Raw genomic sequence first — 144,179 nt, forward strand, 5'->3', positions numbered from 1 at the left:
ACAAGTCCCCAGCAAGGTAGCTGTGGCACAGGAGAGCTGCTCGGTGGTCATTATGTAAACTAATCCTACAGGGACTCTCCCTCTGCAGACTAATAGTTCTATTCCTGTGTTTGAAGTACCACACCAATTAAACACATATTCTTCTCTGGGACTGAGACTGTTGCTAGGGCAGTACAACTGTACCTCTGCACTTGCTGCTGTACATCCTGTACATCCTGGCTGTTTCCAGGACATCCCAACAGCATGCCCATGCATGCACAGGACAACCAATATTTAAACTAAGTGAAAAAATTTGGTGCAAGTACCTCTATGAGCTTCTGCTCAGCAAGACCTTAAGAGATTTTGTAGGGCAGAAACATTTTGTCAGTTTCACTCAAATTAGCAACACAAAGGACAAAGATTTTGTTTCTTTTTTCTTTCTTTAATGCAACAATATAGATGCTGCTAAATAAGCACCCATCTTCATAGTAGTAAAACAGGAGGTCAGATTTTAAGAGCTGCGCTTGCCCTCGTGTTTCTTAGAAGCCTTCTCTGTCTCCATGTTGACAGTGCAGCTCTTCACTGAAAATTATGCAGAAAGATTAATAAAATCTTAGCTGGAATCTAAAAATGTATGGCAAGTCCAAAAGTTTTTTAAGTAAGCATGGATCGTATTGTTCAGATGCAATAGCTGACACATTTTTACCTTATGGCTGTAGTAGTTATCAAGTGCAAATTGTAAAAAAAAAAAATTTAATAGGGGAAAGTAAATCAATCTGACTTCAGCCACATCCTGTCACAATTTCTCCTAATGTTCCATGATGATCCAAGGGGCTGGGGAATAAAGTGTGACTACCACCCAGCAGCAAAAATATTATCACACACTTCAGAGCTACTGGCTGCCTTTCCTCGAACAAAGTCAGAGCTCTAACGTGCACCCTGATGAAAACAGGATGGCCCCTTTCAAACTGAGATGACAGACGAGGCAGTAAGACGAAACCAGCCGAAGCCAGCACACGCAGAGCTGCAGTAAATCTAAGCCATAAACAGAATGCCTCCTGCACTTCAAATCCTCCAGGGGCCCTGCACTTTCTGAAAGCACCACAGCAGCACTGCTGCACCTCTGACCTTGCAGACCTATGGGCACTCAGAGAAGCAAGGATTCTGGAGATTTTCAAATGACTCACACCCATGAAACTGTCGCTTTTCAGTTTGGGGAGGACCGTGCGCCTGTCGCTGGGCAGCTGGGGAGGCAGCCTGGTGCAGCCCAGGCACAGCCATCCGATAGGGCTGCCCACACACTGCTGCTGCAGCACTCCCTGTTCGGGATCAGTTAAGCTTCTGACACCGTCACTCACAGCAAAGTGCTCCTGATGGGAGCTGTGCTGCAAACCTGGCTTGCAAACCAGGGGATTAGCCACTAGGCTGTAGGTCCCAAACCTCATGTCTTTCACATAGGGTCTTAAAACATTTTTAGTTTATTAAAACTAAATCCATGGGGAACTGCATGCTGTGCCTGGGTTTCCAAAATATTAAATCAAAAACCAGTTTGATGCAACACTAGAGCATGACCCAATATTTGCACACACAAGTAATCAAACTGCTCAGATTAACTGCTCTACAGACATGATACAGGCATTTGTTGTTTTGGTTTTCATTTTGAGAACTTAAAAAAGGCTACTGATTCTGAAAACTAGACCTTGTAGAAATGAAGAAGTCTTACCTAATGTTCTTGTTCTGAGAACTGAGAAAACTAAATTTGAACAAGGAAAACCGCATTTAAAAATATTTTAAGTGTCACATGTCTGGACTGCAGTACATGTCTGGACTAGATGTATTTATATGCATTATGCTATTAGCACCATTAGACAAATGAGCAACTGAGGCACAGGGCAAAACAGATTTGGTTTCAGTTAAAACACCTGCATCTAAGTGCCTGAAGTGCAAGATGGCACCTGCTCAGTGTCTACACGCTGGTTACAGGGGGTGGAGATGAGCAAGGGTCAGAAGAGTGACTGAGTTGGACAAATGCAGGATTCCACTTTGCACTGCATCCCTGATTGCTCAGTTACACATCACATATTTCTGAGGGAGCACAGCTTCCCCTCCTGAAGGCTGGGCCATGGGCCTGGTGCATGGGACACAACCCCCACGCTGTTCTACTTTCTGTGCACACCACTGACATACCCCATGCAGACCATCTGCCCTGATGGCCTGGAGACTCTTTGAAGCCACCTTCAAAAGAGCACCAACAGAGAGCCTGCTTGAGGTTGGACAAGATGCTTCTGTCACTCACAGCAGCAGTTTCATTCAGGGCTCTGTCCTCCTGCTAACAACCTGAATTTGTTTTATGGCAAAGAATGGACAAGACAGCAAATGTACAGATAGCTTGACTTTTCTGTGTCTTTCAAAAGGCACTAGTTCTATCTAGGCAGAGAAAGAGTATTTGAAGAATGGGCCAAAGGCTAAGAGGCTTAGTGCTGAAAATGGCCTGGGGAAGGACAGAGGGAAGCATATAACCTAGTTTTGGTGGAAATTCAGGAACTACAAAGATCTGTAATAATTTCATACTGCAATGAATTCATGTTGCATAACTCTTCTGGAGGATTTTAGGACCAACAAGAAGGCTGTTGTGACTGAACACACAAGGGATGGAACTAACAACTTGATCTACCACAGCATTTGATTTCAGTTGGGAGGCTGAAATTACAGCCTTTCAGAAAACAAAGATACCTTGTGTCTACAAGCAACACTGTGACATTCACTTCGGCTTGGCAGAATACACAGGTCCCACCAAATCCTCCCCACTGCAGCACAGCTGAAGATAACTCAGGTAAAACCTGTCATCCAGGGCACAAAGTACAAGGGATCTGCTCTGAGCTCACTCCCAATCCAGGTATCATCTCTAGACTGCACAGGCAGCTTAACTGAGGATCCTATATATAAAATGTCAGAATGATGATGATCAGCCTGCGTGGTTGCTGCCCAAGGTGTGCATGGTTTCCTGAGGTTCATAGCCAGCAGAGTGAGCACACACAATGAATCAGGCAATGTGCCCATTACCAAAGAGACTGTAGTGTTTTTTTGTTTTCTATGTCAGCAGTGATCTATGTTGGGTTGCTTCCTGGAAGAATGCTTCTTGGATTACATCTATCCTTTAATCAGCCACCCACCTCTCACAGTGCTCTTGAGAGCAACCAGCATGGTGTTTTCCCAATTGGTCATTTAGGATCTCTGTTGTTCTTCACCTTGATACATGAGTAAGACATTATTGTCCCAAAGAGGAATCCACATCAGGACCATTTCTGTTTCCTTGAAATGTGCTGAACAACAGCTGTGTGCTGTAAGCTGCTGAAGGTGTTTGTGCTGACTGTATTTCTACCAGGAGGTTTAGGGGCACTGTTAGTGAAGACAAGAATGGTCAAGTAGTAAGGGCTGAGATGTGATAACATCCGAGTTATCCAGGACATTAGTGCAGTAAGAGTCAGAAGAGTATCACAGCTCCTGTAAGGCAAGCATAGAAGATACTATAGTGCAAAAGAGATCCTTTAACATTGCAAAATTATTTCATACTGTTTTTCTTCTAACCACTGCAGGCCTGAGCACTGTGAGCACAACTGAGAGCAAAGAGGTTTGCTCCCAAAAACTCCTGCACTTCTTACCTGACACAGCAGGTGTATTTCAGTAACATCTCTAGGGATTAGGTACTAGTAGCTACTACAGGTAAAAAAGACTACTACTAACTAGCAGATTTCTGCTTTAACCATGGGCCTTTCTCATTCATACACAGGAGATAAACCATAAAAAACACATTATATGTTAATTGGGTGTAGTCTGCTTTTTCCATTTCATTTTGAATTTAAAAATAAAGCCAGATTCTCTGCTGACAGCTGGAGAGCCATAATTCTGAGTGACTATATTCTGAGGGTTACTTCTCCTCTTATTAAATAAGCACTGCTTTGGTCCAAAGGACTACTACTCTGTAGTATTAGCCAGAAAAGAAAGAGAACAGAAATGTGCAAGCTTCTCTGCAATTTGTCAGTCCATGCTCCTTGAATAATAAGCATCTGGGAATGACCCATCTACCAAAAAAGTGCTCCAAATCCAGCTCAGATGCTCCAGCAGTTCCTTGGTTCTTAGCATCAACATCCAGAAGAGCCAATTCCCAATTCTCTGCTCCTGCCAATGTCATTTAAGCAAATACTTTGTGTCTGATACATGATACAATCATTATCCTATTTCTTAAGCTTTAAACATCAGATTTCATTGTGTTCCCAAAGTGGTACATACAAAATATAGTAGCTGGTAATGGCTGTTTTTAAGCAAAAAATACCCAGCTGGTAATGGCTGTTTTTCAAGCAAAACTTGCACTCCCTCATCTAGTCCTTAAGTAATAAATTTAGAATTCATACTGCACAAGTAACCAAACTCAAGATGATTAAGCTTCAGGGAGGAAAAAGCACACACATGAAGTAATGGCTCAAGAATTTCACTCCAGAGAAACTCCAAAAACCCTTCAGAGCACAAGGAAAAAGACCTTAAAGTATATTTGTTGATAATAATAGATCAAAAAAACCCAAACCAACCCCACAATAATGTAAAATATAAAACTTCCTAATTTCACGCGCTCTTTATAAATGGGTAAGTCTTACAGTTATTACTTAAAAGTATGTAAGAGAAAAATTTGAGTAACAGAAAAATTACTAGTCTAATTCCTTTTAGCAGGTTACACCTGCAAATACTGTAAAATTCAGCATAAAATAAAATTTGTCAGAAAAACATCCCATTACTTATATTTGGGCAATGATTCTATTCCTCAACATGTATCTGAATTGTTTCCAAACCTGTGATTTTAAACAACCAATGTTTTATTTTTCTCAAGCACAATATAACAGACAAGCCATAGCAATTTGGCCATTAAAAAAACAAACCAAAAAGGCTCCTTCACAACGGGATAAACATCCTCAAACTTTCAAAGACTGTCTTAGACTTGTCAGGCTAGAGTCACTGACAAGGTAGTTAAAACATGGTGTTAAACCTCCCCAGCTCACATTCTAGTTCTTACTACCCCATCCTTTCCAACTTCTCACTCACAAGACAATTCCAGGCAGGAAACAAATACATAGCAACAGGACTCCTTACTGCAGTGCTAGAGGATAACATTGGTCCTTTGAGAGACAAAGGCTGAGTATCATCTAAGCTTCCCTAAACCATTTTCACTTTTCTATAAATAAAGCTGCTTATCACTGTACTTAAGCTTCAGGAACTTTAATTAGACCAAGAATTCCTCTAATGATTAGATAAAGGCTGTTGCAGTGGACTGCTAACAGTCTTAAAAGCAATAGGATCTTTCCTCCCTTTTCCTCCTTACAAGAATGTTGGGAAAGTAACCACTATCAAATAAAAAAAGGCTCATTTCTAAAGCATATTTTGACCTTCTGCTCATGAAGTGGAAAAGAAATGATTATATACCTCAGCTGATCCTACAATGAACAATTCCAACTTTGCCCCATGCTTAACACCGAGAAATCAAATAAGCACTAAACCCCAAAACAAAGTATTGTACATCAGTTAAGTTTGAAATGCTGGACTCAGATGCTTTAGGAGAGAGAAGCAAACTTCTGAAGTATCCTGAACTCAAACTCTATAACATGCAGGACAAAGATTTACATCTGTATAATCCAGGTTCAGTTAGAGCATCCACCAACAAGAGTTAATTATTTAGAACTTCTTCTAGAATGTTTATTAATGATCCCATGTTTGTTTGACCTTGAAATGTTGCTGGTTTATTGCACTTGCCTGCAGCAGTAGCTGTTTCCAAGGAGGCTGCTTAGCAGCGGTGAGATCTGCCAGGAGGACGGGGTGTCACATTCTTACTCATTGTGTTTACTCAACAGCACAATCCAACTTTCCAGAGACATGAAACTTCTGTGATTTGACAGTGGCTATTTACTGCTTTGTGAACTTGGCCAGGTGGCCAAAGTCACTTTTAAAGTGTGTAATCAATCTACAGATCTATTTTAAAACCCGTGCCACAATCAGCACTTAAAAACCACACAGTTTTACACTAGTTGGGTCAAATTAATTTTATTATGCTTCATGATGAATTGCCACCAGTGCAACATCCTATTCACTGTACATTTCAAAAATTCACATACTAAAAATTTCAGTTTGATAAATGGAAAACTGAATGATTGAGAAGTTCTTACGAATTTCATACGTACAAGTGGCTAGCTGATATTGTCTATGCACATAGAGTGTTGAGATACAAAAGCCTCATGCTAGTTTGTTAATTGCTAAGGCTATCTGGACAGTCAATTAACCAGAATATATAAGAGGCCTTCATTACAATGTTTAGCAACAATGCACCAGTATCATGAAATGCTGTCTTCTGCTTGGAGCAAAAGTGGCAGAGTGCTGAAGCATGCAGCTGTGACTAACTTAACTGCCATTGCAGTCTGTATGCCTGAAATTTATCATGAACAAACACTACTTGAAAGTAAATATTAACCTGGACACCACAGGTGTGAGTGTACTTTTTATATGAAGAAACAGAAAACCCAAAAACTTTCTTTGGCCAGTATCTACAAATCAAAGTTTTATTCAATAATGCAACTTCAGAGCTCCCAAAATCCAGAATAGAAATTTGATTAATGAACTGTGATGCCTAATTATTAACTATATTACAGAAATTCCAATCCTGGGAACATAACAGCTAAACATATCTAGTAAGTAGCATGTTAGGAAAACCTCTAGGCCTCATCTGCTTAATTTTAAAATGCCCTATATGCAATAAAAATAAGAGTGCAGTGCCAGAAGTTATATGAAAGCCATACAAATATTTTCCTTATACACAAGTTGCTAACTCCACTGCCATTAGCTACACCAGGCTGCACTTGCACTTGATCCAAAGCTCAAGCCATTACAGCAGCAAAGCTAGCAGGAAGTGTTTCCAGCAGCAGAGGCCAATGAGAAAGTTACTGCAAGAAAATGAGACCACTTGGCAATTTTTTTCCTCAAGTTATGTGCTTAAATTACTCTTGGAAGGAAGTTAGCATCCTATGAATAATTTAACTACAACCTTACCTCTCCCACTACTTTTCAGCAACTTTCTTTTCTCCTCTACAACTAAATTAATTTGCTAAAGACTAGGTTATAACTGGGTTAGAAATCCAAGCCGTATCATGCAGGTCCAGCCTGTCAAGATCAGGTCAACACTGGGTTTCAGTCAATACTTTTCTGATAACTTAAATTTTGTTTGATACCCGGACTACAGTCAAAGACCCAGGACACTATGCATTAACTACGCTCCAAATGTAACTGACTTTAATGAACATTCTGTGTCCGATAATGTGGTTTTTAAAAAGATTTTCTACCTGAAAATTACAGTAAGTACAGTAATTAATGCTGCAGATATTAAATACCCACTTAGCATAGATTAGTATTTCATAATAGGCAGATGTGCCAATGTTTACTGCACTACAAAGTACAATGTATATAAATGTGCAAGCTGTGAAATGAAAATCCCATGTTCTGTCCACTTATTCAAATACTATTCTTGTGAATCAGGTTCTTGATCTTCATCACAACCCTTGGTCTTAAAGCCAACATATGAAGACAAAATACTGCCATAAAGTTCAGTACTTTACACTCCATAGTGTATAATTCTGAGTTAATTAGACTTTCCAACCTACAGGATGTAGGATTGGTGTTTCAGCATCTGCTGTGTACCATAAAGCAAAGACTGCAAAGTAATACCATTTGTGTTTATTAGTACACCAATGTCCTACAAATTTTAAAAAGTAATTAAATGCTATTGAAGCAAGCCTTAAATGCAGCCCTTCAGCCTAAAAACCACAAAAAATTTATTTTAAAAATAGATCAAACTGTAGCGATTGCCAGCCTCCAGTATTGCCCCCAGTAATTTAGACATCTTCATTCTGAAAGTAAGAGCAGGGAAGGAAAAAAAACCAAAACCAAAAAAACAGCGAACCAACAAAACCCAATCCCCCAAAAATCCCCCAGAAACCCTCCCTAAAACCCCAAACCAAAACCAACTGAAAGTTGAACTTGTTTGCATCAAAGTTGCCTTTACCACTATGACAATACAGAGCCACCCTGTTTAACTTCAGATAGAGGTCCCCATTGAAGAATTTGATTTCTACTGCTGTTCAATAGCAGTCAGTACTATAGTTAGGACAAGGTAATTTTCACAACTAGCTGTGCATTTCTGCAGTGCTTTTGTGTTATGGAAAGCATACTGCTAACATTTGACCTGCAATGTTTTGATGTATTTGAAACCATGCAATAGTATAAATCAGCCTCAACATTCATACAGCATTTCATTTGAAATCAAGGGGCTAAATAAACTAAGAGCTGCATCACTTAAAGAACATAGTGCTATACTAGGCTTTAATAAGAAAATTTAGATACAGAAAAAGTAGGGTATGAAAATAGTGTTTTCCTTCTTGCATTATAACTAAATTACATTAAGGTTTTTGTCAGTCTCACATATTACATTTAAACTCCCTTATTGATGGAATGGAAAGTATTCACATGTACATTATCATCCAGGTGTAAACTTGCACACATTAACAGGGAGTAGCTTTGTAGAGGATTATGACAAACCTTTACAGATTAAATGAGGTATTGCACAGATTAATAAAAAAGCAAAAGGCAACAAAAATATACAGCAAATTGGTAGAACATTTACATGATAATTTTACAGAATCCATAGACAGAAAGCAGTGTTTAGTATATCATTCACCTTAAAAAATATATATATAATAATATATGATCAATCATCCCATTCGTCATCATCCTCAAAGTCTTCTTCATCATCTTCATCCTCATCTTCATCTGTAAGATAGGAAAAGCAAGTCACTTGCATGCACAGAATTAACATGATCAAAGTATTACTGATTTCTACCACAATTTTCTGAAAAGAGAACCATCACTTCAAGGTCGTCATGACAATACATTTAGTAATACTCTATTTTAAGATTGCTAGACATGCCATCCAGTTCAGATAGTTACTAGCTGGAAGTTAAATCTAATTTGTTTCTTCACTCACTCCTTTCTTCACAAAGGAAAAATGTGTTTTGTTCACAAAGAGAACAAGAATCAGAAGTTCTTGTTTAACAGTTACTATTTATTACTGTTGCTTAAAGAATGTGCAAGTTGCCAGCTTGTTCCAGACTGGGTGTTAAACTTCAGGAACAGATTAATTTCTGGAATGTAAGAACTGCTTCCCCAGGTTTGTTACATAATGGAATTTGTTTACTTTACAAGCAGGTAAAAAACCAGCCCTTCAAAAAAGGTCTGGTGAGCTAAAGACCATTGTGGATACTGGAATATTCAAAGCTGTGTAATGAACATCAGTTTCAAAGTCAATGCTTGCTAACTTTATTCAGCCTTCCACTTTTTTTATATGCATCATTTAAAAATGTACTCTCATGAAATTAAACTATTTATTTGTTGGACAAGAGCATTTCCTTCCCAGAGGAAGAAACTGTTAAGGGAGCATTTAGCTCCCTTCAGGTATTTAATTTCTGTTAAGTACCAAAATCGGCAATTATCACATAGGGCAGCATATCAACTAACCATAGTGCACTTGGTGAGATGCTCTGTAGACTGCATATACAGTTCTGTTATCAAGGCAAGCTCCAGAAATGTATCAAAGCCTAAGCAGAATAGATGTACTCAAACAGCTGCATTGCAGCTACTGAATTGCAATTTCAACTACATTTATTACAAGCTGGTATTTCAGAAATGCAAATCCTCTTGCAGCCCTTATTTTTCCCAGCACTTAAGCATGGGAAGTTGATTCAGTCCTGGCAGAAGCCTGGTCAAGTAACATTGCTTATCCAGGAGGTGGCAGCCAAAGCCTACCAGAACTGACAGCACGGGAGCTGAATGATGGCAAGAGATTTAGCGTCAACAAACAGAAAACATCAAAAACTTTCTTCCAAAATATTTTGACCACTTATTTCATCAGACAGCTAGTAAGCAAAACCAAATCAGTTGCAACAAGAACAGAAATGTTTTTCTAAGGATATTAACCTTGCTTAGTAACTCAGTTGAGGATTACTGCGAGTTGCTAAACCCCAGTAATTCAAAGCAGCATGAAGGAACCATTCAGCCCATCACCAGGGCACTGCTAAGGGCAGTCTGCCCTGCACTATTTGCTGGAATCCATGCTTTTCTCCAGAAGTATTTTACAATAAATAGAAGTGTTAACTCTTGAAAACCTGACACTGTGAGGTCAGAAAAATTCCATCAGACGCACCTGAAGAATGAATGGCTTTGCTCCTTTTCTGCATAACTTCCATTAACGCACCCACAATCCCTGAGGTGGGTGCAGGTGTAGGTGGTGCACTTTCCTGACCATCAGATACCTAAGAAAAAGGGTTACAACAGAAAGATGCAATTAGCAAAGCAGAACCTCTGTATTTTGAGACAAACTTCCTTGCATGACTATTGAGTTTATTTTCCACCGGAAGAAAGTGTGGAACAGTTTATTGTGGAACCTTTAGCTCAAACTGCAAAATCTTTAGTAAAAATAGTCAACTTTTTAACCATGTAACAGAACAGCCATACCCAAGTTTAAATATTTCAGCTTTGATGAAGTGAACACTCATCTAAAAGAAAGCTTCTTAATATGGTTGGACAGGCATGACTTGTATGGCTGCATAACCATTATTTATTTTATCTTTGGAATAGACCACAACATAGTTTTCATTGCTTGGGTTTGTAAACTGAGTCTGCTTTGGGCTGATAATCCCTTCTGAAGTAATGAACTTTGATAATGCCTACCTCTAATGGCAAATAAATATGAACACACCCTTACACTTTTTACAGCAGAAGCCTTGAGTGCAGAGGAGTGGCAAAAAATAAGTATCAACAGGCAAAACAGTTTTAAGAGATTATTTTTAAGATAATCAGTGGCATCAGTAAGAAACAGTAATAGCCTGTTCTGCAGGCAGTGACAGCTACAGCATCTCTTATGGGCAGCACTTGTCAAAACAGAAGCAGACACCTTCTTACAACCCTCAATATTTGCAGAACACTGGTCTGTCTTAGGATGAAAATAAAAACAGATTAATAAATCTAGTGTTTGCCTTCTACTACTGTTACTCCTAAAGTCATCTCCTGAAGTTTAGATTATTTAACTGAATAGTCAGGAAAGCAGCAATCTTTTCACAATCCTTGCAAAAGTTCCATACAGCCATGATACTACAGCATCATCATTGTAGGATTTACGGATTTTACTCAAAAGTGAGAATTGAGTTTGAAAGGGTAATTTCATGCACCAAAACTCATCTATAGCAAATGTGTGTTCTTTGCATTTTCTTAGTACTACTGTTCTTTGCATTCTCTTAGTACTACTGTTTAGTCATGGCTTCAGAAACTCTAAAACTTACAATCCAGCCCCCAAAGCAGAGCCACATTTTACTGTTCACACTGCATTTGCAAGTCCCAAGGGAACCCGGGTGCCAAACAGCTTTTACTCACAGATTTCAACTGTATACCCTGTCGTATCTGGTCTAGCAGTGCATCTCTTCCTGAGCAGGACACTGGTCGACTGTTCTGTTCTACCTTCTTCAACTGAGCTCCTTCTCTGATTTGATCCAAGAGTGCTGCTTTGTTTCCCGCAGGAACTGGAAGCTGGTGATCAACCTCTGAAGGAAGGCCTGGTGGTGGAGGAGGACCAGGAGGGGGCGGAGGAGGAGGAGGGGGCGGAGGAACAGATGAGCCACTGGCTGGTGGCGGTGGGGGCGGAGGAGGGCCGGGCGGTGCGGCTGAGGAGTGCACGGGCGGCGGAGGAGGGTACATCCGGTTGGGAGGAGGCGGGGGCACCGTGGCACCAGGTCTAGATGGAGGTGGGGGTGGAGGCGCTGCTGTGGGAGCCCTCGAAGGAGGTGGAGGTGGTGCCCCTCGGCCCCTAGCAGGGGGAGGAGGAGGGCCCGAGCTATGGGGAGGGGGAGGTGGAGGTGGAGGGGGTCCTCCTCTGCACGGTGGTGGCGGAGGTGGAGCTGAAATGAAACAAAACAACTTTGAATTACCTGCTACTCAACACCTGAACGTCTTTCAGAGACCAGCAGAAAAAGAACACAGGCTGTGCCTTGCCTTTTGCAAGGATCTCTGTGCCTGTGCAAATTTTACCAATTCTGGATTAAAATGGATACAGCTGAATATAAGCTGTGCCTATAGGGCAAATCAAGCGAAACAAAGCCTATGTCAGTTGTATATTTTGTAAAAGAGTCAATGACTGCAGGAAGCAGGTACAAGACTTAGAATGACTGATTAAAGTTCATAAGAATCCTGTAAAATTTTGTTGAGCTAGGACACAACAAAAGAGGAAAACTTTTCAGAAATACACTTAAAGTGAAATACAGAATTTCCACTTTCTAATCTATCCCTTACTTTAAGTAATTACAGAATCAAACATTTTTTAAAGTACTATCTTCTAGTAACAACCCCCTCCCCCCCCCACAATGCATTATAATGCAGCATAAACTGACTCTTAGTCTCTTTTACTGAAAATTACTTCCAACAGTATCGTTATGGCAGGGGCTGTCAAAAGGAAACAACTTTAGGGCTACACACAGGATCATTTCTCTGTGAAGTGGCCTTGAAATGTACTTGCTTTGCTAATGGCATTTTAAGTAGCACTGGTTCATTTCCTCTTCCATTAAACATCTAATGGCTCATGGTACTTTAGGTTGTGTGGTTGCTACACATAACTACTTAATAATCCAGGTACCATTGTATAATGGCACCTGGATTATAAAATTCATGTTTGATTTCACATGTCTTTATAACAAAAGGGGTATTACACTCCAGAAGATCCTTCTCTACCTGTTCTATTATCCCCTTCACGTTACTGGCAAAGAAAGCAGTTTGGCTGCACTGGCATAGAATAGGGAACATCCATAAAAATAAGATTTTGGGGAAGCTGGAGTCACTAGTACCTCAATGCCTCCTTCCCTGCTTATCCTTAGATACAACTCTTAAAAGCATGTATTATGTTCTTAAGTTCCACGAGTTGCTGAGTTTTTTCCTACCCCTTCACAAGAACAACACAGAGAGAACTGGATCTGAAATGCCATGTATTTTCCAAGAGACATACTGCTAACATTCTTGATTTTAAAACGTGCCGGTTTTGGCTGGCATGGCTGTAGTTCCGCTTGGGGCCACTGGAGGGCGGTGTTACCAAGTGCCACAACCTGCCAAGCACTACGGACGGGTTTTTGCAATACTGAGAATATCGACGTGATCGTGGCTCCAGAGTCTATACTCTCCCTAGATTTCTAACACAAGGTTTAGGTTTTCCTGTGGGGAAATAGTTTATTCGCATTATAACTAGAGAGATATGCCACATCCAATCTGTGGGAACAGCATTCTGCCTGTCTGCACTCAGCTGTAGTGAATTGAGGAAGGAGCAGCAAGGGGAGAGCACCATTAACTTACCCTCTCTCTCCCTTCCCCCTCAAACAGATGGTACACAAGCAAAGCAAGAAAATAAATTTAGTTTTTTTAGAAATGCACACTAATATTAACAATAAAATTTGTATCATTATCTATAGATGGTACTGTCACCAAAAAATAACCACCAGTACCAAAACTAGGGAAAGGGCAGGGAAAACAGGAAAATTTCCATCTCAGCAGAATGGCTTTTCTGCAACTCTCTAGTCAGCATGCTAGCAGGGTGAATATGTAAGCACAGAAATTCTTGCAATAAACACAGAAAAATGTTTTTCAGTTGAGGAAGAACACTTCAAACAGCAGTCAAACCCATACATCAAATAACGCAGTAGTGGATAAACCCACTGAAATACTGGAATATTTTATCTACCTCTATAAAAAAGCACAGAAGTAGATTATCATCATGCATATTATAGATAAGGCAGTTTTTCTTTTAATTGCATACATGCAAATGGTCATAATGTGAAGTTAACACATAGAAAATAGAAAAATATAGAAAAATAGGCATTTAAAAATATTTTAAGCTAGTCATAAGACTCCAAGGCAAGTCTCCTCAATGTAGTTTTAAAGTTAGCAATATTGGATCAACACCCTTGTAAACATTTAAACTGAGTTTATCCTATAGAGAAGGTGACAGATTTCTTACTGAGAAAAAAAATTCATAATAGGAGTTTTGTTTGCAATTTAACTACGAAGTTCAAACATAATTTTTAATATTGCATTCAAACAGATGCAGATTAAGGTATCATCTAGGAAAGAAATCACACAACAGCATGGATACTTTGAAGCATATGCTTAGATGCCAGCACAAGTACATACCGCTCCAGCGAGGCGGACCTAAGAAATAAATGTAACAAGTCATTGTACCCTGATTCTGTATCTCTTCAGTCACTGAACAACTTACTCACTGCTTTCAAAATGTTATAATTTCACCTTAGATAATTTTTTCTCTTGAGAAGAGCTCTAAGCAAATTTTTGAAAGTTTGACACTGGCAGTGTAATTTTAAACTGACTTGCTATCTTCCACTAGATAATGCATCAGCTGAGGTCACATTTAAAGGTTAGGCAGGCAGCAGCTTATTTGAGAATTTTTACCCAACAGAAGCATGCTCAAAACTAGTATTTTTTTTATTTCAAATGAGAAAAAAACTAATTTTAAAATATATAAAAACTGCAGGTCTGTTGCTGTTTCAAGGCTCTCTACAGAGTTCTGCCAGGGTACACAGGCAGCACACATATCTGCCAGCCGTCTACTACCAATACAGCTGACAACAGCATTATGTCTTGCAAAATTTTCATTTATCTATAAGATTGAGATTATAAATAAACACTTAACGTACACAGTCTGAAAAAGCTGTATCAAACATACTGTGTAGCTTTGCATTCAGACTAAGTGCTACTGGAAATTACTTAATTGGCATAAATATCCTTATTCCTCAGGGACAAGTACTCTCATAGGTCATGCCTGAACATTTTTACATAGTGTACAGTGTATGGAAACATGATCCAGTGCAACTGCAGTGACATGAAGCCCAAAGAAGAGAATCAAAAACTGCTCACCATCAACAGTTTCTACTCTAATCCTTAAGGCAAAAAATACCCTGTTAATTTTTACATGGAAGTGAAAGGAATCCCACCTTGTCTGCGCAGCTCGTTTTTAACAGCTTCCACACCTCCTGTTTTCTCAATGAAATCATATATGACCTTTGAAGTTTCTTTGTCTTTTAGTTGAGCCTCTGAAATTCCACACAGATCAAACAGATTTTTCAGTTCCGGGTCTAAGTTGTTCACCTGCAAGTGAGATACACTGGTTTTAAGTAGCTTGGAATGTGGAGATATTTTGAAACTATCACTTATATTAGGGAAAAAAAATACTAACAAACCATATAGTTAAAAGGAACAGCAAAGTGATGTATAGGTCTCTGAGTTGACTTTTCAAGTCAGAAAGTACTACTTTAGGAGAAGTAAGTACCCTGCATGAAAAACTTAAGGTTTTGAATCTTTCCCCCCCCTCAGTCCCCCATGCCTATTCCCTTCTATTCCAACATCCCCCTGTTTACATCACATCATAAAATCCCAATTTATAACTATTTAATGTACAGTTAACTTGTTCTTTAATGCAAATCTTTAGTGCAAAAAGTCTCTAAAGTTTAAATCATTGTCTTCAGCAACTTATTAAATTACTTACATCAAAACCTGTGTTTGGATCCCAACCAACATGTCCAATGTGTCTAAAAAAAGCAGAAAAGCCCATTTAATCAGCATAAAAAGGATCCTGTTAACTAAAATAAGAGGACACCAAGATAACCAGAGATACCAGCTTCTAAATAATTCTTATTCCTCAGTGCCCCACTTGAGAATGGAATAGTAAAATGTCTTTAATTTTCACTTTTTGTCTCATGTCCAGAAGACAAAATGAAGAATTTCTCTCCTTAGGTTACAATCTGTGGCAAAACATGAAGGCTTCATGCCACCCTGTGGTGCATACGGATAATGATGGAAGAACTGCTCAGAGATCAAGGAGAAGTTTTGCCTTTACGCAGCAACTGGACCTTGAGCTATTGCCAAATTTTTCAGTGCCAGGCAGCTGGAAAGCCTCATCCTCCCTGTCACCAGTGTGTATCACTCCTTTCTCATTCACATCTTTCAATGATAAGGCAGGACTGCTTTCAGCTGCCATCTTCCTAAGCTTCTAGCAGCCATTTCATGTGGCTACTGAAGTATTATTTGATGTGATGCTATAACCAGTTAGAACACAGATGAGTTTTGTGCCCCTCCAAGCTACTTGACAATACTGCTATTGGATATGGAAAAGAGAACCATAATGTTACCAGGACTCCACGTTTTGTGATTCTTTGCACACATGGTGAAGGAACTGTATCTTCTAGAAGGAAGATACAGTTCTCAGAAGTTCAGCTCAGAGTTATAAAAAATACCAGGTCAGCTGTTAGTAGCCACAATGCAGTCTAGGCTACACTTGATAAATTACTAAGGCTGTTTGGCTGCTGTTAAACAGTGCCTTGCACAACAGACCTTGTATTCTTGCTTGGGTCTGTTTTTATCAGCAGCATAAGTTTTCTTCATTAAAATACTGAAGTACAATGATCAGTTTTGGTTTTGGTATAACTATGGCTAGTTAACTACTTATTTTAAGAAGCAAGTAAAAGGTTTGGTTTGAAGTGAAATTATGCCATAAAAAAGGAAAACCAACAAAGTCCCTGTTTTACCTAATTATTTAAATGCCTTTAACTAACTACCAAAATATGGGATGATTTGTTTACAGGATTCTGAATGCTAAGATATAGCTAGCTTCACATAAATTAGACATGCATTTCCTAACAGGGTCTCACAGCTGATCACAATGTATTTAACCTGGCATATGTAAATTGACATCAGTTTACCACTAATATGATCTTACCCACATATTTGTGCACATCTGTATGACTTGGGATGCTCCTTTACAGGATCACAGAATTTCTAGGTTGTAAGAGACCTTTAAGATCATCGAGTCCAACCCATGTTCTAACATCTCAACTAGATCATGGCACCAAGTGCCACATCTAGTCTTTTTTAAAACACATCGAGGGATGGTGACTCCACCACCTCCCTGGGTAGATGATTCCAGTATTTGACCACTCTTTCTGTGAAAAACTTCCTCCTTAATTCTAGCCTGTATCTCCCTTTGGCACAGCTTGAGACTGTGTCCTCTTGTTCTGTCTGTTGTTGCCTGGAGAAAGAGACCGACCCCCAGCTCACCACAGTCACCCTTCAGGAAGTTGCAGAGAGTGATAAGGTCACCTCTGAGTCTCCTTTTCTCCAGGCTGAACAGCCCAAGCTCCCTCAGTCGTTCCTCACAGGGTTTGTGTTCCCAGCCCCTCTCCAGCCTCGTTGCCTCCTCTGTTCGCACTCAAGCATCTCAACGTCCCTCCTAAACTCAGGGGCCAGAACTGGACACAGCACTCAAGGTGTGGCCTCACCAGTGCTGAGTACAGGGGAGAATGACCTCCCTGCTCCTGCTGGCCACACTATTCCTGATACTGGCCAGGATGCCATTGGCCTTCTTGGCCACCTGGGCACACTGCTGGCTCATGTTCAGCCGACTGTTGACCCCCAGGTCCCTTTCCTCCTGAGCGCTGTCCAGCCACACCATCCCCAGCCTATAACGTTGCAGGGGGTTATTGTGGCCAAAGAGCAGGACTCGGCACTTGGACTTACTGAACTTCATCTTACTGGACTCTGCCCATCCATCCAACTGTTCCAAGTCCCTCTGCAAAGCCCTCTGTCCCTCTAACAGATCCACACACGCTCCCAGCTTAGTGTCATCTGCAAATTTGCTAATGAAAGACTCTAAACCCTCATCCATGTCATCAATAAAAATATTAAACAGAACTGGCCCCAGCACAGACCCCTGAGGGACACCACTGGTGACCGGCTGCCAGCTGGATGCAGCACCATTCAGCACCCTCTCTGGCCATCCAGCCAGTTCCTAACCCAGCACAGAGTGCTCCTGTCCAAGCCACGGGCTGCCAGCTTGTCTGGAGTGTGCTGTGGGAGACAGTGCCAAAGGCCCTGCTGAAATCCAAATAAACAACATCTACAGCCTTCCTTGCATCCACTAGGTGGGTTACCTGGTCATAAAAGGTGACCAGGTTGGTTAAACATGACCTACCCCTCCTAAACCCATGCGGACTGGGTCTGATACCCTGGCCATCCTGTCAATTCTGTGTGATGGCACTTAATATAAACTGTTCCATTATCTTGCCAGGTACTGAGGTCAGCCTGACTGGTCTATAATTACCAGGATCCTCCTTTGCACCCTTTTTGTGAATGGCTATCACATTGGCCAGCTTCCAGTCATCCGGAACCTCACCAGTGAGCCAGGACTGTTGGTAAATGATGGAGAGTGGCTTTGCAAGCTCATTTGCCAGCTCTCTCATTACCCTGGGGTGGATCCTGTCTGCTCCCATAGATTTATGAACATCCAAGCATTTCAGTAGTTCTTTGACTGCCTCCTCTTGGATAATGGGGGGACCATTCTGCTCCCTGACACCATCAACCATTCCAGGCGGGCAGGTGTCTTGAGGGCAAATCATCTTCCCACTAAAAACTGAGGCAAAGTAGGCATTAAGCACTTCTGCCTTCTCCTCATCTGCAGATGCTAAGTTCCCTCCCTTGTCCAATAAAGAACAAAGGCTGGTCTTACCCTTCCTTCTAGCATTAAGGTATTTGTAAAAACATTTTTTATTATCCTTTACAGAAGTCGCCATTCTAAGTTCAAAATGAGCTTTGGCCTCCCTAATTTTTTTTCTGCATGCTCCAGCAGCCTTCTTGAATACTTCCTTAGAGACCTGACCCTCCTTCCAACGCTGATACATCCTCTTTTTATTCCTAAGTACCTCCAAAACCTCCTTGCCCAGCCAGGCTGGACGTTTACCCCGTTGACTGATCTTTTGGCACACAGGGACAGTCTGTTCCTGTGCCCTCAAGATCTCTGTTTTGAGGCATGCCCACCTTTCCTGGACTCCTTTGTTTTTAAGGGCTGTTTCCCAAGGGACGCTCTGAATAAGTCTCCTAAACAGGCCAAAGTCTGCCCTCTGGAAGTTCAATGTAGGGGTCTTACTGGTGCTCCTCCTGACTTCACCAACTATTGAGAACTCTGTTATTTCATGATCACTCTGCCCCGAGCGACCTCCAACCACCACATCTCCCACCAGCCCATCTCTATTGGCAAACAGTAGATCTAACATAGCCCCTCCCCTGGTGGTTCACCCACCAGCTGCGACAGAAAGTTGTCCTCCGTACATTCTAAGAATTTCCTGGACTGCCTCTTTACTGCTGTATTAAGTTCCCAGCAGATGTCTGGTAGGTTGAAGTCACCCACAAGAACAAGGGCTGATGATCTTGAAACATTACCTAGCTGCTTATAGAATAAGTCATCTACCTCTTCTTCCTGGTTGGGTGGATGATAACAGACTCCCAGCAGGGTGTCAGCCTTGTTGGCCTTCCCCTTAATTCTTACTCATAGGCATTCAACTCCATCTTCCTTAGTTTCAATTTCTACGGCATCGAAAGTCTGCTTAACATAAAGGGGCACCCCTCCTCCTCTTCTTCCTTTCCTGTCTCTTCTGAGGAGCTTGTATCCATCCAGTGCAGTACTCCAGCTATGTGAGTCATCCCACCATGGTTCCGTGATGGCAACTACATCATAGCTCTGCAGTTGCACCATGGCCTTTAAGAGGTTGTGAGCATACAACTCAGTTTAGTGCACTTAATTGACTCTGAAGTTTTATATGCCATAGTTTTAGCATTATTTTTTGTTCATTTTTCACCCTTCAGAGTAAATTACTTGTACACACTGACTATAACACACGTTTTCACGCTTCTTTTCAATGCAAATACATATTATCAGATAACCCCAAATCTTATGCTACTTAGAAGAATGTATACAGTAATAAGTTCCATTCATTTTGAGTACAGACTGTTGTTTTTTTCTCAAAACACTGCAACTCCTTATCTGTCTAACAAAAGACATTCAAAAATTTTACCTACTGATTGTAACTTTGATCTGGCATAAACAGTGACCATGTTGGTCTTCACAAATATCATAGCAGAAATGATACAAATTATCCTACTGGCTTATTTGCCTAACAGTACCAAATGCCAGTTTCCATATGTTTGTACAAAATCAGTAGTTAAAGTATCTTACATGGTAAGATGACACATATCTGTTGCACTCTACAGGAAACTTAAACAGACCTCAAGCCAAAAGGACTTTCAACAGACTTCTTTTGTAAAGGGTCACCATTTACAACTTAAGGTTACATCCATTATATGATACTGGAACATATTTTTTGTTTGAATGTCATTAAGTATCTTATCACCTTACTCTCAGCTTCCCTAAGTCACAATCTGATAGGCTTCATAAACAAAGTCTCAAAGTAATTTTACATCTATGCTGCTGCACAACCCCTTCCACAAATTCCAACAGAGGTCTGACAGGGTAATGCAAATTTTGTCCACATATGCTCAAGTCTGCATCAGTACAGTCATAACAATGACCAGCTACCAAGCACTCTTCATTTTTGTTTCCCTCTTCCTTCTTTTCTGTATTTTTCCATTCAAGTGACACTAACAGATGCAGCACTTAATTGATACTCAGATCAGTAAGAACAAGGTTGATGCCTGAATTTTCTAAGCAGAGTTTGTTTAGGGAAGTGTTTTAGCCCACCTCTTTTATGTTCCACCCCCTATCCCATTCTACAGAGCGCTGTTCCAAAACACTGTGCAGTAATGTTACTGTAACTAGTAATGCCAACATTACTTTAATGGAATTATATTCTGGGAAAACACATCAGTGTAATGATGCAACATATCACTTCAAAAGAATAAGACATTCACTTGGCATGTAAACTTCACACTGCTTTTCTCATGCTTCACAGAAACTGATCTCTCTTGTAACTAACCCAAGCTCTAAGTTCCTGTTGCTTCAGCAAATAAAGTACATTTATTTTAAAAGGCAGAAGATTATTACAACAAATAATGTTCAGGAAAGCAACAGTTACTTGAATAAAGAGACCAAAACCAAGTTTCATGAAAGTGAAGCTCAAAGTGGTACATTGTAACTAGTCCAAAAGATTAAAGATACATAAGAAATGACAATAGGAAAAATTTCTGAAGGATGTATGCTGTACTTTGATCACAAGGTACAGGTCCTAGCCTACACAACAGAAAGCTTGCAAACAGAAAGCCAAAGATGAAATCATGGCAAGTAATTTCTGCAGTTATGACAAGTCAGGACACAAATGTGTACTCCACATGACACATGCACAGCTAAATATGTGCAGGGGTAGGAATTACAGTGTTAAAGAGTTGACCACTGAGGTTGAATGAGTCTTCACTGAGCTGACAACTTCAATAAGGCACCTCTATGCAGCTGAAGTCTTTTCTAAGCTGATTTTCCATAGCAAATTACTTTTTGTTCACAGCTGCAGGAAAATCCTCATCTATGTATAAGCTAACCTCCTTTTAAACCCCACAGCATTCCAACTAGCATTTACTTAGTTTAGGTTACACAGGTTCAAGAGTTGACCATTTTCAAGTGTAACTGACACAAAAAAAAAAAAAAAAAAATCAGAAAAGCAAAACAGCAACATCCTTCCCCACCACCCCAAGCCACAAAACTCCCACCCATCCAAAACCAAACTCAAACTCATGAACATACTTACTGGAAATTAGAGGGAGTTCCAATATCTGCCTTTGTCAATCTTCTCTTTTTAGTTTTTCCTTTCTTCTTTTCTTTGGTATATGAAATATTGTTGACTTGTGGAGTATAAAATCTGTTAGTTGTAATTTCTGGGTTTTTGATATCAACAGTTGCCATTGGTAGATTTGGGCCTGTGAAAGTAAAGTACAGGATTTTTACTACTGTGTTTCACCAATGCCATGTTCAATCCACAAACTTTGGGAGTTGTTTTTGACCCGTAAAACATTTGTACTCTAGCTGTAGCTCCTCATGCCACATGCATCCAGATGGGTTCTGGATGTCAGATGCATAAACTAAGATATTTGATTAAAAAAAATTGTTGCTAGAGCAGAGCAACAGGAGTATTTTCTGAACTACAACTTGTTTTTTGCAACATGCATGGAACACATGGAATGATGAGACACATTAAGATACAACATAGCTACAATCCTAGATAAAATCAAAGATGTAACTCTCATAAACAGACCCAAAGAGCCAGCAGGCCATTACCTGGGCAGCATACTAAACTGATCCTTCAGGAGATAGAACCTTCCCTTAATAAACCCCAAGTGGGAATGCTTTCTGCCATCACACACAACCTGAACATCACAACGGCTTCAAAAGGCTGCTCTGGACACACTCCTGTCTTCAAATACAGGACAATATCTGTGGAACTATTCAGGGTTTCTTATGTCTCACTCTTTGACAGGTTTTCAAAACAGTGAAGTCCCAGATTAGAAACAGCTTGCAGAGACAGTACAAAGAGCACTAGAAATACAATTTGTAATCTTTGTGTTTCACATAAATTCTCAAACTTTGCTTTTAATTCTAAATAATTCTGAATTATTATTCTAGTTATTTGAATAATACTCCTGCTAATTTAAGCATCTTAATATTATGTTACTTGCATAATGCTAGCAAACTAACATACCTAGCACATGTTCCACTCAGGTTTTTTAGCTTTCACAGAAGATAATTCCAGACATAAGCACATGATAGCACTACTTAAATGCTAAGAGGCAACTTATGCATTTATCATATACATACACATATACACAGGTGTATTTTTATAGAAACCTACAAAAAGGGTAAGTAATTTCAGTTTTGGAAGAATGAGATTAGGCAGGTCATTTAAAACCAGTTTGGCCAGAAACAGTTTGAAAACATTCTCTACTTCCCTGTGAGTTAGGACCCAGTAGTTAACAAATGAACTAAAGACACAGTCTTACTGGGCAGACGATAAAAAAAATATAATTAGACTTTGATAAATTTGAATCTTGTTTTGACACTATTTTTTCATAACTGCATTCAGAAAGAACCAACAAGCCTTATGTTCACAGTGCAATATAAAAATCAGAAAGGACAAGTAGACAACACAACAGGTAACATAGCTGACACTTGCATTTAAACACCTCGGGGGAGGCACCTAGTATTGGCCAGGACAAAAAACAAAACCAGAAACATGACACTGGGCTAGACAAAACTCATCTAAAACATATGACAACTCCAACACTCCTGTAGGAGTCTTAAAGGACAAGATTAAAAACTGCATTGAAACTGCATGAAAAGAATTCTAGAATGTTTTCTGCTAAGCAGAAATGCTTTTATCTAGAAATGTTTTGATCTAGACAACTGTCCTTTGAGAATACCCAAACATAACCTGACCACGTAAGACTACACAAAACAATCTGCATTGTAAAGAGTTTCACTTAAAAGTAGCACTGAATTGACTAATCATCAAATATTATCAACTCTAAACTTAATAAGTTCAGTAAAATCTTCAGAATTAATTGCAAATCACAGTCCTAATTTCCTTGGTACCAAACACTAGGAGTTAATATTCACTTTAATCACCTATTACATTTTTTGTTATATTCTGTCCATTTTTACCTATTACATTGGTATTTACAGTTTCAATAGCTGTATTGACATTCAAAAAATAAACAGGTATCTCTATAATGCTAGTAAATTGGTGACATTCTTCTCCCAATTTCTAACAGTCTTTGAAGTGCATCTTTCTGTACATAAAATTCTGAACTAACCAAACATGGTCAGTTGCCTGTAAAGCAGCAGCAATTTGCAAACAGAAGTTGAATTCAGCTGAGCTAAAATCAAGGATGATTCCTAGACAATAATATTCATACAAGAGGTCGCAGTAAAATTAAAGATGAAAATTTTTCTTACCGTCCGGTTTAGACCTTTGATGTCCACGAGGGATAAAAGAACCTTGCAAAGAATTGTACTCTTCTAGAACTGCCATATTTATATCCAGTAAAATTTTTCCCATCATTACACATGCACCTTCCCCAGCAGGTGCAGACAGCTCAATAAACGAAGATGAGAGAGGCATATAGAGCTCATCATTAGGAAGTACCTGACAGTACAGTGGCCTTAAGCATCCACTGTTATCAATATCTGTGACGTCTTCAGAAGGGGCTCCAGAAAACGTTGTACAGAACATTTTGAAATGTTAATTCTAGTCTGTATTTTATTTAGAGTCTCTCTAGGTATCTGTCTCAGACTACAGACAGCTCTACAAGAAATGCAAACTGTTCTAGTTAACAGCTGAAACAAAATTCTGCCACATGGCTCCTCAAGATTCTCTCAAAACCTAATACTCTGACAAATCCTCATTTCATCCAGTACTCCACTACGAGGTCAGTTCAACCACAATAACTCTTCTTTATTTGCATAAAGAGACCTAGCAATTACAAATGAGTAGAACACAAATCCCAGGAAATTACAGACTAATACATTTTACATAACTGTTAATGCCAATTTGAGTTTAATCCTGCAATTCTACAAAAAAAAAACAAACCCAAAACCCTTAAATCCCTATCACTGAAAACATTATACAAAAGACCAAGTGCTTTTTCCATGCAGCTTCAATGTATGCAGAAAATCCAGACTAACAAGCCCCAGTAAAACAAAATTCCTCACAGCATTTCAACCATGGGTCATGTGAGTACAGAAATGTGACTGCTCTCATTTTACAGTTTTAGAGCTAGTAATGCATTAGCACAAAAAACACCAGCACAAAAAAGCAGGTGTTTAATCTTTTCTTCCCAACAAAATTTCTGAGAAGCAAATGCATATAGACAGTAAAATAAAAAGCAGCTGTTTTTACATTAGATGTGTTTTTTTATCCAGTTACATGCTGATAGTATGTATCTGCTCTAGTCTTAATTCCAAATACTGAAATGCAAAGTCTGTGTAGGGTGTAACAACCTGAGGCTATAATCCATGCCCTGACCATGTCTTATCTGTGACTGTTGAGGACACGGCCACACAACTTCTCACCAGCAGAGAAGACAGGCATTACAGAATTTGATAAAATCAGAAAAAGAAAAGGTTTTGATAGGTTTTGAAAGAGTATGTGGATGTCCCAAGGAAACAGTTTATTAAAAAACAGATGCTGAAACCTGTATATAACCTGAAGTGATTATAAATCTGAAAACACTGAGTATAAACCCTATGTCTTCCACAGAACACTCAGGATAAATTCAGCATAGGGATAATGACTGCAAGTTTAGTATGAAAGAATTTTTCTCAGAAAAATATTGTTCCCAAGGTCTTACAGCATGAGTTACGGAGAGTATTTTAAGCACAAAAATTTTTGCAGGTTTAGTTTTCTTAAATCTTATTCTATTCAAGGATAGCAAACTAGACCAATAAATTGTTTGTGTTATAACAGAGACAAAGGCCAATTTTTGTTTTGTGGGAGGTGTTACTACATGATCACTGCTGCTGTAATTCCCATCTGCTCTGCAGACACTGCTATCAGGGATGTGCTGTTTAGGTAACCAGAGCACTTAAAAGCTTTTGAAAGCTCAGAAAAGCTGGCAAGACCATCACACATTGTATTACTGTGAGTGTTTCAAAACTTAACAGCCCAGTCAAAATTTAATCTATACTATAAATGCCTGACCTAAACTGATGATTGCCTGAATTTCCTCAAAACTTAAAGTTTGTGAAAAAAAAGGAAAAACAATTTTTTGAGAAGTATTCCATATGAGGGAAGTTTTATCTGGGTATGTAAAATGAATCATTAGTTCCCATAATTCAGGCTTAGTTATGAATTACCTGTTTTGGTGACCTACAGAGAACTGCTTGAATGACTTGGTCAGAACAAATTTTAAGGCGACCACCTCAAACCATAAGCAGATTTCAGAAGATCAGTTGACTCTACCCTTGCTCAAGCAGCAAACTCACAAATACATGCTATGACCTGTATGATCTGGCTCACCAACAGAAATACGACAGGAGAAATCCCTTTTTAACTTCAGTGTGAATTCAGAAATCAAAAGCACCAAACTTGATATTCATTGATGCACCTTTTTCATGATTTTAGAGTGGATGGTAAAAAAGTTCTGTATCAAATTGATACATAGTTTGACTCCTTCCATCAAGTTAATAAGAGGATCTCCTGAGGAACCTGTATCTTCATGCTAGTGAGACACATTCCTGAGAGGCAAGGAGATTCAAATAATTCTTCATTCAAAAGGAATTTAATATTGATGAACATATGACATAAACCCAAAAGACTATGTTACATGGTTAGCCAGATATACTGAAATTGAAATATTATATTCTATTAAATCCATCATTATTATACCTGCCATTAAGACAAATGGACTAACTTTGTACTATGATCCTATACATGCAAATTCTGAAGATCAAACAGCAAGTGCATGCTACAAGGTTTTCTCAGTTTAAGCTGAAGGGTCCTCTCTCCTACTTGCAACAAAACATGCTTCTCCAGAAACATTCTTTACAAATGCCAGCTAAGCCACAAAGTTTTCAAGCCACAACAAATACCAAAGAACATAAACAAAAAGAATACTGTAACCTCCAGTTTACTGCTTTTGTCACTACATGACTATCCTGAACAAATCTGAAACAATGCTATACATAAACAGTAAATGACAGCAGAAGGAAAAAATAAAATGCAGTGATTCATGCAAAAAGCTTACCATTTGGTGGGTCTCGTCTTTTTTCTGTTGAAAAAGAAAAAGAGTCATTTAAACATAGGTATCACAGGAAAAATTAATTCTAAAGTTTAGTGTCTAGTGAAGCTTTCAATGACCTTGACCTCAAACTTAGGAATCTATTAAAATCCTTCAAGACTACTTGTGCAGTTGAAAAGTAGTATTACAGAACAAAAACCCCAATCTTAGATAACAAGCACTGATTTAAGGTGTACAAACTGAGCAGGAGCATATAAGGCAATAGCTACTGACTAGGTTTCAGGCATTTCAACTGTGAAGTAGAGTGAAATATTAAAAAATAATCTGTTTTAAATACAACCTATCAAAGTAAGATTTTTGAAGCATTATGCTTTCTGATGTCCACTGAATGAAACTGCTATTTCATTTTTATCTGAAAGGTAATTAGCAATTTTATAGAGTATTGTTCCCTTACAGAACCTAAAATTCAAATCATTTTTGCTTTATGCCTAAAAAATAGTACACATGGGGGTAAGACACTTCACCTACGTTATCCAACAGACAACTGAACAATATGGAAAGAACTAGAATCTCCTTGATACTAATATATTCTATTCACAGCACCAGTGTTTCACAGACTATGAAGAATCTGGCTTAATGATTTCAAATGTAAAGTTTCTACACCTCAATATTCTCAGCCTATATTAAGTTCCCCTTCAAAGGAGATTTCCCTCACTTACTATTAATTACTATCCACCCCCAGTATATATTTACATACAGTACATCTATACACACACTCTTAAGAAATTTGGATTTAGCAGCACCCAGAAAGGCAAGCAGTTTATCATCTCACTATGTAAGGATCACAACTCTGTAAGGATTTGGAGTATCTCTAGTCTAACAGGGGCTCCCAAGAGTTGTATAGTTAAGAATTTGTAACAGGCATTTCACTTTCCAGCAAGTCCAAGAAAAACTTAACTTCTTGTATTTTTCCAGACTCACAAACATAAGAAGGGAGAGGGTGCCTCCACAGATGGTGCTGACCTTGTCCTAGGAATACTTATAACCCCAAAAATATACAATCCTAAGTATGCAAGGCGAGTCAGCCTCATGACAGTCTGCTGATCTTCAGGTAGGAATAAAGGAATCTGTCAAGATCAAACCTTCATGGGAAAGTGATCAAAATCCATTGAGAGTTAACTTTTGATGAAGAAGCCTTCCAAAGACAGTTGATTTTTAGGTCACAGCAGGTTAGTTTCAGGCATAGAGGTGGAGTACCTCTGCAAGGGTGCCTCAGCATAAGCTATCAGGTCTGAGGTGAAAAAAAGAAAAAAGGCTCTTTGACTAAGTACCATGCTCTCTCTTCCTACAAGATTCAGTTTAAAAAACCACACCTTGTACTGTCCCCTAGAAAGAAATTTTTAAAAAAATAAAAATCCACCTCCAACTCGACCTTTGGACCATAATTCGAGTTCTAGGCAGCAACTTAGAGACAGCAAAGGAGAGTGCAGGACTGGTTGCAAATCTATCCTGGGATGGGAAGATGCAAAAGCAGGAAGCATTCATAGGAAGTGTTAGGTGGCCTTGAGTCAAATCATGGGAATCCTTTACAATTTTCATTATAATAAATAGTTCAAGAGAAAAAATAGTGGGAAACAACCCCAAACATTATATACGCTTCCTGTAATTTTTACTGGCTAGATTAATTTGTGGCCCAAAGAGACTAGCTCTGTTTTTCTGTGGTTACCACTGCTGACAAGAAAGTATGAACTTTTGTTCCTGAAGCACAGATGACCTGATGAGAGTGGCAGATTTTCCGGTTTTTGAAGATGAACATGCCTACCGATCTAAAACAGATGAATATCAGGAGCTGCCTATGTACAAAAAACACGGCTCCCTTCAATGAGCATTCCTGGAAATGAGAATAATCTCTGCCAAGACTTGAATCCAATGAAAGCTGAGCAGTTTAGAGATGCCCTTGTCACCCAGGCAGCAAAAACAAGAGCTGTGACCAAAGATGAAAGAAAAAAAAGCAAATAAAAAAAAATCCTCTCCATATGAAGTATCTACCTTGAAACTTATGAAGTCCATTATGAAGGTACTCAGGAGCTAAAAGCTTGTGAAGGAAAAAAGCACTTTCATGGAAGGTTAACAGCTCCCACCCATGAGCTACAAGCAGTACACAAAATTAGTCAAGAAGCCTCCTATTTCAGAAAGAACTACTTGCAGTTAAGAACAAGTGTCTGTTTCTCTTTTAGGGATAAGTGCTCAGCATGTGGAGAAGGCACTTGTGTTAGTACACACATGAACATTTTCGAGGCAAGATAATAAAAATAAAAACTAATGGTATCTATGTGCAATACCTGAAGTGAGAGTGCACTACAGTGACAAGCACTGAGAAGAGACACACTGTGTTCAGCTGTTTACTGGGGGAACTATTTGGGATTGGTTTAAGAAGTAAATGGAGAGATTATTTAAGTAAATCTACTGACAAATTAATGAATTATAGCAATTTCTTTCTAATCTAAGGTAAAGAATTTAATTGACTAAAAAAAAACCAAACCCAAAACCAAAAACCCAAAGCGCCCAAAATGAAAAGGCCAACCCAAACCAGAGTTTAGTTAGAATTTTTGATCTGTTGTCTAAATCTTTATAATAGTGCAGGGTTTTATCTTTCTCTACCTTTGTCCCTCATTCTTGATATTTTTTGTCCTTCGCTCTACTTGATATTTTGTACATTTTAAGCTTTTGTACATTCTCTGTTTGGAGCCAAACTTTCACCTCTCTGGAACTCCAGATGCACTTACTCAGGGGTTGTCTGTATACTGGAGTGCATTTCATGCTGAGTGAGGAAGAGCAGAACCCTGTTGTGTCTTCTCTTTGCTGTCAGACACTATTTTGTGTACTAACCTCAGCACCAAGCCATAGCACTGTGAGCCAGAACTGCTGTTACTGCTACCTTTCAACAACATAAGTTTTCCATAAGGCTCCTGGAGAAGTCTAGCAAGCCCTGAATGGTATAACAGGCAGCTAAATGATCCCATGGAGTACTTGGTTGAGTTTAAAGCATCTCAAGTGACACTGCTATGAAATGAAACATAGTTTGGAAGGCAGGAAAGTAAAAATCCCATTAAAACAGAAAAGCATCAAAACTATCAGACTATTACCTCTGTGACTGAGAAATTAAGTTGTATTAATATTATAGATGATATACAACTCTGGTATCATTTGTGTATATATATGTATACATCTATATGTAAATTAATATGTGTTTCATATAAGCATTTGTAAATAAATAAGCACATAAACACCAACAGCAAATCAGCTTTGATTTGAGCAGTGCAAAGCCTGTTATTTTCAAAGCACAATTAAATAGTCACAAGGACAAATACAGAACTCCATCTGGTGGCTTGACTAAGGAATCTTGTAACTATTTTAAATTCTTGGTTTGCAGCTCTTAACAAGGAAAAATCTGAAGTGTTTTGTTTTGAAGGTTATTTTTTGGTTTTCATTTCATTTTCTTTTTTAAATAAAAGCTGTCTTGAAGTTGCAAGTGTTTGGGGAGGTGGAGTTGTTTGTTAAAACAATATACAAAGTAACATGAGCTTTAGCATACAAACAAAGGTATTAGTTCAGAGACTAAACAAGAAAAACTTAATCTGGTCCTGTGGAAAAAAATCACTATGTGGAAGAAAAACTCTGTGAACAGAAGGTTTGACTGAACCACTATTTTCAAACAAAGTTTGCTACAGCCACTAATGCAAATATACTTCTTCCCATGTCATGTCTGTGCATTGTAGCATTGCATTTCAGATGTAACAGAGTAAAATTTCAGGAACAGTAGATGCAAAATTACTTTTGCAATGTGAGTATGAGGAACTTTATAATTGCCAGTTCTTAATGATCCCCCTTCTTCTCATGAAACCTTATGAACTTATTCTGAGCTGAGGGAATCTTAAAGAAGTCATTTAAGCTCCTGGAACAAGTGGTCTTCTCCTGAGTCACCATGCCTTGGTGAAATCCATGTGAATACATATAGATTGTGCACATTTGCAAGAGCACTTGCAAGGGCAGCTCTCCAGGATGAAGGCCTCCTCCTTCCACAGAAGCCTCCACTGCATTGCTAGTGTGACTCCAGAATGGATTACAAAAACGCATCCTGTAGCTCGCACACAAGTCCACCCTACATCTTACAGCAGCCCTGAGCACATCTACTTGTTCCAAGCCTGTATTTTGTGTCACTTTATGCTTCACGGACATATGGCTGTCAAGACAGGAAAGCTGGTTATGGGCTCCCTGGAAAATGACCAAGACAAGATCTGTAGGGAGCCTGAGCTGCCTTTAAAGCACTAACCACATTCCCAAGGTATCCTGCAGCTGGCAAAAAGCCTGCTGTGCTTCATTGGCTGTCCTGTGCTCCTAAGGATAGTATAGGCACATTATGTCTTCTGTTCTTGGCCTGAGCCAAGATCACTAGTTCTGAATAAAAGATATTTCTCTATTAACTGCTGGATCAATGCCAAAAATTCATGAACTACTGAACATACCAGATGGTAAAATTTTTGTTACAACCCACTTGGGCTGAATTTAACAAATCAGTTATAAACAGCCAAGGGCTAAAAGAGGGTTTATTCAAATATGAAAATAACTTAGAGAAAGATTTCTTTTCCTGATGTCAGCGTACAATTTTTGTTTCCCCCAATCTGTATTTTCAAATCACAACCTTAGGGTCTCAGCTTACACTTATAGAACAGAACACCAAGGTGAGTTGTTTCAGAAAAGTACTAACTTTTGCACACTAGAGAAAGAAGAACAGTTTAATAGCATAATTACTTCAAAATATAAATATGGCAGTAGTGCCTCCAGTGGCTTTCAAATATAGCAGTAGCTTCCTCCCTCCCCCCCAGAATAACATAAACAAGCCTGAATTTAAGATTAATTTGAATATTTACCAGATTTTCTCTGCCGTCGTCCAAGTAAATCTGTTACTGTTTTGCGGAATAGTTTAGCTTCTTCTTCATTAGCAAAATTAAGACCAACTTGACATGTCTGAAAAACATTAATATTTCCCCCCCCATGACTAAGAAAATGTTTTAAAGGCTTTCTTAAATATTGTCTTACACCCTTCTAAAGGTCTGACAAGGAAAAAAATCACCGCAAATTAGGAACCAAGTCTTAGTGCAACATTATATCTTAGGAACATCTGTCTACTAATCAAGTTTCTAAAGATCACAGCTAATAGATATAAGCAAAATCTTGTAGCTTCAAATCAAAGAGGGGAGGGGAAAGGAAAATTTGTGCTTTAAGAATATATGATATGTCATAAATATAATCTACAAGTCAAAATGCAATTTCATAAAAGAAATTTGAAAATAAAGAACCACATTTTAGGCTTCTGTACTATATATTACATTTTCTAGTTGAGATATCACAAAAATTTCTTTAATAAATAAACTTTTACAAAGAATTCATAGAATTAATTAATAATTTCAGTTATACTAAAAGAAAATACTGTTCAAACTGAAGGCATTTTAAAATAGGTATTCAAAGACATTGAGACTCACATCTCCAGCAAAGGTATGAAAATATCCTCTAGGACTATTATATACAAAGTTATTGTACAGCTCCTGCTCCCACAATAATTTCCCATCCTGAAAAGAAGAAAACAAATAAAAAAGACTATAAAACTTCAGATGAAATTGCAGTGTTTAATTTCTTTTACAATAGAACCTATTAAGAACTGGACACAGCATAGCATTAAACATCTGCCTTGCTATTATATTAACCCAATGGATAAGCTCATTCAAAATCAAAGTACACCAGAGCTTGTGGAAGGGCTGTGAAGGCCTATTCCATTGGGTCACTGTGTTCTGTTGAAATTCCATGTGCTTCCAAAAACTTCTTTCAAGTTCTATAATCCTGCAACAGTGATACTGAAAGCAGTAATAGTGACCAGTTACAAGAATACAGTGACAAAACAACAACTGCAATAAAGGAGACTTCCAGTCTCCTCTTCTTATCTCAGGCTTGACTTGAAAATAGTTAACTAAAGAGAACAAAAATCTCACCTTTTTAAAAAGTCCCACGTATTTAAATGACATTATAGCTCTGCACCCAAGGAAGAGGTTTCTGGCAGAGTCTTAACAATCAAGTGACCAAATCAAAGTCAAATGCAAGTGCCAACTGGCAATACTTAACAAATCTGAGAGACTTCGAGCACTGAATGCTGACAGATAAGGAGCTGTTTCCTGGCTGCAGAGATAATGGGAAGCTTTCCAAAGTCTCAGCACAGTCAGTAGGACTTAGGTTTCTCAGTACCATTTTTGTTACAAAAACACATCTTGGACACTTTGTCTCTCAGTTCCCACTCTCTTGATCAGAATATTATAATAGGACAAAGATCTTCAGTATGAGTCTATTTTTTGTGGAGGGGGAATGAAAGAAAAAGCCACCCACCCCTCCCCCAGAAAGTCAGAACACACAACTTGTTTATCCTGCAGTTTTCACATGCACCACACTGACCAAAAACATTGTTTCCATCCATACATAAGCATCTATTTCTTTAAACCATCCAAAGTAATGACACCCACTAGACTTTTGACAGCTATCCATATCAGTGACACTATACTAATTTCCACTAATCAGATCTGTAGAGGACAGCTTCTGAGAGCTGTAAGAATAGTTAATATTTATTTCATCCATTAAAGATGATATATATGAAATTGTTTAAATTTAGAGTACCTGAAAAAGTTATAATTAGCTATTGATAACAACTCCAACTGCACAGCTTAAAGCACAACCACTTGAGAATTTCTGAGTGCATAGCTACAACCTAACTCATTGAATTCAAAAATGGAGAATGAATACAATCAAATTTAAAGATTCTGAAAATGAAAAAGAATGCTTACCTTAATGTCAAATATTCTGATAAAATACGACCTCTGTGGATTGTCCTTTACAAGGCAAGCTACGCCACAGCACTTCTTTGACCACACGGCATTGCGATCTGCTGCGTATATCTGAACGACTGCTGAAGACATTGTCTAAAAAGAAAAGGCAGCTATTACTTTTAATGAAAAAAAAAATCATAAATTCTATAACTGATCCTTTCCCAAAGCATCTCTTAGATTTGTTCCTTGCTCTAGGCAGCAACTTTGCTGACTTCCCAGGTACTTAACACCATAAGGTTCAAATGACCCCAAATCACTCCTGTACTTTAGATTTTCACTTCTATACAAGATTTAGACACCTTAGGAACCCAAATGAACTTAGCATTCTTTTTCATGAAAAATAGCAAAGAAATTTTGCCTCTAGGAAGCAGATCAGTAACTATGGTGGTCACACAAAGTAGCCCTACTGTGCAAGGAAATGTCTGTTTAATACTTCAAACTGAATACATACACAATACTCAAGATGAAACTGTACATTGCACAGTTCCTGGACACACTCCTGGCTACTGGAATGCAACTGGAAGACATTGCTTAATTGTTTAAGTGGTCTCTGGCACAATTTTAACCTATGCCAACTAGCAAACTCCAAAAATTCCTGGGCACAGTTTGAGAATTCACATGAGCTAGGCTCATTCCCAGCTGGCAACCAGGAACTGTCTGGTTTTCAAACTGAGAGATTCTAATAAGAGATGAAGAGTATTCCAAACCAGATTGCTTCAGTCACTAGAACATTCTTGAGCAATTTTCTAATATATATGTGTTTTACCTTAAGAGTCCCATAAGGAAAGGAAAATGGAAGCCCTCAGAATATTTAAGAGCCAAGTCATAGGGACATAAAGCTTAAATGATCTGCAATAGGCCAAACCAGAGGCTATCTAGCCTAGGATCTATGCTCCAGCAGCACCAGCTGCCAAAAGAAGGTAAGAATACAAGAATATACCATTACAACTATGGAAGCATGTCCCCAGGAACTGCCAGGCTGGAGCTCAAAGCTCCCCAGGCCAGCAGCACATACTGCATTGTTCCTTTGTGAATTTGTCTATTCGCTCTTCAGACCCACAAGAAATTCTGAGCATGATAACACTGCATAGGATTGTGTTTCACAGTTTTCTTACGTGTTGTGTGAATAATTAGCTCCTTTTATCTAGACTTTTGCCACCTGCTAGTTTCAGTTATCGTCCCTCCTTGCTCTTCCACTAAGAGATGGTGTTGATGGCTTCACAGTTGTTCCTTTATGCTGCACATCCTTTTATAGATATTTGCCACACTTCTTTGGCCTCTACACTCTCTTTAGCAAGCAACACTAGTTGCAACACAAGAAAAAAAAATTATATTACACATTACCCTTGTCACTTTTACATGGATATTAACTAGTCCTACTATGTCCTTCTTTGCATAGAGATGAGACTTGTGCTGTATGAATCCAGTTTGTTAGCCCTTTGAACATAGGGTCACAATAATAGTTTTCAGCTTTGGTCTCTACTTATTTCACTATCAGTCAAAAAACTGCATTTCCTTTATCACTATGAAATATTAAGCAGATGTTATTTTAGATCTGTTTAGTTTCAAGACCTTTCTGGATGACTTATACCTAATCTGAGTAATGGGCTCTCCATTAGGTTTTCCCCACCTGCTCCACAAGGATTACTCTGCCTTCATCAACACTGACTACTTGCCAAAACAGCAGACATCTAGAATGCAGGCATGCCTTCTTGCATTATAAGATTATCTACTAAATGTCATTGTCACCATGGTCATACTTTTCATATGGCTTAAAACTCCAAAAGAATACCCTAAGTTTCATTGGATTTTTTTTTCATCAAAAACCCTTCAGTTTTGTTAAAATAGAGTCAACATAATATAGTCAGAGTGACGGCTACACCTTTGGGAAGCTGTATTACCCTTGCCCAAGCACTGTGATGCTAACTTTCACAAACCAAGATATATTTGTGATTCTTTTTGCAGCCACCTTGTCAGAAGTTGTCAGACTGACTACTAATCTTGCTGGTAACCTACAGAAGAAGTTAAAGCAGGTTTGTCTGATGAAAAGAGTGCTTTGTAGTCACTTCCTCAAATGCTCTACAACTAAGTGTGGAGTAAAACTTCTCTCCCTATAATCTGCAGAGTAATACGAGTAATTTAACCATAACTGCACTTGTCAGATAAGTAAAAAGGGACCTAAAGAACTACCCATGCTACCACAACAAAACAGTTATATCTGCAACTTAATGTCATCTAAGACATGCCATTTTCTCCTCTACGTTGCAAACAGGCAATGACCTGATTTTGGACACAGCCAGGCAGATTTTGTTCAAAATCTTTGCTTCTCTAACAGCCTCTCCCACTCATTTCTCCAATACTGTCTACTTAAATTGATAACCTTATAGACACAAGATAGCACACTGGAGCAAAATGGAGCATTCTACAGTTCACATTTAAGCACAGCAACTATCTCTCCACCCCTGCAAGAAACCTTCTCACTACTCCAAGAGAAGTCCAGTTCCACTAACCTCTACCCAACAGGACTTCTCACAGAAATGGGTGGTCTTGGTAGGAATTATACAACTTAAATTCAAGGCACAGGAGACAGTGACTTATGTCAAGACATGGCTCCTATACATTGCTGATTATCACATCTAACAGCAAAAGCACCAACTGGAGTATCTGGGTAAACCAGTAACTGTTGTAACTTGACAAGTGCTTATAAAAGCATGAACCAACGCCTACCTCATGAGTACAAAGAAGAATATTACATAGAGTGTGTCCTCATTCTGCATAATCATAATATATTTAATATATACTTGGTTACCCTGTGAGTAGAGCTTGATTTAGAAGATAGAAAACAATTTCACTGGATCTAAAGTAGGTTTTGTTTTGAGGTCTACCAAGTTTAGAGCTCAATTGCATTTTAACTTGCTCATTAGATTTGTACAAATTCCTAATGTTGCAATTGCAATGAGGCTTTTGCATATTAGAATATAAAGCTACAAATTCTGCTGTCATACCACTCAGGCTTTTTATTAAAAGGGTGATAAAGGAAAAAATAAAAAGTATACTTTGGGGGCCAGAGGGAGGAGGACAATAAAATCCAACTCCTTTTACTTCATCCCCTGTTCATTTTCATTATGTACAGCAGTGGTGCCAAGCCTTCTGCTATTCAGCTTCTGGAACAAAGATGGTTAAAGTAATGATCCACACGATTTGGAAATTCACAGACTCATGGCAAAATTTAAAACTTGAGAAAATAAAACTTCATCTACTGCTATTCAATATAAATCCTAGCCACATAAATTCAATTTTAAAAGTTCAAATTTAATTGCATAATTACAGCATCCGAGAACATTTACACAAATATCATATTTGAATATTCTACTGCATTTACTGAGTATTTACTGTCTATTTTGAAGATCATTAATGCAGTTAATTGTTTCAGTTTCTCACAGCATTCTTGAAGAGAATCTTGCATTTAAAAGTACAGGTTCTTTTATACATAAGTATTTCTTCAGAGTAGGTCAGACCACTGATTCAACATAATGATTGTATTTTTTTCTGACACGTAGTAGGTTACTTTGTTACTACTGTATTTTCAGGAGGAGGATTTTCAAGTTGTCACTGCTGCTTTATTTAAGAGCTTTGGTGAAGCTCTTGTCCTTTTTATACAGCTATGTATCTAGAAAAGCTGCATAGGGGAAATAAATAAGGTAGTCCACCAAAAACTGCTGGGCTGTGGAGGTGAAAACCAACCTGGCTCAGCTCCCTCTATTTTTTCCACAGTCAACCTCCAGCTGGAGGACATACCATTGATTCCAGGAACCTGTCACACCCTTCAAGCTGATGAGCTATGAAGCAGCAAGTCTGTGCTGTCAGCTGTACACTGGCTGCCTCACTGGAAGAGCTGGTCCTACCCTCGGACCCATACTGCAGGATATGTGGTATCAACAAAAGGCTCGTGAAAACACCTTCTGCCTGCAAAACATAGCCACAGCCAGTCACCACACATCTGCAGAATGTGATCACAGCAGCCACTGACAGTTCCGACTGGGCAGCAGAGATGCGTACTTTGATCAGCTTCTGGTGTGAACATTTGCTGCAGTGGCCTGTCATGTTAATGACTTGCTGTAACTCAAGTGTTTCTCAAAAAACAGTGAAGCAAGCCAACCCAGACGGTGGCACAGCTCATTACAAAAAAGAATTATTACAATGCATGGCTTATGGCTGACAGACATTAAAACACAGTGGGCCAAAAGTCACAACAAAGAGTGGCAGCAAGATTAAAGCTTCAAGATATTCAGCCACCTCAGTATACAGTAGAACAGAAAGCAAGACCCATTTGAATGTTTTTCCCCAGTGTTTACATACAGCTGACAACAGGTTGTGGTGCAAAGATCAAAGGCTCACAAAATGACTTTGGTTGGATGTGACCTCTGTAAGTATTCCAGGCCAAGCTCCTGCTCACAAAAAGGGTAATTAAAAGCCTAGAGTTTATTTATTCAGTGTTCTGTCCAGTTAAGTTTAAGGGCTACAAAATCACCACTGTACTTAATAATTCCCATTTTGGTGCTTGTACAAACGCATCTAGGTTTCATGCATTTCTCTAATGGTTCAGTATTGTTATGTGTTACATGTTGACAGTACTACTGAAAACACACTAGCACTAACTTTCAACCTTTTCCTAATTTTAAGAGTGATGGATTTTTTTCCCCATAAAGGGGCAGAACTATACATACACACAAGCTGATCACACGACAGGCTTGCTTTTCTCAAGTTATCCTTCCCAGCCCCTGAAAACGTCTTACAAATAAAACCAGGAAAAAAAGATTAAAAAAAAAAAAGAAAATACTTTGTTCTGTAATGCAAGAATGAAAGTAGTAGCAGATGCTTTCAAGCAGAGTAACCTCTTGAAAAAACCAATACCTATACAATGGCTGTAGCTTCTTCACCAAGTCAGTCTGAGGACTTTCAGCTCAATTAGCTAATTTTACATTTCTGTGGGAAAAAGCAAGCTATGGTGAATAGTTGTGTGCAATCCAAACCCTGTAAGAATAGAAATCAGTATTTCTCTTCTCTTTTCCATAAAGCAGGTATCTGGAAATGTTGTCCTAATCAATACTAGAGCTGGTGAGAAGACACCTATGGCAGGTATTTTTAAGACATGCTATGGTGGAAAGCCAACATGTTGCAGCCTGACCAGGTGATGCTGGCTGGGTGCTCCTGGGTGACGCATTTCTTCTTTGATACAAGACCAGGAAGACAGCCTGCAGTTTGCTCCTAGGGTACCTGCTCCAGGATGTAGAGCTTTTGCTATTCTCTGATGCCACAACAGCTGTAATAGTTTTCCTCAGAGAGCAGGGCTCAGGAACCCAGGCAGCCTATCAAGTACCATTTCACTGCAGAAATGCTTAGTAAGGCCTAACTTTAATCTTGACCACAAGAACAGCAGGAAGCTTCAGTACCAAAGCAATCTCTAATAGCCTGGCATTAGCTGAGTCAGGAAAGGACATACAGAAACAATACCATTAAGACTTGTGAATGAGAACAACAAGAAGCAGAAGTGAGACCACGTTCTATAGAAAATTGACCTTCATTCACAGAAAATGAGGCAATTAGATAGAATTCAGTGGCTGACATTTTTTTCTCCAGATGACAAATATTCTGAAGGAAAAAAACAACCAGAATATAGCACTGACTAATCAAGCAGAGACAGCTATTGAAATCTTAGGTGCTCTTCTAAAATAAGCTTAGGTTTTAGCAATTACACTTTTAAATGTTGGTACTTAAAATTAATTCATGTAATTCAATGCAAATGCAATTGTAATTAGACAGTGATAATAATTCCCTGTTGTTTTGCAATTGCCTTATCTTCAGTGTCATAAATACATGGAGATTCCAAAAATATTTCTGTAGTGCTCAATACAGCTATACATTTTATCTCATCACTCAATACAGAAACCTAAAACCTGCTGAAGGGACAAGGCACCAGAACTTCCACCCCTTTCTCAAGGGAAGATTTCAGTGCCCTACACAAGCAAGCTATACTTGCTCTTTCTGGCAGTTTAATTTTCCTTCTGTACAGTGGTCCTGTTTCAAGAAAAAAAAAAAAAAGTAGCTTTTTTTTCTTGGCATTGAGGAGTCTCCTGTCATGCAGGAACAGTCTGTTATGTTCCCTTCCTGCTAGGAAGGGCTGATAACCCATTTCTAGGGGGAACGTTCTCTCCACCATGCACTCCTACAGAAGGCATGCACTGCAACCTCTCCCAACAGCGTTTTAAACAGATTGACTAAGCCTGCCACTATTGAAATGACCCCAAAGTAATTAAGCCACATAAAAAACGTGCAAGTACGCTTCCCTAACAATTGCAACATTTCAAGGAGCAGGGGCATTTGCTAGAGTAGACAAAAAGACTTCCTAGCATTTTCCCAAAACTTAGAAGAGTTTAATTAGGTTCAGAATCTTGCAATATTTATAAGCCCTGAAGAGTAGGTAAGCCAACCTTCTTAAGCATGGGTGTCTAGTATGATGGTAGAGGTGCAATTCAGGCCTAACAGTGAGAAATATGAACACAAATTAACATCACCACTAAATTTTAAAAAGCTCAGGAAGTATTTACAAGTGTCAACTTGTAATTGCTTTTCAGTTACAGATGGGAAAGGATTGAGATGGGAAGAAATTGGAGAGAGAAAGGACTGGTGATGCTGAAGGCACACTACTCTTGCTTACTGCTGATACCTTTATCTGAAGGACTGCAAGGATTAGGGCCCCAGACAATGGAATATGTACAATAGATGCATCTGTCTTTTTAGGCTTTTCCCCTCTAAAAACAGTGTATCAGGCAGTGTATGGTTACTGCATCCTGTACAAGAAGTGTGATGATACTGTCTTGATAGCATGCACACACACATTCGTGCTAAAAATATTCTTCTAAGACTCCACAATATTTTTACTACAAAATTAGGTTTTTGTCAGTCAGATTTTGCAACTCTAACTGGTGTATAATTTGTTTTCACACCAGGTTGCCTCTAGAATTTTCACAACTGAGTCCAAATGTGACAGCATTCCTCCACTAGGGATTTGACTACTACTCTATTTTTAATTTGGACAAACTGTGATTACTTCAATTTTTAAAGCTATTACAACTTCTGAAGATATATTTAGCAAATTCTTAAGAATCTCATCCTTAAAGACAATTGTGTATTGCAAAAAAGCAAGCTTCAGATGTTACCAACATGATTTTAAACTAGTTTCCCATAGAAAGAAGACATACAGTACTTCAGAAGTTTGCTGACAGAATTCAGTAAGTTAGGCAGCTAGAAACAATCTTCTAATTTTTATGCCCTTTACAGGATATTGTTTTCCAAAGACCAACTGACTCCTTCGAAGACAGGAACACTAAAGCAAGACTTCACGTTATTTGACAGAACTGACAAAAGAAAGCCTTTTGTAAATATCCAACCACATAAGTAAAACTTTACTTTGTGCAAATCGAGAAATTACTCACTTGAAAACACTGAGGCCTCACCAGTTCTACTGCTTGTGAAATTATTTGCTACAATTACCAAGTGTTCAATTTTAAGCTTAAAGCTTGCTTTTCATTAAGTTAATTTCCCATGATTACCCACTGATTTAAAAATGCTGTGTATATAGACATCAAGAAAATAGTAATTTTTTTTCCAAAAAGTTAGGCTGTTAGAAATAAAGCTACTGTGTAAGAGATGCTGCTTTTTCTTATTTGAAGGCAGAAGGAAGTCAGAAATTTTTTCAGAAATAACACAGCCACTTCAGGTATTTCCTATCGCTTCTGAAACATGAGAAGACAACTCCACATATTACATAGTGTTATGTAGAAACATTTAAGGAATTAAGAGACCAAAAATTCAACACTTAAGAACAGAACCCTGTCTTGCCTGTGCCCTGATAACCAGACAAGTCAGCTGCAATATCCTCACTGAAGATATTTTATTGATGTGAAGAAAGTACCAGTGATCATTAAGTGATGGTAGAACAAAATGGGATGAAACAAGGGACTGCTGTTTGACAAATTTAAGCCATAAAAGTGCTTGTCTGAACTTAGTGTGCTGTTGTCCAGTAAAGAGATCCTTCACTCCTAATCCTCAGTCAGCCAGTTACAGACAGCTCACATTTTAATGAGTGTCTTCAGATAAAAATTCATTTGCCTTTCCAGTACCTCCCACAACCCCACAGTTCAGTTAGAGCTGGCCAACTCCTTTTCAAAACATTGCTCAATGGTGGATCACAGAAAACCAACAATTAAGGTGTGGGCAAACAGCACAGCATATAAAGCCTAATCAAACAGCACGTGATTAAGAGAGACATTCTTTTACCAGACACAGCATGAAGATATTTTTAAATCCTACAACCTCCATTCAGGACAGCACATGGAAGACTTCAGCCTTCCTGAGATGTGACATAACCATAACCACAAGCATGCTGCAGATTATAATATTCCAAGCTATCTCATCTAGCAGATCATTTACCAGCTGACATACACAACCTGGGGTTTCCACTGATGAGCAAACTGAACACTGTCACTTCCTGTTTACCTGCACAGCATCACTCACTGAGCTGCACCTCGCTGCTTAATGCTGCTGAAACCTTGGCTGGCCACACAACAGCGCACACAGCAAAACAGTTACCCGTGTTCTGGAGCTGAAGTTGTTCAGACAGATATAGATAATATGCTGCATACAGGCTTTCCATAAATTTGTCACTGTCTACTGCCATGGAACAGAAATTCTCGCTAAAGACGACATTTTGTCTTGCAGTTCCACTGCCTCTCCAGCCTCCCAAGAAATGCTCAGATTCATAGCATGTAAGACTGTTCTTGCCAAAGCTTGGGGAATTTTCAGATGAAATGCTGAAGTTTACCTTTCAATTTTGATCCATTTTAAATTTATTAAGACTCCCAAGACTAGGATGAACCTTATATAACCATGTAAGAGACTGTACAGATACACAGATTAACCAGTTCTCAAAACTATGTTTCATGGTCATACACAGAAATTGCAGATTCAAGTAAAGAATCAAAAGTTTCATGCAATGCACAGGATAAAATTTGAGTTCTCCTCTGTTTTGTCCTGTTCCACTGCCCATCCAGCTATAAGAAAACCCAGCCTCTTGCCCTCAACATTCCTATCTCTTCTACAGCAACTCACTGCCTTCATGCACTAAGGTCCTCTTCCTTCAGCCATTCCATTTTCTGCACAGTAACATTTTTGTAGATGCTAAATACTAGCTGCATATTAAATGTAGATTCTTATAAAAAAATCCTCATACCCACTTTGAAGATATGAGAGTGCTTTGAGAAAAAAAAACATCAGAATTCAGGCCCATTTTTTTAAAGTTAGATCCACCCAGTTCCTTATCAATCCACTCAGTGATATAGGTATAATGAAGTTTACAATTAAAAATCTGCAGAACAACAGTAAATTGAGTAAGGAAAGGATGTGAAGCATAAACCTCAGGAATTCATGAATTATCCCAGCTCTGGAACACTCATTAATGAGCCCTTGAAAATGCTATTCAGCATCCACTTGGTACTCCCAGGCCCAGATTTAAAAAAACTCAATAAAAAAATGAGTATTTTCTTTGCAGACATGATATTTAGGTGAACTTCACTTATGATCTCTACACTTGAAGACAGAAAAAAACCATAGAATTTTGACTTTTGATACTTAGGGAAGATTGAAATAAAGCAGCTTCATTTGTTTTAAAAGAACTCTTTTATAAGAGCACATTAATTACATGCCAACATAAAACAAAGAACTCCCTTCAAAATATTAAGAAATATGAGAAAAGGCTATTAAAAGTAAAACCTCTTTGAATAATAGCCAGCAACTGGTCTCGCAATTGAGTATACAACTTGTGTCCTGTCCTGTAAAGCACACTCAATCCACTTACATAAAGGTACTTAGAGATGCAACCCCCCTCACACTTTCACCATGCCACAATTCAACATGCATTAATTCCTCCTTGAGCAGTTCACATTTAAACAGAATAGTTATGGAAATTCAAGTCAGATACAAGAAAACATAACTACATGTAAGATTTTTTTAAAAAAATATATACCAGCAACTGACTTTGCTATGAATAGTTATTCCCAGTGACAAGTCTTAAAAAGTTGCTATACTATGGCAGGAAATAAAGGCATGAAGATGTGTTAGTTCTATGATCCCTTGCCATATTCAAAGTTTACTGCAGGATAAAACATTAGACACCGCTGAATGCCCAGGAGATTGCTGGTTTTCATTTTGTTCTAGCAATAAGAATTTGCATGCTAATGTTTGTTTGTCCCCCATGCCTCAGTTTCCTCATGTGTAACATGTAAGGGAGACACTGACCTGCATCACTGTAAAGTGCTTTGAGAAATACTGATGAAGAAGTATTATGCTGTCACAGACAAATTATTTTTGGAGGGTGTGGGATATGTGTCAATAGCTCCTAATTGCTGCTAATAGCAAAGGTTAAGACAGGTTAATTTCCTCATATGTTTTAGGTAAGGAAATGAAGATATTCTTTCACTATGGGGGGGATGCCCCTTGAGTCTAGTGACATTTATTACAGCTAACAGTTTCAATTATCACTGCCCAAAGGGGCTCCTTCTTTACAGATACCAGCACTACTTTTACCAACATGCTGTGGAGGAAAAAAGCCACTTAAACTCACCTGTCAGTAAACAAACTTTAGTTTGGAAGCAGCGTCACAGAACGGTGGCCTTAGATGCCCGAATGTACATAGATCTCAGGCTTACAATTTAAATCCCCTATTTCTATTCTAGACCAACCATGGCTGCAAATTCTTAGTAACAAAATTACTAATGCTTTTGTAAGACACCATCACACTTATTCTACACAGTACATTTAACTTGTGATTCTTAAGATGGAAGACTAAAGAGCACAATGAATATGACTCAAAACTTCCCATGCACCTGGAATGTCTCAGTCCTCTATTCCATGAAAACCCCTGAGCAATAATAAGCCGTGCAGTCTCAGTATGTAGGCATTGAAAAAAAATATAAAGCAACGCACCAAAAAAACAAGCAGTTTTGAAAACTAGGCACTCTAGCCTAGTTCTGAAACAGCCCTTCAATAAGGGCAATCTCACCATCCTCATATATCTAGGTTCATTTACAAAGAATTCAGGCTGCATAGAAAAATGCTAGGGCGAGTTTACTTTAGCTTTTGGCATTGCTACTTGGTCCCCTAAACTCCCCTAGGAGCTGAAAACTCCACTGTAATATGGCCTTTGCAGGTAAAGATTTATGTTTATACTCTCAGGTCGGGTATTACAAACCTTCAATTTCTACTACTAAAGAAAAACCCCCACCAAAAAATAATTTGTGTTTTTGTTACATTCTCTCTTGACTGTCTAAATGAGTAGTACAAAGGTAATTTAGTGTGGTTTATTGAAGGGAAAAAACCCTTAAGGAAAGAATTGCTGAGTTTGCAATATTCAATCTCCAGGGTGAAAAAAGAAATACAACTGAGCTCTGCCAAATTGGGACTTAATAAAAAGTTCAGATTAAGAATTATTTTGAAATTCGGATATTAGCAATGGAGTTGACAATTTCCTTTCTGAACTTACTACCCTCTATCTGAAAATAAATGCAGAGGGCTGCTGAATGGGACAGCTCTGTCCCTGAAGCCAAAATTCTTCTGTAACTCCTTATGGTGCCAGAATATTTCTTATAATGAAGCTGCCTGCCTTACTGAACACACCAAGAGAAGCAAAAACTGTAAAGAATCTACTATTTAATGAAAAAGTGTTTATTTATACAAGTAAAATGTTGTAGAAAGAGGGCAGCAGGATGTTATTTTTCTACTGCACTTAACACTTCAGTGTCCATATCCAGTCACCAGTTTCCAGTTTAAGAATAAAATTAAAATATCATGCAATACTTATATTACTTATATAAGTATTTTATATTTTCTTATATTTTCTTTCAGTGCAGAGCTGGTAGTACAAGTTCACATAGCAAAGGGAAGGAACAGATACAGTGATACTGTTCTCAATCTTAATTCTTAATGTCTGGATAATGAGAACAAAATCACCCTCATCGTAATTTGAAGATAGTTAGCTCCCCTTAACTGCTGTGTTCCTGTGTGTAGCTTGTGAGCATTGTTCAACAGCAGTAACACATATACTATATGAAAAGTTACTGTACCCACCTGAATTTACAAGTAAAATAAAAATTATTTCACTCTACTTACACCAGTACTAGTAGTACTAGACTCATGTGAGAAACAAAGCTTACAATAAAGAAAATCAATATTTATTAGACCAATATAAGATTTTAGAATCCACAAAGTCACACAAATATAATTAACATGGACACGGTAAAGATATTTTAACAACTCTTAGGACAGAAAACATTTGTTTCAAAGAACAGCTAAAAGAATCATCTGGTCTGAAACTGACCTCTAAGCTTTTTGGTGAGTATTTTCTGAATTAATATCGAGCCAAAATATAAACTTAAATTAAAAAGATGTTAAGATAGCTTTGCTTGTGATCACAGTGAAGCTGTAACACTGGTAACTACCAATCTGTATTGCACTGCAATACAGATCAATCAGTATTATTATCCTAATCAAGCATCAGATTTGAAGCAATACATGCTTCAGTTTCTGAACTACTTTTCTGCAAGTCTCCAAGTCTGTTCTGGAGCTGAAAGAGGCTCACATGCTCAATGTTACTGGTTCCTGCTGCTTGGGAGAACTGGCAACTGCTTTCTTGTCAGGTCAAGTGTTTGTCACTATTTGAAAACCTCCACTTATGCAATAAATTACAGTGCTTTTATGACAGCATAAAATCAGTATGTAAATTGTTACACCACACTAACATAAAAATGTACATAATAAATCTTATGCTAGTTACCATCATTGAACAGATAAAAGTTACTGTGACATAATGATTATTTTTTCAGGTGTGTAACACTTTTGGAAACAAGATATTCTTTGTAAGGGCAATGATGCACCTTAAATCCCAATGGGTGAAAGAAGGTACCCCTTGTCAAAGCAGACTTTGGATTTCCAGTTTTTGTGTGGATATTCCCTCCCTTTGTGATCAACTACTTCAGCTGCTCTGAGCACCTGAACAGCCTCAATCTGTTAATATAGAAACAGAAAACTCTAGATGTTGAGCATATGAAAGACAATATCACTCCCATGAATATACAGTTTAGACAAAAAACAAGCTGGTTACCTCATTAAGATAGAATTCAAGAAAAATTACACCCTCCTCAAGAGACTTTACATGAATATAGAAATAGGATACCTCTCCCAGTCTCCTGCAATAAATTATTACAGGTGTGGGACCTACATAATAGCAACACATTGCTAGAAATTCAGTATGGTTGATATGTATCAGATTTAAGTCTGTATAACTGGGTCCTCAAAAGACCTAGGAGATACATTGCCAGAAGCTTTAAGACTGTGGTACAAGCACTCCTATAGGAAGATGGTGATGGAGAGTGCCAGTAACACAGCTGGATCTTGAGAAAGCCTTGCAGAGGGATGAGGGGTTTGGGGTAAATAAAAAAGAAAATCTTGATTTCCTGATAGTCTCGTATCCATTCCTGGGCACACAGAGCAGATTTACAGAATAAATTGAAAGCTACTCAGCTTCACCAATGAAGTACCCCATTGAACATCTGTTACTCAAAAGTGCATCCTTCAGAATGCCACTGCCATCCACCAGGTGCAATATTATACACAGCTTGAGAGCTTTTTACTAGATTATGTGAACTAACATCTCTAAATCTGCCAATCCCTACATAAAACCTTCAGTTCTGCAAGAAATGCAACAGTCCTCTGCAGAATTCCAGACTCCAAGAAGTAACATGTCAGTCAGCTCATTCCAGGACTAGGTTACTCTCACAAACCAGGCACCATGCTGCACTTAAAGTGCCCAGAGCACCTGAATTAAAAAACAGCCTTGATAATGCATGGCAGACATCTGTATTCAAGGCTGATTTGTTTATCTGAAGTAAGCCAACTATGTAACAACACCCTTTGCTAATTCAGACTTGCATCATAGTGATATTTTTTCTGTATGTGGTGTCCTTGGAGAAGTTATTTTCAGTCAAATGGATATTGGTACTGCATCATCTCATTGCTAAAACAATTACTGCAGCCAGAATAGACACACAAGCCACCATCCTGAAATAAAGCCTAAAATCACTCAGCTGCTCAGAACCAAATACTACCTGTTGTAGGAGAAAACTGCTTGCACAGCACCAAGCCTCATCAGGGGACTGGTTCCTGCCAGTCCTGACTTATAAAAGTGATACTGGGAAAAAATATGGCCTGAAGGGAGAGAGAGAATAACCAGACACTCAAGGGGAAAAAACGGTAAAATAAAAACTTGAGAGAAGTGCTTACAGAACTGAGGCATACAAACACTATCTAGCAGATCTTGTGGACATAGAAGACAGAACAAACTGAAGTTTCCTGAACTCACACCTTTATACACCAGACAGAACCAACGACTAAGGTGAGATATCAGCACAGACAGAATATGTGATGATCAAACTATCACTAATTACAGTACTTGACACCCTAGAATGGTCCCTGGAGCTCAATCAGGAAACAAATTACTGCATCTGAGCTGATGGGAAACTGTCATGACACTCCAAAATGCAGTTAAGATTTTAAGAGAACTAAGCACATCCCTAGAGGCTCTGAAGATGCACAGAACTTTTCTTAAATTACTTACAAACTACTCATCAGAAAAGAACCCTTCAGACAGGATACATTTTCTTAGGCCATTATTCTGCAAACAAGGAGTGAAGTAAAAGAAATGCAGCATCCTTTAAGGTCATCCGTGCTGTACCTCATGCACTCTGTAGAAACAAAGCTACAAGTCAGCTACATCTCTTTACCAGAAGGCAAAATCTTTTTTTCCCTCCTGGAATCAGAGATCAGAAACCTTATGAGCTTGCAGTCACAGTATCAGTATCAAATAGACTTGGTAATTTATCCACTGCAGCAGGTGACTACGTGCACAGGCACACTTTCGTCTGCTGTAAACTTCTAGGCATCTACATTTTCTCCAGTTTCCAAAAGCAATTTCTAGGAGCAGAAAGACATTACTGAATTTTGCTGCTGGCAGGAAAAACAGGTTTGACTTGAACTTAATGTCAAAATAGACAGTTACGTGCACAGCAGCAGAGTTGACACTTATTCTGTGATCTACATGCTACTGACAATGCAAGAAGAGATAGTTCACATCTCCCCATCCCCAGAACTGCTTCTGTCTCCTCGCAGATTTCCCTGGTTGTGCAAATATGAGTTATTAAGACCTGGGCCACTTTCTGGATATGATGGGAAATGGTGAAAAATGCATATATACATAGAGGAACAAACTCTCTTCCCAACACAACACAAATTGGGTGGTGATGGCCCTACCCTATTTGATGTACCAGGAGCTGTTAATACGACCCCAATCTCAAAACCACACTCATACTAATTTGACAAACTACTAGGCTACCACTCAAAACTGTGCCAGGAAGTGTGCCAACAAATTGAACAGCATGGATGGCCATGGAACAGTGCCTGAGTTCATGCTACTGCCCCACTTCGGTTTGTTAGCACAGCTGGCTGACACACCACAGTGAGAAAAAAGACAAGATGCATCCTTCTGCCATCAAGCTTAAATGTTATCAGCAACATAAAAGTATGGTCCAGACAGGTATGGGCAGTGTGAGAGATGGACTCCTTGGTAACACATGTGAAGCTTGGACCAGCAGCATGAACACTTTTTCGATAAATAAATTTCCATAAACAATATGAAAAGAGGACAGAGAAACAAACAGGATTTTTTCTGTCATTTACAGGCAGATAAGACCAGAGGTGTTCAAAGAGGCTGTTAAGCAAAAGCCTCAATGACGAACTGAAGCATTCAAAGTAAGACTTTCTAAATGACATAAAAAGATGACATTAAAACCATGACATGGAGTGAGATCTACATATCCCGGCAAAACATGTAGCACCAAATCCATCTCCATGCATCCTATCAAATCAAACTGTCGCACAACTATAGGTATGTTGCATCTAGATGTTTGAATTAAGGCAAGGAAGGTCATGACCTGAGCAGAGGCAACAGCTGTTATTATCAGTCTCTCAGGTACAGAAATACTGGCACCTGAATATGATATGGACAAATCTCTTAAAGACAAAACTATTTTCTAAAATAAAGAAATGGTGCATTGAATCACTGAGTTCTAGACACCACGTGCAACCACCACTTTCTGTCACAATCACACTTTAGATTTAAAGCTATACAAGGTTTTAAAGTTCCAGCTACACAAACTGAGCCCTGTGCCACCAGTACAGTGTAACACAAAGAGGCCAACATTGTTTAAGGAAGGTCAAAATTACAACACTATTGTATGGCTAAAAGATACTGGTTCACATAACATTAACACAAAATTAAGACCAAACCCTTAATATCAGGTTGATAAAAATATAAATGCTAATAAATGCATATCCAGTTATAAAATGAATTCCATACCTGAGACACTCTTAACTAAAACCTAAAACAAATAAAGAAAAAAACAGCCCTGCATTTAATTTGTTAGAAACTACTTCTTCCTTCTCTGCAAATGCAAGGGGAAGCTTTTGCCTGTGGTATTCCACAGAGTGCACACCACTACAGGATGTTCATAGTTTTCTTCCTCTTTTTAGTTAACCACAAGAATCAAGCACAGTTTTAGAGAGAGGAGCTTATTTGGATGCCTCTGTGTATATTTAGTGTCATAAGCCAAGTGATGTTTCTGTTTGCTTTGGCTGACTGAGGGGGAGTAAAGGGAAAAAATGTCTACTTAGAAAGAATGACCACATCTTAGCTGTGCTCACAGAGAGCTGTCACATGGTTAGAGGAGCAGGAAATAACTTACATACAGTTCAGTCGAAGCAGGACTAAGCAATTCTGTGGTTTCAAATCTGAGCTTGTAGAGTTGATGAAGCTGTATCTTCCAGTATACAGTTTCTTAATAGAGCAGCTTACAAACTGGAGAGTCCAGTCCTGCCTGGAGAAGCAGCAGTGAAGGGTGGAGGAGTGCAAGAAACCTGAGGAATACCATACTCCTGTTTCTGTGTACCCTTCTCATATCCACCAGAAGTTCTCTTCCCTATAACAACATTAACAATGTCTTTGGCCAGTGAAGACAAATACAGGTGAGAAATGAGTAATGGCCAGGTCTCAGGCTCCAGAGCACTCCACGTCTGCAGCAGCAAAAGCTGCCTAGCATAGATATTGCCTCCTCTCCTCATGACTTTGCTTATGCAGTGCTCTGTTGAGCTACAACACAAACGCCATATCTGTCCCAGCACGGCGTATGGGTAGGACTACACATCTGATGTGACAAATCAGATCCTTCCTTGCTCATCCTTAAGAACAAAGGAGCTGAGGAGGGGGAATAAGGGAGTGGAGGGGAGAACGGTGAGGAAGAGAGTCAGTCCTACCTGGAGACCTTTGTGCAGATGATGGATGCAGGAGCTGAAGGGAGAAAGGGAAATTCTGGAAGCACTTGAGGTGCGAGAAGAAAACAGGAAAGGAGGAAACCCTGTTACTGGGACAGGGCAGAAAACTTACTAAAAACATAAAAAGCACGTGTGTTAAGAGTACAAGGAGAACATGATGAAAGCAGACATGAGATTTGGAGGGAAGAGGTCGCTATGCAGGACTTCAAGGTACATCAGCAGGATGCGCCTTACAAAAGAAATAGTGGTTATATTGATTCCTAAAATAGAAAATTCTTTTAAAGTCAATAAATTACTGCTTCTGTTACAAAATGTACTAGGGAGGATGTAAAATAATCGGTCACTTTTCTTTATCCCCAACACAGAAAAATATTAACATAACAAATTAATATTAATTTCTTATCCACAAATCACACACATGTAAATTAGCTGCCACCTCAAGAGGGGAGAAAACATTTAAAATTTACTGCCAATTTCCCACTTCCAAATATTATTGCTCTTCAGCCTAGACAGCAAGACAAGCACTAGGGCTCGTTACTTAATCTCAGTAAGTGCTGGCTAACTTTTGGGACAGCCATTACCATCAGTAATACTTGAAGTAAACGCATTTCTTAAAAGTATCTGCAATCTTAAAGGCAAGAGTTACCTTTGCATAATTGAGAGTTCAAATAATGAAAAACAGTTTTCAAAGTTGTTCAAAACTGCGAAAGTCACACTTTCTTTTGCTAGGTTGATGTTTCTCAAATTGCAGGCATGGTACCTTCACATACAAAATTGCTTATATGGGAGCATATCTGTGCTTATTAAATACACCCCCCTTATGCTGCATAGTGGCTAATGAACAAGGGGAGATAAAGGCAAAATAACACATTTGCATTGAAGGTAAAGGAAATGAATGCAGGGAAATTCTGAATTAAAAGATGTTCTGTAGGGGAAAATGATGTGTGAAACTGTCTTACAGAAATGGAAACACAACCTTAGTGTGATCTTTCAGCTTTAAACTAGACACACTGGAGGACTGAAAAATGTATTAACACTGTTTCTTAAAAAACCTAAAAAGAAAACGCTGCGTTAAGAGTGAGGATTTTAAGGACAGCTAAATAAACAGTAGAGGGAAAAACAGCCTCACCAAGGTGGGGATGCATGTATGAAAGCAAGTGCCTAAAGTGAGAAGCAATCTGCAAATGTGTCGTGGAGCTCTGCAGCCAGCAACAGTTTTCTTGCCAGCAATGATAATCTCCACAGAACATTATGTCTACAGGAATTGAGTAATTCATTTAATGAACTTATTCCAGAATCATATATTCTTAACACAGACATTCTAATTTGAGATACCTAAAGTGGCATTTACTGTACAAAGAGGTGTCAGCAAAACTGTCTACCTTTAACTCAGAAGTGTCTGAGAAAACACTACTAAATTTTAAGAATTAAGCAAGTGAATGGCTTTCTAAGAAAGTGTCCCAATGATTGTTTGAACTGCATCTTTTCTTTTTCTATTTGGACCTTTGAGAACACTGCTCCTGTGATGATCACAGTACACTTCAGGATCTTCAAATTTAACTACAATTGACCTGAAGGTCACACCTATTGTTCCCATTTTATTGGATATCCAGGCACCAACAACATATCTGGAAGCCACAAAAGATGGTATGACAGTGCACCCAAGCAAATATGGAGAAACTAAACTATCTTGTACAGCATCTGAGTCATGTCCCAGGTAGAGCGGGCTGTTTAAAACCACCCATGAAGTAGAACTTCTAGTTCTACTAAATCCACTATGCAATATTTATGTTACAAGGAGAACCAACCAGCCAAAAAAAATAAAAATCCCTCTGTGCTTAGTAACACGTCAGCCTTTCTTCAAGAAACTGTACCCTAACCTACCAATCAGCAACTCTGTCTAAGTGCCTGTGACACATTTTCGTTGCTTCCTGTATTTTATTATCTAGGTATTAGGCAATGAAACCATAAGTCTCCTGTATACTAAGTTTTATTTCTGTACTACAAAGATTCCTCAAGAGACAAGCCTATGAAACACACTCACTGGAGGAGAGGACACTATAAATCTTACCACACAGCTTCAAGTCAATGGCAAATTTTCTCAGCAAACAGAGCATTTAGAGCTCTACAAACCCCATGTACAGACAGTTCTGCCTATAAAAAGTCAATGACAGGATCAGGCCTTTTTTCACGTTGGTTAATGAACTAGTACAAAGCTCCTAGGTGGCACTCACTCATCACATACAAATATCTTCAACGCTTCACTCCATCCATTCCAGCACTAAGCTAGAAGCTGCCAGTGGCAATTGCTGCCACTGCTGGCACCTGCAGCCACTATCAATGAAAGCAGTAGATGAGTTCTTAATGCTGGCACAAAGTAGAGCAATAAGGGTCATAGGAAGTTCTAAAGAAAAAAACAGGTGAGTTTTTTCAGGCAGAAGTACCAGAACTCTTTCAAAAAAAGAAATTCAAGATCTAAAATTAGAGCATTCCCCATTTTCATGTTTTTAGCCTGAAACTGCATGGTTCTTACAAGATTAATCTTACACTCTTCATTTGCAACAGATTGGGCTAATACTACATCTTTCAGAACCCCAGAAGAAATAAACAGAGAGAAACACATTCTAGTGATAAAAAATTCAAAACAATATTTACAAGCAGATAATGCCAAGAAATCACATCAATTTTCCATTAAAGGAAGAACAAAGTAGTCTTTACATTTAGAAGTTTGCATGAAATAGGTTCTTGTTAGAAGATAAGCATTGAGTTTGCTATCTCTTCCTTGGGTGTGCTCCTAAGCAATCTGAACATCTTGGTGAAAAACTTGCAATAAAAACTTGACTGTTCATCTGAATCCTTAATCAAAACTCTGCCCTCTTCTAAATTCCTTAATATGACTCTTAGCTGTGAAAAACCAGTAAGTTACAACACAATAGCTTGTGACTACAAATTGTTTTCATCCTGTTGTGTATGTATACCATAGGATTCCAGAGCACTTATCAGGAGCATGAGTGGCATACTTGACCATCTGATTAACCACAGAGATGATGAGAGACTTCTGGCACTTGACTGCCTCCAAAACAGATAAAATATATCTACAAAGATGCTCAGAAGAGCTTAATGTTGAAGCCTTAACAGAGTGAGGTACAGGTTGTGTTTGCCTTAGTAGATCACCCTTCATTCAGCAATACATAATGCTTCACAGCAGATACACAGTGACTGAAACTTGTAGCAGGACTCACTCCTCATATCAAGACACAATTTGTCTAGCACATGAGGTACAAGAACAGCCAGGAGAGATATAACCACTACAGTCACTGAACAAAAAAACTGCTGTTAGCTGAGTTTCTATCTTAAAGTCAGTTGAATAAGAGATTTAGATAACTGACAGTGAGGTTTATTGACAATTATGGGATTCTAAGACCTAAATTTCTGTCTTTTTCTCCTTAACCATAGCCCACACTTTGTGAATTGATGCTTTGTCTCAAATGCATACAGCTATGAGATGCAGTGCCTTCTAGACTTTTCCAAGCAGTCTCAGAACATTTCTCATCCATGGGTAAATAAGCTAAGGCAGTGAACTATGCTGTAAAGACATTAATAGCAAGCTGTGAGCATGAGAAACGTACTATTATAAGGACAATGGTTGTACCTCTTGTTCTACAGTCTGATATGATCCATTACTGCGAAAATCAGTTTTGTAGGCACAGGTTTGGTTCAAAGGAACTGTCAAAATCCCATTGTCATTTTCTCTACAATGGAAGATTATTACTAATAAGTTGTTCAGAGAACTCACTCTAGTGGATACTAGTGAGCTGTCCAAAGATGCTACATGTCTTTTGTAGAACAGGGCAAATCTCAAAAGAAATCCAGGTGTAATTCTCACTACTCTCCTGTTCCACAAGACCCCATCCTTTACACTTTATCTTTTCCCTCCACATCTCATTTAAAAACAAATGCAAAGATGAGAGAATCACCACTGAATTAATGTGTCAGTTCTCCATACTTGTACAGGGGATAAGTATTTTTTAAACTGCAATGTTAGCCTTTTTTGGATGTACAGACTGCAGCTAAACTCAAACTGAGGAGTCCCAACACTTCTCAGACACGTGAAGTTGCCCATTACTCACACCTGTAGTCTACCTTCAAGTCCTAGTTCATGCTGTTTTCATAAGCACAAGTAATCTTACAAGTCCCTTCCTGATAAAACATTTAATTCTTATCAATTAAGAACTATAACTGCCACTCAAGTTTTTATTTTGTTTTATCTCAGCTATTACTGCAATTTGCTCTTTGGCTCTGATACACAAACTTATTCTGGTCACGTGCACTTTTAAAAGCAGCCAGAACAGTTTTCTTAGTTAGCTTACTGCTGTGTCACTTCTCTTTCTGCATCCTTCACCAGTTCCTGTTTACCATATGAACCACAGTGAGATCTCACAAAGAACAACATATTCCCAGCCTTATTCATTGCACCTTATCCAAGTGTTGAGTCGCACTTCTAAGCAGCATAAAACATCCATACTCCATTCTACCTACTTCTAATGCTACCAAGTACATACTTCTCATGGTTTGTTTCTCAAAAATTATTTCTACAGAATAAATAGTAGAAATTATTATTATTAATTACAGTAATGACAGATATGTCATTACTGACATCTCTGACCAATATTAATAATGGAAATTACAAAAGTTACTTCTTTATTACAGACTATAAAATGGACGCCTAGCATTTACTTTTTCTTACAAAACTAATAATTATTTAAAGCAATGATTAATAACTAACCAGAACTTATGCAAAAATTTTTAAGCTGGCCATAACCACAAAAATCATTAATATGCACAAAACTTATCTCATAGCTCCACTTAGTATAAGTGTACATAAAATTTTATTTCCACATTATTATTAGAAAGTTATTGAAAACTTTTTACAGAGAGCAAATTTTACACCTGACTTAGATAACAAAGGTCACAAACCTGAATGAAAATTAGTTACATGCCTAAACAATGGAAATCCTAAAGGGCTTTACGCTGGATATATTCTGTAAATAGTTCTACATCTGGATTCATATTTCAGCCAAATTAACTATAGCTACAGCTTTGACTATTAGCCAGTGGCTTGGTTTTGAAAGCCTGATCTGTCATGGGCAAAGGTATTTTAATTGCTTGTAGATTCAGATAAACATTTTACAGCTCAGCAAGTAGAGGGGAAAAAAAGAGTAGAGAAGAAAACTAATTACCCTCTGTATGTACACTTGCCTATTACTGAGTTTCTCAAAGTATCAGTAGTAGTGTGCAGAATGGTATCAACCTCAGCAACACACAGAGTGATGGCTCTTCAGCATTTCCCCCCTCACAGGAAATTTTTCTATCAGGGATCATTACTTAAGAGGCCATTAGAACTGTGTCCATTTCCGAGTTCACAGACTGTGAGTACTCAAAGTTATACACTACTTGATATATTCCTTTGCTTTCCCATAGAACAAAAATCAGATAATTGAATCCTCAATGTTATTTCAAAATAGCTGCCTTGTTACCAGTCAGAAACAAAGAAAAGACTGAAATAAATCAGGTTCAGAGCACCACATGCTTTCTTAACTAAGCCCTTCAGGTCTGACAGCAGCACTATGGTGTCCATAAAGAACTCTATAAATTATTACTACAGAGAGTATCTTAGGAGCATGGTTTAATGTCTCAACCTTCCTCTGGTGTTTGCTGCAGTAGTGATATAAACATGAGATTTAGTCAAACAAAACCTAAAATTATCTCAATGTGGCTGACACATCCAACAGCCTCTCTATGTCCCAGTGACAGAAACACCAACTGCACCAGCAAGGCAGCCCAGATATTTCAGGTGATTGCAAGAGCAAGCATTTAGCATCCTACAGAACTCACAACATTTTCCTTTCTTAAAAAGCAGCACTTAGAGTCAGAAACTTCACTAATGAGTGAAACATTCAAACATGGATATTATGAGATCAAATATCATTAACAAAAAGGCATTTATCAGCATAGCATGTTGAGGCAAGCTAGAAGGTCATGAGCACATAGAGTCCTGCACCCCTGCAGATACTGTGGTTTCAAGTTAGACAGCTGAGGCTGTTACCACCTCCAGGTACCCATTCCACTTCCCTGTTTAAGACAGTGCCCTCCAAGGGGCAGAATATTCAATCTGTTCACTTGTTTCTGAATTTCTGGCACATACCACACAGTAAGCCAAAAAAGCCTGGTTAAATACCTCTAGATCTTCAGTGCTTAAGTCCTCAAGACTGAGAAGAAAATAAGCCTATGATTAACTTAAAGAGCACAAAGGGCTGGGAAAAGAGGAAACAACAGATCACATTTTTAAGAACTTCCATTAGAAAGTCATCCAATATTCAGTGTAAATCAGAAGAATGTCTACTTTCAAGCAAGCCGTAAATCCCATGACACCCAGATCCTGTGAACAGATTTACCTCCAGTCTGCTTTCAACATACTACTTATGCAGAAAATTTGGGAGCTTAACTAGGCGAGTTTTACAGCTGAGTATAACAGAAATTAAAAGTGGGTTCACCTGACAAGAAAAACAATCAAGTTACAGAAAAGCAAACTGAAAATCAATTTACACACAAATTCATGCACTATTTTTTATATTTAAAGAAAAACTGTTTTTTTCTTCTTTCTTAGCAAAGAAATAGAAGATATGAAACGTTGCCTGAAACTAACTGAGGCATTTCTATAATTCTATACTTTTCAAAACATATACTTTAGGGTCATACCTTCTGACACACAACTTAGTTACTGTGAAAGCATCTTATCTAACCCACTGCAAAGTAAATATACTCTACTTCCTGTTCCCTTACTGCATCTTATGTTTTCCTCACAGCAGTTTGATCAACCATACCATTTCAAAGTCCAGAGAGTTATGTGGAATCAGTATGACTGCACGGATACCGTGCTTTAAGTCACAGTTTTAAGTTCATGAAACACCCTCCATAGCTATACAGCAAGTGCCTAACAGTATTTTAGGTACGAGACACAATGCACCAGAATAGTCATTGTTTTGAAAATCACTATTTTAAAAAAAAGCAGCTTCTTTTCCAGTGAAAGCGTTCATCTTTTGAAGCTTTCAAATAGTTCTTTAATATAGATAAGTAGTTTTAGTACAGTTTTACGTTACATGCAAGAAGGTATTCTGAAACCGAACGTACTGATATAGAAATAGGAAAATATGCAGTATTTGAGTACACGAACTTGTTTACGCTAAGAAAAGTACAGGCTAAACCCAAGGCAGGCCTAGCACTGATACGAGCCTTCCTACAACTTCGTCCAACGCTGCTTTGTTGTACCGCCGGTGCACCTGGGGTCCGTCCCAGCCTCGTCGAGCCATGGAACTTGTACGGCCCCGGAGCCCCGCGGCTGCTGCTTTACGGCCGGCTTCCCCTGCAGCGCACGGGTCGGCGGCAGGGCAGCGGGAGCCCGGCGGGCCCCCGGGAGCTCCATATGCCGATGGACAGCGAGGCGCGGAAGGACGGCGCCCACACCGGTGCCCGAGTCGGTCTCGGAACCGCCCGGCGCGCCCGGTTTCGAAGCGAGCGAGGCCGGGCCCGGCGCTCGGGGCCGGCAGCCCCGCCGGACCGGGCCGGCCGAGGGGCCGCTGCCGCCGCCGTTCATCGCTCCCCGCCCTGCGCTGCGGGCGAGCCGGGCGGGCAGCGAGGCCTGCGAGGGCCGCCCCCCGCCCGACGCCAGGACGGGGCAGCGGAGCAGGATGAAACTTCCGCAGGCTCAACTTCCCAGCGCCCGGCCGGGCTGTCCTCACACGCCCCCGCCTGCCCCGGGCCCCGACCCGCCGCGCCCTGGTGGGCCGGCTGGGGGTGCCCCAGTCCCCTCGCCCCCCCGGTCAGGACTTACAACGCATTTCTTGCCGAGGAAGCCGAAGAGGCTCTCGTTCTCCTGCGGGGTGAGCAGCAGCGAGCCCACATTAGTGACCCGCCGCTGGGGCTGCTGCTGCGGGGCGCCGCTCATGGCCGGGGCCGGCCCGGCGCTGCCCTCGCCGCCCTGCGACCGATGGCGCCCACGGCCCCTTCCTCCCCTTCCTCCTCCTCCGCCGCCGCCGCCGGGGCCTCACAGCAGCCGCATCGCTGAGCCTCTTCGCGGGGCCGGGGAAGGAGGGAGGAAAAGAGGGGTGGCGGGGAGGGTACCGGGGAGGGGGGCGGTCGGGAAAGGGGGTGCCGGGCAGCCGTGCAGCCGCGCCGGAGCCGCTCCGCGCCGGGGCCGATCCCGATCGCTCCCGCCCCTAAACTTCCAACTCCGGCCCGGCCCCGGCAGCCGCGCGATTCAACATGGCAGCGGGGGCGGGCGAGACCACGGCGCGCGGCAGCCAAGGGGGAGCCCGGCGAGCGCGCGGCCGCCGCGACCATGTGCTGTGCGGGGGGAGGGGAGGGCGTCGCCTTCCGCGCCCGCCCCCTCGGTACCTGCCGGGCCGGGCGGTGCCGGGCATGGGCGGCCCGCGGGGGCGAGAGGGGGAGAACAGGGGTGATCAGAGCACGAAGAAGAAGAAAGACAAGAAAATGACGAAAAGGAGGAGCGGTCGCCGCCGTAGGGACGCGGCCGCTGTCCCGGAGCCGTGGGAACCGCCGGGGCGCCGTCAGAGGCAGTGCCGCCCGGTGCTGCGGGCTAAGGCCGTGGGGAGCTCGGGTCCGCGCTCGGAATCGCCCGGAGCGTGAAGGGGCCCCCACAACATCGCCTGAGCGCGGAGTACCCGGGCCGCCCGCGGGGGTGCGGGAACCAGCGTGTGCTGGAAGCTGTCAGGGGAGCCCCGTGTAGTTTGTAACCCAAAAATCTTTTCTCGTTTTGTGGCAGAAAGGAAGCTTTTTGCCCAGCCGGCGTGTCGCTGTGCCAGCCAGCAGGGAGGCCGGGCGGGGGTGTCACCCACCCACGGCCAAACGCTGCCTGCCACAGTCTGAGGTGAATAGTAGGTATTTCGCGCTCTCCAGGGGCCAGCTGCTGAGGAGAAATCACGTATACAATCAAAAGCCTTTGTCAGCCAGATTTCTCTTCCCCCTGCTTCTCTCCGTGTGACAGCAACCAGCTGCGATGAAGGCTGAAGACATTTCAAAACCCCAAGACCCAAAGCGCTGCTGCTTATACTCAGCTTTCAGCTGCATACGAGAAATGTTCACGTTTCTCACGTGCAAAGGTGAAAAACAGATATCAAAGTGAGCACTTTGCTAGTTTTCTGTGGTTTTAGGTGAAGAGTGTCTCTCATACTCTGATAAATTAATTGTCAGTGTGGAAGGTCTAGGTGAAAGAGGGAAGGTCCCCCACTGTAACTGTACAGAAGAACTGAAGCACAAGAGGAAACAAACCAGGGAAGACAGGAAAAAAAAATGGGAACACAAGTCTTTATATGATGCTGTACTGACTTAGTATCTTCCAAAAGATCAGGTGGGGACAAGATGGCAGCCACTTCTGCTCTGCTTACAGGCCCTTTTGCCTGTACTTAAAAGCTTGTAACTGTGTCCCAAAGTATAAGGAAGGGAGAATATGGAAGAAAATCCTGATTTTAACACCATAAAAATAGTTTGAAATGCATGCATATACAAGACTCCTCAATCTGCAGTTTCTCCGAAGTGACTTGAGCCTTGCCATAAAGGAAAACCAGTAGGAACCAAGTGTTTCTAAAGTACTTCTCAGCAATCCTAGGTTCTTCAGTGCTACATACTTTCTGTAAAGTACACACTTTCTGTGTAAGCATGTGTGTATTTTACTGCGAAACGCTTAAGCTATAAAATATTGGCAGCATTTCTTTAATTGCAAATGTATGTAAAAAGATAAAACACTTGGAAGCACTTTGCAAGACAATATTTTGTGGGTTTTATTTTTTTTGAGATTTGTTTGTTTGGCTTTTTTTTTTTTTATTTCATGAATGAAACAATTATTGACTAGCTGAAGCAATTTTGGGGAAATTTACATGCCTCCCTTGCTGGTGGTGTAAATAAATATAGTACATCTTCAATGGGTATATGTTGGTATTGTCCTCATCTTCTAATCACTTGTATTCTTTGATTTTTTTTTTTCTCTCTAAAAACTTGATATTTGTTCCTGTGTAGATCTTGCCATAGGGCCTGGGTGTTACAGGTGATGCATTTTGCTTCATACTGTTCTTTTCAGACCAGCTGGCTGGTAGATATTCTTAAGGGCCTTTTAACCTTCAGGCTCTATTGTTAAGATTTTGTTTGCTTTTTTAATAAGGGAGGGCAGGAAAGGGAAGAAAAGAGGTCTATTTTCAGTCCCTGTGTTTCATTAATTATTCAAAAGCTGTTTCTGTTTTCATATAATGGCTAAACAGTGAGTCCTGAAGGGAAGGGGAAATACCAATATCTGTCGATACGTCCCTGGGATCCACTGAAAAATAGATGTTTTGCCTTGATATATATATTTGCAGTCACTTCAGCAAAAACCTGCTGTTTCTGCGTAAAACATCCAATTTGAAGCAAAGTTCTCTCAAGGAATTTTTAAATTTTTCTAGTGCTATGAATCATACCTTAAAGATTTTATTAATGACTGAACTATATAAGTGGAAAAAAAAAGTTATCCAAGGGTTTAATATTTTGTTGGTAGCATTTCCCAAGTCTTGATCTTGTCACAGTCCTGGTTTTAGGTCACAGTTTGGTTTTCTGGTTTTCCATAAAATGAAGAGAGAGTTGATTACATGGAAGAACAAGCAAGGGGAACAGAGAATATGGCTTTCCATGGGGAAAAAAAAATTCCTGCCATCTCTTCCATCTCATGTTATTTGCAGTGACAAGTGGTACACTCTGGGACAAGTGCAAACCTCTGCAAACCAAGCAAGCTGCAGCGACCACAAGAGCAGGGCTGGGGGAGATCAGGAATGAGAGCTTATGATTACTGTGACCATGCAGGAGAGCAGCCTGGGAATGAACAAAAGTGAAGCAAGCTGCCTTTCCCTCAATACCCTTTTTGGCTGGGCCTGTAGAAAACACCGCTCTGCTCACTGCAAAACCGCTTGTGGTAACTGAAAATGAGGAACTGTCTTTGAGATTGGAAGTGGGTTTGCAGCTGTGAAGACGCAAGTTCTCTTTTTTGAGTAAATCATGTTTTTCTCAACAGACACCCCATTGATGAGGATTTGGTTTGCACTGCTACTGAATCGATGCCAAATAACATAGTAATTATTTGACTGATAATAGACTCATTCCCTTCTGCTCTCTATTCTGAGCCTTTGAAGTTGAGGAATCACAGCCCTGAGAAGTACCCCCAGAGGTAACTGAATCATCTATTAAGTTAGAGTTCATTTCAGATTCAGTCACTGTATTTCCTTTCTCAGAAATTTTGCATTATTTGTTTCAGGTGAGGAACAGTCTAGAAGAAAGAGGATCAAACCTATGGTGTTTTATTTGCTTTATATTGAATTTGCATGCTGTAGGTTTCAATAACAGAGCAACACGATTTAGCAACAAAAGTTGCCAGAGATGACAGTTAAGTCTTATTTTAATTGGTCAGTAAAGCCTGTGCAGATTCCATGTGGACGTGGAAGTGTGCCAGTAGGAAGCAGCCTCCCCCTTGGTGGGCAGCAGTGTCCTTGCCGCAAGAGTGAGCCGGCTGCAGCCTGAGAACCAATGCTGTGGTACAATAAGTTCTTTCATTTCTTGCATGAATCCTATCTTAGGTGCCAGCTAGAACTTTTCCTCTAGTGCCCATTGTATATGTCTATTGTTTGTATCTTTTCTAGCCCTCATTTTCGATGTCAGACTACTTACTTGAAGAAATTTGTGCCCTTCCAGTTTACTCAACAAAGGATAAGATTGGTTTTTCTTTGGCTATAGAATTGTACTTTTGAGTTATGAGGATATCTAGCTCTTTTCAAGAGCTCCTCAGCAATTCCCTTGTGGCCTGAAGCATCAAACTGTATTGCTCTCCTTTTCAAGACTGTGAGGAAGATGGACTAAAAACATACTGGAATTTGAGGTGTCCTCTCTCTCCTCTTACTTACTGATCACAGTTGCCTGCAGCAACTGTGCAACAGTTCTGTAGCTGCTCTACAAATTAGAGGAAAACATTTTTCTTTCCCCAGCCCAGGTAACATCTGGCCTTGCATTAGAGCTCATCTTCAAAATTCTATGGCGCAAGGTTTTTTGAAACACTCTTTTTATTCTCTTTGCTTGGTTTATAACTCAGCAAAGGTATGACTTCTTGAATTTTACACTCAGCAATAACCATGAGTGGAGTAAATAAGTAAATCTTGTTTTATTTGCAGGTATTAAAGTGAGTATTTATACCTTCCTGTAAGTTTCCTGACAATTTTTGAATTCAATGTAATAAAATCCCCCTTCAGCCATTAGTCAGCCACCATGGAGCTCAAGAACCTCACCAGTTAAAAAAAGCAAAAGAGACACATGTTCTTTCCTTAGTGTGATCTGCAAATCTGTTGTTAGAGCACATTTCCTTAACAACAAAGATCTTGCTCTGGCTTTGAAACGTCAGTTCTTATTTGCAGCGTGACTGACCTCCCACCCTGATCAGCATGGTTCTGACCAGGAAGCCTCCTCTTTACTGAGAGGAGGGAAGCACAGGCAAGTGCATTCAAAATGCACCCTTTTTACTGTAAGTGCTAAGAACAAAGTACATGCTTGCCCTCTAAAATCTGCCTTGAGGTCAATAGTTTACTCCCAACAGGTCAATGAGCAACTGGCAAATATGTAATGCAACTCAGCAACAATTGCTTCTTGGATCCTTTTGATGGATGACTTAATAACTTTTATATAGTTTTTATTTATTTTCCCTTTTTAAAAAAAATATTTAATTCTCTATCTGGCACATAACAACCTCAATGGATTGGCATGAACTACATCTTTGTTGTTTGCTGAGGTTGTGCTGGGGCTCACACCTGCAGATCCTTACTGCAGCCCTGTGGTGTGTCAGGACTGGCTGTGTCCAGGCAGTCCTGCTTTGCTGCTGCTGCTCTCCAGGAGGCCAAAGACTGAGACCCTGACAAAGGGCAGATTTGGGCACCTACCTGGGGCTTTTCTGTTGCATCATACTGTCTCTGGTACTTCTTTAACTGTTTTGCTTCTGTGTGGGTTTTGCCAGTTGATGCAAATATTTGGGAGGGAGGGGGAAAAGAGAGAGCAGTCTTTATGCATCAGTGTTCTTGCAGGTGTATGGCTCCACCTCATAAAACAAGATTGAGAACATGCATATCTTGATCAGCCTGATTTTTGTGTTCAGGGAGGTCACTTATATAAGCTGCAGGCCAACTAGAGCAACTGGTACGGTGAATTATATTGGTTTTATAGGCAAAAGAGAATATACTTTAAAAATCTAAAAGCTTAACAAATGTATGCTGTAGGAGTTTAAACATATATAAACAAAACAAAATTGTACATGCTTCAAACTGGCTTGAGAAGATCGATGAAAAGTATTTATTTAATTTTTTTTTCAAAACAATTATGTTGCTTAGAGCATATGACCCATCAGTAAGAAGACCTGTAGTCTGTGCAGTTGCTTCACCTCTGAGAGAATTAAGTCTAAAAGTACTTCTTTGTTTTCGATTGCATTCTAGTAAGTAAAGACAGTTTAATTTCCTTAAGATGTGAGGAATATTTGGGATTTAGGACAGACAGACAAGTTGTTTTAATTGGTACATTCCTGGCTACTCTATTATTATTTTCAATTAAGGACTCTTCCTATGGTATGTTAGGATGGGATATACAAATTATGTCAGTGCTTTATGTGGATATCTGCTTTGCTCATGCTCACCAACTCTACCTGAAGGAGTAGTTGTCCAATAAGAACATACCTACCTGACTTTTTATAACTAAAATGCTGGTATATGTGTAGCATAGCATTGCTTGAAGCCCTGTATAGTTTTGGTGCCCAACTGCCTTTTAAGCACATATGAGAACACAGTGGCTGATCTGGGGAGAAACTGTTAAACTTGGAAAACATCCACAGCAGTCCCCCTAAAACTAACCATCCTTAAATAAATACTGATTGGGTGTGCTACAGACTGAAGTAGTGAAATTTAGTTCAGTTTCTATACTTTGTGACAAATAAATTTTGGAAGATGTGTAACTTTTTTATTCGTAGATATCATAGTTCTTCAAGCTTATCTTTACATGTGTTTATATATATATATACATGGCAGCTTTAGATCTAGCATTTTGAAATGTAAATTTGGTTTTGTAGTGTTTGCTGCAACAGCACAACATGTAACGCTGACCTGTTTTGTTGGGTTAGCTTTCTTGACCTTGAATTTTCTCATGTCTATTTAAAAGATGAAACCCAGCATTTTTATTTAATATACTGTCACAATAATTAAAGTACAACGAGTTGCTGTTCAATAGCTAGAAGCCTACAGCAAAGCTAATAAGGCTTTCTGAGAACATACTTGCTACTGCAATAGCAGCTCTTTCACTGAGGTCATGGCGGGGAGCCAGAGGAGGTTGGTAGACAGCTAGGTAACCAGAAAAGAACAAGTTTGTCAGCCTGTACAGCTGATTAACATGAGGATAATTTTCCATAAGCATAGCCTGCAGTGTTTGCTTAAGGTGGGGGGGTTTAATTTTTCACTAAACTTCCTAAAAGCGAAGCCATTTTTAACTGTGGTGGAAAGTAATTTGTTCAATTCAAGTGGAATAAGGCTCTGTAAGGTTTTTATGCTATTTTAACTCTGCCCACACATTGCAGCAGGCTGAGGTGTACTTAATGTATAGGCAATATAAGGTTATTCCTGTAAAGACACAATATGACAGGTATTTTTGATAGGTGGTTTTATTTCTACTAGTTAGAGTGATCAGAACAAGAAAACATGAGAAACATTTAGTGGCAGAAGAGGCAGCCTTTAGCTACTATGTTCTCCTGCTTCTGAATGTCATCTAGATTGCCAGCATATAACGGATAATAAATTACCTTGCATTTCTAGGTTGCTTATTGTTATAAATCACAGGATCGCTAGGCTGGAAGAGACCTTCAAGGTCTTTGAGTCCAACCCAGCCCTAACACCTCAACTAGACCATAACACCAACTGCCACATCCACTCTTTTTTTAAGCACATCCAGGGATGGTGACCACCACCTCCCCAGGCAAGCCATTCCAACACTTTATCACCCTTTCTGTAAAAAGCTTCCTAATATCCAGCCAATATTTCCCTTGGCGCAGCTTAAGACTGTGTTCTCTGGTACTGTCAGTTGTTACATAAGCCTGTGGGAATATGAATGGTCTTCTAAGTTTTATGGTGTTCTGTAACCCAGAATCTCTGTTCATGGACAACTTAATCATAGTTCCAATCTCCACAGCAGGTTTAGGTGTATTCAAGTGCTGCACTGAATCTATGCTTCTCCTTTCTCTGGCTCTCTCCATGGGCAAGGTCAAGGCTGAAAAGAGAGCATTACCCAGGCCTGTGTCATGCAGAGACTTTCTTCACACTGAAGTAACCCAGTGTTTGCCTAAGGAACAGTATAAAGCAGATGGACTAAAATAAATGCACAGACTCTAAATGTTCAAAAGAGAAGACAAAAATCAATTCATATTTACACTGTTGGGTTTTTAAGAAATGAAATAATAACTCACTCAATTCTCAATGTTGTTCTTGAATATACAAGATATTTGCCAAAGTCTATAACCATGTGTGGTTTATTTTAAATGTGATGCAATCCATAACCTGCATTCTCCTTAATTTTGCAGTATGAGCTGTCTTTATCCATTATTTATTGTGCTCAAATATGAGGAGGATCAGAATATTAGACAGAAATAGCACAGTGGCTTTGAGGATGACTTGTAGAAATGAGATGAAACTGAGTAGTAAAAACAGCAGTGCTTAAGGGTCTGGATTGAGAATGACTGCAGGGGAGATCCAGGAGTGGCTGGGAGTTGCCCTGGCAATGTGGCCTTAGAAAGATGAATGCAGGTCCCTGGGGCTTCTGGTAAGAGATTCCCACTAAAGCCAGGGATACATTAGTGCCATTGTGCAAGGCCCTAAAGCACCTTATCAGGAATAATGTGCATGATTCTCTCTGTCCATTTTCTAGAAGTGAATTTAGATTGGAACAGGTTCAGACGATAAATAGCATGTCTGGGAAAATAGGAAAGAGGAGATGAGGCATCATGGCAAAACGAAATGACAAAAGATCAAAGAAAATATATTATATATATATATATATATATATATATACTTCCTGACCAATGAATAGGTATAATTTCTGTTGACTTGATATAATTTCTGTTCCTACATGTAATTTCTTAACAATCAACAGAGTCATTTTTCAGGTGGTGAGGGACTTCATGAGCAACAGGGAGGAAATACATTTTTTTAAGTAAAAGATGATGTTCGTTCTAGAAGTGTTTATAAATTAATAACAGACACATTTCTAGAGAAATGTACAGATTCCTAATTCTGAGGACAGTCTGTAATGTGTCTCCAGCAGAATTAAGTGGGGACTAAAAGATTTTACTGCTTTAAAGCTGGAGCTCAAGACAAAATGATTCTATACAGTGTTGCTTTTAACACCAAAGGACAGGACTCAGTTCAGAAAATCCCTTTAGTTTTTCTGTTCATCTTTGTCTTTTAGGTATCTTGCCATCTAAAAAGTAATAGTAAACCGAATCACTGTTACAGAAGGAATTTAAAATCGTTCTGTCTGAAGTTGTCTAAAACTAATAATGATTTGGGGTCCCTTTGAAGAACAGTAGCTTCCAAACAAATCTGTCAAATATTAATTTAAGTCTCTGTTTAGTCTACAGCAGTGAAATTGCTTTGAATAGAAAATACATGATAAAATATGTGTAATGGGTCTTGTCAAAAAGCTTTTTCATTCTATTTCGCATTTTCCAATAACAGACAATCTCCACTGCATTTAATGAAAAGTAATAAAACTTCTGAAGCCAGAACTGATTGCTGGTTAATTTAAAAGAAAGGAAAGTTTATTACCTCTCTTTGCAGTATACTGCTCATTCTCTGAATTTAGAAGTCAGTGGTTAAATAAAGTCTCTCTGGGAGGAATTTTCCATTGTGAGTCATAAGCATTGGATTGACAACCTTTATAGAAATTTAAATGCAACCCTATTAAACAATACACTTCTATAAAAGCTGAGGGACAAATTCCTTTCACTGAGTGTGGGGGCACTGAGGTGCAGTATCTGAGAGAATGACCTGCAGAGAGTTTATGTAGCTATGACAAGCTATGAGGTTGGGATCTGCCTGGCTGGAACACCCGTCAGGAGGACAGGATATCTAATGGTACAGAGCCCATCAGCCAGCAGCAATTATCTAAATGGTGTTTGCCCACAGGAATAAAGCAACAGCCACATAAATAAAGAATTGTTGGGTTTATTTCAATATCACGTTAGAGCTGGATATTGCTCTTGCAAACATCACTTGAAACAAGTATTTCAGTAAGATGAAAATAACTATCACAATACTTCCTGGCCTGTATTTTGAGTGTACAAAATTTAGGAAAAAAAAAATGTCCTCTAAACTTATTTTGTGTTTTCATTAACTTTGTCTCCCATAACTATCAGTTTGGTTTAATTTTGAGTTTTCCCCTGTAAACTCTGGGTTACCTATAAGTGAAAAATGTAAATGTGTGAAAAATTATTAAAAATTTCAACCACCAGTCCTGTCACACACACACACAAAAATAATGCATAGGGGAAATTACAGTTTCCCATATTTAAAACAATGGGCAAATGTAATGCCAGTCAACCCACTTGGGATGCTGAGCATACACATGAAGGAGAAAACTAGAGAGATCACAGATGATATTGTAATGATGCACAGGAAAAATGCTGAGAAGAGGATATGTGAAGATGCTGGACAGCTTTCTGGAACAGCAGAGAAGGCATCACCAGCAGCTATTTTGGGAATGTGTAACATCCCTGTTCTGATTGAATCCGAGCACTCATAAATGCCAGTGTGTGGCCACAATTTTGTGACGCTGACCCTGGCTGCAGGGCTGGGCTCAGGGTGAAGTTTTTGGACACGGACACTTCTTTGTGGTGGCAATTCTGGAAGCAGTTCTCAAAGTCTACACAGCTACATGAGCTTAAAAATCACCATTCCTAATATAATCCCTTCTGGCATCAGGTCAGGCACATGGTGCTGTGCGAGTTATTTATTGTTTTCACCCTTCTGCTATCACCACCTCTAGATTACTTAAGATCTGCACTGGTAGTAGCTTCCTGGGGAAGGGCATTGCAAGGTGTTTGTCAGCTACAAACCCCATGCAGCTCACCACTGTGCTTCTCAGAATGCAGGAGTGCCAAAAGAGAAATGCAGTGAGGTCCTGCCACTGTTCATGAGCGTTACTATTAACATTTCCTGTCTTGTAGCAATAATTTGTGTCGACATCCATGTCTACATGTTATTTCTTGTTTCTTAAAGCAAATTATTGTTTACTGCTAGTGATCAGCTGCTCTAACTTTCTCTTCTCACTCAAAACCAGCTACTAATAAAACATCAAGCTTTGTGCTTTGCTGTACATATGTTTTTCTCTTGGTAAAACTGAATAGCTCAAGTTATGCCAAACATTTGAACAAGCAAATGAACCAAACCCAGTAAAGAATCTGCACAAGTGAGTTTGTTTCTACGCATTCTTCTGAGCCAGCAATCAGAGATTTAAAGTATTTGGAAACAAAACAATCCATTAACCAATGTAGTCCATAAAATTAATCAGCCATAATATACTCCCTAAGATTAGCAGTAATTTCCCACCAGCCATAAGCTCTCTCCCTCCAGCAAAACAGGCACTTTACAGGTCTGTATCACTCCATGGCTCATGCCAGCCCACAATCCAGAGAGCAGCACAGCTATTTACAGTTGGTGTCATTAAAATTGCCTTGTATTGCAGAGATGGGAGCATTCGTGCATGTGTATGTACCTATGTATGTATTTTATGTGTATATGTCTGTATTATTTGTACATATACAATCACTGTTTTTTTGGGTCCTATTCCAACAAGGATGCATCCTGTCCACTTGGGTAAAGGTAAAATCTGACAAGAAAGAACCATTTACTTTCAACAATCTTGTAGAGCATCACTTGTCATTGGCCTTTCCAATGCATTTTATACTGAAACTTCTGCAGCAGCAGAGGCTGTAACTGGACTTTTAATTTGGCTTTCCTGTCTGGATGAGGTTTTATAGCCCAGGGCCTCAGGACAGGCAGGATTTCCAAGATGCATTTTATTGGAAAGCTTTGAATAGCTCTGCTTCTTCACATGGATTCTTGACATCACTGCTGGTCATGCAAGATAATTTCAATCCAAAATCATGTGGAAAACCTCCCACTCTCAAAGTTCTGATGCGTTTGCGAGTTTTGTAAGCAGTTACCCTATAAATGTAAATCTCTTCCTATGGTAGACATTTACTATGAATCAAAGAGATATGTAGTGGATGCATGTTGAGTTCAACAGATGTATGGGACTTCAAAGGCACTGCAAACATGACTGGTTCTCCAGTGTGTAGTCTTACTTGAAGTGAGGTAGATGATATTTTTACTAAGAAAAGGTGTGGGAATTTTTCCAGACCTGAAAACAGCCATAGCTCAGTATGCAACTCTTTTGTATTCTCTTTTCACCCACTGCTGACTTAAATTCTAAATTATTCTATGAAATCTCTTTTTTGTTTGTTAGCAAGTAGACTTATGCCTCTCTTGAGTTTAGTTACAGACAATGAAGGTACAGGGACTGGATCATCAGCATTAAGATTTGTTAAATGTATGATTATTAAATGAAGAAATTTAAAATTATTCTGCTTTGTGCCATATTTTTGTCAGAATGTTAACAAAATCTTTCTTGATTGATAAATATTGATAAAAAGAAATCTGGATAAATTTTCTGATCACTTCCATTTCATAACCTTATGTTTGTTTCCAGTGTTTCTAGTGATCTTTCACTTTGCCCCACCAAAAATACTGAAAAAGAGAAACTATAATAAGTAAGTGTTTATTCTAATACAGGCACATCAAGGAAGTGCAGAGAACATGACAATTAGCATGGCAATCAGAATACCAACTGATGGTGGCAATGCTTTCTAGCTCTGGGTTCTCTCAGGCTCTCTCAAAATTCTGTTCAAATTGATGAGGCAAAGTTTAATGTTCAGAGGATTTTCCACTGAACTTGTGCCCTTGTCTTAATTCTGTGAGGACGGGATGCCAATGGCAGGAGCAGAGATTTGGGGAAAGGCATCACCCTTGCTGTCAGGCCCAGGATAGTGCAGGAACAGTTTCTAATCTCAGTGGCATTTTCTACCGAAGGAGCACAGCAGGAGATACAAGGTGGGTGGAGTGGCTGGCATTTAGCTGAGTCAGACTGCTTCTAACATCAAAAGAGTTTCAGTTCAATAATTGGCCAAAGGGTCAACCAGATCCTTGCCTTGCCTAAGGCAATATTTCCATGATGCTTTTGGTCTGTGCAATTTTGCTTCCATACAAACATGGAGTCAGGGAGCCTAGGCAAACTCCTTAATTCTTAGAGGGCTTTGTGCTGGGCTAGGAATTGTCATTTCCTTAAACACTGGACATGTAATTGCACAGTTTAGCTTCCCCAATTGTGTTTATTGTGTGGTTCTGGTATCTCTTCTCATCGGTTGAATAATTGAGCTGGTTTGCAACAAACATTTTTAATCTGTGCTGCGCACATTCTAGGTAATTATGGTCTTGCTAAATAAGTTTTTATGGAAGCATTTTCTTATGATTTCCCTTTACAACTTTATCCATATATATGTATATCTGTATATCTATATGTATATCTCTTTATATTCCTTTCCTACCTCATTTTTAAGTGGTGCCACTCTATTTGAGTGCTTAAAAAGAACATTTATTGTTACTTCACATGTTAATCTTTGTTAATGCTACTTTCAACATATACTTAGCAATGGCAAAGTGAACAGAAAGTACCTCTAAATGTAAAGCAACTGCTGCTATAATATATAGTTCCCTTCATAGGTTCGCCACAAAGGATAATGCCAACCTCCTGACACAGCATGTGTAGTCCATATTAAGCTATTTTAATAGCTCTTAATTTGTTTTTATTTTTAGAAGTTGTTCTTGAAATATGTATTTTAGATTCTCTTTTTAAAGTCATTTGGAGTTCTGAATTAAATATCTACAGGGCTCAAAAAAATCTTGATAATGTTATTTCCATGAGGCACAAGGGGTAGGATTTGTTTGACTGTGTGCAGATCACTGCAGGAGTTATCTGCACCTCTGCTAATCACATCATTTTCCTTTTATAACCAAAGAAGAGAAATGAGTCAGCTGATCAACTTCTGATATCTGGTACAGGATGGGATGAACTGCACCTTAAAAGCAGCTCTTACTCCTAGAGACTTCAAAACAAGCTTTGGTGACCAGTTCAGGTATAGACATTTGCACTGGTGATATCTAAATAGAGATGAGTCTTGCCGAGGTGACTGCCAGTAATTATGAGCAGGCCTTCAAACAAGCTTGAGCTGTGCACACTTACTCTTAGCTGTACAGCTCTTTGCATATTAAGCAATCTGGTAATACTCAGTTTCCACAATATCCTCTTTTTTCTATCTTTGCAGTAAATTGCTGACAATTCTGACTAGTCCTTTAAAAGAAGAAATGTAGTTGTTAAAAAAAAAAATGTCTGCAACTTGTAAGTTCTAAGAGTGAAGGCAGTTTTTAAATCAATTGCTACATAGCTATATTATTAGCATTAAACTTGCAGGAACTTTACTAATGGTCCTGAAAACTCATAAGTAAAGGCAAACCCACACATTATGCTTAAATCTAGTTTGGATAATTTCACTGAGGCTTAAATATATAAACAAATCTTCTGCATGTGGATTTGAAGAATTTTGACTCACTTCTTGGAGTAAGACATTGCCACTGCAAATGTAGGCATTCTTTTCTTGAATGCCTACATTTTTTTTCTAATTTTATGAAGCTGGCCTCAAAAGAATTTTTCAAAAATCTTTCTATGACATTAGGCAATGTGTCAGAAATCTGTGTGGCAAGGTAAGTATTCATAATATTGTGCATTTTTTTGCATAATAGATCTCAGCTTTATGCAAAAGTCTTTTGAAACAATTATTAGTTATTAGACTCAAAGGGCTGTTCTGTAGAATTATGAGAACCTTAAAAAAAAAGGGGTGGAGGAAATGAAAGAAAAGTGAAAAACAACTTCGTTGCTAAAGAAAATACATTTTCATTTTCGCCACAAGATGGTGCCACTTCCCTAATTTAAAGTACAATTTGCCTTTGAAAACGGTTTAAAAATTACATTTACCAAATTAATCCCCATGGAAAGAGTGAAGGAGCAGAGGAGTCCTACTAGTGCCTTTAAAATAGCATTTAAATGGCATTTAAATGACATATGGTTCTTGTGCTGGCCCTCTGCAGAAGACTAGGATATATCCTGCCTGAATTCAGGGACATATTTGCTAATTTGTGTGACAGAAATAGCCTTTTAGTGCATATGGTCACTGCCAGCTCTTCAGCAAATCATGGTGCTCTGTCTGAATGGGTTTCTGTTTCTTTCTGTGTACAAAAAACAATTATTTAGCAAATCTCAAAACTTTGTCTGAGGAAGTGTACTGAAGACTGGTGATCTGCACAGACACAACTGAAATTTAAGAAGAGTGGGGCTGCCAATGTGTGGCTGAGAACCCACCTGACCCATTCACAATATTTATTTTAGAGCCATTTCAGAAGAAGTCCTTTTGGGATACTAACTGTGGTTTATTATTCTTTTCACCTTATGTGGGTGAAAACCTGAAAGAGAAAACCAAAGAACCGATGGTTTGTGCAGCACTTTGTCTATAAAATTATCTTTAAGTCAGAGGCTGAAAGAATAGGAAATGGCAAAAGAGGCAGTCCCTTGGCAGCTCTCTGTCCCCCTGCTTGGCTCCACTTTGCTCATCCCCACTGGTCCCTCTGGAGGCCCTGGCCTTTGCCCCAACCTTCTGCCTGCTTCCCTGGTTGTTTGCCCTGTCTGCTTCCCCTCACACTCATCTGGTAGCTGCTTCCTCTGTGGTCACCCCAAGAAAGTACAGGGGAGCAAAAGAGCATGGAACATCTCCCTGCTTTTACTTGAGGTTCAAGTACCCATAAAGTAGGGTGTAATGATGCAAAAATGTTGGACAAACTTGACCACGTGCATCATTACTAGTACAACACATGATGAGACTATGTTTTACTTTTCTAAGAATAGAGGTGTAATGTGTTTTATCATGGAAATGCTAGTCTGTAGTTAAGGTGGAAAAAATCAACCTTTCATTCAAATGAACTGCATGAGTGATTCCTACTGAAAGTCAAAACACATAGCCTCCTACATCCCTCAGCAGACTGCTGAGGCTTATTTGAGAGTGTAACCCAAACCTGCTTCCCTTCACACGGGTAGGAACAGCAGTGTGAATAACTGAAATGCTTTCAAGCATTTTTATTGCCCGACAAACTCACCTGAAATGAAGAAACCCTGACACAGGAGGCAGCCGTGTGACAAAGGCTGACTCCAGCTCCGGGCCAGGAAGCGAGTCACTTGTGCCCTGGCCAGGTGAGGCAGTGTCACCGATGTGGTGACCCCGCCTTCCGGAGGCTATCCACGAGTTATTCACCACCTTGGGCATGTCACACCGGTGGGTGTCAGAAGAGATCCTGCAATTCAAATTGCCTAAGTGTGGGATTCTGAGTGACTCACAGCAGCCTGATGACTCCGTAGCTCATTTGTTTAGGCAAGCTGCAAGCCCAAGGATGAGTCCCAGCCTATGCCATGCAGGTTGGTTCTCCTGCTCCTTAGGGGAGTTCTATGCATGCATATGCTGCCTGTGCTTGAAAAACAAAAATTATATTAAAGATGAGACATCACATTTTATGGAAAATTACTGTACTACATCCTTGAAATCTGGAGTTGATGTTATGTTGCAAGACCCTTGGATTTTTCTAGTTATATAAGAAGTAAAATGGCATTTTGTTTTTTCCTGAAATGGCAACAAAAGGAAGGTGAATAGAGGGAAGGGAGAAAGAAAACAGAAAAAGTTTTGAAATCAAGGTTTTTAAAGGAATGTTTAATTGAGTTTAATTTGAGTTAAAGCTCATAAAAAAACCTCAGTACACCATATTTCTAAATAGTTCCATTTTATAATACCATATTTTTTTATATTATATAATATTTTTATAGTATACCATATTCTAGAGGAAATAACCTCTCTTGGTATTCTTTAAAGTCATAATTGATTCTTCTTTTTTTAAAAAAAGAGTATTGGTTTGAGACATTTTCTTTTGTATTTCACAGTTAAAATTTAATCATACTTCCTTGTAAATCAAAATAAAGCCCTCTGTTAGGAAGGAAGAGAAGGAAGGCATAGCAAAGGCAGGAAAATATAGCTTCTGTATCTGGATATCTTTAGGAGCACATGATCCAAACTGTGATCTTCAAACTAGGAAACACATTTGCATTTTTACTCTTATTTTCCTCTCTATGGTTCATGGAAAACTTTTTTTTTTCTGCTTCATAATCTAGATCTGATTGTTTGGGACAAGTTTTTGTCTTGCTGCACTAAGCTAAACGTAGCAGAGTTAAGGTGATCTGCCTGGTGAAGATGGAATCTCAGTCAGACAGAAAGCAGAAAGGATTGGAAAAAAATACTGCAAAGAAGGAAAAGAAGCTGGAAAGGAAGTTCAGACATTAGAAGGATGGTTATTAGAAAGGCTTGTGTCAGAGGCTTGAAGTGGCATTTCCTCCACCACTGACTGCTGCTGCCTCTTTGGAGCTGCTGAGCCCTGCAGCCTGCACAGACAGCACCCCCAGGCTGCCAGGAGCATCACCTGTGTCTCTCTGATGTAGGGTGGTGTAACAGAGGTGTGCAGTGCCAGTGGGCCTGGGTGCTGGCTCTCTCTTCCTCCATCCCTGTTCCATCTTCAGCACTTTTTAGAATCCTTCCTCTTTCAGTTCTCCTACCCAGAGAGTTTTTAAAAAGTCAGGGGGCATGACCAAAGTGAACACTTCTGCAAATGTCTATATTTATGATATTTCTACTAGCTGGCAAACAAGTTTTTGACAAGATTTCATGATTGTGAATGTTCAACAAAAAAAAGGATTAAATAATTTCAGAAAACCCAAAATTCTTGATTTTTTCAGTAGCTTACTGTTACCCTCCCTAATTACCCAAGTTTTGGTTAACAGCACAGACTTTAGAAAATGAGTCTAAAGTGTGAGGTGAGTTTTGTGCACAATGCATTTCTGACTGTCACTCCTGTATGCACACACACACACTCTCACACACACACACACACACATACACACACACACACACACACAGAGAAAAAGCAAACTTATTCTTCGCAGAATGTTTTTTCTCGACTGCTATCTTATTATTTTCTATTAGTGTTCAAAAGTACTTAGTGTTGCAGACAAAAATCTTCTATTTCAATATAAATAAATAACTTGATCTCTTGAGGTTTTTAAATAATCCTGCTTGCTTCCTTATCATGTGAGAAAATACATGAGAATTTATGAGATGGGACTTAGCCACAGGCCTCAGCTTCTGCGTTCTTGCTATACAATAGAAAAGAAGAAAGCTGCCATGCAGAAGTATGTGGGTAGTCATGGCTGTTCTTTAGCTTCCTCTTTAGTCAATATAACATTTTTTTTTCTCCTTATTAATTTATCTCCTGCTGTTGCCTGAAAGTACTGTCAGTTGCACAGGCCTATGAGTCAGCCACTTCTCTGCATGAAGCTGAACAATAAATTCCATTTCTTCCTCCTTTCACTTTAAATATAGCTTCATTCCTCTGTTCCACTGGGGCAAGGTCTGTTATTTATTCTCTTCCTGTGAGACTGGTTCACCAGCTCCCTTTGGTGTGACAAGGAAAATTAATCTGTGTTCATAAAAAAGTGAATCCACACATCTTTTTCTAAACCAGTGCCAAAATAATGGTAATATCACAGGAAAAAAAAATTAGGAAAAGTTCCTTGAGTAAAGTGTCTCTTCAGACATCAGTGTCTCAGAGCTGGTAACTTGTATCTTCAGACCCCACGTGTCCGTTTGAGAGATGTCCAAAGAGCAGAGACACCATAGATCTGATTTTATGAGAGTTGTTAATAATGCATTAATTTCTCCAAAACTGTGCTCTGAGAGTGATAAGCTTACAAATATTTGCCGTTTTGAGGTTTAAACACATCTATCATTTGATTGTAAATGACCATTGGCAGAGTAAGATTCCTGAGTGCAAAGGCCCATCATGCCAAATGTGTTCTCAGGAGCTCCTTGCAAGAATACCTAAAAACCAAGATTGGCCAAACCACTGTGTAGATCCAGAGAATGTTACTGAAGGGCAGGCTTTTTACATTTATCCATGGAATTAAACATTTGTGGAAATGCAGATGCATTGATGTAAGAGGTTGAGTCTTAAATGAATTTTTTGGTTCTTTAGAAAACATAAGGAAAGTGAAGGGAAGTTGTCTTGAAATTCTCATGATTAGTATTAGACTAAGAATAAGCATCAGGTGTTCCTTGGGCAGAACATCTAACCATATAGCAAAATTTCCATGTAACACTATTAAACCCCTGATCTTTCTCCTGATGAAGTCAAACTTCACATTGGTGAAGCTAGCCCACACTTCACATTGGTGTTGACTGATTTGTAGCTGCCCTGGTTTACACAGGTCTAACCTTTTTTTCACCCTGAAGGTGTGCACACCCATTCTCCTTTCCTGTGTGGCAGAAGTGCCACTCACATGTGGGTTGTACATATGTTTTTCAGAGACACTCCTACATGAAAGAGTTTGTGTGTGTGTGTGTGTGTGTATATATATATATATATATATATATTTGTATGTATGTGTGCTTTGGCATCTGGGGGTTGTGTTGGCAGTTGCCTCCAAACAGAACACGTGGGGTATGTTGGATTTGGTCCTGCAGGTTGAGGGAGGTGGATATGACTCTGGGTTGGAGGCTGGGTACTGGCAACAGGGACCAAACACTTTCTGGCAGAGGTGACCTGAGTATTCTTAGCTTCAGCCAGACTTCACCAAAAGCCTGTCACAACAAGTTCCCCAAAAAGGTGTTGGTGCTAAGCGTTGACAAAAAGGTGGCTAACAATTGGTACCAGCACCCCAAACTTGTCCCTGTCCAAACAGAAAGCTGGGAGAGGCAGCTTGTTCTGCCTCATGGCTAGCTAGACAGGTTCAGGGTGTGTTTTAGTTGTAGTTTATCTAACCATAAAATCAAACATCTATTATTTGTGATTAATCATGTTCAGAAAAGCAGACAGGGACCTAATCCTTTAACCCTTGAAGGGATAGATTTATAAAAGTACATAGGGACTTAAAGTGCAATTAACTATTTAATATTTTCCAATATTTTCCACTGAACCTGGTTTAGTGTCATCAGTCTCACTGCCCAATGATAACTAGATGTCTCATTGCACTGAAATTGCCAATAAATTTGAATTAAATATTTGAATATTTTTACAGATATGGACCCTTATGACTATGACTCCCATCAGTTCAAGTGCTTTTAACAGCATCAGTAAGTGCCTGCTTGCATTCTTAGGCAATGATGTGACTTGGAAATCTGATAAGCCCTCTTACTTCACATGAACTTCAAATAAAGCAGATTCAGGAGCAGAATTCAGTTCTTGATACATGTGTGAGCTTGAATTGAAATCCACAGTCCACAGGTCTAATTAACCTGACAACAGTTATTTAAAAAATGGTTATTAAAAGTCAGACTAATATTAAATTATTCCCGTGCTCTTCTTTTTTCCTAGCTATGAAGAAAAAGAAGCTATTCTGTAGGAATTGTTGATTTTTTTTTCCTAAAACTTCTAAAAGTAATTTTGTTATTAAATGCATATTCTGGATAGAATTGTTATGCTACCCCAGTTGTTATATTACATGTGAGTTTTTAGAAGCCTTTATTCTTCCAAATGCATTTGTGACATGGCACAAAACCTGGGTATTAGTATATATGGTCTTTTTCTTAAAGTCTTTAAATGCTAATAACTACTTGATAAGTAATTAGAAAATACATATTCTAATTGCTTTGTCAATTGTTTGAAAAAAAAAACAAATCAGATCAGTTCTGTATTTTGAGAACATACTGCATTTTATTCAAGTGGCAATATTCAACATCCCACATATGTATTGGGATTTCCTGAGGCATTTCTTTCTTGATGCATTGGAAGCTGAATTACATTTATCAGGAATAAAACTGAAAATAAAATTATTATTTTTAGATACATAATAAGAAGCTGGAGACAGCTGAGCTTTCTCTCCACCTCTAAATAAATGCTGCTTTACATAAAATATAGCACTCTCTCTCAAATTCCTTCCACTACAAAGAACTTGGTTTCATTTCTTATTCAAATAAAACCAAAGCACAAGTATCTCTCTGAATTATTTATCCAAATGTGTCTTCTTATAGTTCCTCCTTGTCTGATTCAGCCCATCATTCCTTCTGTCCCCCAGAACATTTTCTGCACGGCTGCCAAGAAGGAGCAGGACCTGGGAAGTCTCCTGATGTAGATACCCACCCCCTGAGGTCAGGGTGACAGAGCAAGGCTGCCTAGGGCTTTTATTTTTAGCAGAAGTTTTGTATGGCACAGGAGGAGGTTGGCAGGAGCTAGACTGCAAATCCTGGTGTCATTCTCCTCTCTGTCAGAATTATATATACACACACAGGCATCCTTTGTCAGATGGTGGAAATCAATAGCTGCTGACTCATGGCAATTGGTGCATCTCTCCCATGATCTCCATTTCCCAAATATCAAGTGGAACTACAATATCAATTAAAACAACCAATATTTCAAATTTGTTGTTCTTTACCACTTTAGTTGGGGAAATGCAGTATTTTCTAATGGTTTATCTAAATTGTTTCTTCCACTCTTCCACTCTATTTTAAATGTGTTCAGCTCTGTTTTTTGACTATAGCAAAGGTTTTACCTACAAATGTATATAACCCAAATACATGTGAACAGTGTGTGTATATTTTAGTCTTGCATACTGATATTTTATTAATATTTAATTGGAAAGTTACTCTTTGCATGGTATTTTTGAACAAAGACATTAATGGAAAAACATTCCTCACAAATACATTAATGGGAAAAAAATTCCTCACAAAAATTCTTTACAAAAATTCCTTCTGTTTGCTTCAAATTCTGAGTGCAGATAAGAAAAAAGGAGATGTTTAAGTGAAGTGAAATGAGACGTAGAAGAATGAAAGTAAAGGAGAGGGTATATAAGTGCAGATCTGCCAAGGCTGAGCTGCACAGAGCTGAGGATCCAAGGCAATGCTAACCCTTGCAAAAAGGGTGTGTATTAAGGAGGAGGTGAGTAGTACCTGCAGCAGCAGTCACCCTCCAAAGGAAAAATTCATCTAGAAACACATGGAGAGAGAGGCATTTCAAATATGTCAGATCGGCCTCCTCTCCCGAGCCTACAGGCTGAGATAATTTGGCTTAAAAAAGAGATGGATGTAAGGCCAAACATGAAAAGCTGTCTGGTTAATGTTACCCTTTGTCCTATAATCTATTTTAGGCAACTAGATGGCCCTTTGTTTTGAAAGAGGTGTTGCTGAGATGTGGCAGGTGCTCAGGAAGAGCAGTGCCTGCTGGCTGTGCTGCTGTTTGTGCTCTGCGTGGGACCCTGAGCGCTGCCGGGGGCTGAGGGGCACCTACCTGGTATTGATGGTGTAACAGTCAGTAATCAGAAGTTATGTCAGCATTTCCCATTGTAGAAGTGATCTTCAGGCCCTCGCTGACCATATAGATACAAGCAAAACCCTATCTGTTTGTCCATGCAAGCATGTCCCTCCCCGACAGCAAATATTAGCCAGACTGAGAGTGGTTCAAGCGTCAGATACTATCTCAAAAAACAACTCATTGGTGGGAAAAACCTGCTGAGTAAAAGACAAGAAAAAAGGCAGTCATGCTGCAAGCTGGAGAACGAGTGCTGGAGAGATCTTCTGTACACGCCTCAACCTTGGGAAACCTTAATTTGGAGCTCAGTCAAGGATGAGGCACAGGCCCATAGGAAACTTGCCTTCATTATTTCCAAGGCTGAGGGAGCTACCTGTTTCCTATTTAATCCAAATAGCTTTGCAGAATCGGAGACAAATGTGGCAAGAACAATAACAAAAATGTCTGTAGTTGTTCCAATATTCTTTGTACTTGTTTCCTGTATTTGTTTCAAATTTAATACTTAGATGGCAATAGCCATGCTTGACAAGATGAGGAAACCCAAGGTTTCCTTTTTTTACACTTCACAGTTCCCACATGGGGATATGGACATTTTTGACCTTTTAGTCTGCATTGTTAGGATACACAAATGCCTTTGACCATCATAGCTCTGTACACAGGGACTCTTTCTATCCATCCCTGTATGTCTGATGGGGTCTGACTGGTCATGGAGGTGGCATGTAGCTGTTGAAGCTGTTGTCATGCTGACTTTAAAAGCCTCTTTATGAAGCTGTGATATTGCTGGTCCCTTCTGCCCTTCTGTGGTCACTCACACCATCCCATGGCATGCAGATACTGGATCAGGGAAGAGTGGTCCCTGGGCTCCACTTCCACGTGTCATGTTCAAGGAATAGCAAAGACTGAGCACTTCATATTTAGTTTTAGGGAGGATTATGAACAAATGGTAGAATCATGGAATGAGTCTGGAAAAGATCATCCCTGGGGAACACCACTAGTCACTGGATTTGAGTCAGTCACCACTGCCAACTGGATTTGAGTCCATTCACCACTGAATCTTTGGACTCAGCCACCCAGCCAGTTTTTAATATAACTCTTCCTGAACTACTTTGTTTGCTTGGTTTTGCCAACATCCCTGCTTCTCCCCGTGCTGCAATGACCTAGATGTCCCTTCTGCTGATGCCTGTCGCTGCTGAGTCCGGAGTGTGCAACTCTCCAAACACGATTCCCCTCCAGCACCCCTCTGGTCGATCCCATATCAGGTCATAAAAGCAGGCGATACAAAACTAGTGCAGAAAGAGCTCAGATGCTTACAAGTAGTAACCCACCTTTTAAATGAATTTATTTACTTATTTTACAATTACACAATAAGGGTTTAGGTAAAATTCTGCTCTCATCTTCAAATGCCCTCAGTTTCTCATTAGTTAAATGCCCACTCATTAGGAGGAGCACATTCCTGGGACAAACACATCAGCTGTTGTAAATTGTTTCAGCAAAGTTTTCTGCTATTCATTGATTTTATAGAGGTAAGTGCCATGTTATTTACTCAGTTAACAATCATTAAAGACAAAGTTTTCACTTCTGTTTGTAGTCTACCAGTTAGGAAGGATTTCTCTGTTTTGTTCTGTATCATGTAAATTCTGGACTATATTTTATTTCTTGGTTTGTATTTTTATCTGTCAAATAGCTATTTGGTGCTTAACACTCCCATGTGAAACAGCAATTTTAGTTTAGAAAACTTATACTGATGCTGTTTGTGAATAAGACTCACATTTCAAAAAAAAAGAGTAATGTTTTGGCTTAAAGGATATTTCAGAATTTGATTTATCAATTTAGTACTTAAAAGCACTGGGCTCTGCATGCAATGCTGCTCACACAGAGGGCAGCTAAACACATGCTGTTTGGGTATTTAATCCCATATGAATAATAAAAAAATACTTTCATTAGAAGCAAAACATTCAGGGGAATTTTTTCCAAATGGCAGTCACACCTACAAACAGAGCATTTTAAAATAATCCCAAGAGGAGCCCAAAAGAAGATGCAGTTCATTGTTAGAAAATGAGTTCTATTCATTAATGATTGGTGTCAATGTACTGTGCTGGGTTTTTGCAGAACTAAAGGTATTTTAAATTCATTTATTTGAAACAATGTAGACAACAAACTAAGCTGTGTATTGGCATGCAAATAAAGTGTAAAGTTAATTTCACCTCAAATGCTTTCCACGTATTTTCCGATTTGTTTTGAGTTTCTGTCACCAAAGTGTAATATTCCCTTTTGTACCATCCAAAGAATAGTAATTATTTACTGCAAGCAGAGATTTACAGTGGAAATGCGCAAATGTTTTAAGAGTTTGCCAACTTATTAGGATTTTTTAGCTGACTAAAGGATACATTTTTCCTCTCACAAGATTATAAATGCTTAATACCTCCATGAATTCAACTGGATTATTTCCAGATTTATACCCCTCAATTAATTTCAATTGAATTTTCTTGAATTACACTATCTGAAAGCATAATTCATCTTTGTGTGAGCTAAAGTTAATTTAGCTTAGAGCATTTTCTCAAGAATAAGCCAAGGCCTGATTGTAGGCATTCTCTCTGTTATCAATTTGACTTAATTTTTTCTCTTAGAAGTGCCTCTAATAACAATAAACCTTTCAGAAAATGAATGTGTGAATTTAGCAGATGGTGCGAAAGAAGCTAAACTATTTTAAATGCTTTGCAACAATGTAAACTCATATATTGTTTATTATACAGTATTACCAATTCACACATTCTTAGAAGCTATTAAAATTCCATGCCAGAAGGTAGGATGTATTCTATTAGTGTCAATTAATGTTCATGGTCTTCAGTTAAGAATATTTAGTGATAAAATTAGAAGGAAAATGTATAAAAAAGTGAGAACTTTACAGAATGCTGGTGGTTGGCACTTTAATTTTTACCCATTCAAGGTCAGAGCCAGAAGAGAGTGCTGAACAATGCTGAGGATATTAGTCTTAATTATTCAGGGAATTAAGGCTTTAACAGCTCTGATAATCAATATGTCTCCTCCAACAGGTATAACCCACCCATTTCTTTTTCTCCTTTATTCTTTGCATGTGGAGAAGAAATAGGTATTAAATTGCATATAAAAGTTTGAACTTTTGACATAAATTTTACAACTTTAAATATTGGAATATTTTTTCCTAGGATACCTTTGTCTTCAGTTTATAATGCAATAGAAGCAAATGGAATGGAATTGAAAATAACAATGCATCAGGCTTTTGCATAAAAAATTAGATCAGTGATTAACATATTAGATGCAAGCTAAATTAATGTATTTGATGTATAAAATGGTATAATACTCCAGATATTTCTTCCACAAACAAAATACTTCTTTTACTCAGACCTTCAGTAATTGAAAAATTGTTTGTGGCTCATATGTATTCCATCTCCCTCTACTGTGCAGACAGATTTAAGCCATATTACTTTATCTTCCCCTGGTATTCAAAGTGTCCTCAATAATCTGCAGTGATTTAAAATGACAGCACAATCTTTTATCTACTGTAATGCTGGGACTCATGATCTGTATCTTTATTTTCCCTCTGTCATTGTGCTGAGTAGCTCTCAATCTTGCTGGTGCTAGTGAAAGGACTTGGCACAAGAAACAGTGTGTGTGAACATGTAGCACTCTGGCCCCTAATAGCTAGAGACAGATGCATTACAGGTACAGGAGGATAGACCAGGACACAGGAAGGGCTACAATGGTTATTTTTAATAGAATCATTTCAGGCTCCATGGGAAAAATATCTTGTCAATACCTGTTTTTTCATTTCCATGCTTCTTTGCAGTCTTTTCTCTCAGTTTAAAGCATGACACAAACTGCACATAACAGAAAGAATAAAACTAAACAGGAATTGCCTAAGCAAAACTCTGCCCCAAAAATTATTTACTGTAAATCTTTGATATGCACCAAAGAATTTCCTCTGGCATTTTCCATTTGCTTTTACATGAATAATCCACAGTGTACAAAAACATCAGCAATGATAGCAGCATATGCCTGGATCTCCATTTCCTTGGTCTTTGAATTTCTTTTCATATATTTTGCACAAAAATAAAGAGATGCTACTCCATGCTTTGCAACCTGGTATTTATGCTCACCTATTGGAAGGGAACTGTAATACATCAATCATAGGCTCACTTCTGATCTTTGATCTTTAAGAGAGATTACAAACATAGAATCAGAATTTTAGAATGGTTTGGGTGGGAAAAGACCTTAAATATCATCCAGTTCCAACTCCCCTGTCATGGGCAGGGATGCCACCCACCAGATCAGGTTGCTCCAAGTCACATCCAACCTGGCCTTGAACATTTCCAAGAATGGGGCAACCACAACTTCTCTGGCTAATCTGTGCCAGAGCCTCACCACCCTCATAGTGAAGAATTTGTTCCCTGCATCTAATCTAAACTTACTGTCTTTCAGTTTGAAGCCATTTCCCCTTGTGCTTTCACTACATGCCCTTGTGAAAAGCCCTTCTCCACATCTCCTTTGGGCCCCCATTAGGTACCAGAAGGCTGCTCTCAGGTCTCCCCAGAGCCTTCTGTTCTCCAGGCTGAACAGCCCCAACTCTCTCAGCTTGTCTTTATAGGAGAGGCACTCTGAGCATCTGAGCATCTTCATCACCCCCTTCTGGATACACTGGAGCAAATCCATGTCCTTCTTATATTGTGGGTCCTGGAGCTGGATGCAGCATTCCAGGTGGGTTCTCCTGGGGGCAGAGCAGAGAGGCAGAATCAGCTCCCCTGGACTGCTGGTCATTACTCTCCTCATGCAGCCCTGGGTGTGGTTGGCTTGCTGGCCTGCAAGCACAGGATGCTGGGTCATGTTGAGCTTCTCATCAAGCAACACCCCAAGTCCTTCTCCTCAGGATGTTCTTGTCCTTCTGTCCATTTTTAACGTGGGATCTAATCTGAGAAATATAACTGGAGAATGACAAAGATATGTGAGTCAAGAGACTGAAAACTGGTAGTTGTGAGGATACAGTGGATGCTTAACTTGTCTCTAATACAGTTTTACATTTTGGACCACAGAAGGTTTGAAGACAGAATACTTCTGTTAAGATGGTATTCTCTGTCCATTTTTCCAGCTTACTCATGAAAACACTATTCAATAAAAACAGGAAAAACAAGAATTTTTGCATAGTTTTCAAACAGTAAAATAACAACAGGGTCAGACCAAGACAGATTCAAAATTGACAGATTTGGTCATTCCTGTGTTTCCTAAGAAGACAGAGAAATATACAAACGTGTAGATAAACACATTGTAAATACATATGATATGCATATAAACTATACCTCATAGGGAATAATGTATCCATGTACGAGATTTTCTAAATAATTTGCAAGCAACTTTGAAATGTGATTGTGTGGAAAAGCAACCCCCCCCCTTAAATACAGTAGAAATGTCTGTATTTCTTAGCCATAATAATAACTTCTATACCAAATGAGGTCAGCCCACCTTCAAAAAAGGACACTTCTAGCTGCCAATTTTATACATTCTTCAGTGGAATTCAAATAATTCAGTTTCATTTTCTCCCTTTTTGTCATCAGATTTTATTTAATTTCCTAGAAAAATAATTTCCTACGAATATGAGAAACACCAGTTAAAATGAATATGTTTGCCACGAAACAAAGTGTGAAGTATGCTCAGCAGGTGCAAGACAACAGTCAATAGCACATATGAGAGGCTGAAAACAAACTTGGAGAAATGTTGTAAATCTGGTTTAGATCACAAAACATGACCCTTTTGTAGGAAAAATAACCTTTCCTCTGTGAGTTAACTACTCTTTCCTATTCTGGATTTTAAATTAAGTTAATCAGATATTGCTTATGAGGGAATGATGGGTGGCTGTTACCATAGGAACTACAGATTTTTTTTTTAAAAGTTTGTTTCTGAATTTTGAAGTAATTATTGAGTTCAATGACAGATGTGCAGTATAATGCATACTTCACAGATTAAACCAATCACGTTATAGCTAATTGTATAAAATGAGAGGATGACTTTGCTGGCTGTTATGAAGCTGTATTGTCTGGTTATATGACCAACATAAAAATCATAATAAACAGCAGCTGCAATGTCATCTGTTGCAGTGCAAAAAATGCTGGGATAATCAATAAAAGCCATTAGAGAAGAATTGTCCATCTAGAGAAATCATTGATCTGTATTGGAACACATGGTGTGCAAATAGGTTTCTTTAGCATGACAGTCTATTTTTTTATGAATTTTAAGTAGTATATTTTGTAATCAAAGGGTGCAATTAAGACGTCTAGTTCAGTTGTTTTCAACTATTTGGAAATCAAAATAGAGTGGAATTCTGACTAATAAACACAGTTGAGTACAGGCTGGACTAAGCCTGTAAAAAGTAAACATTTACTTGGGAAAAGTTTGCATTTTTTACAAAAATTATGAGGGGAATATGCAGAAATGAACTGATGTTTCAAGAAATTCAAGAAATGGCAAAATTCAAACTTACTAAAGGATATATTGAAGTCCATCCACAACCTGCTTCATCCTAGACTGCATAACAGAAACTGAGGCAAATAGAAAACTACATGCCATTTTGTGCAGTGAAAACATGATTCATAATTTCCTGAATAAATAAAAAACTCTTGTCAGCTTTGTTCTTCATTCACTTATGAAGAACTCATTTTTGTTTTTAGAATATAGAGCAGAAACTCTGAGAGCATATTCTGCTCTGAAAACACTGTAGCACCACAGAAAACTATCTGCATGTTTGAGAAGTTAAACTGACCATGATAATGTGTCATTGAATCAAAAAAAAGAAAAAAATGGGAGAATTTGAACCAAAGTTGATAATGAGCTCCAGGGAAGAATCGTTAGTGTCTGTGCTCATTAAAAGCAGGGATTAAAGCACTCCAATTAGTACCCATGCATGAGAGTAAAAAGGACAAAGTCCAAAGACAGAGCAATGGAAATTGTAATAAAAGATGTTTTGTTCTTGTTTAGAGGTTCCTTCATGCATTTGTGAAACAACAGATAATTTATTTTCTCATCATCCAGAACTATAGGCTTGTCTGCTTCTTTGAAAGCTTGTTTCCCTTGCCTTCAGAAGACTTTTTAAAGAAAAAGTATCTGTAATTAAATTCCCATCTACAAATAACATCAGAATTAATTGCACATTCATGAAACTATATTGGAAATTTTTAAAATGATGATATTTTTATTCTAACTAGCTCCCCTTTAAGGAACTGTGTATATGATAATGTGTCCTGTGTGGAATAAAAAGTAGCATGAAAAGTGATTTGCTTTGCAATGAAATGCAGTGCTTTAATTGCAGTGAGATGTTTTAGCCATCTAAAAGGTGGGCATGGTATCTATGCACTTATCATCTTGTTTAGATTAATAGAGATCCCTGGGTAGCTAATTCCATGTAGCTTTAAATAAGGAATTTACAGCAACTTTTGGAGGTATCAAGTATGCACTAGAGGATTCTGAATGACTGCCCTTGATCAGATCCTAACTTCTAAACAGCTTGAGCAGGATTACACAGATTTTCAGCTTTTTTTTTTTTGTTTGTTTGTGGGATTCATCTTGTAGAGTGCAGAAATCTGCATGTCTAGAGTTGAGCAACATGTCAAGCCTTCTTCACAATTTCAAAGATTTGGTCAAACCAAATATTGAGAGTTATTTAACATTTCCTGAGATAAATGTTTTCATTTTGTCACTTGTGATGTTTTGTCCTGAGTGAACAGCTCTGGGGGTGAGCCAGGGACCTCCAGAGGTACCTTCCAGCTTCAACCACTCTGTTATTTAAAGTCTTGTCAGGGGCCTTAAAATCTTGTCAGGCAACAAGAATTGCCCTAGAACTAAAAATACATAGCTTAAAATTATCCTGCAATATTATCTCATGACCTAACTCTGCTATGATTTATTATCTGCAATATTCTAATGTCTAGGGTTCTCAGATCTAGACAAGAACTATACTGTGTTAGTCATTAATATCTAAAAAACTGATCTAATTATATGTACATAATAACACAAGGCTGAACAATCGAGCATTTGGATTGTGGGAACAGGAAGCTGGGATCTTTTCCCAGATCTTTTCTTACTCAGAAATTCACTAAAGGTCTTTTCCCTTTTCCTGATGCTCTTCCCATTTCATCTGAGCTACCACTTTTTGAGAAAATTGGTGTTAATCTTATGGATTTGTTCATATGTACTGCAAAGCAGTCCAGTCCAAATAATGAAAAATCACTTACTGATGTAGTAAGATAATTTGCTATATCAAAGAAGAAATGCAGAGTACTGTGGTGTGTTCCACAGTTTGTATAAAACAGGAAGGGAAAGGAAGTTTTTGCAGCTGTTTTGTTTTTCTCAGGCCATGGCATTACTTAGATGATTATGCAAGACTGCAGGAAGATGGAGAAAAATATTCCAGTTGCAAGCATAAGACCTCCTTCCAATAGATCAGTGCAGTGAAAATAACCTTCTGTCCTTTTTGAACAGGCAGGCTTTTAAGTAGTGTTGGATTGATGGAAATGGCCCATTTCACTCAAGGATGTTGTCCTTAATAGGATCTAGAGGATTATGAACAACATTTTAAAACTTGGGTGCTAAATCTATATTCAGGTCTACAGAACCAGCATTCAGAGAGTGGGTGAGGAAACAACAGAGCATAGCTCTCTAGCTTGGTAGTGAGGGCTTGCTCCTGGGAAATCCTGCATCTTGGCTTCTTGCTGTCCTGCCTTTCGCTCCCTGCCCCAGCCACAGTTCCATGAAAATTGCTTCCTTCTCATCTTGGGAAGCTGCTCTCATATCAGACCACAGGTGAGGGAACTCAATGCTTTTCTGGGAGTGAGGGTAGAAAACCACAAAGCTGAGGATAGAGAAGGGCTGTTCTGTAGGAGACATAAGGACAAAGTAGAGTTTAAGGGAAAGGCAGAAAAGTAGGAGAGCAGGGTCAGGCAGGAAAAGATCCATCTAACCCAGAGGATGGAAGAATGGCATGGAAGGACAAATGAAAGAGGAAGAAATCCTGGATTATATAACTTATTAGAGCAAACATATTTTCAGGGGGAAGCTCTTCTAGTCAGTGATTAACTGATGCTAACTGAGGAAGTACCAGAGACAAGAAAAGCTAGACTTTACGGGCAAGGAGAGAAATCACTAAAATGGATGTAAAAATAGGCAAACATCAAGTTTCAGGAATTTAAAATTCACATGTCTGGTGCATGAATTGAACCTGCAACACACACAGTGATTGCAGTAATTTAACATGTGCCTAAAATGGTGAATGATAGAAATAACAACTGAGATGATAAACTATGTATATTCATAGAGAAACCTTTTTAATCATCTCTGTAGCATAAAAAGATCCGCAAAGAAATCTGAATAACGAACCCAGGACAGAGCTGAGCTGTGCTCTGGAGCAGAGACAGATTTTGGAGCAGAGGCAAATTCTGGAGCAGCCACTTGTGGGCATGGGGTACAAAGCAGGGGTGTGTCTAGGGTACCAGCAGCCTTGCAGCTCTGGCAGCTCCCAGAGTGCTGCATCCCCAAGCCAGTGTGACTATCAGGGAAAACATCATTCCCTGAAAGGAAAAATTATTATGAATACCCCTCATTTCTAAAAACTAGCCCCTTTTTCAAAGATACAGCATGTTCTTTCAGCTAGTTCAGATCTGTTTAATGTAATTTATCTTTTTTAATATACAGATATTTAATTTTTCTTTGGAATAAGTAGCTTAGACCACTAAGTCTTTGTGGTATCCCTCTCCTAGCCTTCAGATTGATTATCACTCTTGCATCTATTCATTTAGAAAATGAAAATGAAATTCAGGGGTAGATAACAATATTTTCATATCCTGAAAATTGCAGAGTTTCTGAGGTGTCTACCTGTGTGAGGTAGAAGTGTCTGCCTTTTGTTTAAATTACCTTTCCTATTGTGACCATTTGAATATGGAGATAGTAAAGGCTGTAGCTCTGCTGTGATGATTTCTAGGCAAGTCAGACTGACTATAGCAGAGCTTGTTTGGAAGCTGAGATTTTGAATGGGAGCACATTCTTTTTTTATGCTGTCATTTTAGGTTATTACTTTATTATCTAATTTTGTAGACATGAGGGAGCAAATGAATGTTATGGAAACGTCTGAAACAGCTGTGTGAGGAGTCTGGGTGAAAAGAAAGTGAAGTTTCCAGACTGTAGTCCATAAAAATATTTTTCAAAGCATTTGAAATTAGTGTTAACTTTTACAAGATCAGTTTTGCACGTTTCTCTCTTTGCACTGAGTTTAATGTCATCAAAAGCAAATCAATGCTATCAAAATGTTATCAAAAGCAAATCAAACCAAAACACATACCGTTATCATTCACGTTGCCCTCCTAACATCTCATCTTGGTTTTGTCTTCAAGGGCCCAGCACAGCCATTTCCCAGGGGGACCCCAGGCCATGGCTGTGCGGGTCAGAGCGCTGGCAGCGCTGGCCCTGCTGGCTGTGGCTGACGCTGCCCTGCCGAAGCCGGCGCGGGCGCCCCCGGTCCTGCACAAGCCTTTCCTGGTGGTTTGGAACGCGCCCACCGAGCAGTGCCGGCTGCGATACAAGGTGGACCTGGACCTCGGCGTTTTTGACATTGCATCCAACATCAACGAGACTCTCAGTGGATCCAACGTGACGATCTTCTACCACACCCATCTGGGATACTACCCCTACTACTCAGATAATGGAGACCCTGTTAATGGAGGGGTGCCCCAGAACGAAAGTCTTATCAAACATCTCAGCAAAGCAAAGTCTGACATTGACTATTGCATACCCATGAAGAAATTTCAGGGACTTGCAGTCATTGATTGGGAAAACTGGAGGCCCCAGTGGGATAGGAACTGGGGCAATAAAAGCATTTATAGAAATAAATCTCTCGAGATTGTTAGGAGACGGCATCCTCGGTGGTCAGAGGACAAAATTAGGAAAGTGGCTAAAGAAGAATTTGAAAATGCTGGCAGGAGTTTTATGAATAACACCATCCTTCTGGCTGAGCATATGAGACCAAATGGTTTGTGGGGTTACTACCTTTACCCAGACTGCTACAATTACGATTACAAAGAACACCCCCAGACATACACAGGGAAATGCCCAGCCATTGAGTCCTTCCGCAATGACCTCCTGCTCTGGCTGTGGAAGGAAAGCACTGCTCTCTACCCTTCTATATACCTGGATTATGTACTGAAGTCAAGCCCAAACGCACTAAAATTTGTTCACTATCGGGTTAAAGAGGCAATACGTGTTGCCTCAATTGCTAGAACAGACTATGTTTTGCCTGTATTTGTTTACTCCAGACCATTTTATGCCTATACTTTTCATGTTTTAACAGAGGTAAGCAGACAGACTTCTTTCAAAATGTAAAAATTAGAAATAGCCTCTTAGAAGAAGTATGTTCTAAAAGCACTTACACATTTGTTTTTCATATTTAAGGCAGCCCCCTGAGAGAAAGTACTGTAGTCACAGTACAAAACTCTGCCTTTCAAGAGTTAATATTGCAGTGGTTTGGTCTACCTCTGGGAGATAACATTGTATATTTTTAATGAAGGTGGTTTAGAAAGAAAGTATAAAGAAATATGTTTCTTAAGGAAGTAATTCATTTTGATACTTTTATTTTCCAGGGCAGCTTGTGAAATGAGCTTGACAGATATTGTGACGTTTAAAATTAATTAGTGCCATGGAAAGTTAAACTTTCATGAGAAAGGATCCTCAGGGCTTTTTTGTTTCTTTATGCAAATATAAATTCATTCAATATAGAAATAAACTAGTCCAAGTAAAGCAATCTGTCCTGGAGTTCCTAACTCCTGCATGATGAGCATTGGCCATCTATCTTACTTGCCAGAAGTACAACATCTTCATGTCTAACATTTAGTGCTAAACTGTGGAGTCTTTTTATCAAAGAAACCCAGTTTTTGAGTCATGCAATGTCCCATCAACCAGTGTTCAAGTGCAATAAATATGTACTGGCCACAACACTGATGGTAAATTATATATGTGTAAATCTCAGACTTTCTGGATGTGTAATGATGATTGTTGCTCTTTGTTTATGCCAATAATAGAGATGCACAGACACTTATTCATTTCTCTAATAGTTGCTTCAAGTGCCAAATGTTTTTCTTTGGTTTCTATAATTTCATGAGAAAGGAGAAAATCTGGGACAGGGAACTCATGGAAATAACCCCTTGATGACAAAGGTCATCTGAGGGTGCTCCCTCCCTTTATTTTATGGAGAGCTGGTGAGAGATTCCTTCTAATGCTGCCAGAGACAAGTTCCTGACTCAAACTAGAACAGAAAAAGGGAGAGAATTGGCAAGGGAAAAGGCAAAGTTCAGCCCAGTAAACCACAGGCTGTGTGGGGCTTCAGCTGGGAGCTGGAGCTGAGGAGGTGCAGCAGATCCCTGAGACCCTGAGAAATGCTTCAAGCTGACCCCAGGAAGCAAATTATACTTTCAGGCTGCCCTTGAAAAGCAAATTGTACATAGAAGTAATTAGGAATTTGGTCTGGTTCATTTTCAGCAACCAGAAACTCTCTGGAGCTGTTTTCTCTGTGGAAATCACAGGTGCTAGCTGACTCAGAAATCATGGGCAGATAGGCCAGCCTAGTCCTGGAGGCAAGGAGTCACTGGGGTCAGTACAGGCAGGATGTCACCCAGAACAACCTTCATTGAAGAACTCAGGCTAGGAAATACATAACAATTCTTCAAATGCAGTCTGTAATAATACATTTTTATAAAATTAATTAGTCCCTTGATCAATATAAAAATACCATGAAAGCTATGAAAACTAGCATGCTATTACCAGTTATGTGTGAATTCAAAATCTGTAGTGGCACATAGTCACTGTTTTATATATTCTGAACAGTACAGTAGTAATTTGGAGTGATGCTTCTCTCAGGTTACATTCTTTAACTCATCAGCCTGCTTTCCAATTGCATGTAGCCATTTAGTTTTGGATGCTTGAAAGATTGCTTTACAACTTAAAAAAGATCTTTACATAGCCAGAGAAACATATTTAGATTATGCTCCACTACATATTTTCTAATAAGGACAGCATGGGCAGGGTACTCAACATGGGACAGGGCTTAACGTGGCCAGACTATGCACATGATCTGTGAGAACAGCTTGGGGTCTGACAGGAACTTGCAGGGTTGTGTTTAAAAACATAGAAATGATAAAAAAAATAATGTTCTTGTATTCTTTCATAGCCCTGGAGCCACTGGGATAATTTAAATGTGGTTTTGTATGTTCAGGTTTTAGACTAGGTTGGAGATTCTCATTTGACCCATGCCAAGCCCCTAAGTGATGCTCACAAAGTTACAAACAAGGCATGAAACCTCTGAGCTCCAGAAACAATGTGCATGAAGGTGACAAGGCAAGGTCCCAGGACAGTGACATCCAGGCTAAATGGCCGCAGAAAAACTGGGACAGTGGGCAGATGGGATAGTTACCTGACCTCTGCCAGGGACTGGGCCAGGACAACCACAGCCTTGCTCCATCGAGCTGTGCAAGAGCTGTGCTTTCTATCCCAACAGAAACACTACTGACATTCAAGACTTGTGTGCAAACCCTTCTGTGCAAAGGGCTCATGTGAAATTGCACAGTGAAGTCAGAAAAAGTGGCTGTGAGTCAGAGTCACTGAGGGAGAGGCACAGGTCTATCAAACCTTCAGAAAGATGAAAGGCCCAGGTCCCAGACAGATGCTGTAGCTGTGTGTGCTGTACCTTTCACCCTGACTGCATCTGGAAAACAGGTGAGTTGTGCTTAAGGTGTCTGAGAAATTAATACTGCTTTTTCTCTTGGAAATAATTTATAAATTTGGAATTGGGATCCAAATCATTATGAAAGGTTTTTGTATTTGCTAGAAATGTGTATAAGCAGTTTGCCATCTGTAGGGTATTTAGAAACTTTCTGCTTGGACAATTAACTATTAAGCTTGTGGGGGAGGAAGTCACACAATAGCATCTGTGCTTCCTGACTAGATGGCTGAAATCATTAATAAAGCACGATGACAACTGGCAAATGATTAATAATGGATAGCAGTCCTGTTGTTCCCCTACTGATAGTCTTTGATGACCAGGTGTGCATGGGTATAGAGACCAACCCCTGCAACCATGCCAGGCTTGAACTACTATTGCTGAATACAGAAAACTCTTGTCTGTAACTAAGGCTCTTCAAGATTACAGATTTTTTTCTTTCCTCAACATGTAACTAGAACTGACTGTCTTGTTTCACATTCATCTCGAGCTCCAAAACTAAAGGTTTAGTTCACCTCCTATTCTTTTAAGGTCCAGTGCAGTGACTTGGGTGATCTAAATACAAAGAAACATTGACAGACAGTAGAGCCTCCTCCTGCTCCCTGCCAAATCAGGTGTCCATTTGGGGATAGCCTAGCCTAGTCTTGAGGACCTTAGGTAGTTGCACACTGCCCCCAAAAGCTTGAACAGAAATGAACATCACAAGGGAAGAGGCTTGTTGACTTGTTAATCATTTGGACAAATACCAGTCACCAAAGTCTGATATGAGAAAAAAATTAGGATTCCCCAGCTAGAAAAATGTTAAGATAATAATATTTAAAATATCTATTTTTTTTTCATTGTATGTTTTCTTCCATATGAGGCTTTTATTAGACTCTCAAAGAAGAGCTATTCCAGTGAGTCCCCACCAAGGCCAAGATGTGCTGTGTAGAAGGGGCACATGTTCAGTCCAAAACCAGGACTGCTGTGTCTGAGGCTGCTGGTGGAGTTCATGTGTCTCACTCAGTTCTTCATCATTAACACAAATTTATCATAAGCTGTAGTTGGGTTCCCACTGATTTCTCTTTCTCTCCTTTGAACATTCAAAGTGCAAAGTGAAATGGCATCAGACAGAGATGTCATCTGAAACCTCTGGATGAAGGTAACCCTCTCCACAGGGTTATCTGGAGATTATGTGTCAGACCAGCTCTTTCTATTTCTCTCCTTCTGGGAAGGACTCTTAGCACCTGACCTTTGTTCCAAAGAATACAAAAAGAGGAGATGTAAGGTGTAAGGAAAGTGATTAAATGAAGTCCTATACAATATTTTTGTGGTGAAACTGCTGTTTTCACCAGCATCTAGCACCTGTGCAGGGGCTGTAAGAGTCCTTTAAGAATCCCAAGGAAAACATACCTTCCAATAAAATGCCAAATTTTGGCCTTAGCCAAAGATAAGTGCTGAATTTTTCAGTGTTGTCAAGGTAGTAATTCTAGATTGCAGGAAAGTTAAGGAGTAGGTGCCTCAGGGACTTAAGTGTGAAATTATCAGTGCCATTGGACTTCACACATCTAGAGGCCTGGAAGAACTTTAAGCATGAGTTCTGTCAGTTTTATATCCATATGAATTAGACATGAAGTGCTGTAATATATTTGTGATCTAATAAAACTAACAAAAGAAAGATGTGGGAAATGGGCTTATAAAAAATTTAGATTTACTGACTTCTGATCAAGCACTCTAATTCCCAGAGCATATTACTTATATAAAATTTATTTCAGGGTTTTCTTAGGTCCTAGTTCATCCAACAATCCTAAATATTTATTGATTATTTATTCTGGATGTCTGATAAGTTTTAATTCATTTTCTTAATGAGATCTGAAATGTGTTAATGCAAAATCACTCAACTGTCATGTGAGTAATGTAGAATCACAGTCCAGTCTTTGCATCTCGGTAAACTTCATAAAATGTTTTGCAGATGACAAAGGCCTGGGAACCCTCATTACCAACACTACAGACTGAATTCCACATTCTTTTAACATTTGATATTTTGATCTTTAATTAACACACTCCTTTTTTTTTTCAACTGATTAATTGATTAATTCTCATAGTAAATACCCATCCTCCTTAACCCCATTGAAAATAACACCTGCAGTCCACAGGTGTTTGGATCTACCACTATCCTTTAAAAAGTACTACTGGTCTGTATGCTTTTAGGAGTAATGACAGTCTCTAAAAGACTGTTTGGGTGATCAGCAGCAACAGGAGCTTCAGGCAAGACCAGTTGCACCTTAAATCTGAACTCTGCTCTAGGAACCAGTAGGCAAGCTCTACTCTTCCAGACTTTTGCAGGTTCTCCTACGTTTTTTTGTCCAACCTTTAGCTGAGGGTCAAAGCCACTGCTCACTCTGAATTCCCCATAATTGTATTCAACTCTTCAGTGCCTTCTCCCTCTCCCATGATATTTATTTGTGCTTTTTTTGTATCTCTCAGGCCACAAATGTTTCAGGAATGAAAATTCCATAACTACGCATTGATAAATTAATGCAGGCCCATTTACACAAAGAGTATATTATTTAGTAGTAATTAATAATAACATAGTTCTTCCACTCTGTAATTTTGCTTTTCTAAATTTTCTACCACCATACTGAGATAATTTGGCTGGTATTTTTGATTGTTCTCCAGTTAAAGAGTTGCAAAGACTGTAAAAAAGACCATAAATATCTTTTGAAAGGCATTTTCTCTTTGTCAAATTGAGAAATATTGTAAGGTCTGTCATTACAAATACTAATCAGGAATTACTTTTTAATCAACTCTTGTAGACAGAAATGGTTTTAGATGTAATTGAGTATGCCTTGAAATTTGGGGGAGAAGTTCCTTCCTGCATATTTTTGAAGATTTAATTGCATTTTTCTAGACACAATATTCATAATCTCAGAGAATGTCTTTAAGACATGTGCAAGATACATTGCCATGTGGTTGGCAAGGCACTCCTATTCCACACTCAGGCTGCTGTGGTAGAGTTGTGCTATTGTTACTGCTACAACTCAGCTCCTTATTGGTTCAATTCTAAAAGTGGACATGGTTAAATATGCAGGTGTGTGCATTTGGCTTTTTTCCCCCCACTTGGCACTTTTATCAGGGAGAGAGATTAATTTTTCAAAGATATGTTTCCTGGACTAATGGCACTCATGCTGGTGGAAGCAGCAGCCCTGTCTGTACCATGGCTAAAGCAGCACAAGTTAGACCCTGCCTAAAGCCATCAACTGCAGCCAGACACTGTAAGGATGATCCAGGATGTGTGATCAGACTCATGATCATTGCCAAAAATGTTACCTAGGTAGGTTTGGTAATCATTCAAAGATTAGTACATAAAATAGATCACTAAATCCTTACTCCACCAGCTTGGTTGGAGGAACCCTTGTGTATAAATGATAAAGATTTCATTATTTAAGAGGCCCACTGATGAATGCCACCTATGCAAAGCTTTGTAGAGACACAGAAGAGCCTTCTAAACTAAACAGTGATTTTATTGTGAAGAATATACCGCAGGATCAATGTTCCCTCTGGGGGAAAAAAAGAAGCAATGCACATATCCCAATGCTTTTCTACTTTTACTTTTGTATATTTGTTTTTCTCATGTGTGGATTTGTCCTTCTTTTTCAGAGGGATCTGGTCAGCACCATCGGGGAAAGCGCAGCTTTGGGAGCAGCTGGAGTTGTTCTCTGGGGCAGCATGCAGTATGCCAGCTCAAAGGTCAGTCAGATCAGTTTGCCAGTTCTCAGGAATCACCTCAATGCCTCTTGTCTGGCACCACACCCTCCATATCTATCTTTATCAGTGCCATCAGCCAACAAGGGAGGAGGATGGCTCAGCACTCTTTAAGGTCTCATTAATTCTGTTAGGCTGAAAAGTCCTGTTGCTCCAGAGCACATTGCTTTGGGCAGGTCATTTGTAAATGAATAATGGAATACTCAGTGGAATAATGAGTCCAGGTGAGGAGAAAGACATGTTTCAAAACAGTGCCATAGAGATATAAGCACAGCTTGTTTTACAGTGTTCTACTTTGTAACTATGACAATTGTCCAGATTGACTGGGAAGGAATGGAGCCTGGAGGTGAGGTATTTTCTCCAGTTGCTAATGTTGAAATGTTACATGGAAAACAATGTCACAAGACAAGCCCCAGTTGCTTCTCCCAGGTTCTTCAGACTTTCATAAATAAACCTTGAGGAGATGGAAGGCAGGACTGGATTTTCCCAGGAGGCATGGCAGGATAGCCCTCATTCCTAAACCTGGGCCTTGGTGCCCACTCTGCTTTTCATGCAGTCTGCTGTCCTACTCCTGAAGTCTCTGGCAAAGTACCACTGACTTGTTCAGAGGAACCAGGAAATCCAAACTGGAACTTTCTATTTGCAATTGCAGCAATTTCTGTGCTGGTTTATGACTATTATGTGGCTTCTGTAAACTGAAGGTATTGGAGCGACCAGGGCCAGAGTGGTGACTTAATTTGTGCTTTAAAACCTGTTAGTTCCATGCACTTCTCCTAGTCAGCAGCTACCAGAAATCTCTACTTAAGGAACCAGTTAGTCTCAGGTATGAACCATATTAACTCTCTTTCTACTTCCTGGAACTCCTTCCTAATCTTACACTATTTTGCTATCAGGCACTCAAATAGTAACTATAGCAGAGGTCAATTCTTTTCAAATCTTGGAAATAAACTCATTTAAACCAAATATATCCCTCCAGTATGTGAGTCCAACAAGATTTATCTCAATGGATTACTTTAGACAAGAAAAATTTAGTACTAGCATCTTTTTAGGCACAATAAACTTGGACATAATGCTAGATACTAGAAATGTGTCGTGGCTGTTTATTTTTCCCAGGAGAGCTGCTTAACGGTGAAGCGGTACATCGACGGACCCTTGGGCCATTATGTCATCAATGTGACCTCAGCAGCCAGGCTCTGCAGCAAAGTCCTGTGCAAGAAGAATGGCAGATGCATCCGCAGGAACAGCGACTCCTCCGCTTACCTCCATTTGTCACCCAGGGATTTCAAGATCCACGTGCATCACTCAGAGAGGGGCCCCAGGTTCCGGGTGACTGGCAAACCCAGCCTGGAGAGCATTGAAGCCATGAAGCAGAGGTTTATTTGTCAGTGTTACCAGGGCTGGACAGGAATATTTTGTGAATTGCCTGACCAAAGGCTGTTGGAACACTGGGTTCGTGTAGTGTTTAGTAGATCAAGAAAACAAAGCCTTTTTATCTTCCTCTTAGGAGCCATGCAGCTTCTTCTGCTTTGTTCTACACATTAAGGTCTTCTAAGGCATTGCAAGGGAATAAAAAGGGTGCCTCTAAGAGTCCTGTTTCTTAAAAAAAAATATTGTAAAGGGAAAACGCATTCTTGATTAAATGATTTTATTCTGTTTTAGCAATTTTCTACTCCTGGAACTTTTTTAGACATTAAAAATTTTGAAAACCTTTTTTTACCTGCTCCTTTAGTCCTACCTTGTGTTTCACTCACGTGTTTGACAGATAAAGATTCTGTTGTTGCAGTGGAAATTTTACCTGAGGAAAAAAGTTGAATGAACTTGTACAATGATTCAACCACGCAGAAGTTTAAAAAGATGAACACAGAACCTCTTTGGGGGTGGGTGATTTAACATGGTGAGGAAGAGAATGTTGTGGACCCGGGACTGGGAACTGTTCTCTGCAGCTCTTGCTGAAATCAAGTGGTACACTGTGTGAGCAGCTGCACTGTGCCCCGAGCCACATCCATTGATCCTACTGCTACTGCAGGAGCAATGTGAAGAGTATAGAGTACTTAGCACAAACTTTTAAAAATTTATATTTCAGTATTTTGAGGCCTAATTTGATTTATGTTACTTCCAGAGGTATCATTATTTCCAGTACTAGTGTTCTGCCATCAGTTTCAAAGATTCTGTCTGACTGAACATCTCTGCAATCACTTTTAGGTGAGGGGTTCTGAGCTCTGAGAGCAGTGCTGGCAGCTGGCACCCAGCAGTGCTTCTGCCTGGGCAGGAAGTAGGGAAGCACTTCTTTGCTCACCTCAACCCCTTGGGAAGGAGGCATCTGTGCTGCCTTTGGAGCTGCTGCAGGTCTTTGCTTTCTGCTGGCTGGTCAGTGAGTGGGGAATGAGAACAGGCTGACAGACCCTACCGGCAGTGTGCATTTCCCTCAGCAGGTCAGGAGAAAATGAAGAACTCTATTCATTGAAATATTTTGGCTTGCAGCCTTTGGCTTCAGATGGGGACCTCTCTGAAGGTGGTGCAGCTTAATGAACTACTGATTACTGGTTAATTTAGCATCCATAACACGCTGTTCTGTCAGGCTGTGCCATGCCCATTTGCAGTTATCCATTGATTCATGCTCATGTGTGAACAAATGTATTCCACCAAAGAACTATCTGTATTCCACATAGCCTTTCAATGTAACAAACAATGGATGCCTTCACTGAATTGAAGACAAGCCCAAGAAATTTCCTACACCACTCTGACTTACTCAAATAATTTTATTTGAGATTTCTGTATGATGCATTGGACTGAGTATTGCTCCAGATCATGGACACAAACCCACATGTGGGTCTAAGTCTTCTTTTTTGCCCTTACATGTGTGTGTATTGATCATCTGTGGCCTGACTACATTGCTCACCTTACACAGTACCCTATTCCTGTTGCAGTTTGATTAACATCAGAAAGGCTATATGGAGAAGATGCTCAGCTGTGTAAGGAGGTCTGAATCATGTCTCTATGAATTATAATCTGCTGTATTCTCTGTAATCTCTCTACGTCTGAACATTTCTTCATAGTAACCCCACCTAACAAAAAATGTCTTTGCTTTGCCCAGACCTGATTCACAGCTGGTGTGAAAGGTGATGCTCAGATTCACTTGAACCAAAGAACCAGCTCATTACAGACCTGCAGTGGATGTTAAGCCTGCCTTTAAACCTGGACAATGAAATTGAACAGATTCAGTTGAGACTGAGTGACTTGGGGCCTATAGTGAGTCATTGTAATGTCATGTGCTGAGAAGCTCCAGGAGAGCTTTGCCACTGACCTTTTGCTTTGTAATGTGTAACAGCAATGGATGGCAGCAAAAGTAAAGGTAAAAAAACTTCCTTATTTTGGTGGGGGAGAGGAAGGATTAAAATTGAAGTTTAGGAAAACTAACAGCTATTAAGAGCTAAGCCTTTAAATTGAAGTTATTGTGTTTACCTTATAAAATATTTATATCTATATCTATAGATATATTCTGCTTTAGCTTCTTTATTCAGTTCAGATTTTTTTAAACTTCCAGGGAATTTACACCTGCTTTAGTATCTTGAGAGCATAGAAACTGTTAGCCAGTTTTGTTAAATACCTGTCACCAATGTCAGTCTGTATTTAGACTGGTTGCTCCTGGTTTATGTATTGTTGTCCCATAGAGCTGAAGTGAAAATGTTGTAATGCTTATGCACTATGTCAGTGAAATGTGCTTATAAAATGTTATGTGTCACTTCATAATGTGTTTTCAATATTTCTGTATGCTTATAAGAATAAATGATGTTAAGACTTAAATAAATGATTTACTTGGGTAGCATAAATTCAATTAAACCAACATAAGGTCTACATCAGCTAAAGTTCTGGTAATTTGTGGAAATTTATGCAAACTAAGCACATGCTGTGGGTGAAATGTCCATGTTCATGATTCGGTCTGTGCTGTATATCCCGTATGAGGAAATGCTGGTAGAGACAAGTACATAAGGCTCTGTCAGTTTATGTCAGAAATTTGTCCAGTGGTTCTTCTTTAGCCTAGGGTACAATTTCACACAGAAGAGTGTGGGAGTGTCTGTGGTAGTACATCTATCTGGACACAAAGGCTTTTGAATTTAGGTCATGTATTTCTGCGAAGAGCTGCAAGCCCAGTTCTGCATCTGCATCACAAGGTTGTCTTAGGTAGAAGACCAAAATCAGAATTTGGTCTAGGCTTCTTACCAATTATTAAAGGAATCAAATATTTAAGTGAATGTAATTTTACAATTTATTTTCTATTTCACCAAGTTAGAGCCCTTTCTTTTGCAAAGAAAACCACATTTACCATACAACAATGGCCCTGGAAGAGGAGGAGTTGGAGGTAGCTCTGCAGCTGACTGAGGACAGGTAGAGTTGCACATATGAATGTAAGGTATCTCATGTCTTGAGTGCTCCCATGTGGACCACCAACTACACCAGCCAGTACCAAAGTTAGGATGTATTTGATTCCTTAGCTCCACAAATGGGTCACCTTACAGGACAGGGTCACAATGTGGTGCTGCATTAGTGCCCTTTACCAGGGAGAATCCAGGGTGCAGTCATGCCAGGTTGGCTGGAAATTGGTGCTAGGCAGGACCACAGAGCATGCACCACATGGAGAAATACAAAATATAGTGAAAACCTTGGTAACAAGCAATTTCTTTTCCTTCAGTTACCCTTAAATTAATACTACTCTTACAAATGATGAAGTAATTGGTTTACTTCATACAGGTTGTACAGTTCAGTCTTTGGAGAGACATGATCCAGCTTGTGTCTGTACTACAGCTATTGGAGAAGGGAGAGTTTGAGGCAGCAGAGAACACTTACCATGATGTTCTTAGCTGGAACCTGTTCTTAAACCACAGTTGATCCAGAGAAATAGATATTGATTTCTAGAGACAACAGAAATCGGAGTTTGTTTTATTTTATCTGAACCACTTCTGCTTCAAGATGATCATGGACCCAGACCCCAGTTCTTCCCAAATGCTGAACTGTAGACTCCTCTAATGAGCTGAGGATAAGCAATACCAACACACTGACAGGCTTTCAGCTTTTATCAAGTTTTCTGATTTAGAACTCAAAAAATCTGAAATTTGGGGAAGCATTATGCTCATTTCTTATTTCTCTCTCACCACAGCTGGGTGTTTGACTTAATAAAAATTATATTTTGAGCAACTTATAAAATATAGAATGCCTGGGACTCATTTTGTTCCACTTCAGTCTGACTGGTAAATGTGTGGGATTGTGGTTCCAACTTGACCAGCTTTAGGTGTCACTGACATCTTCTTTCCACTCCCAAACTTTCCTCTCACTCCCATCTATCCATCATGGTGTGCTGTTCCCTGCTTGTGATGGCACAGCTGCTCAGGGACCTTTGACTTAATCTGGACTGGGAAACCCACGAGGTCAAATGTTCCCTTGTTAAAATACAGGTGCTTTCCCACAATGCTTTTTTTTTTTCTGAAAGTCGTACGAATTCCTCCATCTGACTCACATGGTTCTGCCCATAATGTTGAGCCAGGGCTAAGGAAGTGGACAAAACCCACAAGGAAGTGGTAACAAAGCCATAAGCTGAGTATTGTCACCCAAGACAATGAATTGTGAGTAAGCAGCCTTGGTGTGCAGTTGGCAGCATCTGTCAGGGCTCACCCAGCTCAGTGGTGGGTGTGTGTGTGTGGGTGGGGAGGGCAGTGCCTGGCACCCCCTGCTCTCCTCCCTGCCTCCATGGGTGACAGCAGGCAGCACATCCTCCCAGGGATGGGGACACTGCCACGGCAGGGCACTGCTGGGCTCCCCCAAAACTGAGGGCTCCTTGCAGTGATCAGCCTTGGTGCCTCACAAAATGCCAAAGTCAGGATAAGAAAAACTCTCCTGGCATGGCCCAACTTAGGAACGTGGATATTTAATGTGTTTTCTGAAGTAGCCTTTTGCCACTGAGTCTTAAGGTTGAAAAGGCTTCCTGGCTGAACATAATCATGTAGCTTTTTTGTGTTTCATCAGCTTTTTACAAATGCAGTGTTCTCGGCTAGGGTCAGTGGCTTTGTAAAAATGGGAATGATAGGATTGTTTAGAAAGGAGCTAACAGCTCTCACCAACAGAACCTCAGACCAGCTGGGACTTGTAATGCTGCACATTTTTTTATACAAATCTTCTTTTAAAACTCCTTGCTAAGATTAAAAAGATGTTGCTTAAATTAAAAATTATATCAGTTTTGCACTGAAACCATTTGTTGCAGATAATGAATTAAATTTGCACATCATGCACAATAAGGGTACGTATGAAAATTTTTTGCCAAAGAAAATTTGATGTTTAAGATGCTGTGGCAGACAAAACTTCTCTTTTCTTTATCTTTCAGGAAAACTAATTTCCTGTCAATATGTGCTAGATTCAGAGAATGAGAGTGTTTGCAAACACAGGTTACTCTAAAAACAAGTTGGAAATGATAGTTCTGTACATTTTGAAGAACCATACTGACTGGGAACAGTGCAGCATCTCAGACACAAAAGTTCTATTCTTCTAAAAGCCTAAGGAAAAACAATGCTGTGGCATATTGCTTAATGGATTTAAAGCCCCTGGGTTGTTCTCACTCAGCCATGGGACTGTGTGCCTTCCAAATACCGTAGCATGAGGCAGCAAGGAGCAGCTAGAATCCTGTTAGGAAAGAGGGGAGAATTCCTCCAGTGGCTTCCCAAATTAAGTTTGATTTAACTTTGAGAGTTAACTTTCCTGCTTTTAACAGTTACAACAGATCAGATTATCCCTTGTTGAATGTCAACAGAGTAATTCCAAGGCAGCATTTTTCTGATTCAAGGAATACTTTGTTTAAGCTGTAATAAGAAAACAAGGGGATGTGTGAATATGTGTTGATATCCATGGATATCCACATGCACACGTAAATGAGACTATGCATGTTCATACTGTACTTCATGTGTCTGTGAGCTCCACTCAGAAGCAGTAGAAGATTTCTGAGGGGTGTGAGACTTTGTTTTCTGCCTGGCAGGAGCAAGCTTGGAGCAGTTGCATAACCTTATAGCCTGGCATGCATGGCCTATGCTGCTGCACAGATTATGTCTATTATGTAACCCTTTTATACAGGAAGTTAACAGCATCTAACAAGCTAAAAATAAGCAGACTTCTATAATTTCAAACAACAGTATTTTAAACTTCCCTTATGTGGCTGCTTCTGTTTCAACATTAAATCTGGCCTCTTCAAAAATTTTATTGATTTTTTGACTAGGGTGATATTTTAACACACTGGCAGCCTATTTTCTCAGAGAAAGTCAGAGCTCCTTTGTCATTTTCCCATTACAGCAAAAACTTTCCTAGCTTTTATTTAAGGTGCTCTCCAATGTCTATGAAAACAAAGCAGCCTAGTGCATTAGTCCTGTTTTTTTTCCTCAGACAGTCAAGAAGTCTCATATTTGTGGGCAATTTTTGGAAAAGTTATGTTTGTTTTCATGTTAGTAATAACCTTCTCAGTCAATTAGACAGCAGATTATTAAGAGTATTTATTGTATTGCTCCTTCCAATGCTGAGTTTGCTTGGTAGAACTAAAAGCATTTAGTTTTTCCCTCTGCTGAAGGTGCTCCTTGCCTTGGCTTTGTTTCCAGGTGCCCTGTGTGCTATGGAAACCCTGCAGGGCTGACAGCTCCCTCCTGGACAGCAATATGGTCAGTGGCTCGTGTACACAGAGCACAGCTGGGTTTCTTAGCTGACACTTGCATTCACCTTGTGTTGCTACCCTTGCCCTCCATGTGTGGCTGTGCTTGCCTGTCCCCATCATGAGGAGAATGCTGAGCATTTTAATGCCCAGGGAATTGCACTTTAATGCCCTGAGCATTTTAGTGCCCAGGGAATCTGCCCCTCCATTTCTGCAGGTGCATCCCAGTGGCAGTGTTAAAAAAGGCTCATGCCAGGTACTGCCTCCCCCTTGCTGGGCTGTGTGAGCTGGTGGGTGCAGGGAATACCCAAAGCACTGGCAGGGCAGTTTGATACAGGATTTCCCTACATGGGAGACCAAAGGCGCTGCTGATGATTCTGATCTTCCTCCAGTGGGGCCCAGGGATGGGGGAACACTTCTCCCAGGCAAGATGCAAGCTGGCTCTGGTAGGGACAGGACAGAGGCAGGGCCAGTGCAAGCCACCCACTGCTCTGTCAAAGGTGCTTCCTCAAGCTTCATAAAGCTGAGTCAGGCTCAAAGATCCCACAGAGACCTTGAGTATCTACAATGGACAATGATGCTATTTGCATGGGATTAATTAATACAAGCATGAACTGAAGTCCTTTGGAAGCTTTGGACAAATATTCTTTTTTTAAGTGTCAGCATCAAACTTCATGGTGTGGAATTTGGGCATTTTTTCCTAAATCTAGAAGTAGGGACGAATGAGACAAATTCTCCCTGGGCCTCCATAGGAATTTAGGTACTGATACACCTCAATTTAGAAGGGGTAATGATGTGTAAGCACCACTGTTGTATTTATCTCAGCAGCCATTCACAGGTCAGAGCATACTTGGATTAAAAACCAATAATAAGCCAACCTGATTTCACTGCAGATGCTAATTTGAGTGGTAGAGCTACTTCACTTTTCACATTAACCTCACCAGAAAAAAATCTCCTAATTTTGTTTTGCTTTCTCCACTCTTAAAGGGGCATAACCTCATCTGCTGTAAGACAGTTTTTATCATCATAGACTTGGAGTAGGTGGAAAGCAGGCATGAAATATTCAAGTTTGCTTTGTTCACCCTTGGAATTTTCCTTTGAGACTGGTGTTAGTCCATTAGTTCCCAGCACCCACCAGTTGCTCTAAGGACTGTGAGCAGCAATTCCTTGGAATATCCCCTCTGTGCTCCATGCAGTGAGCCAGCAGGTCCTGTGACAGCTGATGAGAGCTAGATGCAAAGGGACTGCAGGGCCATGGCCACTGAGAGAAGCTCATTAGGTTTGTTCAAAGTCTCCATCCATACATGATGTTTACCCAGGTTTACATGAACCCTGGCTTAAAATAATTGCAAAAATCCCTTAGACTGACAACACTGAATTGTTGCATTTTCTGCAACACTAACATTTAGCTCTAATCTAATGCTCAGCTGGTGGGGATGAAAAAAATCAACCTTCTTGTTGTTATTGTTATTGTGTTACAGCTATTCCGTAGGAGTAGGAAGAGAGGAATGTCACCCCTATCTGCTGGCTGGGTGCAAGCTGTAATCACTCTGCTGTGTGTGTGGGTGCTTGTTCTGCTCAGTCTGGGGGCTGATCTTACCCTACTTCAAATACACAGCAACTCTGCTGGACCCCAGGAAAGGTGGTGGGAGGAGAGTCAGCTCCTTTCTGCTGCACAGGGCTAACCTTCTGTTTAATTGCCATGAGAAGAACATGCTCGGAACATTAAGCGCCACTGGTTTAATTTTCACTTAGGATTTACCTTACAATTGCATCAGGAAAGTGGGCAGAGAGGAAAGCTGCCTCTCACAAGAACCAATTCAGCACAATTTAAAATGCTATGAGCTGTAAGAGAGGCAGAGGGAGAGCCCAAGCAGCTCTGATGCTTTTAAATGGACATTTTTCCTGATGCCAAGTGGCTGGCTAAGCTGGATTGTGGTCCCCTGAGCACATGGCCCATCTCCCACTCTTTGCAGTGTGGCTATTTTGAACTGCAGGTAAATGGGCAGTGTAAGCATGCAAAATATAGCTCCTAGTGTAAAGGCTCCCATCTTTGGAAAAGGCAGGTCCTGGAAAACCTTTAGGCTTAAAACAGGTGTAAAATTGTGCTATTGACTATGGAGAATCTTGTAAGACTGGACAGGGGCCAAAGAGGCTTTGTGATTATTTCAGTGTATGCAGAAAATGACCCAGTCACTGGCACCAAGAGCATGAGGAAAGCACAAGCTAAGCAGAAGGACTGCTTCTATGGATGTTTCATTAAATCCATCCATCAAACCCTCTGCCTTTTGCTAGGACTAAGCATGAGTCTAATCTCCCAGGCTGGACCACTGTCAGGTGCAATTGTCTGCAGATGAGAGACATTTATGCAGCAGGAAATGGGGGACATTTTTAGATTCAGAAGTCCAGCTATCTAGTAGGCCACCAGAACATATTTATTCTCATGTAAATCATAAGAAAAAAATCACTACAATAGAAATGGAGCTGAGATGCCCTGATGAGCCCAACAAACAGTTGTAGCTTGTCTGCTAAAATGTGATCTCTCTCTAGAAAATTGCCTTCCAGTAATTCAGCATTTTAGCTTTTGATAAATTTTTCAACTCATTCCTTACAGTGCTAGGGAAATAGCTCTATTGTATCAAATTCATACTTTAATCTGTAGCATTTTGAGGAGGCCCTGTCCTAATTTTGAAATGTTCCTCATCAGTTAATGATGCTAAGGTTTTCTAGCACCTTCACCAGGATCAGTGAAGGATTGTACTAAAAGAGTTTGAATCTTGGTTATAATCAGTCACCAGTGTCACTGGGTCAGGCAGACAATTGTGCTATGAGATCCATTTTTATTATCCTTCATTAATTTTTATGATTATTATTATTTTATCCATTTTTATTGTCTGTTATGCTGCATTTTCTATCCCCTGCATTTACTAAAACACCAGAGACACTCTGCAGAATATCAGTGAGGGAAATCCCTGAAGGCTGCCTTGATCCAGTGAGCCCCCATGCATGAGGAGAGGCAGAGAGAGCAGCAGTGCATCCTGCCATGCCCCCCTGCCCCTGTGCCTCTCCAGGTCATTTCCTTGGCCACCAGCCCCCAAGCACATTGCCACCAACTCTGGGTCCAGCACAGACAGCAAAATTCTCTGCTGACAGCATGACTTCCACTGGGAAAAAACTCATTCCATCATCAGACTTCTGTGTGTATCAACTTTAGCTTTGCTGATAAAAAGTCAACAAATGGACTATTCTGTAAAAATCCAGGGATTTTGTTGGATCTCTGTGGGTGTGAAAATTCTTCTTTCAAAAAACATTCCCGTCTTTGATAAGAGTATTTGGCAACTGGCTTGCCTGTTGAGACAGCCTGATTTAAGTCCACCAAGGCTGTGCTGTTTCAATGTCATATTGTTGTAGAAAGGAGAAAATATCATTGTGCTTATTCTTAATTTTTGTAATCTTTTGATATGAATATTGTAACATCACTGGAGCAGGTTTTCTGTTACAAGATAGGTGACAAAGCTTGAAAATGAATTCCTGTGTTCTAGATTAATTTGGGGAGAGAGATACAGGGTTTATATAAACTGATGAATGTTTTGTCATTTTCTTATCATTTTGCCAGCTATTTTTTTCAGCAGTATCTTTTGTTTTGGTTCAAGTACTTCTCTCTGTGTCTTCATTTCAGAACAGCCTTTTTAAAGCTGATTTTGCTTAGTCTTAGCTAGAGCTGTTTGCTGCCTAGAAAAGACACACAGTTTCTACTTTCTCTGCATTGGAAATTGCTGTTCATTCTGCATTTTCATTATCAGCTGGATGCCAAGTTGGGCTGCCTCTGTGTTCCCCTTGCCAAAGGAAAATCTAGTGAGCAGAAAGGGTATGTCCACTATGATAGACACAAATGAAAGAAATACCAAGCAAAAAGAGGAGGATCATTTTTTAGCAATCCTGCACAATTGGAAGCAATTTGAAAATTCTGGGGAAAGGGAAAAATATTGTAGCAGAGTTTGGGCACATCCTTTCTGCATGTTGCAAACAAGAGACTGTTCTCTGATGGAGCATGTGAGTGTGTTGTGGCTAAATGTATCAAAGGGAATAAAATTAGAAGCCAGAAGTCAATGATTTGCCATGACACTGAATAAAAAAGAGCAATTTCCTCCTTAACAATAGAGCTCCTACAAATATCTTTCTGTGCTAAGTTACCCAGGAAAGGTTTCTCTCAGGGGTCAAGGTGGTCTGCCACTTTGCAGTCTTCAGTGACCTATAATGATATTGTGGTTGTTATGCTGTTGCTGCTGCTGCTATTTTTGTTATTATTATTTTCTTCAGCTTGCTGATACTTTGCCATGTGCTAGCTCAGAGGACTTTGGAGCAGCAAACCAGTGCATTCAGCAGGAAGCAAAGCCTAGGGCTAATTGCACCCCAGTCCTGCCCGAGGGGAGATGTGTGGACCCACAGTGTGGAGCTCTGAGCCTCCCCACTTCCCACTGGGAGGCAGATCCCAGGAGTGCAGCCTGTGGAGAGCCCCATGGGTTTTGGGGAGATGCCTTGGGGTGGCCTAGGGCATGGCTGCCTGCCAGGGCAGGGCTCCTGCCTGGGAAGTGCTCCCTGGAATCAGACAGGGAATGAGACAGAACTCACCTGACTGAGGATGTGCTCAGCACAGGGTGACACCTCCCTGGGCCAGTCTGTTACAAACAAGACAGCAGAGGGTGGCAGCACAGGGAAACTCGCTGCAGCTTAGAATCACAATGTGAAAAACAAGCAATTGTAGGGATTTGCTGCCCTCTGGCAGGATTTTTTTACAGCTCGGATTTTCTGTGAACTGCAAGAACAGTGCTCAGCAATAGTGCCCCAGCACAGCAAGGTCTGCATTTTCCAACTGTTTGTTTGCCAAAGCTGCTGATCAGCAGTGCTGCAGCCTCCATGGAACCCTCCTGGAAAGCCAGAAGTACATGTTGATCCCAGGCATGGGCTGGTGTAAGGAGCAGGGCTGCTGGGCTGGCAGGAGGTCCCTGTCCCTTTCCTCCATCTCTCTGCAGCTATAGGGCAGCCTGACTCTCTAAAGATTGATTGTCTCCTCAAAAGAGCAAACTCATCATCTTCCAGTTTTGGCTGTGCAGCCTTTTGGTGAGAAATTCAGTTTTGCCTCCCTCTAAAGCTGACAAGCCCTGAGTGGCTTAGCCAAGTTGGAGTTCTAGTATATGCTTTCTGAGAGATAATCAGGCTAATTTTCTTTAACACCATTTTCTAAAAGGCTCAGTAATGCTGCTGTGGCACCTGTGGGTATGTGGATACTGAGTTTGAAAACCTGGGTTTGCTGTGTTCTGTGAGTCTCCTGGGGTGAGATTGTCTGACAAAATGTTGAGTTCTGCAGTCTCTGCCCATCCTGCACTGCTCCTGTGTATGGGCTGCCCATCAGCAGGAGCAGCAGGCACACCTTGTGTGCTGTTAAACAATCTGGTGCCTCAGACTGTCAGAAGATTATATCCTAAAAGCATCAAAGGCTTATTAAAAATACCTAGTTTGGTTACCTTGGATGTTGATGGTTTTGATGAAATTAAGTTATGCTAGGCTTAAACTAAAATAGCAGAAAAATGGGGGACTGGGGAGGCCCATAAAAGCACCTCAGGTGCATAGATATTCCTCACATTTTTTCTGTTTTGAGGGAAGGGAAGGATAGCATAGCTACACTATTCCCAGCAGTACCTATGTAACAGCCTGGCTGCCCATATCCCACCATGGTCCTCACCTCCAGCAGGTCACAATCCCAGGAGAGATAAAAAAGTAGGCTAGGACTAAGTAAGAAGAACAACAATAGAACTCAAATACAAATCCATGATGGTTGATTGTATAGGTGTATGGGAATTTCCTAGGGTTTTGAATGCAGGGGAGACCTTGGAGCTGGAAAATGATACAACTCTCTCTCTCTTACATAAATATATATATATATATAGGTTTGCTGTAGGGACCTTGTGATTAATAATGCTGCCCATAGTAGTGGCACAGGCCTTAGCTACAAAGTCCACATTGCACACTGCAGTGCTGTGCAGAGATATCAGCACAGTGTCTGCAAGGCCCTAGCTGCATGTGATAGTGGAGGCAGGCTAATAAATAGCTCAGGACAAGTGTTCATGTATCTGCTTTATTGCTATCAAGGGTTTGAACTTGGATCCCTTTATGGTACTGCACAATGACAATGAAATGTGTGTGCTTGTTTAGAGCTGTTTGGAGTACCTCTGGCTGGCATTGCACAGACAGGCCAGGGATGCTCATGAAATTGTGAAGATGGTGATAAAAGCCAAGGCTTGGTTACAGAGTCACTCTGGTTGTTATTGAGAAAGCTTGAATGGTAAGGAAACCATGTCTTCATCAGGCTTTCCACTGCAACAGCCACAGCCACTAAGATGTCCTGGGGCCCACTGAAGTGGTGGCAACACCCTCAGTGAATTGATGAGAAAAGTAACTGCAGTAGGATGGCTCCCAGACCTACACCAATTTACTTTGGCTGGGAATTTCCCCCCTTTGTTTGGGTTAGATTGTGCTCACCTTGTTTCTTCATTATTAGCATGGTACATGCCTTAGAACTCACTGATACCAATACATATATTTATATATGGAACAAATATTAACAGCTTTTCTGTTATGTTTTACAGACAGACTGGGAGATCTGCCCAATGTCCTCTCTTAAGTTGTGTAAGTATTCCTGTAAATGGAACTCAGTTTGCATTGTTCACCTTTCAGCCCCTGGCATGGCTGCACTTACCACTTATCTGGACTTCTCTTGCTTTGAAATCAGCCTGATCAGCAGTTTGGCAGGGAAAGCCTTTCAAGGCTCCTGGAATGCCTGACAGAGCTGTGCTTCCTGAGGTATGGTGTACTGAACCTGAAAATGTTCTATATGGTTTGAAGCCCCCCCAGCTATGGCAAGAGGGCAGGCACATCACAGGAAATCCATGTTAATGGTGGCATACCCTAAAACTTCAGTTTTCATGCCCATCCAGAAAAAAAAAAGGCATGGAATTAACTATTAGATCCCAGCTGAGGTCTTCACTGCTCACACTGGAGACCTCAGTGGGCCTGCAACTGTGTGTGGTGCAAAAGATATCTACAGAGGAAAGTCCAGGAAACACATAACTGAAATGGAAGGGAACATTTCAGCATATGATGTTGGATGTTATCAAGTCCCTTTGAAGAAAGTGCAGAAAGTTTTATGAAGGAAACAATTGCTTTAAGAATGGGAAGCAAACCGAAGAGCCTGTGAGGATGCTACTTATACCCTGACTGTCATAATTACTTATATACTGTCATAATTACTGTTTCCATGATTAGAACTACACTGGTTCCTGCCCAAAGAGTGAAGTTCTGAGAAACAATGAATTTTTCTGTCTCTGGAATAGCTTTGCAGCCCTGTATCTTTCCATGGACATTTAGAAACCCCTTGTAAACAGTCAAAAACATTTTGTACTTTTCTCAGTTTAGGTGGAATGAATCCATAGGGATTTCCCCCATGGCATCCCAAGATTATGCTTTGCCTGTATTTGTGTATACCTGACTAGGCTGTCAAGAGGAGTCTGTATTATTTCTCTCTATTAAAAGTTTTTGCTGGAACAATGTCGGCTGCATTTATCCTTTAACCATTCTTGCAGATGGTGCATCAGGATGGAAAACCTCCTACTTGGGCCAGCTCTGCTGGTTCATGCTAATCATCCATATGCTTTAAAGAGCACAATGTTCTGAAGAAAAAACACAACCTTGAATATTTTTTTTCTTTTTTTTTTTTTTTGCTTTAATTCCTAACTAGGCTGTACTCAAGCAAGGCTGTACTCAATCATTTGAATGGATTAAAAGGAGTTCAGAAATTTGGTGTAGTACATAGGAGGCTGTTAATACATGAATCCTCCCTCAGGTATTTCTGTTCAGGTATGCAATCACTAATCCCCAGACACTTGCTCTTATTTTAGAAGGGAAACTGAAGCAGAAATGTTAGCAACTTGGTCTGTGTACATAAGGATGGAAAATTGGAACCAACAGTCTTTCTGCATGCCTCTACCTCAAAACCATATAATTTAGCCCTGTAATACCTATGTTGGTCCAGGCTCCAGAACAGAGGAGTACTGGTCACATCAGCTGAACACATCCAAACACACACATAACAGTACTTTTGGGATAAGTCCATTACCCTAGACCTTTTTTAATGTTATTCTGGACATCCTCCAAGAACCTGGATGGGGGCAGTAGAATTCCTGTGAAAAATCAGCATGGTTTGTCTGTCACTGCCCTGTTTCTGTTCTCACCTGCAGACAGTGACTGCACTACCTGCAGACCCCAGTTCCTCTGTTTCAGAGTTTAGCAAGTGAGCTGTATTTGCTTTTGAATGCTATGTCTGAATTTTCATGCCAGGTACTGAATCTGAAGTTGGCAGCCTGTCTGAGGAGGAGCATTAGCTCCCTCTGCTATTGGGTCTCACTGCTCCCTCACCACTGCCATTACTCACACACTACCCTGCCCAGCAAGGAGATTGGAGACACCTGCCTTGGTGTTTTACCCAGCTTGCTCTTCCTTAGCTTTGCAAGGACAGGATGGACAGACATCAATGACTGCTGCACCCTCTTTGCCATCTCATGTCCAGTTCCTGCCTCTTTTCCCCCTCAGGCAACATATCTCTGTGAAGCTTTTCCCATCAAGTCATTTCTTGATGTACTGTGGCCCTCAAACTCCCCTAAATCAGTGATGTTGTCGAGGTAGTCACTTGCTTATCAATGGCCTTTGAAATTCTGTGCTTATGGCATAGTAATTCACTTGTTGCTGATCCTTGGTCATGGCTCAAATTAAGGATAAATATCCAAGCACCAAATACCTTCTCCTTACAGCCTGCTCTGTGAGAAGGACAGTGAAAGACATCTCTCTGGAACAAAATGAGAAACAATGTAAACTTGAAAGAATATTGTAACTGAAATTCTTAAAATTTGCCAAGTGTTGCATTTTCTCTTTCATTTAAGGTTGCACAATGCTGGTATTTCCCTCCTATACTGTGGGCCTATTTACAGTTGCTTTTTCTAGGTTTTAATAAGAACTGAATGAGCTCCTAGGGAAGATAGCAAGAACAATGCATGCCCTTGGAATTACAGCTCTCAAATTGGAGAGGGACTGGAAAACAACTGATTGACATAGCAAAATGGCTGTCTCCTTCTCCTTATCAACAAAAAGAGAACTGAGGAAATGTTTTGGGAAATTCTTGTTTAAAAAATCCCACTTTAGTGAAAGATTTAAGTTGCTTCTAGTAATTGATGAGTTATCAAATAACTGTGATTAAATTTTTGCATCAGAGTGGATTAAGATACCTTTTTTCCTCCTGATTTATTAATTTCCTTATTACCAGCATCTCAGGCAGTACCTAAGTTTGTAACTTCTGTTTAATACTCATTGTAGTCTAGACAGCAAAGCTTTAGCCAGAATAAAATATAGTTCACAGGGTCCAGATTGAAGCCCTGGTCTGGGAGACAGCCTCATAACATTCTACTGGATTACTTTACAAAGGATGTGAGATGCTGAATTAACCTGACAGTGATATCTTTACTCTTTTCACTGTAGCAAAATCTTTTTAACACTATTGGAGAGAATGCCCTGGGAACTACAGGCATTATTATTTGGTCAGCTATGACTTTAACTTCTTTAGAGGTAAACCTTAGCCTGGCTTAAATGCATTGTGTAAGATCCTCATTTTACCCTGTTAATAGAGAGTATCTGACTGCACCAGCCCTGAGTACTTGGCACCAGCAGGGCTGAGTTCTTAACCAGCCTTTGCTGTCCTCCAGGCAGGACAACATGGAATGTGGTCAGCCCTTCCTGGCCTAACAAGCCTCTTGTGAGGCAACCAGTAGTGGGAAGCCAATGGCTAATACCAGGTATTTTGGATGATTGCTCCTCAGTAGTTATCATCCTGGTTAAATTCTCTCCCAGCTGGGTAAAACACTAGGAAATTATCTAGAGAATGATTAGCACACCAGACAAGGTCTAGTGGTGGTGCTCAGCAATTTGTCAGGTTTTGAGGACTGTCCTTGTTCGTGGGCAAGAAAAACAAAGCAGGCTGATCAGATGGCGAGGTTTTGTACTACACATCAAACCTAGCCATGTTAAAATCAAAGACTGATTTTTGAGGCTCTGCCATGTCCTGGAGTTTTCAGAAAGCCACATATCAAACTTTGTCATAAAAAAAGACTTTTTCCTTAGAGCTATGTGAAATGGGTGTTTTGGGCTGTTTTTCTCCTGGCAGATAGTATAGAAAACCCAGCCAGCACGAGAATGAATGGCTGAAAATAAATGTTCAGTTGTCCTCAGCAAATTCAATTACTTCAGCCAATTTTTTAAACATTTGGATGTGGTCTCTGTCAGAATCAATATGAATAGGAGGGTGAATTTCCTTCTACCCCAGTCAAGTGACAAAGGCAAGCTTCTGGAGCTTCTCCATCAGCTCCAGACACCCACAGTCTTGCCACACAGCCACGCTGACATGACCTGCTTTTCTAGCATATACCATGGCTTCTTGAAAGATCTACACACTGGTGTTTCCTGGGGAATACAAGTGGCTGAAGTCATTTGCTCCTCAATAGCATTGTATTTTCAGTATAAAAATTCATATTAATCCTTTAAATTAGTGAAATTTATGTTATCTTGGATGAATTCATTAATGCAGGCTCCTTACATATTGCATATTTTTTAGAATGCAAGAGGAAAAAAATAAAGTGAGTAGTCTCATATTAGCTAAAATTTCTACCATTTACAGAGCAACTGAAGAGAAGTGCAAAAATTCACTGATTCTGAATTTGAGCCCTACATTATCAATGTCACAGCAGCAGCTGAGGTGTGAACGAGTATCTTTGTCAGGACAATATATCATGTGTTCAAAGAACCTGGAGAACCTCAACATATCTGCACTTAATTTTTAAGACCTTCCAGATAGATGCCTTGGAGAACCAAGGTTTTATTGTGAGAGGAGAAAAAATTAATGAAGATCTGGAAATAATGGCAGAGACATGGTCTGCCACAGTGTCAGGGCTATGAAGGAACTGACTGTGATGAAGTGAAAGCTGTTGAGGACCATCCAGGCAGCTCTGTAGACTCTGCCTTCCCCAGATGTGCAGGTACCTTCTCTAAGTACTCTAAGTACTCTACTGCTTAGGCAAAGGGCTGGCCTCAGGCAGTCAAGGGAAAGGTGGAGTGGATCCAAGGAAAATTTTCACATGCTCTGCAGCTGAGGGCTGAACATTGTCATTGTCCCAGACAAAATCCAAACCCTGCAGCTGTGCCCTGAGGTTTACTGCCCATAAAGCACAGTGGGGAGTGGAGCCCCTTGGAGGCCAAGTCAAAAATGCACAGATCTCAGGAACATGTCTGGCCCTCGATCCCATTTTCTGAGATGAGGCTGTTTAGCAGTCTAGAAGCCTGGTTTCTGCTCAGCTAACAGCTACCACCACGACAGCAGAAAACTGCTGCTCCTGAATAAAACAGCACGAGGTCACTTTTCTCCTTTGTAAAGCAAAGAAGAGTCTACCCATATCATCTGGAGTCATACTGGATATTTCCTTCCAGAAAATGAATGATGAAGGGAGATTCCGAGTTTCTTTTCCATTTGAGTGAATTCAAGTTCTTGTTTTCCTCTTTCATGGTCAGTGTGATAAAAGTTTTCACACCTTGAGCCCTCCACAAGATAAAGAGGAATGAAAGAGTCAGGAGCTGAGAAAGGAAGAAAAATTATTAGTATATTAGTATATATACTGAGAGAAGAATGCATATATTCTAGTCCAAAACAAATTGTCTCACTGTGTTTTTTTTAAAGCCATGACTATTTAAAATAAAATTAATAAGTAGTGCTAGAGGCAGGAGTATTATATATATTATATATATAAAACATATAATATATATAATATATATACATATATTATATATAGGAGTATTATATATGACTTTGTATTAGAATATGTGTAGCTGGATAAAAAAATACCCAAATAGATATAGAAAAAACAGGGATCAGTGAGACCTATGCTGAGCTCCCTGCTTTTTCTTCTATTTGATCCAGGCAAACATTTGCAACATAAAATCCAAATTCCATCTGCTCCTCTTATTTCTTTTTGTTTCAGAACCTTAAAGATCCCATCAGGCTTTGACCTTTGTGAATTTGCACCTCCTAGCAGCTTTTCCTTTTTTAAACACAGGTTATTGTCCTCATATATACTCAGAGAATTACTGCTGTAATAAATATGTTAGAAAAGCAATTGTGCATTGAAAAAACATTATATTAATAGAGCTCTTGAAGGCAAGTGAGAAGAACTTTCATTATTTTTTTAACAGGGTTCCATTGTAGAGAAAAGTATTTAAGATTCCATTTAGGGTAGGAGAGACTGTGATTAAACCACAGCCAATCAATAAGAAGTTAATCAACTTTACAATGATCCTTCTTTAAAGAAAAAAATTTAAACTTAATTCAGGCTATTTATTTCCAAAAAATAAATTAAGGATATCCACCAAATTTTTTTTCTGAAACATACCTTTATAGTGAAAAAAACTAGAGACTTTAAAAAAAATATGGAATGGCTATCTCAGAGAAATGCAGTTTTTTAAAAATCAGAGTATGATTATGGTGGATTTTTCAAAGGAAGGGTGTAAAAATGATTCATTTGACATTTTTCTTGTGCTGTAGGGCTGAAGTACATGTTAGCAGGAAACAAAATGTTTCAACATTAGAATTAGATGTTAGTTTGACTCTTCTTGCTGTCTCCATTAAGGTCACATCTTACAGAAAGATAGTCACACTCCCAGTAACTGAACAATAGGGGAGTGAAACAGTACTTGATAAAATCTTCTGAGAATATGTTAAATTTGCAACTGTCTCCAATACATTAGTGCATCCTGTATAAGTGTCTATCCAGGTATCCAGGTAGGCAGGCACAGATTTTTCCCACTGAATAAATCCACTGAAGTGGGGCAGCTAAACTAGAAATGCACCTTTTAGCTGGGAGGGCACCCCCAGTGGGCTTAGCTGGTTTTTTATATCTCAACAGTCTTGGCAGGCCGGATGATTTTGTGAGGGTCAGGAAGCTGGGATCTGCAGTGTGAGAGGATGAGCAGGATGGCACAGTGAAGAGATGCTTCTCAAACCCCATGGACATGGTCTGGTCTCATGGGCAAAGCTGTCCCAGGTGTCCTCCCGATTCCTCTGCTAGCATCCCTCTCCTTTTGAGGCTGGACATGACCATGGGTGATACGTTTGCATACATTTGTATCAGCTGCACTTCTAAGATCAAATCCTTTCTCTTCTGTTCTCTTGTGAAGAGCACTTCTGATTTCTAATTTTATAACTTTTTAGACTCCTGTTTTCTTCTCTTTGTGTTTCCTGTTGGCTACATTTTGCTGTCTTTAACTGATGTGCTAGCATTTGCACATTTCTTTCCAGGGATCAAACCATCACAGAGCATCCTGTGAAGAATCAGATGCCTTAAATGTCACACCATGAATTTCTCTGCCTATAGCCTCAAGATTTAGACATACCAAACATTACCATTGCGATGACTAAATTACTTTATAGCATGAGTGTGGAGGGATAGAATGTAAGAGAATAGTGCAGAAGGCAATCTCACCCCTGAGGAGTTGCAGCTGTACTAATCACCAAAGATTAGGAACAGGCCTGCCCTTAATAGGCCACAGCTATGTCCAATAAGAAGATGAATGCTACAAAAGAGTGGGGTAGCTGGGTGAGGAGAGAGATGGAGTTTGTTGGTTGTGCTGTGAAGAAGGAGTCAGTGCTGTGAGGAGATGCCCATGAGAAATCACTGAGAAGGTATGGGAACTTTTGAAACACGATGACAACACATGAGGTAGATACCTAAGCAGGCCTGAAAATCTGCACCTGAGCTGGCAGCAGCTCCATGGTTAAACTGTAGATGTGGAACATAAAACAATGTGTTGTAATGAAACTAACAGTGGAAAAAAATTATTCTAGCTGTACACTTTTTTTCCTGCAGTGGATTGAAGTTCAATTTGTGGTATTATTCCTACTGAGTGGTAGTGAGTTAAGTAACTCCTACTGAGTTAAGTAATCTCTGTATATCCATGAGAATGGATGCTTTTAAATATAATAAACATACTTTCTCCTATTACAGTATAAATTGTGATTCTTTCTTTAATCTTTGTGAGACTTAAAAATTCTTAGCACTATCAAGTGGAAATAATGCATGAAAATAAAAGACAGGGGGCAGATGATAAGCACAGGGCCCTCTTATTGCTTTTGATGGTCTGATCCAAAGCCATAGGAAGTCAATGGTAAGCTCCCTTGGTTTCAGTAGGCCTAGCATCAAGCTGGGGTGCCTCCCAGGGATTTACACCACCAGGGTCTTGGGATCTTGATAGGTGTCTCTTCCATGTTAGAACATTCCTAAAATAAATCAGAATGCATGCACTGCAAGCAAAAACATGTTTTAAAGAAGTATGTATAGATGTTTAAACACAGAAATATCTAAAAGTGTTTATTATCCAAATTGATTAAGATTTTGATAAGCTACTGAGCATTGAGATAACAAATAAATATCCTATGTGATTTGGATTTTAACAGTACTTTTTGGTATAAGGTATGAGAATAACCCTAAATGTTCCTTGGCCTTATCAAAAAATTAACAAGCAACTATAAATCTGCTAGTATCTCACTAACAGTTGAAACCATGTATGTTGCAGTGTGTTTTTATTTTGCAGGTTATTGTTTGATTTGTTGTTTGGTGGCTTTTTGGGCTTTTTTCCCCTTGCTTTGGCGTGACACAGACTTTGTTATTCAATTGAGCCAGGTGTCAGTTTACTCTTTGCTACTTAGCTAAGGTTCCTGCCAAGTTTCAAGCCCCTTCCTCCCACATCCAGTTGTTAACCCCTCCTGTCCCAAGCAGTTTTCCTCCCTCGTATCCCTTGCCCTTGTGTTCTCCCCCCCCAGTTCTCCAGATTAGCTGAACGTTGTATCCTCCCATGAGACCTGCCCCCCTGTATAAGCTGTTGCTTGCCCCCAGCTCAATGCCTGGGACCCTGAGACTCGGGAGTGTAACATCAAATAAAGGAACCCAGTGCCACCCCAGGCCCGTGCTGTGGCTGTGGCCTTTTTGTTCCGCGTTGTGCCTTCACTGGTAGCTGGGATCCTGCGGAGCCCCAAAGAGGGGGACTGTCACCATCCTGCTGTCACCATCCTGCTGTCACCACCTAGCCGGGACGTGCGACACATGTGGAGTTCTCAGCACATTGAGTCTTTTAGCAGAGGCAACCAAGGCTATTGGAATGTCTTGTAGGTGGGAATGAGAACAGGACAGAAGGAAATCTGCTCTGACGTAATTACCTGCTGATCACTCTCCCAGGCTTTTCTGTGAGTCGCTTTGAAATGGGAAATCTGATACTAATTCTGTATTTCGGGTTATTTGGAACATTCACTTTTAGTAATTGTCTGGCACTGGGTACCACATATCCCACCAGCTTTTGGCAACAAAGATATCTTCTTGTTTCTCTTCTGTTTCCTCTCATCCCAGAAAAGGACAGATGTTTGACGCTGGTGCCTGGTTGCTGTTACACCATGAAGTGGCTATAAAATTCATGGCCTTGTTTCCTCATGTAGATCCAATCAGGTAACCCCATCTGTATGTTCAGCCAGTTAGGAGGCACAGATCCATGTGACAGCAAGGTTCAGTTAGTGTTACAAATTAAATCAGCAATTCCAATGCAGTGTAGGCAGCCGTCATCCCAACCATCCTGCTTTATTCAGTATTAAATTATTTTTCTCCCATTAGCCTTGAGGCAGCTGAAGGGTAATGCTGCACCTTCTTGCCCATTTCTGCTGCTTGATATTGAAGTCAGGATTTTTCTTTATCACTCAACCAGTTCCAGATGTCTGGATGTTGATCTTAATCCCAGGCTGGAGCTCTTTGCTGCAAATCAGTTTGACAGTCAAGTGCAAAGTAGATTTGCCTTGGCATAACTCAGGTGCTTAACTCTCTGAAATGATGCTTAAACTCAGCAATAACACTAATAAATACAGCACTTTAAACTCTGTACAGATTGCATCTCACATTCATTTTTAATTGTGTTCTACATTGAAATTGATGGGAATAGAGCTCCTAAGTACACCTAATGACTTAGATTAATAGTTAGGAGTTTGTTTCTGTTATTGCCATTTTTATATAGAGTGGATTAAAAAGTAACTACTGATCTGAGTCCTCATACCCTAAACCATGACAGATTATTTTATGCATATATTGTAAAATTTAATTGCCAGTGTCATTGTACTGAGAATAGTGGAACAAATTATGTATCTTTTTACTGATACTTCCACCTTGTGCTCCACCAGTGTAGAAGGCTGAGGAGTGCCACATTCTGAAAGTTACAGAATTATATCTAAATCTTAATATATCTTGAACCCTAACCTGCTGAATTGGTACCTGAATTTTCTATTAGGCTCCAAATTTAATGCAGGATTTTCTAACTTAGTCAATGAGGCTGCTTACTCAGATCAGTTTTCACAGTCTCCCTGCAAAACTACAGACTCCCGACAGAAAAATGAAGTCTCAACTAAATGTGACTTTCTGGGTATTTAGAAGTGTGGAAAATGTGGCTCTTTTTTTAACCCTCACTGGATGTGGCTGGTGAAGGCTTGAGCATTTATTCCCTGTAGATTTGTTTAGAGTTGGAGCAGTTCTGCAGTTTCTTGCTGCACATAGAATTTGCAAAGTTAAGTCCAGACTCTTTCCAAATCTTCAGGCACAGGTCATTGAAATGGCCTCAGTACTGAAGGCAAAGGCTTTCCCAGCTTTTCACTCTCTCTGTCAGAGTTACCAAACTGTGTTAAACAAATGGGACAACGGTGAGTTTCTCCCAGAGAGTGGGAGGAAGGATGGCAGCTGAGCATTTAGGGAAAAAGTCCTTAGTCTTTATTTCAGAAATGCAGTCATTTTAAACTAATACATGCCTCTGCTACCAAGAAAATCCCTCTTTATTAGAACACAACACAGATTTTAATATCATTCCCTTATGGCAACATAACCACAAAAGGTTTACAAGTAACTCTTGAGAGGGAAGAAAGGGGTGTTCCTATAGGTCATAAAATCCACTTCTCCACTTCTTGAGTTAGTGTTTTCACTTTAATAATAGACATTTTCTTATATTGCTTTATATTTTGCATTGTGATTTATTGTAGAGTAAATATAAAAATTCTAATAAAGTCATAAATGGTTTTGGTTATATTTTAAATAAATAGAGGATTAAAGAAAATATGTAATTTACAGTCTGGTCTTCCATTTATCTATATGATTATTAGAGTTACTGGCCTGTAAAATGAAATATCACCACTCAGTATCACATATATAATTGTCTCATCTTGATATCCTATAGAGTTCACTAACAGTGACATACTTGCCCAACAATGTGAAGCAGACAAAGAAAACAATATGGCTTAACTTATGTCCAGAAATAAGATGCATACACTGAAGAGCAGCAGCCACAAGCCAGTTCTGTTTCGTGAGGCAGCTGAAGAAAATATAGGAAGAGCACTCAGCATTACCAAGTTTACAAAAACTTTCTAATTTTTCTAATATATCCAGATGTTAGAGACAGACTCGCTATTAGACTTCCCAGAATATATGAACCAAGTTCAGGCAATGTTTGTTTATCTCCTAAGACAAAGCCTTTGTCTGTTATAGGAGAAAAGGCAGATTCTGGAGCTTTCCCCATCTTCCTTTGCCACTCTAATTCTCCCAAGGCTGTTCAGCTCCCAGGCCTTCAGTTTCACTAGAATATTTATCTGGAATAGCATGAGTTGAATTTTTTGAGCAGCAGAACTGAAAAGAGAAAGAAAACAAAATGCAACAACTGTGCTGTGCACACAGGCAATGCCCACACCTGTTGGGAAATTGGGCTTCACAAAAAAAAGCTAGCAAAATCCTTCCAGTCACTTTAACAGGAGTGGTAAACTTCCATCCAAGAGACAGAAGAACTGTTAAAACTTGGTTTTGATTCATTATGACAACAAACACACATCTGTAAAAATATAAAATTTGACTTTGCATTTTGACTTTTATTCCTAAAACTTACGTTTATCAGATCCATGCTTTCTTTGGTTCTGCTTTTTTTAAAACCTCTGAATTTTCACTTTAGCTCTTGTATTGATTATATCTGCCCTATAAAGAATACTTAAAGTCAAAGAGCATTACAGAAAATGTGCATCTTTCTGAATTTTAGCCAGCTGTTGGATGGATAACATTGGCAGCTTAAAGGTCCTGCTGAATTTTTTTACCATCTAGAAAATGAATCAGAGACTTCAGTGGGATTTCTCTGCTTTATACCAGTTGTGAGTCTGACCCTGAATCTTTCAGAACTGGCTAATTGCTAATCAATTAGAAAACCTTTCAGCTGGTATGTGAAAAATAGCATTGAACTTCCAGTTCGTTCCTTGGCTTTTCTGGTGGAATTTTGGTAAAGAAAATTGTCTCAACCTTTTTAGTGCCTGCCCAAGCAGCAATTACAGATTCTCCTCAAAGTAGCTGCTATGGCCTCTTGTGCTTTTAGGGCAGTAGAGCAAGGAAATAGGTGATAGGATGAGAAAGGGGAATACAGCCATATGGGACTTGCGTGCTGGGATAATGTTTCAGGTAGGTAGGAAAAGGCAAAGGGCTGGCTAGCAAGGTGCATCCAAAGGAAGAGCCCGGGTGACTGCGGCAAAATGAGATCCCACACAAACCATCCTGGGAGCTGCTGTGAGTCCTGCTTAGCATAACTGTGCCTAAAATTAGCACCAGCTCTCTGATGCTAACCAGATTCCTAAATACCACAGGGAGAAGGGCAGTGCCAGTAAAAGATGATCCATGTAGGATGTCAAGGCGTTGGTGTGAACCAAGTATGTAACAAACAGCAAAAGTCAAATACCCAACCTGAACAAGAGCTCAGCACGAGTCTGGCCAACATCTGCTCCCACTGAACCACCCAAGTTCTGACTCCTTCTGGAGGTGCTGACTACCATATTTTGGGCAACAGCTTCAATACATTTATAGCTATTGCCATCATATACAGCTATAGCATGGCCCAGGGGCTGGGCCAGATCTCAGCAGCAAGCTGTAAAATTTAGCTTCCTTCTTGCTTCTGCTGTCTATATGCCTAGTATTTTATCTTGCCAACTTCATATATTAATCTAGGGCTGCAAGGTATTTTGAGTAAAGCAGAATATTCAAGGCCAAACAGAAGACCTAAAATAGTCTTAGGCTTGGTTTTCTTTTTTTCAGTGTCTGCATGTCTGAAGCTGCTGATCAAGCTGCTTTCATCAGACACCCCTGATTGTGTAGTCTAGTAATATGGTCTATTTCATCTATTCTTACTATTAATTTTTTTGGTCATATGGAGGATGGATGGAAAAGACTGTTTAAAAGGTGTCACACTGGCATCCCCCATCTTGGATTCCTACCTCTCATCAGCTTGGCTTACACAGCAGGTCTGCTGCTCTTGGCTGAGTCTGGAGCAGCAGGCACACAAATGGCCCAGGTGGAATTATCTATTTTTAAACTGATTTCTGCATCAGCAGGAATTGGAAGCTATTCTATAAATCTAAAAAGAGCTTTAAATCTCTCTCATATCCACTCCCACACCAAGCTCACATCCTATTTCCCCGAAGTTAAAGCTCCACTCAGAGAAATCTGCTTCAGGTGGATCAATTTCCTAGAACACATTCATTAGTTACTGTTGGCATAGCACAGTGAAGGTGGAGTGTTACACAAACAAGTAATAATGCTACTAATATGTGCTATTTAAAATACCAGCTGGCGTTGCAAAAAAAAAAAAACACCAAAATTGGTGTCATTAAACATATATTAGGGCTTTCTAATGAACAATCAGCATGACTGGTCCTGTGCAATCTTGGCAAACAGAGTTGGAGAGACACAATTTCACTTGGCAGCTTTGTAGTGGCAGGGCTGTGCTCGGTGGTGGGAAGTGAGGGCAGGGCAGTGGGGGTCTCTGAGGAGCCAGGCCTGGGTGCAGCCCTGCAGGCAGGCTGTGCTGGCAGCTCTGTCTGCAGGCTGTGGAAGCATGGCTGTGTCATGCACCTGAACCCTGCCCAGGCAGAGTGCCTGAGCAGTGCAGAGCCCGGAGCACTGGGGAGGGTGAGTGGGAGATGTGACCTCTGGGGGCTGTGACCTCTGGGGACATCACCTGCTGCTCTGCAGAGTCATGGAAGGTGAGTTGCTGGGCTACTTGCTGGTTGCCATCAGCAAGCTCCTTGCCTGGTGTATTGGCAACCAGCTTTGCTAACTCCTACACGCTTACTATTGCTTTTCAATACCTGGAGGATTTCCCCCAGTGCTGTCTGGCAAAATATAGAGTACAGAAGGAATAATAATTTTCATTTATGAAGGAACACATTTGGCTGGGATTAGCTTGTGGATGGATTTCTCCAAGCATGCCCATTTTTTTTTCTGATTGAAAGTTTAGTCTGGCATTTCTTTTCATGTTCATGGCTACAGATGAGATCAGATAAGTGACATCTGAGCATTGAATATGACATTTTCAAACAATGGCATGTCTATTCTCACCATGCTGCAAATCCAGTGTATCTTAGGTAGATCTTCTCTGCAGATCAGCTCTAAACTTCTGCCCCAGATGCCAACACTTCCCAAAGGTGCTGGACCCCTGAACAAGGCATACTGTTTGACCTGTGTGGTGTGGAGGAATGACTGAAAACTCATGAAGCCAAACATCAAAAAGAGCCTAATGCCTACTGTTTGTAATAGTTGGTGGCTTTTAAGTCACTCACATAATGTTCCCAGTAAATACCTGCTCTTTTATAGCATGTCCAGCCATGAATCTTGAAATGTTTTATTAAGCCCTAAACAACCATTTTACAGATAGTCAGACTGTAGTCCAGAGACAGTTTTGCTGATGGCTGAGCCATGAACAGCGTGAGAGCCCTCAGACCCCAGGTGAACAGGCAAACAGGCCTTTATCCCCAAATCCAAAGGACAAACAGGGTCTTGCCTTACCACAAACCACTGCAACCATACATTCTGCAAAAGCAGACACCAGCAAGAGGAGCACAGGGAGGGTCCAAAGGACAAAGGGTCTGTTCTGCACCTCAGATGTCTGCTATGTTTCCCTGGGGTCCTTCCCACTTGTTTCAGTGCCTGTGCACTGGCAGAGTCTTTGTAAGAGCAGTCATGGCACTGTTGTACTCCTGATGCCATTGTTCTCAGCAAAAGCAGCTAAATGGGAGGAGTGGTACCAGAAATGACATATGGTCCATCTCTACTGTTTCATTAATTCATTCATAATAAAGGAGTCACAGACTTGCATAAAAAGAACTAAAACCATGAGTTGCAGTTAGCAGGGGTTGCCAGAGCTTGCCAAGTGAGGCTATAAGCAGTTTATCTGTTTTAACTGGATTACTAAACTACATCATATCCTTTCTTGAATGCTTTCTAGCTGTTAAAAGTAGATCTGATTCACCCTTCCTCCCTATACTCTTACAATGACTTAAAGCAACTCAAGCAAAGGCCCTTTACTTTTGAATGAAAATGCCACAGAAGGGTTTTAAAATACTCAGTCCCACTCCAAACTCACACCTAGTTTATCTAGTTCACAGCACCACTCCCAGTTCCCCCATCAGCCTGCTCCCAGTTTCAGCTGCTGAATAAAAAACTCCTAAATTTCTGACTCCTGAGACTGCTGATGTAAGCCTCAAAGAATTGCCCTCAGGCTCAAGACCTAGAAAGCAGGGAGGAACCCAAGTCAACCGCAAAGTGTCTCTAAAATGTCTATGATAGCTCTGGTGACCTGTGGCACTGTCACAGGCTGTTCCTGGAGCAGCAGGGCTCTGGTGCTGCCCATGCTGCCGGGCTGGGAACAAAGCCTCCCTGGGCACACACCTGTGGAGCACAGCACTGCAGGAGAGGCATGAACCCCCTGGCTGGGGGTGCCTGGGTAGTGCCTGCTTAGGTCACAGTGTTAATACCAGACCTAGAGACACATGAGCACTGTGAGAACTGTCCTGTCTACTTGTTTGAAACATTATTGCATACACATAATTCAACATAATGGAACTGCAGTGCACGAAAAGGTATTTCTTTATGTTGTCACAAAACCTATGAAATAAAAATTTGCTTCAGTTGTAGCAGACTACCTTTACTTACATGATTTGCCTATTTATCAAATAGAATGCAGTATCTGAATTTTACATTAAAATCTTTAATTTTTTAATGTTCTGTCATTTTTTGGAATAGGTTACTTACCCACAAATTTATTGTGCCTTCTGAGGCACTTGATCTTTCTGACCAGATCAGTCAAATTCTTTCAATCAATATTCAAGGCAAATGTTAATGGAGAAAGATGTAAAATGTATTCTTTTAGAAATTTTTTCTCTTTTCAAATAAAATTTGCTGTTTCCTCAAGAGGCTTGCTGACGAAAACTTGCTCATTAAAATATTAATTGGAAGCAGACAGAAAAGTTTTATGAATAGAGTCTCATATCTATTGAAATCTACCTAGAGGAATGTGATTACCTGATTTCTCAAATAGACTTTGTAACATTGATCAACTCATTGTTTGGAAAAACATGATAATCTTTTAAATCTTCTCATTCCTCAGTGGAAGATTTGATGGTGTAGAAATGAACAAATATGACTTATCCATATTATCTCAAATTTCCTGGGAATGGACCACTTCCAAAATAAGGTGAATTTGTCTGCTGATTGAAATATAAGAGTGACATTGCCTTTTCTTATTCTAACCTTTTTATTGACTATTTTTACACAGTGCAGTCCAAATCTTCTTTCGGGACAACTCAAAAAAAACCACAGCTCAGTTTGCCTTGGTAACTCTGTGTCCACGCTGGCTTCCAAGGCTCTGCTTTCTGAGCAGCTCCGCGTCCCTTCCTGTGCCATGGTGCTCCAGACGGAGCCCACACAGCTGGTGAAGCAGCACAGCAACAGGGCCAACAAACCAAACTGCCCCGTGTCATTGGCTGGGCCACACAGGGAGAGGGAATCAGAAATCAGCCTGTGTTCCCTTGCAGAGGTGGGCACCCCCTTGCTTTGCTCCTCGTGAGGAGCAGAATTTGTACAGCTCCTTGGCAGCTCTGCCCTTCAGGCTTCCTGGGTCTGTCTTATGGGCTGAGGTCTCATAAATGTGCTGGGGCTGCCCCAGCACCCACAGCCACTGCTGTGCAGCACTGCTTGTCAGAGGGTTACGTCCAGCTCCACCAAGGAGCACGAGGTCAAGAGGAGTCAGTCACAAGCACAAACACTCTCACTTCATGCCTCCACCTGTCTGTCACATTTCTGACCTGTGCTCTTTCAGGAGCTTGCAGATTTTCCAATGGCTGGTTTTCATTCTCTTCATATCTATGATCAGGGACTTCAGCTTTTACAAAGCAACAAATGCTTCTGTCTGCATTCCAAGGGCCCTCACCCCTCCTGATCTCCAATGCTGGGAGGAGGTTGGGATTGCTTTGTTTGCTGTGCCAAAGAGTACATGCTGTAACAAGTGAATGTGGGCATAAGTGGTGTGCCACAAACTTCACTCTGTGCCACTTAGGGAAGGACTGGAAGAACTGAATGTCTGCCAGCCAGTATAAAGGTAAGGTAGGCTGAGAACAGACAGTTCTGGTAGCTCTCTCCTGCAAAGCCTTGTAAGCAGCAGACCTCATCAGAACCAGGTAAAAACCTCTGTATGAATTTCCTTATTTTGGTTTAAGCCTGCTATTGTCTGAGCTGGGTCATTCCTAAGTGAAGGGTGGGATTCAGGTATACCTGACCTGGCCTCCAGCCACTGTCCCAGATGGACATGGAACTCCTGTGCACCCTGTGTCACACCTGCCAACCCTATGGAGATACCTGGGACAGAATACAATACTTATAATATATTGTATAGAGACAAGTAGATCATCACCAAGTGTTTTTAAAACCGCTTGCACTGGGGTTTTAGTGGTTTAATGGTTTTAGTCGGCATAAATTCATCTTTATAAAAGAAATGTCTGTGTCCTAATATATGGGAACATTCACAAAGATGGTTTGTTTCTCTGTGCTTGCTAATAAATGCAGAATGGCAGCAACCACAATGAACCAAGATTCTTACACCTAGCCTGTAGATGTTACCAAAGTCCTAAAATCCTCTGCTCAGGTACTTGCTAGCACTCCAGACTGTTATATTCTTTCAAAACAGACAGTTTTCCTAGCAATGTCTCATCACCATCTGGCTACCTGGCTACCTGGAGACCTATTTCACATTTATGATTTGGTGCCATTCTCTGGAATTCTCAACTATGTGACCAGCAGAGAGTGATTTGCTAAGTGTCCTTAGAATATATCTTCTGAATATCTGAGGGAGAACCAGATGATGCTGATAAACCCCAACTCTATCCCATTTTATTCAACAGCCTAGTGCTGTAGTTTCAGGTTGGGAAACCAATAAAGGGTCTAATAAAGTTGGGAAAGTATTTGGTCTGAATTCAGGACCTTGACTGGAATAATATGCTGGATAGGTAGGAATGACCTGAGTTTTGTTATACCTTTGATTTCCCAGAGGCAGCCAGACTGTTATATAGTAGAATTTTCACTGAATGTTGCTCTCCTGTGCTGCAGCCTGACCCCCTGAAGCCTGCTTGGGGGGGATAAGGGTGCTACTCTGGGACATGAATATTTGCTCAGCTGACAGCATGGGTCCAAGGCATCCACACAGAGACAGGGCTGGAGACTGGCAGGTCTGCAACACCTCTGGGGCAGGGACCAACAGCCCCAGGCTGGGTCAAACTGGGGCTCCTGGGACAGAGGGAGGGACAGAAAGGCCATCAATGCCCTCAGGGCCACAGCAGGGAAGTGTTTGATCCTCTTTTGTCAGTCACCAAGAACACATTGAAGATGTGACCTCCAGGCATGAGAGGAGCTACATGCATGAGAAACTCTGGATGCTGAGACACAGGCACCTCTCCTAACACCTAGGTGGGCAGGAAGAAGCCTCAAGTTCCCCAAACCATCAGCAGGTGCCCTACCTGGGTGTTTGTCCTGAGAAAGGTAGGGCAGAAGAGTCTCCTGAAGCCTACAAGTGAAACATTCAGAACCAGATCCCTCCCTGCCAGGTGAGAACTCTGCAGGCTGTGGGCAAAGTGCTCAGTCAAGACCTGTCAGAACTGCTCTGCCTCCTGTCCTTAACATACTTTGTGACTGTATGAAGGTCTGTGATTGTTTTTCACCTTCAAAAAGCTTCTTAATTCATCATTTTAATGGGATCTGATGTGGAAATACCCAGCACTAATTACTCCTAATACAATTTATTTTTCCTGACTGGAATTTACATATTTTTTAAAGCATGGTCTGTCTCATTTAACCTTAGAATTGAGTAGAGACAGGTCAGTAATGTGAAGAACTAGAAATACAAGGAAAACTAAGACAGACATTAGGGAACCTCTTTTAGTAACAAGCTAAGAGTAACAAAAGAACAGCTCTACCACACAGATTCTCTGATTACAAGTTTGAAAACCCCTCCAAATCATCTAACATCCTAAGTGCACAGTCCCCTCATTTTGAACACAAAGCTTCTAATATCCTAATGACCCAGAAAAAAAAAATAATAAAGAGCTTTACACACAGAATAGCAAGTTACTTAAAATATGCATTGCTTCCTTTGGAAAAAAACTAGCTGAACTTTGTGAGTAGTATCTACTAAAAGCTGTTTTTTGAGGATACTGGGCATCATTTCATTAATATATTGCACAATCTGTCAAATTTATTTGCACGTACACAGACAGACCTGTTATAAACATTACAGCATTGCTTGCTGCTCTTAACAGTGCTAGTGTTGACAACAAGACTGTGCTTTTGATTTTCAGTGTCTACGTTAATTCCCACCAGTCTGGCACTGTAAAAAGTAAAATATCTCCTAACAGGCAGAACCCAGGGCTACAGTATCAAAAATAACTGAGAATTGACACATACTCAAGATGTCTTCATACTAGTTTAATGGCAATAGTAATGGTAGTGAGATTTCAGAAATCACCTTCTCTTAGACAGACCCACTTAGGGAAAAAAGTGATGCTGGCAGGTGCACAAACTTCATCAGTACAAAATGGTAGAGCTTATTAATCTCTGCCAGCTCATTGTGTTTGCACATGGTAATGGCAATAAAGAAATTATTTGCCACTTGGAATTATTTCTAACAAGGCACTATAATTAACTTTTAGGCAGATGAGCAGTATACTAAATAGAATAATTTTTGGACTGTTATTCCACCCCCCATTTTTTATGCAACAGAGCACCCTACAGCCTAGACAGGGCCTGCTGTATCCCTGTTTATCTCCACGTTGAGGGGGTCATACATTATGATAAATTTATTTTTACCATTAGTTCACCTACTAAGGAGCATAAAACAGCCTGTTAGCCAAATCAACACAGGAAGATTTTAGAAGTGAGCATGCAAAGGATTTCTTTTAATTGAAATTTCATCTGTCAAGATATACCTCTTCCTTTTCCTTCTCCTAAAGAGCAGCAAAAAGCCAAAAGTGAAGCAGGTAGGACAGAAATGAGGGCAATGGCTTAGGAACTTTGCTGCTTTTTCCCTGGATTGATGTCCTAGAGGGAAGGAAGGACCCCAGCCCAGGGCAGCCACCAGCTGGAGGGGATGCTCCTGCTCCCCTGAAGGGGAGGTGTCGGTGCCCTGGGCCAGGTTTGACCTTCAGAGCCTGGGCAGTGCCAGGGCTTGTGAAAGCAACCTGCAGGCAAAAGGCAAAGCTGGGGGAAAAACCCAAAGAAACAACAACTTGGAACAAGTGTCAGAGATCTTTATTTTCAACTGCATTTTCCAGCAGTTATGTCCTCTTATTTCCAAGGGATACAGATAATGCAATCCAGATGCTTCTCTGGCTATCGCGTTAAAGACTCTTTTTTCTCAGTCAGGAAATGACAAAATCCTTTTATAGCTGTTTAGTTTCAGCAAATGATTTTGCCTTCAGCTTTTTAACTTCTAACTAAATACAAAATGAAAATGAAAAGTAATTTCAACTAACAGACAAACTTTTCTTCCCAGGACATTTTGAAATTGTTGCAACTTTCTCTCTCCTTTTCACTGACGTTTTATGTTAGAGAAAAAAGAAACAATTTCATTTTTATCAGAAATAAGTTTAAGGAAAAAGCTCCCCATTTTAATGTGAAACAGCTTTTCTAGCAGCTTTACCTCCTGTGCTTTAAATACTAAAGTCAAAATACTCTTTGAACCATTTGCTTCTGCACCCCTGCAGAAAGTCTTTAACATTTTAAAGATATTTAGAATGTAAATAAATAGGTGATAGGGATATATTTTTTCTAATATTACACTGCAGGCTCTGTGTTCTGTGTTTAAGAATGAATTTTACCAACCAGCTCCAACTGATTTAAATAGAATTCAGGCTTTGAAAATCTTTAAACACTTAAGTGGCTCTGCGGGCCTAAACCCTGCTCCCTCTGGTCTAATGTATAGTGAGAATGGTAATTCAGGGATTACAGCACTGAAAATAGTGCTGTAATAGGAAGGCAGCACTAGGAACAAGAAATACCACTCAAATTTGAGTAAAAACTGAGGCTAGAGAAGAAGGTTCAGTAACAGTCACCTGCACCTTTCAGCAATCCTTGCCTAAAGCAAACTAAGTTTGAACTCCCAGGGAAAAAAGTGGACTCTTTTCTTCCAGCCTGCCACAGTCTATGCTTCTTGATTTTTTTTTTTTTTAATTAAAAATACAAATGGCACAAAAATGCCACATATATCCTACTCTGATGGTCTTATCAAAATTAAGAACAGAGAACTTACTGGAAATTGCATTCAAAAACCTCACCTAGGAAACATGTCTGGTTCAGGAAACTTAGATGAATTTCAGTTACAGCTGGACAGTTTTTTGCAAGCTGAATAAAGCTTCTGAATATTCAGGTCTCTGAATTTCCTCTTATTGATGAAAACTTTGGTTTCAATGTTTATACTTCTGCATATAATATCAGACTTTTGTACTTTAAACAGCACTTTAGGCAAAACAGAAAGTTTAGCACGTAAAAAGGTCACAAAACAAGACACTGAATTTACTGGCTTTGGGCAGAATTGAAGGTTCTTCCCTTTGGGGCTTGAATGTTGTCAGTTTTCCACACTGCAAAGAGCAAATACCTCAAAAAACTTCTCTAAGGGTCACAAGCCAGCTGTTCCTTTCCACCCCATGTAAACTGCAAAACTCACCAGCCTATCGCTTTCCCCCACTATTATTACACTTTCTAGTTCTCCCACAAAACTCTTCTTCCCTCTCAATCTGCTTCCTTTCTGCAAGAATTCTCTATATCCCCTATCAAAAGCCAAGTTCAGTGACAGACATTCACCCATTGGCAAAGAAAGCTGCTCTGAAATTCTGCTTGGCTGAAATCTATCCCTGTGGGGTGAGCGAGATAATAAGGTTTTGGTTCTGTAGTGAACCCTTTGTGTGGGGCTGCTGCTCACTGTTCTGCAGAATTAAACCAGTCAGGATTACCAGTGACAGCCACAATAGCTAATGGGCTTGTAAGGTGATTTGCATAATGAAAAATCTGTATTAATGCAAACTAATTAACTTGGAAAAATGACTTTTGAAGGAAACTATACTCTTCTCTTTGAAAAATAGTAAAATATGTAGAGAGTTCATATGATCGCTTTATTGCCAAAAAGACTGAGTGGCGAGGGGTGGGGAAAAAATTACTGTGTTAGAAAATATGGTGCTCTAAAGGAAAAATGTAGGTCAAATTGGAAAATTTTACATAGGATCCAATAGGATTGTGAATACTTTGCCAGAAATGTTTAAACTGTTATTTTCCCTACAGACACATCAGAGACTTCGTTATCAGCTCTGCAGGGAACTCAGTTTACCCAGGCTCCCAGGCTGGTAGAGCCAGATTCCCAAAATGGGGATAGCAGAGAGTGAGCACTGGGGACAGGCCAGCTGGATGAAGCCCTCACACCAGGACACTCAGGGGTTTCTGTGCACCAGTGCCCCATCCCTCCCCTCCAGAAATGTAAATCACACACTGGATTTTTAACCCACACCTCTGCATTAATAGTTGCTATGATTCTTGCAATTGTTTGCAAGGAACCAGAAAGGAGGAGTTCAAGCAGGTTTGGGATTCTCCTCAAAATATCTTACTTTTTGGACCCTGGAAGAGCATGAAAAGAGAGATTTTTGTCTCCAGCCATTTTGTATGTGAACATGAGAAGAGGTGAGGGTTTACCCCTCCACCTGCCAGTTCCTCTGGAGGGGTGAAGGAGTGAAATTGCAGGCGGGGTCACACCACATACCCTGGTTATCTGACCTGAGCACCTGGGCCTTTAAAACCTGGCCCCCAAAAGAGGGGCTCTCTGCCTTCTGCCTACACTAGTTGTCTCTGAAATTGGGATTTTTGAGTCCTGGGAAGCCTCCTCATTGTGGCCAGGGAACTTCAGAGAGCATCTCTCTGTCCAACCAGGGCCAGCTGGCCAGCACGGGCTCTGAAAGATGCTTGGGTGTTTGTGGCTTTAGGCTTTTTGCTGCCTGACGCATCTCATCTTTTACTGGCCTAAACTCACTTTTTTTGCAATCACTTCAGGTCATTCACAGAAGGCCAACTTCACTTTGAAGATGGAAATGTTGTAAATGCCAAACAATCTTGTGGTTATTTACATGCAAATTTACATTGTATCAGTCATTTACATTATAGCAATCTAAATGATAAGGTCAGAATTAAGCAAAAGGTCAAGAGTCAACATTTTCTGCCTGAAACTAATGTGCCATTGAAAAATATTTAACTAAGCTGAGTTCAGGTAGCAAAATTGATATTTATGATACTTTCCTTAGATATTGGGCATGTAGCCTTCAAAACTACAATGAAGTTGCTACACACTGCCTTCCTGTGGCTCCTGGAAATATTTTCAGTCCAAGTTTCAACATAAAAATCCACTATAGCAGAGCAGTAATTCCTGTGCTGCATTTACAAAATAATCCTCTCTCTCAGCTCTTTGGAACATTCCACTGATTTCTTCACATTCTGAATCTTTGGGTATCTCTAGAGGCTGGTACTACCCATAGCACAATCAACAAAACAAAAAGTGCTTTGATTTTGATGGCACAAGGTCAGATCCTAAGGCAAGGCACTTTATAAGCAATCTTTAAAAACTGGTGATGAATGCAATAAATAAATGTATTTACTCGTGCCCCCCCTGCTTCCTGACAATATACATTTATTCTCTTTTCTTTGTTCCTTTGTATTAGCAACCTGTAATATTTTTGAATCTGGTTACCTTTTTTATCCTCCTGTCCTATTTCTGAATTGCTCCTGAATTGCACTCCTATGCAAGGCCAAGTTCTTCCTCCCAGTTATCAAAAAATTGTGTTATAAGAGGGTCCTGATTATTTTCAACCTGCATTTCCATTCTGCAGTATTTTAGTTTTACCTTGCATGAACAAATTCAGATTTATTCACAAGTAAAAACAAGAAAAGATCTGTGTTTGCTTGATTTTCCCTCAGAGGAAGAAGAGCCAGTGAGTAAGTAAATTGTATTCACTGGGAATCAGAGTGGATTTTCTGAGTTAGTGGCAGTTCTCAGGGAATTAGTTGTAGTAAGTTCTTCAAGTTTCAAAGGCCACTGGGCATGAGGGGAACTTAGTGGTAACAATCAGAGAATGGAAGATTTTTCTCCCTCAAGGAAAGGGAGATAGAGAAAAATAATAAAAAACATTTGCTCAGTGAAAGAGTTGTATCTAGGAAAAGAAATGCTGAAAGAGCATAGCAAATATCAGTGGCTAATGAATAAGTAGCTTCATCACTGCAAAAAAACCCCAAACAATTGAATTTGGTGTAGCAGTGGGACATCATAAGGCAGTGTCCCTGCACCTGCAATATTGCACATGGATCTGAATAGAATCCTACCTCAAAAACATGTTAAACATTATAAGCAATTTAGGGGTAAAGAACATGAACAGGAATGAAAGAGACCACTACATAGATTGTATATATATTTAGATATATATGTATGTGTGTATATATATATATATATATAATGACTGATTATACAATGATTCCTGGTAAGAGGACAAAATCATAGGCTATAATAAAAATTGCTGTAGGCACCAGAAAAGGGAGGATCTATCTATCTTGTATGATGTCAAAGATTATGAGTGGTCTGGTGACTATTAGGGTAAAATGAATTTGTAAGGTTATTTTACTCTGTGGCAAGTATTTGAAAAGAACATGTGAATTTTGGGGATATACATACATTTTCAAAGAAGGGACCAAGTGACCTATTAAAATTTATCTCACTTTGAAGATTCTGACAAATATATCCAGGGAATGAAATGTCACTACCTTCACTTTAATCAATGCTTTTCAATAGAAGAAGATAATTTGACACCTTGTTCCTGTACATAAAAAATTAAATAATTAGTATGTACATTTTCATTGCCTGAATTATTTTGGATTAAAACAAATGCTTATATATTGGGCATCTTTTGGAGCTAACTTGGTACAGGCAATGCTTTGACTTAACTGCCTAACACAGTATGTTCTTTGGAAAAGTTATCAATAGATGTTTTCATTTTACTTTTTCTCCTTTTTTTTCCTTTGAAGTAGGTGATTATTGTAATTTATGTAGGTTTATTGACTGTTAGGCTAAACATGAAGTATTCAGTTAGGCAGTATCTTGGAGAAGAAATAGAGGAGCCACTACAGCAGAGAGCTGCTGCCCCAGTGGGTCCCCAGAACGTCTTCAGACTGTGCACTGCTGCTCAAATTGAGCAATTTTGTGTGATGGTATTCACACTGTCCTTTATCACATCCTGAGTAGTGCAATACGGTGCAGAAAGCACTTCCATCTCCTAGGGAGAGAAATTACTTTTCATTTTCTGTGTGAATAACTGACTATTTAGGTCTCGAATTCATCTACCTTACCTTCCATGTGCTAATTAGAGGCCTGCTCTCCTTAGGTACCATCTGCAGGCAACTTAGAGAGTCAGGCACTTCTGCAGGGTGACTGCTCCCCCCTCACACACTGCTGAGGATTTGAGGAGGACTTGAGAGGTTCCTGCAGAGACAGTCTTTGCCAACTGCATTCCTAAGACAAGCATCTCAGCTAAATGCCTGGAATTACCTGGAAGGGGCTCTGTGGCACCCAGTTACAACTTCAACCATTTATGTCTGTGGACCCAGTTATGTGCCCATGATTTACTCAGTCATTATCAGAAGGAGAAAGTATCTCCTGGCAAGGCTAAATCTACTAGATAGGTGTTGTACAAAGATGGGATGGGTCATGCTTTAGGGGTTTCTGTCTTTTTCTGTCAGTGATAGAGTGTCTGGAATAACAACCTCAGAGCAGGGACATAACTTTTAGATGGGTGAGAGAAATGCAATCCTAAACGATAAAGGAAAGTATCAATTTGGCAGCTTAACAGTCATCTTGCCCAGAAGGGTAAAATAGGCAGCAGGATGAAAACTTCACTGTAATGTTATGTGAGTGTCATTTGAAGTTATTAGGCTCCAATTTGCCTGAAGAGTGGGAAAATAGCTCAGTCTTCATTGCCATTAACTCAATTACTTCCAGCTGTACCAGAGATTTTATGCCAGAGCACTGAACATTCACTATACAAATTTTATGTGATGAAACAGGTAGATTAGATACTAACTGGATAGACTGGAACTAAAATTTCAACTTAATTGTGATGCCATGATAAACGAAAAAAATATATTTAACTGTAGATACTTTGAGCCCTTAAGAGATGGGGAAAGGACCAGTATTGTTTAACTCTGGGATAAAGGTGACAGGTTAAAGAAGATTTTAATGTCCTCAAGTCTTGATCATCTGAAAGGGTCTGCAGATCATCTGATTATCCCTTACTTTCTTAGTCCTTGTCTAAACTCTAGTGGACAGGGAGAATGTAAATGTTCCTTCATCCCTTTTAATATTTTTTCCATTTCATAACAATAAAAATTATTACCATATTTTCCTAATCTCTTTTAAAATATCCATCCTTCCTTCCTTCCTTCCTTCCTTCCTTCCTTCCTTCCTTCCTTCCTTCCTTCCTTCCTTCCTTCCTTCCTTCCTTCCTTCCTTCCTTCCTTCCTTCCTTCCTTCCTTCCTTCCTTCTCCTAGACTTCCACTGATTTCCATCTTGTGCTGTGTCTTTGTTGTGCTGCTTAGCTGATTACTTCAACCTCTGTATAAATTTTTGCATATGTCTCTAGTCAGTAGAATCCAGTTTTTTCTGGTCATTCCTTACATGTGAGAATTAATTTTTTTTGCACCCTAGGCCAGAGCTCTGGCAGAGCTGTAGGCTATAAAAGATGGTCTACTAAATATGGTTGCAAAATGGTTGTGTATCCTGTGGCAATCGGAAGTGATTTACTTATTTGAAAGTTAATTATTACTTCCATAAGCTTTTCTTAAAAAATTAGTATGCAAAAATCCCTCTTTGTGAAATAGGAAACTCTAACTATCGTCTAATCCATTATTAAATTATTCTTTTATCTGGGAGCATGTGGATTCAGAAGTAATAGGACAGCAGAGAAAAAGGTGCCTCTTGACATTTTTTCTTTGCTGATGATATTTAGAATGGGGTGCCTATATTTGCATATTTCACCAGTTGCAAGATCTTTCCCTTTTCCTCAGTAAAGTGATAATTTCCTTTATGTTCAGAGAAACACCTGTCCTTGATGGCTTGCTCAACACAGAAGCAAGAAATAGCAAAAACCCACTACCTAAAACAATCCTACATAAAGCTTTTGAATTTTTTAATCTCTGTCTCACACTCATGTTCTGTTTGTTGCATAATGATCTGATTATAGTTGTTTTTGTTACCAAGTTCAAATATCTGTATGGTTTGAAAAGTGAAATTGGAAATAAGTAATTCACTCTGTTTTACAGAGGCATTCCAGAAGATGGTATATCATCTTTATATAGACAGTTTGCAAGTAAAGTCAAGCTTAGAAGAAACTGTAATGGTTCTCAAATGACTAGTTGAAGAGTATAAAAAATACCTTCCAGAAATTCTGCTTCTATATTGCAAAGAATTAAGCTATTTGAAATCAAATGTAGTCTAGACATGAAATTCTCATGGAAATTGCCATTTCCTAAAGCTATTCCTTTAGGGTCTAAAAGTATTGGATACTGCTGTCTTGCAGTGTAGTGCAATTTCTATAGCACACAACAACATTTTAAGACAATGCAAGATAAATAACCCATGAACGCTGTCACTGCTGCCTAGAATCACCATTTCATTTACCATGGGTCTTCCTGAATGTATTTTGGCACTAGCCCTTATGACTCCAAGTAGTTCTTTTCATGTCTTTAACATGTAGATTGCTAGCCTGGGAAAACACTTACCTTTTCTACACTGCTTTGCAATCCAAATGAACTGCTACTTTGTAGCTTTCAGAAGTCATTTAAATTAGTTCCCCAAGCAGGTGAAGCAGTTCCAAGGCAGTTTATAATGCAGATTTCTTTAAGGCTGCATTCCAGCTGTGTTAGATGTGGAAACTTACTGGTATAGGAGCTAGCAGGTAAGCAACCTCCTACCCCAGTCCCTCTGAAAGGTCTTGGTTTTTTTATTTTTAATTCAAATTCAGTAGACATTTTCACACAGAACATTTATGGCCTACTTTAATGGGCACTTTTCTCAGCAGGCTTAGTAAATTGGACACTTAGTTTTTAAAGGTAACAGACAGTAGGGTCTGTTGCTTCAAGCATTCATTTAAACTGAGACTCTTATTTATTTAAATAATGCATAAAGTGCATGAAGGCTTTGTCAGACTGGACTTAAAATGACTTGTATTATTGTTCTCAATATGGAAATCATAAGCAAATCTAGGTCTGATGTCTCACTCCACTAGAAAGGAGTAAAAAGAATCTTCTAGTAGTTTTTGCAGAGGGACAAACTACTTCTAGATAGATCTAATGAGAAATGGGTACTGATCTATTCCTGATTTCTTCAGAAGTGATATGTAAGCCAGTAACAGGGAAAGAAAAGAAACAAAAAAGGCTTCTGGAACCCTTGAATTTTTTGCAATACAGGGAAAATATCAGTTATAACCTTTTAGTATCTACATTCCAAAACTTTCTTCCAGTATACTAACAGTTATAGCAAAGCTGTAAGGAGTTTTAACTCTCCTTGTCTTTACAAGCAGGCTGTGGGGGGAAAGCAGACTCACCAGCCAAGTTTTGAACTCTCAGGAGAAAGAACAGATTTGACTCCAAGAAGGTCTTGGAAGAAAATCCTTGAAATCAATCTGAATCAAGTTGATATGTGCAAAGGTGAGGAGGACAAAAACCCTGTCAATCAACTACACTGTGGAAGACTACTGGATGGGAACAGTTTGATCAAACTATTTTTAAAGAGAAAACACCAATCTGTTCTAAAAAATAAAAAAAACCTATCAGAAACTAGTAGGAAATATTGCAGTGCTCAAGAAATTAATCTAGTCCACATTGATGAGTCAAATACTGTTTCTCAGAGCTGGAAATAGAAGAGGCACTGATCTCCCTGCTCCTGCTTGCTGTGCTCCAGTGAAAGACAGCTGGAGGTGATTTGGGCTGCCCACATCTGTGCAACCTGTCTTGCTGCACATGTAGAGATCTTCCAGGTGAGAGATGTGAGGGGGCTGTAACCCCTCCAGTCACCCCAGACACAGTGGCAGAGTTTATTCCCAGGTACTCTCCTTCCTCCTTTTGCACAACATGTTGTGAAAGAATAACCAGGAAACAAAGCCTCCTCCCCCGTGAGCCTTGTGTGTATCTTTGCTTGGGGCAGTGATATCTTTCTGTGTTTGGGGTAAAGGCCAAGACTCTGAACCAAAGATAGTTTTTGCTAGTCAGTATCATCTGTTATATTCTCTACCCTGTGTTATTCCCTGTAATGGCTAATAAAAACATCAGTATTTTAGAAAAAAAGTGGGTGGAGAACATTAACATAGATTTTGCATGTCTACCACATGAGTAACACCCAGGTGGATTATATTTCCTTAACAGAAAATAAATGTTCTGGCCTGTAAGACACATGCTGGTACAAAAAAGTAAAGTCTGTCATCTGAGAACAAGAAGCCAGATTTTCTGAGATCCAGTGCTCCTGGTATCCTAAATGACAAGAATTAAGGAGTCCAGGGAATGCTGGTAAGTGCTTCTTGTCCTCTCCAGTATTTACAGTGGCAAAGTTGGTTAAGTTCCTGTTCTCTGCTGTTGTGGTGAGGATGTGTGCTTCTCTCTCTTCTTCCCAAGTGTGCCTTGAACCTGTGCACATGGAAAGGATCCTCTCCCAGATGACCACATCAGTGCACATGAATAAGCCAGTTTACTTAAAGGCATGATTCCAATTACCCACTGTATTAAGGAATGTGGGTTCATTGGAATAAATCTGCAGACATGCACAGTTAATTACCTGCATTGTTTGGGTTTTCACCAGTGACACTTCAGGATGAGATAAGCTTCAAAAGCAGCCTGTGCTTTTGAAGCTTTTGGTTTAAACTGCAGTTTATATTCCCAAACCTTTTTTTCACTTAGGCTCTGTGAGGAAGGGTGTCTCTCTCTCTGTTCACTTGTTGAAGCTACTGTTTTAATTATGTACATGTGATAAACAGGAATATATCTTTCTTGACAAAAACCTATTTCACCCCGAAATAGGTTTATGTCAAGAAAGATATATTGATTTTAGCTTTTAGCATTGGAAGATATAACTTTAAAGTGCACTGGCATAGAATGACATAAAAGACAATGAAACATGAATGGCAATCAGGTAATTAGGAAAATTGTTATTAACTGATTTTTTCAATGCCTATTGTCATGGTAGCTTGGCAAGGGATTAGAAAGATTTAAATATAAATTAGATCTGTCATTCTCAAAATGAAAACAAATTAGTTATTCAAAATTGTAGGAAAAAAAAAAAAAAAGAAAAGGCAAAAGAGCCTTCTGTGTTGCCTTTCAAAGCTTAGATGTGAGCCCTGGAAAGCACTGAGTGCAAGCCACATTGTAGGAGGCCTCCCTGGGGGGAGTTATGCTGCTCCTCTCAGTATTTTCTGTGCTTGCACAGAGAAGCACAAGTCAGAGGTAGCATTGCATATGCAAATATGCCAGAAGAGGAAAAATAATTGTATCTGCAGGAATGTGATGCTGTGTCCAAACTAAAGGGTTTGCAAAGACAGCAACAGCAGAGCTGCTCTGCAAATGAGGTGTGGGACTGAAACCTGCCAATTTGGTCAATGGCAGCTTTGGGGCTTGGAAGGTGCAGTGCAGAACTATTCCACACTGAGACCATCTCAGGTCCCAAAAGTAGGCCAGGAAAAATAAAAATGTCCTATACTGAACAAATATACTGCAATTTTTAATGCTTTACCATTTAAAAATCCAGGCTGGTGTCTCTGTATTTCATTGTACCCTGCAGGTAAACTGCTTTATTTGGAAAGAAGGTAAACATTTATTTGGTCTCCATTGCATAATAAAGACTCACCCACAGAGCATCAGGTGCCCCAGTGGACAGTAGGAGCTGTCAGAGGCTTGAACTGCTGTAATACAGAAGAGGACTGAATTCAGGACATACTTCCACCTGGAAAGTTTATGCACACATAAGAAGGAAAATACTCTCTTAGGTTAAACAACAGAATCCTCCCAAGCTCCCTGGTTTTCTTGTATGCTTAATGTATACAAGCTCCCCCTCAGGAGGAGGTCACTGACTTCCATGTCTCTTCCCCAGTGTCCTGGTGAAACTTTTTTCCCAGAAACTTGGTGACAAAGGCTAGAATGAGAACACATGTACACAGGTCAGTTCCCTGACACAGGTGCTCAGACAATAAGATTTGAGGATGTCTACAGTATGGGCTTGTTGATCTGATCTCTCGCAGACTCCAGTCCTAGAAAAAGATTTACAACCTCACTAGCACCTGAAGTGACTCTCTCAAACAAAAGAGGACACAAGTGACAGTTGCTTATAATGTGCCACTTCTATAGGTAGCTGAACCCCAGATGGGGGGACTTGATGGAGTTTAGTCATAGCTCTCCAAAAAACAGTTTAAATTCTTTAGGCTGGAGCTGGCAAAGAACTGTGGAAAAATATTTAGAAAATCTTGACTAAAGAGAAATAAGTGGTAAATCAAGACAAAGGCAACGGACAAGTCATTCCTAAATGAGGAAAGCAAATCTTAGATGTGCACAGGGCATGCCAAATGCACATGGTGTTAACC

General features: G+C 39.8%; 2 protein-coding genes and 1 pseudogene across 2 annotated transcripts; 2 read left to right on the forward strand and 1 right to left on the reverse strand.

Moving 5' to 3' along the window:
• Window positions 1–6,050: 6,050 nt before the first annotated feature.
• WASL (WASP like actin nucleation promoting factor) lies at window positions 6,051–59,491 on the reverse strand. Its single transcript, XM_054632012.2, has 11 exons — window positions 58,993–59,491; window positions 33,564–33,698; window positions 32,220–32,306; window positions 31,608–31,704; window positions 26,683–26,706; window positions 21,693–21,861; window positions 15,656–15,698; window positions 15,105–15,258; window positions 11,494–12,014; window positions 10,268–10,376; window positions 6,051–8,838 (listed from the first exon to the last, which is right to left on the reverse strand). The coding sequence occupies exons 1-11, from the start codon at window positions 59,104–59,106 to the stop codon at window positions 8,777–8,779; spliced, it is 1,515 nt and encodes a 504-aa protein (XP_054487987.1). The 5' UTR covers window positions 59,107–59,491; the 3' UTR covers window positions 6,051–8,776.
• Window positions 59,492–91,210: 31,719 nt separating this feature from the next.
• LOC129119813 (hyaluronidase-1-like) lies at window positions 91,211–99,833 on the forward strand. Its single transcript, XM_054632011.2, has 3 exons — window positions 91,211–92,128; window positions 98,187–98,276; window positions 99,405–99,833. Exons 1-3 carry the CDS (start codon window positions 91,211–91,213, stop codon window positions 99,831–99,833), a joined length of 1,437 nt encoding a protein of 478 aa, XP_054487986.2.
• Window positions 99,834–102,209: 2,376 nt separating this feature from the next.
• LOC129119352 (hyaluronidase-4-like) lies at window positions 102,210–121,280 on the forward strand (annotated as a pseudogene).
• The last annotated feature ends 22,899 nt before the right edge of the window (window positions 121,281–144,179 follow it).

The sequence above is a fragment of the Agelaius phoeniceus genome, chromosome 5 (assembly GCF_051311805.1).
Source record: "Agelaius phoeniceus isolate bAgePho1 chromosome 5, bAgePho1.hap1, whole genome shotgun sequence".
Taxonomy (NCBI): domain Eukaryota; kingdom Metazoa; phylum Chordata; class Aves; order Passeriformes; family Icteridae; genus Agelaius; species Agelaius phoeniceus.

Excerpts from the sequence above, each read along its gene's own strand:
- LOC129119813 (XM_054632011.2), top strand. The coding sequence starts at position 91,211 with ATGGCTGTGCGGGTCAGAGCGCTGGCAGCGCTGGCCCTGCTGGCTGTG. Across the intron at positions 92,129-98,186 it reads CTTTTCATGTTTTAACAGAG|AGGGATCTGGTCAGCACCAT; the intron begins GTAAGCAGACAG and ends CTTCTTTTTCAG. Across the intron at positions 98,277-99,404 it reads TGCAGTATGCCAGCTCAAAG|GAGAGCTGCTTAACGGTGAA; the intron begins GTCAGTCAGATC and ends TATTTTTCCCAG.
- WASL (XM_054632012.2), bottom strand. The coding sequence starts at position 59,106 with ATGAGCGGCGCCCCGCAGCAGCAGCCCCAGCGGCGGGTCACTAATGTG. Across the intron at positions 33,699-58,992 it reads TCCTCGGCAAGAAATGCGTT|ACAATGTCTTCAGCAGTCGT; the intron begins GTAAGTCCTGAC and ends TTTTCTTTTTAG. Across the intron at positions 31,705-32,219 it reads TTCATACCTTTGCTGGAGAT|ACATGTCAAGTTGGTCTTAA; the intron begins GTGAGTCTCAAT and ends AATGTTTTTCAG.